We start from the raw sequence: 144,179 nt of genomic DNA on the forward strand, positions 1-144,179 counted from the left end.
TTGGGGGACGGGATAATGACATGCTGACACTTGGGGGACGGGATAATGACACGCTGATACTTGGGGGACGGGATAATGACACACTGATACTTGGGGTGCAGGATAATGACACGCTGACACTTGGGGGACAGGATAATGACACACTGATACTTGGGGGACGGGATAATGACACGCTGACACTTGGGGGACGGGATAATGACACGCTGATACTTGGGGGACGGGATAATGACAAACTGACACTTGGGGGACGGGATAATGACACGTTGACACTTGGGGGACAGGATAATGACACGCTGACACTTGGGGGACGGGATAATGACACACTGATACTTGGGGTGCAGGATAATGACACGCTGACACTTGGGGGACAGGATAATGACATGCTGATAGTTGGGGGACAGGATAATGACACGCTGACACTTGGGGGACGGGATAATGACACGCTGACACTTGGGGGACAGGATAATGACACACTGATACTTGGGGGTCAGGATAATGACACCCTGACTCTTGGGGGACAGGATAATGACACACTGACACTTGGGGGACAGCATAATGACATGCTGATAGTTGGGGGACAGGATAATGACACGCTGACACTTGGGGGACGGGATAATGACACGCTGACACTTGGGGGACAGGATAATGACACACTGATACTTGGGGGTCAGGATAATGACACCCTGACTCTTGGGGGACAGGATAATGACACACTGACACCTGGGGGACAGGATAATGACACGCTGATACTTGGGGGACTGGATAATGACACAATGACACCTGGGGGAAGGGATAATGACACGCTGACACTTGGGGGACGGGATAATGACACGCTGACACTTGGGGGACGGGATAATGACATGCTGACACTTGGGGGATGGGATAATGACACACTCACACTTAGGGGACAGAATAATGACACGCTGACACTTGGGGGACGGGCTAATGACACACTGACACTTGGGGGACAGCATAATGACATGCTGATACTTGGGGGACGGGATAATGACACGCTGACACTTGGGGGACGGGATAATGACACGCTGACACTTGGGGGACGGGATAATGACACGCTGATACTTGGGGGACGGGATAATGACACACTGATACTTGGGGTGCAGGATAATGACACGCTGACACTTGGGGGACAGGATAATGACACGCTGATACTTGGGGGACAGGATAATGACACACTGACACTTGGGGGACAGGATAATGACACGCTGATACTTAGGGGACGGGATAATGACACACTGACACTTGGGGGACAGGATAATGACACACTGACACCTGGGGGACAGGATAATGACACAGTGACACTTGGGGGACAGGATAATGACACGCTGACATTTGGGGGATGGGATAATGACACACTGACACTTGGGGGATGGGATAATGACACGCTGATACTTGGGGTGCAGGATAATGACACGCTGACACTTGGGGGACAGAATAATGACTCGCTGACACTTGGGGGTCGGGATAATGACACGCTGACACTTGGGGGACAGAATAATGACCCGCTGATACTTGGGGGTCAGGATAATGACACACTGATACTTGGGGGACGGGATAATGACACGCTGACACTTGGGGGACAGGATAATGACACGCTGACACTTGGGGGACGGGATAATGACACGCTGACACTTGGGGGATGGGATAATGACACGCTGACACTTGGGGGAAGGGATAATGACACGCTGACACTTGGGGGACGGGATAATGACACGCTGACACTAGGGGGACGGGATAATGACACACTGATGCTTGGGGGATGGGATAATGACACGCTGACACTTGGGGGATGGGATAATGACATGCTGACACTTGGGGGACGGGATAATGACACGCTGACACTAGGGGGACGGGATAATGACACACTGATGCTTGGGGGATGGGATAATGACACGCTGACACTGGAGGGATGGGATAATGATACGCTGATATTTGGGGGACGGGATAATGACACGCTGACACTTGGGGGACAGGATAATGACAGGCTGACAGCTGGAGGACGGGATAATGACACATTGACATTTGGGGGACGGGATAATGACACGCTGACACTTGGGGGACGGGATAATGGCACGCTGACACTTGGGGGACGGGATAATGACACACTGATCCTTGGGGGACAGGATAATGGCACGCTGATACTTGGGGTACAGGATAATGACACGCTGACAGTTGGGGGACAGGATAATGACAGGCTGACACCTGGAGGACGGGATAATGACACATTGACACTTGGGGGATGGGATAATGTCACGCTGATACTTGGGGTGCAGAATAATGACACACTGATAATTGGGCGACAGGATATTAACGCGCTGATACTTGGGGGACGGGATAATGACACACTGATAATTGGGGGACGGGATAATGACAAGCTGACACTTGGGGGATGGGATAATGACACGCTGATACTTGGGGGACAGGATAATGACACGCTGACACTTGGGGGACGGGATAATGACACGCTGATACTTGGGGGACAGGATAATGACACGCTGACACTTGGGGGACGGGATAATGACACACTGATACTTGGGGGACGGAATAATGACCCGCTGACACTTGGGGGACGGGATAATGACACACTGACACTTGGGGGACGGGATAATGACACGGTGATACTTGGGGGATGGGATAGTGACACGCTGATACTTGGGGGACAGGATAATAACACGCTGGTACTTGGGGGACAGGATAATGACACGCTGACACTTGGGGGACAGGATAATGACACGCTGATACTTGGGGGACAGGATAATGACACGCTGATACTTGGGGGACAGGATAATGACACGCTGATACTTGGGGGACGGGATAATGACACACTGATAATTGGGCGACAGGATATTAACACGCTGATACTTGGGGGACAGGATAATGACACGCTGACACTTGGGGGACGGGATAATGACACGCTGATACTTGGGGGACAGGATAATGACACGCTGATACTTGGGGGACGGGATAATGACACGCTGACACTTGGGGGACGGGATAATGACACGGTGATACTTGGGGGACGGGATAGTGACACGCTGATACTTGGGGGACAGGATAATAACACGCTGGTACTTGGGGGACAGGATAATGACACGCTGACACTTGGGGGACAGGATAATGACACGCTGACACTTGGGGGACGGGATAATGACACGGTGATACTTGGGGGACGGGATAGTGACACGCTGATACTTGGGGGACAGGATAATAACACGCTGGTACTTGGGGCACGGGATAATGACACGCTGACACTTGGCGGATGGGATAATGACACGCTGACACTTGGGGGACGGGATAATGACACACTGATACTTGGGGGGACGGGATAATGACACGCTGACACTTGGGGACAGGATAATGACACGCTGACACTTGGCGGATGGGATAATGACACGCTGATACTTGGGGGACAGGATAATGACACGCTGATACTTGGGGTACAGGATAATGACACGCTGCTACTTGGGCGACAGGATAATAACACGCTGATATCTGGGGGACAGGATAATGACACCCTGACACTTGGGGGACGGGATAATGACACGCTGATACTTGGGGTACAGGATAATGACACGCTGACACTTGGGGGACGGGATAATGACACGCTGACACTTGGGGGACGGGATAATGACCCGCTGACACTTGGGGGACAGGATAATGACACACTGATACTTGGGGGACGGGATAATGACCCGCTGACACTTGGGGGACGGGATACTGACACGCTGATACTTGGGGTACAGGATAATAACATGCTGGTACTTGGGGGCCAGGATAATGACCCGCTGACACTTGGGGTACAGGATAATGACATGCTGATACTTGGGGTACCGGATAATGACACACTGATGCTTGGGGGACAGGATAATGACACACTGACACTTGGGGGTCAGGATAATGACACACTGACACTTGGGGGACAGGATAATGACACACTGACACTTGGGGGACCGGATAATGACACGCTGACACTAGGGGGACAGGATAATGACACGCTGACACTTGGGGGACAGGATAATGACACGCTGATACTTGGGGGACGGGATAATGACACACTGATGCTTGGGGGACAGGATAATGATACGCTATCACTTAGGGTACAGGATAATTACCCCACCCTAATACCTGGGGTACGGTATAATGGCACACTGATACTTTGGTTACAAGATAATGATACACTATCACTTGGGGCTCAGGATAACAGCACAGTGACACTTGGGGGACATGATAATGACACGCTGACACTTGGGGTACAGGAAGACACACAGGCACTTGGAGTACAGGATAATGATACACTGACACTTGAGGTACAGGATAATTACCCCACACTGATACTTGGGGTACAAAATAGTAGAATACTGACACTTGGGGTACAGGATAATGACACACTGATATTTGGGGTACGGGATATTGTTACATTGGCACTTAGGGTACAGGATAATCACCCCATGCTGACACTTGGGGGATGGGATAATGATACACTGGTACTTGGGGTACAGCATAATCACACACAGACACTTGGGTTACAGGATAATAATACACTTGCAGTTGGGGTACAGGCACACTAATACGTGGGGTGCAGGATAATGGCATACTGACACTTGGAGTACAGGATAATGACCCCACGCTGATACTTGGGGTACAAGATAATAGTATACTGACACTTGGGGTGCAGGATTGTTGCACACATAATGACATACTTACACTTGGGGTACAGGATAATGATACAGTTGCACTTGGGGATAATGACACGTTGATACTTGGGGGGACCTACACTGACACACTACAGTTTGGTGTTTGTCCCCGAGTTCTGTCCTGGATGGAGTGATGGCTCAGTACTGTACAGTCACCATGATGACACCGGATCAGCAGATGACTGCAGAGGACTCACGGAGGTTCCCATCATATTTCTCATCTTTCCCAAATAGCCTCATGCACAGTATATAGAGGCTGGCACAGGTTCAGCCATGCTGATAGTTTTCAGATGACGCCTTTGGCCTCCCTCCCCCTCTACATTTGGGGTGCTTCTCTTCTAGCAGCGCTGAGCCCTCCTGGCAGCCCTCAGACCTCCTGGCAGCCCTCAGACCTCCTGGCAGCCCTCAGACCTCCTGGCAGCGCCCACAATCATTGTCGCTTTCTGAAACTCCATTCTGTGTTATTATAGCAATCATGGGATTGACCTCCACTCCACCCGCTGGAGCTATGTAAGCCTACAGGGAAGCGGTGTGTGGAGACCTCTGGACATTTTTTTGTCGCCCCTTAATTTTTTGGAAGCTGTAATAGTATTCTAAATAATATAGCCATAGAATGTTTGAGTTAAAAGGGTTTTCCAAAACTTTTACTATTGATGACATATCCTTCGATCAGCTTATTGCTGAGCCCACTGTCAGTGTGGACAGTGCTGGAAGCAGATAGCACTGTCCATATTACAGTGGCCCAGATTGGTACTGCAGGCACAGCTCCTGCTGCATTCATTGGGAGCTGTGCCTGCAGTACCAACCTGGGCTGCTGCAATATTGACAGCGCTATCTGTATTGACAGCAGTCCAGCGATCTGCGGGAATCTTAAGTGGTGGACCCCCACGGATCAATTATTGATAACTTATACTGAGAATAAGTCCGGGCTAACCCCCTGAATGGGGTTGTCCAGAGTTTGGAAAATGACTGCTTTCCTCCAAAAACAGCACCACCCTTGTCCATAGGGTTGTGTGTGGCATTACAGCTCAGCTCCATTGAAGTGAATTGGAGCGGCGCTGCAATACCAGACATAACTCACGGACAATGGTGGTGCTGTGTTTGGAAGAAAGCAGCTATATTTTTCTAATCCGGGACAACCCTTTTAACTACCATTGAGTTCCCATATAATGCCGCCATACAGTGCTCAAATAATAGCACAGCCCAATCTATGACTTGACTTATCAGAACTAGCGGCTACTAATATAATGTTCATTTTGGCATTGTCAATAATAGGCAGCTTGCACCCATAGGGGATGATTACAACTTGTAGCCATAGTGGAGTCAAAGTCAAAGAGACCAAAAAGCTCTCCTTGTGCTACTAGATTAATTGGGGAAACAATACTGAAAACTATGCCTTACTTCACTGAGGGGGTTTTAGTAGCGCAAGGATAGTTTTTTGGTCTCTTTGACTTTTACTCCACTGTAGTCTACCGAGGACTATATGACCCCGGATTTCTGCGATCCCCGGACCATAGGAGGGAGTCCTGTTAACCTGGACCGGCTTCATACCTGGTGAGTCCCATATATGTGTTCATTAATAGAGATGAGCGAGCGTACTTGGTTCGGGTGTTTTTGGACCCGAGCACCGCTTTTTCCGAGTAACTGACTACTTGGACGAAAAGATTCGGGTGGCGGCGTGGTGGAGCGGGGGTAGCAGTGGGGAACAGGGGGGAGCTCTCTCTCCCCCCCCCCCCCACTCCCCTCTGCAACCCCCCGCGCCCCCCCCCCCCCTCCCCGGCGCCCCCCGAATCTTTTCGTCCAAGTAGTCAGTTACTCAGAAAAAGCGGTGCTCGGGTCCAAAAACACCCGAACCGAGTACGTTCGCTCATCTCTATTAATTAACATAGCCCCACCATTCTATATGATATATTACCTTATTCTGATATATTCTATGTAATTGTCTCCTCTTTTGAGGGTGGATATAATAGTATAACTTGTAGCCATAGGGCATGATTTATAGCTTGCAGTCATAGTAGATGAGTGACAGTTTGTAGCTAGAGATTATTGGCAGCTTGTAGCTAGAGATGTTGTGCAGCAGCTCCAGCTGGCAGCCATAGAGGATGATTGTCAGCTTGCAGCTAGAGATGTTCTGCAGCAGCTCCAGCTGGCAGCCATAGAGGATGATTGACAGCTTGCAGCTAGAGAGGGGGATTGATAGCTTGCGTCTATAGAGGATGATTGACAGCTTGCAGACAGAGGGGATAACTGACAGTTTGCTGCCATAAGTGGTGGCTGGCAGTGTGCAGCTAGATGGGATGATTGGCAGCTTCCATCCACAGGAGATGATTGGCAGTTTGCAGCCATAAATGATGATTAACAGTTTGTAGCTTAGGGAAGATGATTGTCAGCTTGTAGCTAGAGAGGTTCTGCAGCAGCAACTGAGCTTGCAGCCCTAATTGAGGATTCGCATTTGCAGGCATAGTGGATGATTGGCAGCTTGCATCCATAGGGGCTGTTTATACAGGCAGGGAAATAATTCGCTTGTTCGCTTGCAAGTCGTTCAGTCGTTCACTTTCCCTTTATCAGTGCGTGTAATAGACTAAATGATCGCTGCTTACATACAACCATGTGCAAACGAGTGAACGATTTTATGCATGAAACAGACGAATGTTCAATCGTTGGCCGCATTTACAACATATGATTATTGTTTAAAATTGCACAATCCACCGACTTTTTTTTTTTTTTAACGGTAATCATTCCGTGTAAAAGGGTTCTATGATTGACAGTTTGCAGCTATAGGAGATGATTGACAGTTTGCAGGTAGATGGGATGTGATGAAATTATACTGGTAGATCATCACCCATCTTTACATATCAATCTTCCAAATTTCTGGTCTGGGAAATGTTGAGTGGATCTGGGAGAACAGAAGTCCCATAAGATTGGAAAAGGGCAAATGTTGTCCCTATCTTCAAAAAAAGGGAAGAAGGTGGATCCAGGGAACTACAGGCCTGTGAGCCTGACTTTTATACCGGGAAAGTATGTATGCAAGTACTTGGATGAGAATGGAGTAATTAACCAGAGCCAGCATGGGTTTGTAACAAACAAGTCATGCCAGACAAATCTAATTTCCTTCTATGACAGAATCACCAACTGGGTTGATCAGGGAAATGTGGTGGGTATAGTTTTTCTTGACCTTAGTAAAGCATTTGACAAAGTATCTCATACCACACTTATTGAAAAAAGGACCAACTATGGGATTGAAAAGGCAACTGTTAGGTGGATTCACAGCTGGCTGAGTGATCGTACTCAAAGAGTGGTCATAAATGGCTGCACATCCAAGTGGAAGAATGTATCAAGTGGGGAACCACAAGGCTCTGTCCTGGGCCCAGTGTTGGCCAACATTTTTATAAATGATCTGGAGGAAGGAATTGAGGGGAAACTGATCAAATTTGCCGATGACACAAAGCTAGGAGGGATAGCTAACACTAGGGAAGAGAGAGAGGATTCAAAAAGATCTAGAAAATCTTGAACAGTGGGCAGCGACTAACAGAATAGTATTTAACAAGGAGAAATGCAAAGTTCTACATCTGGATAAGAAAAATGTAAAAAGCACATACAGAATGGGAGGAATTGGGCTAAGCAGTAGCAAATGTGAAAAAGACTTGGGTATACTAATAGATCATAGACTGAACATGAGTCAACAATGTGATGCAGCAGCAAAAAAGGCAAACAGAGTTCTGGGATGTGTTAAGAGAAGCAGAGAGTCTAGATCACGTGAGGTAATTATCCCCCTCTACTCTTCGGCCGCCTGCAGACGAGCGGGTCGGATCCAGCAGCGAAAATTCTCGCCGCGGGACCCGACCCGAGAGCCTGCAGGAACGAGCGCGTACTCACCCGCGCCTGGCGGCCCCGGCTCTTTCATGTGCCGGCTGCCGCGCAGCCGGCGCATGCGCAGACCGGAGCCGGCGGCCGGGTGAGTGCGAGCCCCGCACAAAAATAGGACATGCCGCGGCTTGTTTGCCGCGCGAGATTTCGCGCGGCGAAACCGCGGCCGTCTGCATAGGAGTGCGTATTGTAATGCACTCCTATGCAAACTTTCAGTGGCGGAAATCCCGCGGGAAATACCGCCGCGGGATTTCCGCCCATGTGCAGGCGGCCTTCCTCAGTCAGACCTCATCTGGAATACTGTGTCCAGTTCTGGGCACCACACTTTAAAAAAGACATAGAAAGACTGGAGCAAGTTCAGAGAAGAGTTACCAAGATGGTGAGCGGTCTGCAAATCATGTCCTATGAGGAATGGTTAAAGGATCTGGGAATGTTAAGCTTGCAGAAGAAAAGGCTGAGAGGAGACTTAGCGGTCTACAAATATCTGAAGGGCTGTCACAGTGCAGAGGGATCAGCCCTATTCTCATTTGCACAAGGAAAGACTAGAAGCAAGGGGATGAAACTGAAAGGGAGGAGACACAGATTAGATATTAGACAGTGAGGGGGATCAATGAGTGGAACAGGTTACCACGGGAGGTGGGGAGTTCTCCTTCAATAGAAGTGCTCAAATAAAGGTTGGATAAATATCTGCCTGGGATGATTTAGTGAATCCTGCACTGAGCCGGGGGTCGGACCCGATGACCCTGGAGGTCCCCTCCAACTCTACCCTTATAGGATTCTATGTTTAAGTGTATTTCCTGCCTAGCAGAACTCACCAATATTCGTTCAACTGTCTCTCACACCTTTACCGGAGGGACATTTAATCCAGTTTGCTACTTTTGAGACCAGCAAGGTAGCTGAATCTTTAACCATTTGCAGGAAATCCCATTGTCTCCCTGCCCCTCCAATACGCATCCTCCAGACTTGCTGACTGCAATTTCCCACCACTGAGATGGGACAAAGAAAGAACTACTAATGAGCATTCTAGGGCATTCGAGGGTTAACAGCAATTATATTTTCAAAACCGTGAGTGTACCACGGACGCAGTGCATTCACTCCACTCCCAAAACCCACAGAATCACATACCTGCGAAGTTAATCATCTGTTGCATATCATGTTTGGTATCCACTGATAGGTAAATTAATGATATGAAATATGGCGGCCATAGCTCTCCTATTGGAGGGCCTCCTAGGAAAATATGGCCTAACTGTTAAATTGGGTTTCCATCCGGGGGAAGATCTGTGTATCTACTTAGCCAGACCTCGGTGATGTAATCAGGATGGCAGAGGTGGGACCCAGAGGGACTTTAAAACTGAAAGGGTCCCCCCCCCCCATTGTTAAGAGTGGCAACTAAATGCAGGACTGTCCCCTGTTCTGCGTGCTCTGCGCCCGAGGACTATTTGAAGCAACGTCATAGACTGCTATTCTCTATTACTTCCTTCCTTTGTGTTTCCATGCAGTTTTTTGTGTTTTTGTAGCTCCTTACCCAAAATATCTCCTTTTGTATATTTTTACCCAAACACTGCTAACCGTTTTTTAGAATAAAGCTTTATTCCGTCATCCTTGCCGCTTTAAGTGATCCATAACCCCGTAGTGTGTTAGTCGAGTATCAGCAGGTGGAAACCGAGGTGGCTGGCCTACCTGTCAGAAACGGTCAGCGGTGGCGGTGTGTTGGGGCGTGCTAGACCGCGCAGGGTGCGATTTGCACTCCATCTTGCATGAGTGCAGGATCCGGAGAGATGGAAATAAGTCGATCCGGCAGTTTGCCCCTTGGTGCCGTACGTCACAAGTTGGTGGCTGTCGGACATGGAAACCCCGTTACTGCTATAGGGTGATTGGCAGTTTTCACCCATAGGGTATCATTGGCATTGATGACTGACAGTTTGCAATTAGAGGGGATGACTTACAGCTAAAGAGGTTCTGCAGCAACAACTCAGCTTACAACAATAGATGATTGACAATACGCACCCAAAGAAGATGAGAGACAGCTTGTAGCTAGAGAGGTTCTGCAGCAGTTCCAGCTTGCAGTTAAAGGGGATGACTGACAGTTTGCAGCTAGATGGGTGATTGCAAACTTGCAACCATAGGAGATGGTTGACAGTTTGCTGCTTAGAGAAGATGATTGACAGCTTGTAGCTAGAGAGGTTCTGCAGCAGCAACTCAGCTTGCAGTAGTAGAGGATGATTGACAATCTGCAGCCATAGAAGGTTGCTGACAGCTGGCACCCATAGGAGATGAGTGGCAGCTAGAGAGGTTCTGCAGCGGCAGTCATAGGAGGATGACAGACAGCTGGTAGCTAGAGAGGTTCTGCAGCAGGAGCAGTAAGAGCACTACTTCTTGCAGTGGGGGCGGGGATCAGCTGGCAGCCCCTCTCCCTAGTAATAGATTAATGCTGCCCTGGCAGCTTGCACAAAGGGTTAAACAGGGAGGTGAGCGGCTGCCAGTCTAGGAGGAGGCAGGGCTCCGGAGAGCGGATTGCAGAGATTCAGTGCATCCAGCAGCTGCATTCATCATCACCCCATCCAGGGACATGAGCCCCCCACCCGGAGAGACCCCCCGGCCTGCCCCGCATCCAGCATGGAGACCCCCTAGTCACTGAGCATGGTGCAGAAATCCCGCAATGGGGGGGTCTACCCCGGCCCCACCGGGGAGAAGAAGCTGAAGGTGGGCTTCGTGGGGCTGGACCCAGGGGCCCCGGAATGCAGCAGGGACGGGGCCCTCCTCATCGATGGCTCCGAACACAACACAAAGAGGAGCAGCATCCTCAGCACAAAGAGCCGCTCGGCGGTGCCGGGGACCGGGAAGCCCCCCAAGCGCAACGCCTTCTACCGCAAGCTGCAGAATTTCCTGTACAATGTGCTGGAGAGACCCCGGGGCTGGACCTTCATCTACCATGCCTATGTGTGAGTACCCCTCGGTGGGGCATTGCCAGCTGTAGGGCATAGGCAAGAAGGTATCCATCAGTGGGTGGCATCAGAAGGCTACAATGTATCCATGGGGGTGCACTCTGGAATGGATCACTGGGGTACATCGGTGGGGGGATAGGGTACCCGTAAATGGGGCATTGCCAACTACAGGGCATAGTTAATATTGGAGCATAACCAGCAATGTGTGGCATCAGAAAGCTACAATGTATCCATGGGGGTACACTCAAGAATGGATCACTGGGGTACATCGGTGGGGGATAGGGTACCCGTAAATGGGGCATTGCCAACTACAGGGCATAGTTAATATTGGAGCACAACCAGCAATGGGTGGCATCAGAAAGCTACAATGTATCCATGGGGGTACACTCTGGAATGGATCACTAGGGTACATCGGTGGGGGATAGGGTACCCGTAAATGGGGCATTGCCAACTACAGGGCATAGTTAATATTGGAGCATAACCAGCAGTGGGTGGCATCAGAAAGCTACAATGTATCCATGGGGGTGCACTCTCGAATGGATCACTGGGGTACATCGGGTACCCGTAAATGGGGCATTGCCAACTACAGGGCATAGTTAATATTGGAGCACAACCAGCAATGGGTGGCATCAGAAAGCTACAATGTATCCATGGGGGTGCACTCTGGAATGGATCACTGGGGTACATCAGTGGGGGGATAGGGTACCCGTAAATGGGGCACTGCCAACTACAGGGCATAGTTAATATTGGAGCATAACCAGCAGTGGGTGGCATCAGAAAGCTACAATGTATCCATGGGGGTACACTCTGGAATGGATCACTGGGGTACATCGGTGGGGGGATAGGGTACCCGTAAATGGGGCACTGCCAACTACAGGGCATAGTTAATATTGGAACATAACCATCAGTGGGTGGCATCAGTTGACTACAGTACTTCAATGGGGTGTACTTAATTTGGGTACATCAGTGGGGGGAGCATTAAATAACAGATTGTCCTATGAATGGGGTATTGCCAGCTATAGAGCATAGTCAAAACTGGAAGATACTCATCAGTGGGTGGCATCAGTAGGATACAATAATTCAATGTGGGGTGTACTTAATTTGGGTACATCAGTATGGAAGGGGGGTAGCACTGAATAAAAGGGTATCCTATAAACGGGGCATTGCCAGCTATAGGGCATAGTCAAAATTGGAAGATATCCATCAGTCGGTGGCATCAGAAGGCTACAATGCATCATAGGGGGTGCAATCAAGAATGGATCACTGGGGTACAGCAAATCAGTGGGGAGCACTGACTAACTCGGTACCCAATAAATGGGGCATTGCCAGCTGTAGGACATATTCAACACTGGAACATATCCATCAATGGGTGGCATCAGTAGGCTGCAAAACATCAATGGGGGTGCTGTCAAGAATGGATCACTGGGGTACAGCACATCAGTGGCGGGCATTGAATAAAAGGTTACAATATATCATTGGGAGTTTACTTAACAATGCATAAATGGGGTATATTAGTATGGAGCACTGACTAGCTGGACGCCCCATAAATGTGGCACTGCCAGCTATAAGGCATAGTCAATATTGGAACATATCCATCAATAGGTGGCATCTGTAGTTTACAAAGCAACAGGAGATGCACTCAAGAATGGATCACTACCCGGTTATTTAATGCTTCCCATAACAGGGTACCCCATAAATAAGAAACTGCCAGATATAGGGCATAGCCGACTTGGAACATATCCATCAGTGGGTGGAATCAATAGATCACAATACATAAATGGGGGTCACTCAAGAATGGATCACTAGAGTATAGTAAATCCACCTGGCATCTCTATGTGTTAGTACCCAATCATGGGGGCAACAAAAGATCTCTGGGTTGCACTCGGGTACATACGTGGGGGGAATTGAATAACTGGGTACGCCATTGGGATAATAAGGTGTAGGAGACATTGGAACACACCCCTCACCGGGTGGCATAAGTAGACTACAATACATTAATGGGGTGCCCTCAAAATGGATCTATAAGGTATAGCACTTTATTGGGGAGCAGTGAATAGCTGTTTACCCAATAAATGGGTCTCTTCCAGCTATAGGACATAGCCAACTTGGGGTACACAATTCGGATATACTTAGAAAGAACACAATACAGTGGGGTACACCCAATAGAAGGGTGCAATAATAATGACTGATCTGCCTATATGTAACTACTTGGATTCTGATGTAGGCTTCTCACTTGTATAGTGTCAGGATATTAACAGTAGGTGTAGCAGTTGTCTAAACCTGGATCCCCAGGGTAGATGTGGTCTGATAAGACTGTTGTCTGATTGATATTTTTGGGGTGCATTGGGTGCAATAAAGGACAGTGGTTTACACTAGGACTATACCGTCATCTTAGGTTTAAGGTTGACCAAACTATAGTTTGAGTCTCATGGATCACAATTTGGGGGTCACTTTACACATACCATTGCTATTTCATTAAGGGGGACTTACTGTAATAAAGGAAGTGTGCCTATGAAATGTTGGGTACAATGTTGAAGTCATGCGGCCTATCATGCTCCTACAAAGAGCTGAAGATTTGGGGTTCTGTTCTCAGTGGTGCAAAATACGTATTCTTAAAAGCATTGTTGGTGGTAATGGTGAGAAATAGCACATTGACCCCCAAATATGAGGTGGGCACTCTACAGAAAGACTAAGCACCAGTGGATATAGTTTGATTATTATTGTTGGGGTTCAGTAGTGATGGGATCTGGGTGGTTTTGAGGTTCTGAAGAAACCTGCCCGATTCACACCTTACTGCCTACAGATTTAGGAGTCCATGTTCTATATATGCTTTATATATCTGAGGGACCATATTGTCTCCTGGAGGACTCCAAGCAGCCATGTGTGTTTTACCGGGTGCCAAATTGGGGTACAGAACACATAGTGTATATATATATATAAAGAAGGATGCCATCATCTCTAATTTCTTTACTGCAAACATCTTCCATGATCCTATGCACTTGTTTACTAGGCTTGATGGAAACTTGAAGACCAGGCCAAGGACTATTAATGGTCAAGGTTCACTATAGTACATGTAGAAGATGCAGGACATGAATGTGGTCCTGTATAAAGGAGGTTGGGGGTGGAATTGCGTTTTGTTGCTCATGACTTCGAACCTCATGGTGGCTTAACCCATAGCTTGAGGATCGTGAGGTTGTCTAGAAGCTCTGGATCTAGATTTACAGAATGTCTGGTCCTATCCCATGTTAGCTAGGCTCTCGGTTTACGAAAGGTTCCTTTTTATTAAATTGTTTAACCCCTTCTGTGCTGGTTTGGAGTTTGCACCTTTGTCATCAAATGCTCCTGTCATTCAGTATCGAGATGACGTTGAGTTTGTATAGCGTTCTGTATGACTGTAGAATATGGATCCTGTGTGGATCTTCTCATAGTATGGTAGAACATTGCCTATCTATCATCTATATGTCTCTTGACAACCACACCCCAACAATGTCTTCCTCAAGTTGGATACCATAATTCTTCAGCCATCCTTACAGTTCGAGATCCAGCATAAACCTGCCCCCACTATCCCTCTACCTATGTCTGAAGACGGCTTCACGTGATGTTTAGTCTATGATAATAGCTCATACGGTGGGGATGTCTTGATCAGTGGTCGCTTCCTATTCCGACTTGAGCTTAGTCTTGATGTTTTCCTTAGATTCCCAAGCAAATAGAAGATATTATTGTTGAATTCGGTCCATCCCACAATTTGTAGACACAAAAAGGGGGGGAATCTTCCATTCAAAGCATCTACAACGTCACAGCTGGATCTCTTCTGTGTGTCGAGAAGAGCACAAAAGCTGAAACACGTCTTCTAGCGTAGAGAATGCATACAGCATCTGCCCTCAGGGAGAGTCTTAACCTCCTCCTTATCTATCAGCCGACAGACGATGGAACATTCCTTGACTTATTCTTGCTGCTTGGAATGACCATAAGATTGATTTTCCTGCAAGATCTTCTCGCTTTTAGTTCAGTGTCATGTGGTGAGATTGTATAGAGCAAAACGGTACATTAGACCCTAATTCACAAACACTAATCAATGGAGTTCATCACAGATTGTCAGTTGGTGTGAAAAGCGCTCAGGAAGGTGCGACATCCTGACTTGGTTATTGTTATGTGAAGACTGAAAAGAAGACTTGATGTGCAGGTTACTCATGGGAAATGCAAAAATAGCTAAAGGGACTGAAATCGAGCACCCATGACCCTAATATATATGTGTATGGTAACAAAAAGATTACCGTTGGCCAGTGGAACTTTTTTTCTTTGTCTTTGGTCTTAGATCCTTCCAGAGGTTTGCATCGTTGAGGGTCAAGGTAAAGGAGACCCCCATCGATCATTAAAACAAAGGTCACTTGACATATCCGGTCTTAGCTATGTGCAACCTTTGCGGTTGCACAGGGTGCCAGACACCAGCTTGTAGGAAGGGCACCAGGCGGGTGAAGGCTGGAGGCAATCACCCCTCCTAGGTCTGCTTGGCCAAATGACCACCTTCCTCCATGTGGCAGCATCTTGGAGTTCTACATGAATTATTCTCTATCTGTCTCTCTTTCCCTCTGATGTTCTGAGGTGTCACTGTTGGCCCATCTACACCCCATACTACAGTTGCTTAGTTCTATTACAGTATTTATATACTGAGCTTAGTTCTAGTGCTGTATTTATGTTATGAGCTTGGTTCTTGTGCTGTATATTTGTTATGGGCTGGGTTCTGGTGTTGTATTAATGGCATGAGCCTGGTTCTTCTGCAGTATTTATGTTATGAGCTTGGCTCTGGTGCTGTATTTATGGTATGATCTTGGTTATGGTGTTGTATTCATAGTATGACCCTGGTTCTGGTGTTGTATTTATGGTATGAGCTTAGTTCCTCTGCAGTATTTATGTTATGAGCTTGGTTCTGGTGTTGTATTTATGGCATGAGCCTAGTTCCTCTGCAGTATTTATGTTATGAGCTTGGTTCTGGTGTTGTATTTATGGTATAAGCTTAGTTCTTCTGCAGTATTTATGTTATGAGCTTGGTTCTGGTGTTGTATTTATGGTATAAGCTTAGTTCTTCTGCAGTATTTATGTTATGAACTTGGTTCTGGTTCTGTATTTATGGTATGATCTTGGTTATGGTGTTGTATTCATAGTATGACCCTGGTTCTGGTGTTGTATTTATGGTATGAGCTTAGTTCCTCTGCAGTATTTATGTTATGAGCTTGGTTCTGGTGTTGTATTTATGATATGAGCCTAGTTCCTCTGCAGTATTTATGTTATGAGCTTGGTTCTGGTGTTGTATTTATGGTATAAGCTTAGTTTCTCTGCAGTATTTATGTTATGAGCTTGGTTCTGGTGTTGTATTTATAGTATGATCTTGGTTATGGTGTTGTATTCATAGTATGACCCTGGTTCTGATGCTGTATTTATGTTATGCTGCTGCTATCTGCACAAGCAGAATATCGGCAGACTGTCTATTAGTGCGATATATTTAGTTTTTTTTTCTTGTGATGAGAGGGGGAGGGGAGTGCCAGAAATAATTCTGCACAGTGTGCCATCTAACCTAAGGCCGACACTAGATCCCGACTCCCCTTTGCATATCTTGACCCATCAGCTTTTAGCTTGGAGATATGGGGTAAATTAAAGTATTTATTTTCAGGCCTTACCTATGTGCTGCTCAGGGATTAACATTGGGACCAAGACCATATATACTAAAGGGTAGTCCCTGTGGATACTACAGAGCCGGTGAAGTTGGGTGGCACAGCTCAGGATTGGCTCCATGCATCTAGTCAAGGCAGATGGGATCCTTTGAGAGTCATAATGGCCAGAGGATGATAAAGAGATGGGGTGAAGTGTATAGCTATAGGGGGTGCAGAGGAAGCAGCCGCACCTGGGACCTGAAAGCTGAGGGGGTCCAAAAGTTCACCTAAGAAGACACCAGTATTATAATGGTACATGGTAGGTAGGGCACAGCTAGAGGTATTGCATTAGGACCCAGGAGGTTTATGTAACACCTCTGAGGGCAAATAATTTAGGAACGTGGGGCTTATAGTGGTGGAGACCACCCAAAGGAAAAGTCCGCATTTTGATGTTTTTGGTCTGTGGCCCCTACAAATGTTCCTGGTTCTGAAGAAAACTGTCACAAGGCCTGCTTGGTCAGGAGTTTAACCGGGCATTGATACCTTGATAAGGAGAACGTCTGTGTCCCATCTTAATAACTAAGGTACAAAGTCTCGAAAGTGATGATAGGAAAATGTGTTTATCTACACGGACGAGGTGACAACATGGTATTTAGCTGAGCGGGTCTGAAGCATCGCTCCACGCCTCGTGTCCCTGCCACTACAGTCCCAAGGCCTCATGGTTTATGAACCTTGACCAAGCGTATGATGTCTAGACTGTATGGTGAGCAGGTACCTTGTCATGGTCTCCATGTTCCATTTTAGACCACCCTTGTACATATCATACATGTCAATCATGGGGGTCTTGCTTATAAGAGCCCGCTCATTCAGCAGCCAGTGCTGGCAGAGTAAATCTTGACAGGGTGCCCATTATGTCCATACTTTTCAATGGCCGTTTCTGGACCACCAATGCCAATGGCAAGGAAATCGTGTAAGTCCTTCCCTGTGTGTTCATGACGGGTCCACATTAATAAGACGGAAATGATTTATCTCTTGAAGGTCAGACCTCGCTGTAGGGGAGAACTCGCTAGCAATGTGCTAATTACACACATCGTTACGATATGATCATGTGATGTTTATGGAAACCTCAAGTTGTGGCAGAGGTAGAAGGAAGTTCTTCATAATCTCTAGAATTTAATTGACTCCTCCTAAGAAATGCATGTACAGTGACTCCACCAGCAGAATAGTGAGTGCAGCTCTGGAGTATAATACAGGATGTAACTCAGGATCAGTACAGGATAAGTAATGTATGTACACAGTGACTGCACCAGCAGAATAGTGAGTGCAGCTCTGGAGTATAATACAGGATGTAACTCAGGATCAGTACAGGATAAGTAATGTATGTACACAGTGACTCCACCAGCAGAATAGTGAGTGCAGCTCTGGGGTATAATACAGGATGTAACTCAGGATCAGTACAGGATAAGTAATGTATGTACACAGTGACTCCACCAGCAGAATAGTGAGTGCAGCTCTAGAGTATAATACAGGATGTAACCCAGGATCAGTACAGGATAAGTAATGTATGTACACAGTGACTCCACCAGCAGAACAGTGAGTGCAGCTCTGGAGTATAATACAGGATGTAACTCAGGAGCAGTACAGGATAAGTAATGTATGTACACAGTGATTCCACCAGCAGAATAGTGAGTGCAGCTCTGGGGTATAATACAGGATGTAACTCAGGATCAGTACTGGATAAGTAATGTATGTACACAGTGACTCCACCAGCAGAATAATGAGTGCAGCTCTGGAGTAGAATACTAGAGTGCAGTTTGAAATCCATATACCGGAAAAAAAAAAATTGACACCTTAGTTCTTGATGTGGATTCTGTTCCGTTTCCACGCGGAATGCTTCACATCAGGAATTCCACACTCTCATTTGCCCATTGAAATGCGCTAAATATGAGTACAGACATGCAATCAATTATTTGGATAGCTGCAGCTCATCTGTGGATTTCTGCTGCAGTCTTTAGGGGCGCAGATCTGGGGAAAAATTCATTGCGCCGTCTGAACATGTCCTTATGGGATTTTACACGCACTAGAATTAGGGCTTAACTGCATGAGCGTGCTTTCCCCCCTTATACAGCCATGATCATCATGGCCGGATAACGAAGCAAAGCAAAACCACTGATCTCTATGGCCGTGATATACATGGCCGAGAAAATATCGGACCTGCCCTATCTTCGCCACATGTAGTGAACACATCCTGTGGGGACGATCAGCAGCCGCTATCTTCCCCCTGCCTTTTTCAAATTCTTGTGCTCTGGTGCGGAGTTTGAACTGTTTCCCTCGTTCAGACACAGCTACTCTCCATACTGCCGAGCTCATTTGCGCCTACAGCAGTGTGTTTTCTGCTGGACGGCTTCACACTGGCGAGATTGATATTGGGTCCTGATTCATGTCCGATGTCGCCCTTGTAATCCATGTGGAAGCCCTGGATGCGAGGCGTTTTGAAATTTCATCACTGCGGGTAATCCCTTTATTGTCTGAAGGGGTTCCCCATGGTGCTGAAGGATTCCCCCGGCCCAGCTGTCACAGCCACAGCAGCGGATCGCGATGTTCTCCCATTGTTTTCAATGTGGCTGGTGTTGCCAAAAACATCACAAATGAGAATAAAACAATTGAAAATCATTTGTTTCATAATCCCGTGTTTTCAGTGACTCTTGCATTGTGAGAAAATCGCACGATTTTCTCACCTGTGTGAAGGCCACCTTAATGAATGGCAGCCTCGAGGACGTCGCGGCTGATATGAGCGAGCATTCTGCTTTAAAGGGGTAAACCAAAAGCCCCTCTGTCACATAAGAAGACCTCACATAGAACTAATACAAAAGCTTCCTGTGGGGTTTATACAAATACAGAAGAAATTGTATTTTTTTAATGTTGGGAGCATTCATGAATTGAGCAGGGGTGGGACATGAGCTGAGCAGGGTGAGGGTGTACATGGACTGAGCAGGGGTGGGACATTAGCTGAGCAGGATGAGGGATATATATGGACTGAGCAGGGGTGGGACATGAGCTGAGCAGGGTGAGGGTGTACATTGGCTGAGCAGGGGTGGGACAAGAGTTAAGCTGGTTAGGGGCATTCATGGACTAAGCAGGGGTCGAACATGAGCTGAGCAAGGTGAGGGTGTACATGAACTGAGCAGGGGTGGGACATGAGCTGAGCAGGGTGAGGGTGTTCATGGACTGAGCAGGGGTGGGACATGAGCTGAGCAGGGTGAGGGTGTACATTGGCTGAGCAGGGGTGGGACAAGAGTTGAGCAGGTTAGGGGCATTCATGGACTAAGCAGGGGTGGGACATGAGCTGAGCAAGGTTAGAGTGTACATGGACTGAGCAGGGGTGGGACATGAGCTGAGCAGGGTGAGGGTGTACATGGACTGAGCATACGCGAGATAAGTTGATCAGGGCTTCTGTTATGATCATTGCTTCAGATATTGGAAGGATATATAGTAGGCTTGTATTTATTGAAGAATTCTTGATTTTATGGCAAAGTTCCCTTTAACTGACCTTTGCTGCATTTCCAGTGAGTATTGTGGTGCCTCTGTGGCCCCCGAATACAGCTCTATGGAGTTATATACTGCACCAATTACAGAAACAAAGTCCAGAACTCCCCCATAATATGTCAGTATTAAACTCCAGATGTCCCCAAGTTTCCTGTATTGATTTCTCATTTGCCTTATAACTAGATTACAGCAAGCAGAGGAGGCTGTTACTCATCGGCTGCAAATGAACTCTACTGTCATGAAGAATGCCGTGCCAGGCTCCTGCGCCATTCTTATTCAATAAGCGCTGGCAATAAACCTGTGATAATTTGTCATTGTTTCTCAGGAGGTGTAAATATGATTGCAAATACGTCCGCAGAATAAGAAATGGAGCCGAGTGTCAGATGTCGGGGGAGGGGCAGGGTTATGGCACTAGATTGTAAATTCCCGGATGTGGACAGGGATGCAATGATGAAAGGGCTCAGAGGTTACTGTATTTCATGCTAAAAGCTGAGCCCATGAGCTCCAGGCCCCAGCTATGGATTTTCAGGTCCCAGTGGTGATGCATTAGATGAGGGGATGGACTCATGTTTTACAGGATTCACTGTCACAACAAAATAAATGCAGACCGGAGACCCCAGACCAGGCACACTGAACTAATACAGACCAGACCCCTACTATTAGAGACCCCAAATCATACCCCCTTATAAAACCCTAGCCAGACCCCTACTAATACAAACCCCAGACTGAACCCCATAAATAAATTTGGATCCCAGAACCTCTACAAATAGAGACCCCAGACAAGACCCCCTGAAAATATATATCCCAAAACCACTAAACTAATTAAAACTTTGTCAATATATGCAGACCCCAAACCAGACTTCCAAAATAAGTACAGACCTAAGACTACCCCCTAATCTAATACAGACCCCAGACCAAACATCCTTCTAATATAAAACCCTTACCAGACCCTCTACTAATACAGTCCCCTAAATAAGACCAGACCCCCGACCAGACCCCTTACTAATACAGACCCCAGACAAGTCCCCTAAATAAATACAGACTCCAGACCAAACCCCTAAATAGATACAGATGCCAAACTAGACTCCTTACGAATACTGACCGCAGACTAGATTCCCTAACTAATACAGACCACCTAACTAAATACAGATCCAAAATCAGACCTCTAAATAGAGAATGCAGACCAGGCGCCTAAATGAACACCCCCCCCCCCCCCAGACAAGACCCCCTAAATAAAACCCCTGACCAGAGAGCTCTAAATAAATTCCGACACCAAACCCCCTAAATAAATACTGACCTCAGATCAGATGCCTAAATAAATACAGACCCCAGACCATACTCCCTAAACTAATACAGACCACAGATAAGAACTCTAAACTAATAAAAAAAACAGACCACCCTAAAAAAACAAACAAACAAACAAAAAACACAAAAAAGCAAAAACAAAAAAAAACAGACCACCCTAAAAAAACAAACAGACACCCTAAGCAAATACAGACCCCAGATCAGGTCCCTCTAAAGTAATGCAGACCAGACCCATTAAACTAATACAAACTTCAGTCCAGACCCCTAAACTAATACAGACTGAAGTCCAGACCCCCTAAACTAATACAGACTCCAATCCAGACCCCGTAAACTAATACAGACTTCAGTCCAGACCTCTTGAATCAAAACAGACCCCAGACCAGATTTCCTAAACTAATGCAGACCAGACATTGAAATAAATCCTAAATGGTTTAGATCCATCATCTTCTTCCATGTTGAGTGTGCTAGTGCTCTAGGTTGTTCATCCTGTTCCATGTTGGGTGTGCTAGTGTTTTAGGTTGTTCATCCTGTTCCATGTTGGGTGTGCTAGTGCTTTAGGTTGTTCATCCTGTTCCATGTTGAGTGTGCTAGTGCTTTAGGTTGTTCATCCTGTTCCATGTTGGGTGTGCTAGTGCTCTAGGTTGTTCATCCTGTTCCATGTTTGCTTTCTTCAGAAAACACATTGAAGATTGATGGTAGAAAAAGCTCCCTGGCATCCACTATTCTTACATTAATTCAATATTTTCAGACATTGCTTCTGATTTTCCACCAACTAATTACTTCAATGATCTAGAACCTTCATCCCGTTCCATGCTATTCTGTATGATCTAGGGTCTTAGTTCTCTTCGTTATTCTAGGATCTTTATCCTGCTCCACGTTTGGTTTCTTCTGTGCTCTAGAGCCTTCATCCTGTTTTGTTTCCTCAATGCTCTAAGACACACGTGTCAAAAACAAGGCCCATGGGTCAACTCATTTTATGTGGCCTGCCGGCCGTACAGCATTCCACTCGCCCAGCCTGCAGGTCTGGTGCGGCGGCCGCAGGGCAGTCTGACTACTGACCTCTTTCCCCCTCTGTTGTCTGCATCTGTTCCCCATTATCCAATTGGTGGCTGTTCCCTGTTCTAGATCCATATGATTAGCTGTTTGAAGTAGACAACTGCTGTGCTTGGGTGAATGCTATGGCCCCTTCGGTGCATACCAGGCACAGCACCGTACATTGTATAGCGGCTGTGCCTGTTACGGCAGCTCAGTCCTAGTGACTTGAATAGAACTGATCTGCTCTCGGGACATGTGATGAATGAAGTGACATCGCTTGCCTGAGAAGAGTCTGCAGTGATCAAGTGAGCTCCCCGGCCTATTTAATCAAGCTTCATCTTGACGAATGTTCTGTTTCTTCAGTACTCTAAAACTTTCTTCTTGTTTCGTGATGCTTCTTTAATGCTCTAGAATCTTTATCCTGTTCACTGTTCGGTTTATTCGGTGCTCTAGGATTTTCTTGTTTCATGGTGGGCTTCTTCATTGCTCTAGGATCCCCATCTTGTTCCATATTTGGTTTATTTAAATGCACTAGGATCTACATGTTCCATGGTGGGTTTCTTCAGTGCTCTGGAATCTTTATCCCATTCCATGTTGGGCTTGTTTTATTGTTCTAGGTTCTTTATTATGTTCCAAATCTTGTTTGTTGAAATCTCTAACATCTTATTGTTCACTGGTGGGTTTCTTCAGTGCTCTTGACTCTTAATCTGGTTCCATGGTGGGCTTCTGTAATGTTCTAGGATCTTTATCTAGGAAGTTTTTTTTTTTAATGTTCTAGGATGTTCTTGTTCAGTGGTGGTTTCTTTAGTGCTCTAGAATCTTAATCCATGCTTGTTTTTCTGTGCTCTAGAGGCTTCATATTGAGGAAGGTTTGGTTTCTTCGGTACTTTAAGACTTTCTTCTTGTTTCATGATGTTTCTTTAATGTTCTAGAATCTTCATCCTGTTGGATGTTTGGTTTATTCGGTGCTCTAGGATTTTCTTGCTCCATGGTGGGCTTCTTTAATGCGATAGGATCCCCATCTTGTGCCATATTTTATTTCTTTTAACGCACTAGGATCTGCATGTTCAATTGCATTGGCTTTCCTCGTGCTCTAGAATCTTTATCTTGTTCCATGCTGGGCTTCTTTATTGTTCGAGGATCTTTGTCCCATTCCAAGTTGTGTTTTTTCAATGCTCTAGGATCTTCTTGTTCCATGGTGGGCATCTTTAATGTTCTAGGTCTCTCATCCTGTTTAATTTCTTTTAATGCACTAGAATCCTTCTCTCCAATGGTGGGTTTCTTCAGTACTCTAGAACATTTATCCTGTTCCATGGTGGGCTTCTTTAATGTTCTAGGATCTTCATCCTGTCCAAGCTTTGTTTTTGTAAAACTAGGCATCAGAAGTAGCCCCCTACTATTGACAACTTAAACACCATTGATGTGCATTGGGCTACTTAGGCCTCATGTCCACGGGGAAATTATATTTTTCAAATACCCGCATCCCATAGGAAAGTATTGACCATTCATTGTGAATTGAATAGCCACCGATGGTATTTTAAGTGATTTGCGGATTTCACGTGCGGGGAAAAAAAAGGGGCATACTCTATTTTAACGCGGATCATGCACAGGTGGGATCAATTGTCCTCTATCTCAATGGATGCAAAAAAGGACAATTTAAAGTGCATCCGCTGCGGTAATCTGCAGCAGAAATCCGCACGGACCATATTTTTCCCGTGGACACGAGGCCTTGGACGTGTTTTTCATGCCTGGGGAAAAAAAAATCACTAAAAATCTGTCTTATGGACTGAAAATTCCCATTAAAGTCAATGGGATTGTGTAAATATGCACGATGCATGCATGAAGGCAGGAGGAATCTGTGCAACCTTATCGCATTTTTTTTTTTGCACACGTGAATAATTCAGTGAATCTGCATGAAAAAAATGCAAGAAGCTCCAAATACGCAGTGAATGTGCACATTTTTGTTACGTGAAAACGCTGCGTATTTCATGGACTGAAACTGCATCCGCCCGTGTAAATGGAACTACTCCTTAACATGGCTGTGGAGCTCTTTGCACTATGATGGGGTCTCTCCTCTGTCACCTTTTTAGGCCTAGTGCCCATGGCCGTGACGGGCTCCACAAGCGGAATTCCGCAGCGGAGTCCGTCACGGCGCCCCCCCCAGAGACCCCATACTTACCTCCGAATCCGCTGCCCGACGTCTCGCATCCCGTGTCGGCGCGCATGCGCAGTACAGCGCATGATGTGCCGGCAGTGTCATGTGACGCGCCGGCAGCGACATATGACAAGCCCACAGCGTCACATGACGCGCTGGCTGCGTCATATGATATGGGCGTCGGTGGGCGGAGAAGCGTTTTCACGCTATCTACCGCTGTGCTACAGTGGTAGAGTGACGGACGGCTTCCATTGACTGCAATGGAAGCCGTCCGCGCGTACGCCAGCGGCAAATAGAACATGCCGCGGGTGATTATGGGTGATTTCACGGGTTGTTAGCTGTAGGCCAACGCCGTAGATTTCCGCCGCGTGATACGTGGCGGAAAACCGCCCGTGGGAATTAGGCCTTAGTGTGTAGCTCCCTACCTTAGCGGGCGGCTAGGGTGCCCAGGTAGGGCTGCCAGCGCTGGGCCACTATGTGGCTGAACTGAGTGGTGCGGAGTTGGGTGCTGGAGCTCAGAATCCCAGATGGCACCTGCTCCCTCTTTTGGCACCACCTTTTTTGCCAAGTGCTGGCTGCGTCCCCTGGGGAAAGTGCACAGCTGGTCCTTCTGCGTCCGGACCTCGTGACATGGCGAGCTTTGAGTTTGACATGTGTTTCCATTCACTGACAGCTTTGATGGTTGTGCTGCAGATGTGAGCATTGTCCAGACTGGATATAATAGTATCAGGTCTGTACTGCTCTGCTTTATCTTGCCATTCACTGACAGCAAGCAGATATCTTGGAAATGTTAAGGAATTCACTGGCATGACCCTTACTGGTGTCCAATAACACATTTGGCTCCTCTAAGAAAATATATGTCTCATTTTTACTGTACTGTAAATTCTTGTCTCAGCTGTGGCCATTAATGGGTTAACCCCAAGGCCTCATTCAGTGTTCCTGCCAAGGATGGAGGACGCGTCGCGTCAGCAGAAATGGACCTGGATCCGGCCCCCCCTGACGCTACCGGGTCCAGTTTCATCGGTTAAAAGCTTTACGTAAATGAAATGCGGTCTGATTGCAGCGGATTCGTGTTACCCGCTTGTTTGTTGTCCACGATTGTGTGCAATCTGCCAACATAATCGCCCGTACTGTGCCCATGTGGGCAGTGTCCCAGGGCCAGCTGGCCACCCACCTATGGCGTTCAATCATAATATCTAATGAGCAAGTCAAAGGAGTGCAGCCCTGTGAGAGCAGAGAGGACAGTGTAGCAGAGCTGGGTTTGTCAGATGAGTTCCTGCCAGATGCAGCAGTGCCGTGTTTGTGCAGCACCTGGCAGCGCTCTGCGCTGGATGTGGAAAGGCCAAGTTTCGGTCAGATGTAGCAGAGCTGAGCTTCTGTCGGACTCAGCAAAGGAGAGTTTCTAGAAGATGCAGCAGTGCTGAGTTTTCCTCAGGCACAGCGGGGCCAAGTTTCTGTCTCCTCCAGCTGATAGGTGTCTCACTTGGGCCCGGGAAGGGCATGTTTCTGCTGATGCATCAAGGCTGAGTTTATACTATTAATGTCCGATGCGGCAGAGCTGTGTTTGTCATTTCACAATGGTTTTGCATAGGACTGCAGATATCCCAACATTTAAAAGAATGAAAAGAGGCAGATTTTCTTTACGCTAGACTATGCCCCTTTTGCGCTAAGCCATGTAGTTTGTGCCCCCTCACAGTAAAGGTAACCCTTAGTGACCCCCTCACAATAATTAAGACCCTCAGTGACCCCTCACAGAGGCCTCTTTCACACGGGCGACAGCGATATTGCGATTTTGTGGCGCTACAAAGTTGCGCAACTTTGTGACGATCTTTTGCTGGGATTTTCAAGAGGGCTTGAAATATAAGCCCTACCCCAAAATAAGCCCTATCTGTATTAAAAAAATGCACTTCTGTGCCGCAGCTCCAGCAGACTTGCTTGTAGTTTTCAGCCAGCGCTTCCTGGTTTGGAGGTTCAAAAACCCCGCCTCCAGAAGGCATTCGACCTGATTGGTTTTCGAGTGCCAGGCAATCACTGCAGCACGCGAGGAACTAATCACAGCCATTCAATGCAATGAACCAAGTGTGATTGGTTCATCAAGTGCTGCAGTGATTGGCTGAGCTGCGGCACTCGAGAACCAATCAGAGCCAGTGCTTCCTGGAGGCGGGGTTTTTGAATCCCCTGACCAGGAAGCACTGGCTGAAGACTACAAACAAGTGTACCAGAGCGGTAGAAGAGAAGTGCGGCGGAGCGGACAGCGCCCGTTAGGTGATGTATTGTTGATTTGGGTTTTTTTTATGCAGCTAGGGTTTATCTGAAGAGTAGGACTTCCTCCTGTGAATGATTTCGTGCGATGCAACATAATGGAAGACTCTATGGGGAGACATGGGCTACAAAAACAAATCGCGGCATGCTCTGCAAGCCCCGCACAGAAACGTCACTCATCGGCCACCGGCTCCGCTCTGCACATGCGCCGGCACATGAAACAGCCGGGGCCGCGGGAGCAGGTGAGTGTCACGCCGCTCTCTGCAGACGCTCGGGTCGGGTCCCGCTGCGAGCTGGATCCGACCCGGCCGTCTGCAGGCGGCCTAAAAGTGCTCCTCAATAACCCCCTCACAGTAATAGTGCCTCTTAGTGACCCCCTTAGGCTGGGGTCACATGGTACCGAAATCCTGTCGAAATCTTACAGAATGACTGCACAGAAATACCGCGAGATTTCCGCGGCAGAAAAGCAGCTTCAAAAATCGTGGCCTTTCGCTGTGGATTTTGAAACGGCTTCGCCGCCTGCATTCCGCTGCCCAATCTCTCCCCATAGAGAGGGGAGCGTCCGCCATGAAAACGGGGAAAGAATCGACATGCTGCAGCTTTGAATTCCGCGCGGCATATCACATTTTTAGTGCGGCTTGGCTGGAGCGTGTTGACAAGATTTTTGCAAATGTTGTCCACTTTGCTGCCTTATCCCGGGATAAAAAGCCGTGGGCGGAATTTCCGTGCAGAAAGTCTGCACGGAAATTCCGCGGCAATTACGGCCAATGAGAACCCAGCCTTATAGTAATAATAATCTTTATTTGTATAGCGTCAACTTATTCCGCAGCGCTTTAAACGCTTTAAAGCATGGGAGAAATGCAAACAATACCACAATTACAATGTGAGATACAATCAGTATGAAACTAATGGGGTGGGGGTGGTACAAGGGGGAGGGGGGAGCGAGGCATGTGTCCCTCAGTGACCCACCCCCCACAGTAATAGTTCCTATTAGGGGCCCCTTAACAATAATAGTGCCCCTCAGTGACTACTTTCACAGTCATAGTATCTGACGGTGACCCGTTCACAGTAATAGTGCCCTTTAGGGGCCCCCACAAGATTAATAATGCCCCTTAGTGACCCCCTCCAGTAATAGTGCCCCTCAGCGACCCCCCCCTTATAGTAATAGTGCCCGTCAATGGCTCCGACACAGTAAAATTGGTCCTCAATGAGCCCTCACAGAACAGAACAGCTGGGACAATGAAAGGGATAAGTATGGGCCACTCCTGCAGAACGTCTTTTGATTCCCGGGACATCAGGACAACCCCCAAAATCCAGAACGGTCCCTCCGAATCCTAGGGCTATTGGGAGACATGATAATGCATTATACGTGCTCAGAGAGCTATTAAAAAGCAATATCTCGTTATGTGTCCCTGAAGAGTTTAATGACAAACTCATCTCTGCTACAACTGTTGGTAAAGTCGAGCCCTGTTATTGCCATCGCCTCCAGAAGGTGCAAGACCGCTCAGGAATTCTAAGACATGGCCTTAGCGCAGGGATTGATTTTCTGACTGGCAACCTGGTCATCTCCGTCCATTGTGCACTAATTGTCCAACCCAACTCTTCCCCTAGGAGTATATATATATATATATATATATATATATATATATATATATATATATATACTCATTATCAGTAACCTCCCTCCCCTAGAAGTTGCCAGAAAGAAGGAAACTTTCTCTCTGATTGTAACGCTGTTATAAGTGATTACAATATCAGAGCAAAAGCATCATTTATTATGGAGAACCGACCCCTTGTAGGGAGGCTCTAGTACCCTGTTGTACCGCCTCTAGCTTGGATACAAGATGTGATTCGGGTGGGCATGGAGGCTCTAGTACCCTGTTGTACCGCCTCTAGCTTGGATACAAGATGTGATACGGGTGGGCATGGAGGCTCTAGTACCCTGTTGTACCGCCTCTAGCTTGGATACAAGATGTGATTCGGGTGGGCATGGAGGCTCTAGTACCCTGTTGTACCGCCTCTAGCTTGGATACAAGATGTGATACGGGCGGGCATGGAGGCTCTAGTAACCTGTTGTACCGCCTCTAGCTTGGATACAAAATGTAATACGAATGGGCATAGAGGCTCTAGTACCCTGTTGTACCGCCTCTAGCTTGGGTACAAAATGTAATACGAATGGGCATGGAGGCTCTGGTACCCTGTTGTACCGCCTCTAGTTTGGATACAAGATGTGATATGGATGGGCATGGAGGCTCTAGTACCCTGTTGTACCGCCTCTAGCTTGGATACAAAATGTAATACGAATGGGCATAGAGGCTCTAGTACCCTGTTGTACCGCCTCTAGCTTGGATACAAGATGTAATACGAATGGGCATAGAGGCTCTAGTACCCTGTTGTACCGCCTCTAGCTTGGATACAAGATGTGATTCGGGTGGGCATGGAGGCTCTAGTACCCTGTTGTACCGCCTCTAGCTTAGGTACAAGATGTGATACAGGCGGGCATGGAGGCTCTAGTACTCCGTTGTACCGCCTCTAGCTTAGGTACAAGATGTGATACAGGCGGGCATGGAGGCTCTAGTACCCTGTTGTACTGGCTCTAGCTTGGATACAAAATGTAATACGAATGGGCATGGAGGCTCTAGTACCCTGTTGTACCACCTCTAGCTTGGATACAAGATGTGATTTGGGTGGGCATGAAGGCTCTAGTACCCTGTTGTACCGCCTCTAGCTTAGGTACAAGATGTGATACGGGCGGGCATGGAGGCTCTAGTAACCTGTTGTACCGCCTCTAGCTTGGATACAAAATGTAATACGAATGGGCATAGAGGCTCTAGTACCCTGTTGTACCGCCTCTAGCTTGGGTACAAAATGTAATACGAATGGGCATGGAGGCTCTGGTACCCTGTTGTACCGCCTCTAGTTTGGATACAAGATGTGATATGGATGGGCATGGAGGCTCTAGTACCCTGTTGTACCGCCTCTAGCTTGGATACAAAATGTAATATGAATGGGCATAGAGGCTCTAGTACCCTGTTGTACCGCCTCTAGCTTGGATACAAGATGTAATACGAATGGGCATAGAGGCTCTAGTACCCTGTTGTACCGCCTCTAGCTTGGATACAAGATGTGATTCGGGTGGGCATGGAGGCTCTAGTACCCTGTTGTACCGCCTCTAGCTTAGGTACAAGATGTGATACAGGCGGGCATGGAGGCTCTAGTACTCCGTTGTACCGCCTCTAGCTTAGGTACAAGATGTGATACAGGCGGGCATGGAGGCTCTAGTACCCTGTTGTACTGGCTCTAGCTTGGATACAAAATGTAATACGAATGGGCATGGAGGCTCTAGTACCCTGTTGTACCACCTCTAGCTTGGATACAAGATGTGATTTGGGTGGGCATGAAGGCTCTAGTACCCTGTTGTACCGCCTCTAGCTTAGGTACAAGATGTGATACAGGCGGGCATGGAGGCTTTAGTACCCTGTTGTACTGCCTCTAGATTGGATACAAAATGCAATACGAATGCGCATGGAGGCTCTAGTACCCTGCTGTACCGCCTCTAGCTTGGATACAAGGTATGATTCAGGTGGGCATGGAGGCTCTAGTACCCTGTTGTACCGCCTCTAGCTTAGGTACAAGATGTGATATGGGCGGGCATGGAGGCTCTAGTACCCTGTTGTACCGCCTATAGCTTGGATACAAAATGTGATATGGGCAGGCATGGAGGCACATAGGTTCTGTAAGCAATTGCCCCCCAGACCATCACACCGGCAGGGGGCAGTGTGCCGCTCCAAAGCAAAGGCAGGATTGAGGCGCTCACCCCGAGGTCTCCAGCCATGAACACAGCCGTCATCAGTGCCCAAACTAACCTGGATTTGTTGCTGAAGACAACCCGATTCCACTCCGTAGCGTCCAGTTTCTTTGTTCATTACGTCACTGCAAACGGAGGCGACGGTGGGTGTTAAAAGCCTCCTGAAAATGGTTCAGACACGGGTGTAACGATGGCGCCTCCGGTCTCTGAAAGGCAGACCACAAAACAGTTGGAGCTGCTGGTACTTGTTGGACGATCAGACGCTCCTCTCTACTGGTGGTCTGTCGGGGGGTCCTGAGCCTGGTCACCTTATGTGCCCTCACACATCCACTGGTCCCAACATCTCCTAACAGTCTGGTCAGATGCTCCCCTCTACTGGTGGTCTGTAGGGGCATCCTGAGCCCGGTCACCATGTGTGCCCTCACACATCCACTGGTCCCAACACCTCCTAACAGTCTGGTCAGATGCTCCCCTCTACTGGTGGTCTGTAGGGGCATCCTGAGCCCGGTCACCTTGTGTGCCCCCATCCACTGGTCCCAACATTCCCTAACAGTCTGGTCAGACGCTCCTCTCTACTGGTGGTCTGTAGGGGGTCCTGAGCCCGGTCACCTTGTCTGCTCCCATCCACTGGTCCCAACACCCCCTAACAGTCTGGTCAGAAGCTCCTCTCTACTGGCGGTCTGTAGGGGGCATCCTGAGCCCGGTCACCTTGTGTGCCCTCACACATACACTAGTCCCAACACCTCCTAACCGTCTGGTCGGACACTCCTCTCTACTGGTGGTCTGTAGGGGGGTCTTGAGCCCGGTCACCTTGTGCGCCCCAATCCACTAGTCCCAACACCTCCTAACAGTCTGGTCAGAACGGCTGGTGGGGACAATTCATCAATACGACCATCCAGCTTCTCCCATCCCAATAATGCGCCCCCCTCTGGTAATGGGGTGAAATCTCTTCTCTGCGTCGTAGAGGTGTCTAGTGGTCAACAAGCTCTACAAGCGGAAGAAGGGGTCACTACACACAAGGAGCCTCCGAGAGCCTCTTATAGGAAAAGGGGGAACCACTTTTAGGGCCTCCGGTGACAAGACCGTCCATCTAATCACCACAACTCTCATCATTTACAGATCTGCCTGAGATGGAACTGCAGGACGAGTTTTACAGGAAAAATGACAACTTCTTCTGGGGGTCGGATGGCTTTTGACAATGCGTGTAGTTGGGTTGATAATACAGTATTTTCTGCGCCCGGGCACCAGCGATTCAGCAGTCATCAGAATATAACCTGGGGTGGGGGAGGGGTGTTGGACATGCCGGGGTTATGGGGCATCATATTTGCTGACACAGACATGTCTCCATAGAAGCGGAGGACAGTTATATGCTAAGGCCTGTTTTGAGTGAAATGCGGGCAGACACGTGCCCGTGGGCATCAGCGTTCAAGGTCCTGTCCGGAAACCCTGGTGTACATAGTACAGACGCGTGCACACTCCCTGCTGCGACAAGTGTTAGGCATCTACCAGTTTTTAGCCTCTGGATGTAAAGAAGAATGTTCACATTTACTGACAGCAAGCAGTGATCTTGAAAATGGTGAAAAAAGGGGAAAATTGCAGAATTGGCAATGACACCATCAAATGCAGCAGATGGGGTGGTTCATATTTTGGGGGTTAGTGACCGGTCCCCTCGGGATGCGATGCGGTGTCATGATGTGAGGCATGGCGGCCAATGCCAAAAGCAGCACTGAGTATTTCAGGAAGGATCAGTGCTGTTCTCATTGGGCAGAGCGGCTTGTTATATGGACTGGGCTCTATATACCCGTGCACTGTGTGTATATATATATATATATATATATATATATATATATAAATTGAGCTGAGCCCCGCGCTGTTATGAAAGCTGTCTAATAGAAAATCTGTGTTGCCCCTAGCAACCAATCACAGCGCAGCTTTCATGTTACCTCAGCTGTATAAGAAATAACATCCAATCGCAGCGCAGCTTTCATGTTACCTCAGCTGTATAAGAAATAACAACCAATCACAGCGCAGCTTTCATGTTACCTCAGCAGTATAATATATAACAACCAATCACAGCGCAGCTTTCATGTTACCTCAGCAGTATAATATATAACATCCAATCACAGCGCAGCTTTCATGTTACCTCAGTATAATATATAACAACCAATCACAGCGCAGCTTTCATGTTCCCTCAGCGGTATAATATATAACAACCAATCACAGCGCAGCTTATATGTTACCTCAGCAGTATAATATATAACAACCAATCACAGCGCAGCTTTCATGTTACCTCAGCGGTATAATATATAACAACCAATCACAGCGCAGCTTTCATGTTATCTCAGCAGTATAATATATAACAACCAATCACAGCGCAGCTTTCATGTTATCTCAGCAGTATAATATATAACAACCAATCACAGCGCAGCTTTCATGTTATCTCAGCGGTATAATATATAACAACCAATCACAGCGCAGCTTTCATGTTATCTCAGCAGTATAATATATAACAACCAATCACAGCATAGCTTTCATGTTACCTCAGCAGTATAATATATAACAACCAATCACAGCGCAGCTTTAATTTTACCTCAATGGTATAAGAAGTGAAAGCTGCGCTGTGATTGGTTGCTATTAAGGGGGAAGTCGGTGACTTTTTGATTTTTAATCCCACCAGTATTCGTCGCCGGCTGGAAAACATGAAAGCGCACAAAAATAGAGCAGACAGCACCCGAAAATCTAAACACAGACTGGAGGAGAGAACAAAGGAGAACGACGCAATAACTGGACGGCCGGAACAAGACGAGACCAAAGAAATCCCGCCCCCATATCGCGCCCCCACCATGTGACTTCCCTGCGGATGTGAGGCATCTTCATGGCAAAACAGCCTCACATCACTTCGGGGAAGGCACAATCTTCTGTGCGCCACGGCGGACGATCGCGGAGCTCATCCCATCGTTTCCAACGGGAAATCCCACGATGCTGCCGCCGTCCCTATTGAAAACAACGGCGCTGCGCTGCGAGAGCACGCAGTAAGATAGAACATGCCGCGGGTTGTTTGCCGCATCGCGGTGCCATGCAGGAAAACTTCACTCATGTGCATGACGCCATTCGTTCACATTTATGCCAGAATTGTCGCGATTTTCCCGCCCGTGTGAGGCCGGCCGTAGAACGCGGTGACTTGTGCCTTCTTGAGGACAGGACTGCAAATATTCTTCTGCCATGCTCAGCCGACAGTGGCCCCCGCCGGCCCCAGAGCTGCCCACCCTGAACTAGAATGCGCCGTTGCTATGACAATCTTGCGGCTTTGTTGATGGAAGACGGAATTATAAAATGTTCTTTTTTCTTTCTGAAACCGCAGATTAATTTTCCTTCTCATTATCCAATTATATGAGCGCTGCAAAACGAGCCGCCTCCTAATCCCAGGAGATGCGTGATGTGCGGATAATGAACAGGCGCGTACACCGGGGTGCAAGACCCCAGGGAGCAGGCGGGGGCTGACTGCACTGAAAGCACAAGTGCTGAAGTCAGGGGATTGGCGGGATATTGCTCTCCTCACCGAATCTGAGAAGGACCACCACAACAATCATCCTGCTTCCTGTACCTTGATACCTTCTCCTGCAGCACCCCCCCCCCCCCTCCACCCTGCAATTAACTGAGAACTGGAAATCCTGTAGGTGTCGGATTCTCATATGTCTCGTAGGAGGCAGAACAGGAACATAATATACTGTATAACCCTTCTGTAGTGTACAAGTCACGGGGGAGCGCTTACAGCACTGCTGAAGTACCAGATTTATAACTGTGCTGCAGGAGATATAAAAGGTGTCCTACCTATGCATATATAAAATACTGCCCCCTATATACAAGATTATGGTAGCCCTATGCTTCTACATATTAGACAGTATTATAGTAGTTATATTCTTGTACATAGGGGGCAGTATTATAGTAGTTATATTCTTGTACATAGGGGGCAGTATTATAGTAGTTATATTCTTGTACATAGGGGCAGTATTATAGTAGTTATATTCCTGTACATAGGAGGCAGTATTATAGTAGTTATATTCCTGTACATAGGGGCAGTATTATAGTAGTTATATTCTTGTACATAGGGAGCATTATTATAGTAGTTATATTCTTGTAGATAGGGGGCAGTAATATAGTAGTTATATTCTTGTACATAGGGGGCAGTATTATAGTAGTTATATTCTTGTACATAGGAGGCAGTATTATAGTAGTTATATTCTTGTACATAGAGCGCAGTATTATAGCAGTTATATTCTTGTACATAGGAGGCAGTATTATATTAGTTATATTCTTGTACATAGGGGGCAGTATTATAGTAGTTATATTCTTGTACATAGGAGGCAGTATTATATTAGTTATATTCTTGTACATAGGGAACAGTATTATAGTAGTTATATTCTTGTACATAGGGGGCAGTATTATAGTAGCTATATTCTTGTACATAGGAGGCAGTATTATAGTATTTATATTCTTGTACATAGGAGGCAGTATTATAGTAGTTATATTCTTGTACATAGGGGGCAGTATTATAGTAGTTATATTCTTGTACATAGGGGGCAGTATTATAGTAGTTATATTCTTGTACATAGGAGGCAGTATTATATTAGTTATATTCTTGTACATAGGGAACAGTATTATAGTAGTTATATTCTTGTACATAGGGGGCAGTATTATAGTAGCTATATTCTTGTACATAGGAGGCAGTATTATAGTATTTATATTCTTGTACATAGGAGGCAGTATTATAGTAGTTATATTCTTGTACATAGGGGGCAGTATTATAGTAGTTATATTCTTGTAGATAGGGGGCAGTAATATAGTAGTTATATTCTTGTACATAGGGGGCAGTATTATAGTAGTTATATTCTTGTACATAGGAGGCAGTATTATAGTAGTTATATTCTTGTACATAGGGGGCAGTATTATAATAGTTATATTCTTTTACATAGGGGGCAGTATTATAGTAGTTATATTCTTGTACATAGGGGGCAGTATTATAGTAGTTATATTCTTGTACATAGGAGGCAGTATTATAGTAGTTATATTCTTGTACATAGGGGGCAGTATTATAGGAGTTATATTCTTGTACATAGGGGAGCAGTGTTATAGTAGTTATATGCTTGTACAGAGAAGCAGTATTATAGTAGTTATATTCTTGTACATAGGAGCAGTATTATAGTAGTTATATTCTTGTACATAGCAGGCAGTGTTATAGTAGTTATATAGTTGTACATGGGGGCAGTATTATAGTAGTTATATTCTTGTATATAGGGGGCAGTATTATAGTAGTTATATTCTTGTACATAGGAGGCTGTATTATAGTAGTTATATTCTTGTACATAGGGAGCAGTATTATAGTAGTTATATTCTTGTACATAGGGAGCAGTATTATAGTAGTTATATTCTTGTACATAGGAGCAGTATTATAGTAGTTATATTCTTGTATATAGGAGCAGTATTATAGTAGTTATATTCTTGTACATAGGAGGCAGTGTTATAGTAGCTATATACTTGTGCATAGGGGGCAGTATTACAGTAGTTATATTCTTGTACATAGGAGGAAGTATTATAGTGTTACATTCTTGTACATAGAGGGCAGTATTATAGTAGTTATATTCTTGTACATAGGGGGCAGTATTATAGTAGTTATATTCTTGTACATAGGGGGCAGTATTATAGTAGTTATATTCTTGTACATAGGGGCAGTATTATAGTAGTTATATTCTTGTACATAGGGAGCAGTATTATAGTAGTTATATTCTTGTACATAGGGGCAGTATTATAGTAGTTATATTCTTGTACATAGGGGGCAGTATTATAGTAGTTATATTCTTGTACATAGGGGGCAGTATTATAGTAGTTATATTCTTGTACATAGGGGCAGTATTATAGTAGTTATATACTTGTACATAGGAGGTAGTATTACAGTAGTTATATTCTTGTACATAGGAGCAGTATTATAGTAGTTATATTCTTGTACATAGGAGCAGTATTATAGTAGTTATATTCTTGTACATAGGAGGCAGTATTATAGTAGTTATATTCTTGTACATAGGAGCAGTATTATAGTAGTTATATTCTGGTACATAGGAGGCAGTATTATAGTAGGTATATTCTTGTACATAGGAAGCAGTATTATAGTAGTTATATTATTGTACATAGGAGGAAGTATTATAGTGTTATATTCTTGTACATAGAGGCAGTGTTATAGTAGTTATATACTTGTACATAGGGGGCAGTATTATAGTAGTTATATTCTTGTACATAGGGGCAGTATTATAGTAGTTATATTTTTGTATATAGGGGGCAGTATTATAGTAGTTATATTCTTGTACATACGAGGCAGTATTATAGTAGTTATATACTTGTACATATGGGTAGTATTATAGTAATTATATTCTTGTACATAGGGGGCAGTATTACAGTAGTTATATTCTTGTACATAGGGGCAGTATTATAGTAGTTATATTCTTGTACATTGGGGGCACTATTATAGTAGTTATATCCTTGTACATAGGGGGCAGTATTATAGTAGTTATATTCTTGTACATAGGGGAGCAGTGTTATAGTAGTTATATTCTTGTACAGAGAAGCAGTATTATAGTAGTTATATTCTTGTACATAGGAGCAGTATTATAGTAGTTATATTCTTGTACATAGTAGGCAGTGTTATAGTAGTTATATAGTTGTACATGGGGGCAGTATTATAGTAGTTATATTGTACATATGGGCAGTATTATAGTAGTTATATTCTTGTACATAGGGGGCAGTGTTATAGTAGTTATATTCTTGTACATAGGAGCAGTATTATAGTAGTTATATTCTTGTACATAGAGGGCAGTATTATAGTAGTTATATTCTTGTACATACGAGGCAGTATTATAGTAGTTATATACTTGTACATATGGGCAGTATTATAGTAGTTATATTTTTATACATAGAAGGCATTATAATAGTAGTTATATTCTTGTACATAGGGGGCAGTATTATAGTAGTTATATTCTTGTACATAGGGAGCAGTATTATAGTAGGTATATTCTTGTACATAGGGAGCAGTATTATAGTAGTTATATTCTTGTACATAGGGGGCAGTATTATAGTAGTTATATTCTTGAACATAGGGGGCAGTATTATAGTAGTTATATTCTTGTACATAGGGGGCAGTATTATAGTAGTTATATTCTTGTACATAGGGGGCAGTATTATAGTAGTTATATTCTTGTACATAGGGGGCAGTATTATAGTAGTTATATTCTTGTACATAGGGGGCAGTATTATAGTAGTTATATTCTTGTACATAGGGGGCAGTATTATAGTAGTTATATTCTTGTACATAGGGGGCAGTATTATAGTAGTTATATTCTTGTACATAGGGGGCAGTATTATAGTAGTTATATTCTTGTACATAGGGGGCAGTATTATAGTAGTTATATTCTTGTACATAAGGGGCAGTATTATAGTAGTTATATTCTTGTATATAGGGGGCAGTATTATAGTAGTTATATTCTTGTACATAGGGGAGCAGTATTATAGTAGTTATATTCTTGTACAGAGAAGCAGTATTATAGTAGTTATATTCTTGTACATAGGAGGCAGTGGTATAGTAGTTATATAGTTGTACATGGGGGCAGTATTATAGTATTTATATTCTTGTACATAGGAGGCTGTATTATAGTAGTTATATTCTTGTACATAGGGAGCAGTATTATAGTAGTTATATTCTTGTACATAGAGCAGTATTATAGTAGTTATATTCTTGTACATAGGGAGCAGTATTATAGTAGTTATATTCTTGTACATAGGGGCAGTTTTATAGTAGTTATATTCTTGTACATAGGAGCAGTATTATAGTAGTTATATTCTTGTACATAGGAGGCAGTGTTATAGTAGTTATATACTTGTACATAGGGGGCAGTATTATAGTAGTTATGTTCTGGCACATAGGAGGCAGTATTATAGTAGTTATATTCTTGTACATAGGGGGCAGTATTATAATAGTTATATTCTTGTACATAGCGGGTAGTATTATAGTAGGTATATTCTTGTACATAGGAAGCAGTATTATAGTAGTTATATTCTTGTACATAGGGGGCAGTATTATAGTAGTTATATTCGTGTACATAGGAACAGTATTATAGTAGTTATATTCTTGTACATAGGGGGCAGTATTATAGTACTGATATTCTTGTACATAGGGGGCAGTATTATAGTAGTTATATTCTTGTACATAGGGAGCAGTATTATAGTAGTTATATTCCTGTACATAGGAGGCAGTATTATAGTAGTTATATTCTTGTACATAAGGGGGCAGTATCATAGTAGTTATGTTGCTGTACATAGGAGGCAGTATTATAGTAGTTATATTCTTGTACATAGAAGGCAGTATTATAGTAGTTTTAAGTCAATGTTCTTTTCATCCTCAGGTTCCTGCTTGTCTTCTCCTGTCTCGTCCTTTCAGTCTTTTCCACTATTAGAGAGTATGAGGAGAAGTCGGAGGGCGCCCTCTATATTTTGGTATGTTTGACTAATAGTTCTTAGCCCTTTATAACAAAGCTGTATGTATTAATGTCGTTCTGGGTATACTGTACATTGGTGAGGCATAGTTTTTGCTATATATATTGCATGTACTGTATATTCTGATTCTATAAGATACTTGTTCTTACAACCAGCTCCCATAAAACTGAGGCTTCTGAGCTCCAAGGGACCAAGTTGATGTGTTTTATTTTCAGGTCACAATACGTGTATCCGCTGACCTCGTTAACGAGCTTTTAACTTGGACATACTGTACATCTTTTTAGGGCAGGGGTTTAACTTATTACTTACAGCCAAGCTCCTGCTCTAACAGCTGATCCTGGCAGTTTAACCCCTTACACGTCACAATCAATATGAACAAATGACAGAGGGAGGAAGCGCTCCACTATATGATCGCATGGCAAACCTAGCCTGATGAAGGCCTCCATATTTGCTATGTAACACAGCCTATTAGACCCTGCTTTTGGCAGAGTCTAATAGTCTGCTGTCATTGGCTCATTAGAATGTACTACACGTGATGCAGTGTACTATCCGAGTGATCGAACAGCGGCATCTTCAAGTCCTCTTGAGGGCCTAAAAAATAATATTAAAAAATGCGCAATAAAGTTTAATTTATATAACAAATAATCCAGTTTTAATAAATACAACATTTTTACACACAAAAATCCTTTGTAAATGGACAAAATACAAAATTATAAAAGCCGAACATAATGGGTATTACCGCATTCGTAACGACCCAGACTATGAAACTTTTTTATTATTTTTCTCTCTTGATGAACCCTATGAAAATAATTTAAAAACTAACACCAGAATTGCTTTTTTTGTTTGCCCCCCCAAAAATATAATAAAAAGCAATCCAAAGTCCCCTGTACCTCAAAGTCGTACCAAAAAAAATTAAAAAATATTACCGCAAAACACAAGAATATGGCGAAACAGATTCAATTGTTTTTCTCTCAGGCCTCATTCACAAGAGCGTGTTTTTTTGCTCGCCTATGCGCTCTAAAAAACACGCTGCTCGCACGAGTGAAAAACGCGTGAACGGGCAAAGTTTGCACATGAAACTTTGCCCACTCATTGGGGCAGCTGCTCCACGAAGGTCCCCTCTTCACTGAATACTGTGACAGCACTGCCAGTGATAATGGGACTCCCCGCAGGGACGAAAGAATCCCCAAACACAGCTGTGGCTTGGAGCTCAATGCCATCTCATTGCTTTCAGTGGGGCAGGCGCTGCTTCCGCCCCATTGAAAGCAATGGGATGAAGGCACCCCTGTAGCGATGATTTTCAGGGAAGTCTTTCCCTGAAAATCATCCCTAGCTGTAGAAAAAAAACATTAACTCACCTAGAAACGCTGTTCGGCTCTTCTCCCCGTCCCTGGCTGTCTTCTTCTGTAATCTGGTGGCCGGAGATTGAAAAATCCCCGCCTCCAGAATGCGCTGCCTCTGATTGGCTGAGCGCTGTCTCTGATAGGTGAGATAATGTTTTCTTTTTTGTTTTTTTTTCTACAGCTTGGGAGGATTTTCAGGGAAGGGCCAGAAGCACCTTTTAAATGCCCCGCTGTTTCCATTAACTCCTGCTCCCATAGAAGTCAATGGAAACTCCTGAAAAACGTGCAGCTATGTCCTATCTTTTTTAGGTGTGCGCTGTTTACGCTTCAAATGCCACGCATATGAACGCTTCTATAGGAACCCATTGGTGCATTGTGTGCGCGCAAAAAAACACTCGTCTGAATGAGCGGCTGAAGTGTGTTTTTTATGCTAATTGTTAAAAAAGTAATAAAAACTAAAAACATCTCTATAAACGTGTTATCGCGATAATCGTGCCGATCGGATGATCGTCTTCGTTATTGCCTTTTTTTACCGAATGGTGAACGCTCTAAAAACAAAACCTATAAAACAATGGCGGAATTTCTGGAGGGGGGGGAGGGTTCCATATTCCCCCCTTAAAAAAAGTAATAAAAGTTCTACAACACATTATATGGACCCCAGGGAGCGGCCATTTAAAATATAAAACCCGTCCCACAAAAAACAAGCATTCATATGGGTATGTCAACGAGTTACGGCTCTTGCAATGCAGCTATGACAATCACTTGGTCCTAAAGGCACAGAACAGGCCTTCACTAAGGGGATGTTGAAAGTTTAACCTTTTGCAATACAATTTTGGATTCAGGGTTTCCTAGGGGGTTTTCTCTTTCTGCCATTATACAATGTCGCTATCTGCTGGCTAGAGCCAGTACTGCAGTATGGGACATGCTAGAGAGGCCCCCGACAACAGAGCAGCCAGTAATCTCCAGTAAGAATACCCTGCTGGACGTCTTCCGATATCGGAGCTGTACAGACTTCAATCAGAATGTCTTTAGACGTCAGACAGTGGATTGGAAAGGGTTAATATCCCTTTCCATTTCTTCTTTTTCTTGCCTTATACCGTTTAAAATCACTGTGTTTTCCTTCCCGACAGGAAATTGTCACCATTGTGGTCTTCGGTGTGGAATACTTTGTCCGGATCTGGGCTGCCGGTTGCTGCTGCCGGTACAGAGGATGGAGGGGGCGGCTGAAGTTTGCTCGCAAGCCATTCTGTGTCATCGGTGAGGCCTGTTCTGCTGTTTCTATTTGAGATTAATTAGTAAGTGACCTTAAAGAGGTTTCCCAGTGATTTCAATCAGAGCTTCTCCTGCAATTACAAGCGCCGGCCACTATACAGCGATTGGAGCAGCGGCTTTCGCTTCGATCCCGGTGGATACAGGCACGGATAGCAGGCGCTGCCTGGAAAACCCTTTAAAGTCATATGGGCACAGCGGATTTTGTTGCAGAATCTTCGCCCCAGACGTTTGATGGGACATCTGCGCCATAGTTTATACGCCGTTGGTCTTTCCATGCACGGATGTGATCTGTGTCGTCACAAGTGACGAAATGTTCAGATACACTGCAGGAAGAGTGCCGCGGCCGTTCGAGGGCTTGTGTGGTCTTACAGACCCTTGTGGTCCTGATGTTGGCTGCAGCTGCTGTACCCACATTTCTTGCACTTTATGGGAATCTTTTTGGGGTACAACTTTTTGAATGCCAGTGATTAGTTCACCCCTTTACTTTCTTCTCCGCTCAGACATCCTGGTGTTGATAGCGTCCATCGCGGTCCTGTCTGCAGGGTCGCAGGGGAATGTCTTCGCCACCTCGGCTCTCAGGAGTTTGAGGTTCCTGCAGATTCTGCGTATGATCCGTATGGACCGGAGAGGAGGAACGTGGAAACTACTGGGCTCTGTGGTGTACGCGCACAGCAAGGTATTACACATCGCAAGACATAACCTTTTTTTCTATGAGTGCATGTTACTGATCACCTCCTCCATGATGTACTAAAAAACTTTTAAAGATTTCTAAGTGGGGTGAAATGAAAAAAAAACGCAATACCACCATGTGGTCTACCACAGTCAATGAAGGTGTGCCAGAGGCATTTATTCATGGCAGCCCTGGGAGCCTTTAGAAGACCCTTGGCTGCCACGGCAACCGAACGGCACCCCATAATCGCATTGTGAAGGTGCCATTCAGGTCTTCGGCATAATGCTTGGGGCATTTTAGAGGGTTTACAGCTGCAATCATAGACAGCCGGCTCCCACCTTGCATTGACATCACTGTTTACACCCTTTTATATGACACTTGACATTTAGCTCTTGGGCCTCCTATTTCTCTTGATCATCTTTGAGATGTTTCTACACCTTGAGTGGAGTCACCTGTGGGAAGTTCAACTGATTGGACATAATAGACCCCATCCTGCCTATATAAGTTCTCACCGCTCACAATGCATATCAGAGCCAAAACCAAGCCATGAGGAGGACAGAACTGCCTGTAGAGCTCAGAGACAGGATTGTGTGGAGGCGCAGATCTGGAGAAGCTACAAAAAATTTCTGCTGCCCTGAAAGTTCCCAAGATCCCAGCAGCCTCCATAATACTTACATGGAATAACTACCAGGACTCTTCCTAGAGCCGCCGACCCACCAAACTAAAGGGAAGAAGGACCTCGGTAAGAGAGGTGACCAAGAACCCAATGGTCACTCTGGCTGAGCTCCACAGATCCCGTGTGTAGATGGGAGAAACTTCCAGAAGGTCAACCATCCCTGCAGCCTCCACCAATCTTGGCTTTATGGCCAGAGAGAAGCCTCCTAGGTAAGAGACATGAAAGCCGCCTGAAATTACCAAAAAGCCCCTAGAGGCCCTCAGACTGCGAGAAACAAGATTCTCTGCTCTGATGACACCTAGAAGGAACTTTTTGGCCTCTATTCTAAGCGTTCTGTACGGAAGAAACCAGGCGCTGGTCATCACCAGTCCAATACCATTGCTACAGGGAAGCCTGGTGGTGGAGCATCATGCTGGGGGAGGGGAAACCGGTCAGGGAGGATGGAAACCAGGCGCCGCTCATTACCTGCCCCATACCATCCCTACAGGGAAGCCTGGTGGTGGAGCATCATGCTGGGGGAGGGGAAACCGGACAGGGTGGATGGAAACCAGGCGCTGCTCATCACCGGCCCAATACCATCCCTACAGTGAAGTCTCGTGGTGGAGCACCATGCTAGGGGAGGGGAGACTGGTCAGGGTTGGGGAAAACCAGGCGCAGCTCATCACCTGCCCAATACCATCCCTACAGGGAAGACTGTTGGTGGAGCATCATGCTGGGGGAGGGGAGACTGGTCAGGGTGGATGGAAACCAGGCGCCGCTCATCACCGGCCCAATACCATCCCTACAGTGAAGTCTCGTAGTGGAGCACCATGCTGGGGGAGAGGAGACTGGTCAGGGTTGGGGGAAACCAGGCGCAACTCATCACCTACCCAATACCATGCCTACAGGGAAGGGTGTTGGTGGAGCATCATGCTGGGGGAGGGGAGGCTGGTCAGGGTGGATGGAAACCAGGCGCCGCTCATCACCTGCCCAATATCATCCCTACAGTGAAGCCTGGTGGTGGAGCATCATGCTGGGGGAGGGGAGACTGGTCAGGGAGGATGGAAACCAGGCGCCGCTCATCACTTGCCCAATACCATCCCTACAGGGAAGACTGTTGGTGGAGCATCATGCTGGGGGAGGGGAGACCGGTCAGGGTGGATGGAAAACTGAATAGAGCAATGTACAGAGCTAATGAACACCTGATCAGGAGCACCAGGGACCTCAGACTTGGCAGAAGGGTCACCTGCCAACAAGACAATGACCCTAAGACCCCAGCCAAGATACCACAGAAGGGGCTGAGGGACAATCTGTGAATATCCTTGAGTGGCCCAGCCAGAGCCCTGATGTGAACCCAATGGAAAATCTCTGGAGAGACCTGAAAGTGGCTGTCCACAACCGGACCCTATCCAACCCGACAGAGGGCAGGAAATCCCCAAATCCAGTGGTGCAAACCTTGTGGCATCATATCCAACAAGACTGTAATCTGGAATCACTGCCAGAGGTGCTTCACCTGAGTACTGAATACGGGGTGTGAATACTTATGTCAATGCAATGGGCTACTGAGTGCAGAATGATGGGGGAAACAATGCCAGAGCATGACAAAATGTATAAAGGTGAGAGGGTCTGGAGGCTCTCTGAATGCAGTGTATGTGTGGCAAAGTGGAAACCAAACTCGGCTCTGCTACATCAATATATAACTGCAAACACTACTTAGCATACCATAGTCTACTTTTAAGATTTGCAGCCTGAACCATGTATCCATCTATAAATAACCACTCCATTGCTTATAATAGTACCGTAGTGTTATAAGAGGGGCGGCTGATAACAGTCACACCTATAGTGGCAGGTTCTGAGGACCACAGATATGTGACATAACGTAGTAATCATGGGGTCAGACACATTTCTGGATTTCCAGACGGTTAGCATGCCATAAGTGCCTGATAACAGGGAGCAATAAACTGCATTACACTCTCAGTAATTGACAGTGGCAAGGACTTTAGGCGCAGGGTCCCTTTAAGGGGAATATTTTCGAGTCTGACTCTGCTTTCCCTTCTAGGAGCTGATAACAGCCTGGTACATCGGCTTCCTGTGCCTCATCTTGGCTTCATTCCTGGTGTATCTGGCAGAGAAAGAAGAGAACAGCGACATGTTTGATACTTATGCCGACGCCTTGTGGTGGGGACTGGTGAGTGTCTGAGCTCTACCGCTGACAACACCTACAAGACACGCAGGGGAATCAAGGGAAATGTGTGCGCAATCTTCCTTTTTATGTGTGCTTAGATACACTCTCCTGGGGTGTATCTAAGGTTGTGTTCACATTATCCTGGACTCTGGTACCTTTTTCTGACAGACATTCTATTGGAAATGTGAGAAGTTATTCCACCCTTCCCGGCTGATAACAGAGAGCAGAATTAACTACATAACAAGATTCCAAACAACAGACTTGAGGTTTACTGTCCCTTTAAATATAGAAAGGCCAATCGCAGTAATCCCATCTGTTCTCTTGTTCTGTACAGTGCAGCCATTATCTGAATGCAGCTTCACAGCACAGGAACCCGACCTCATAAATATTTCACTATATAGTCCAAAAATAAAGAATAACGCCGTCACTGACTATAAAGAGATACTGAACTCTAATATCAAGGATCTGCAAACTGTTCAGCTGCATCTTCTAGTCCATAGGAGACGTAGCATTATAGTAGTTATATTCTTGTACATAGGGGGCAGTATTATAGTAGGTATATTCTTGTACATAGGGGCAGTATTATAGTAGTTATATTCTTGTACATAGGAGCAGTATTATAGTAGTTATATTCTTGTACATAGGGGCAGTATTATAGTAGTTATATTCTTGTACATAGGGGGCAGTATTATAGTAGTTATATTCTTGTACATAGGGGCAGTATTATAGTAGTTATATTCTTGTACATAGGAGGCAGTATTATAGTAGTTATATTCTTGTACATAGGGGGCAGTATTATAGTAGTTATATTCTTGTATATAGGGGGCAGTATTATAGTAGTTATATTCTTGTATATAGCAGGTAGTATTATAGTAGTTATATTCTTGTATATAGGAGGCAGTATTATAGTAGTTATATTCTTGTACATAGGGGGCAGTATTATAGTAGTCATATTCTTGTACATAGGAGCAGTGTTATAGTAGTTATATTCTTGTACATAGGGGGCAGTATTATAGTAGTTATATTCTTGTACATAGGGGGCGGTATTAAAGTAGTTATATTCTTGTACATAGGGGGCAGTATTATAGTATTTATATTCTTGTACATAGGGGGCAGTACTATAGTAGTTATATTCTTGTACATAGGGGGCAGTATTATAGTAGTTATACTCTTGTACATAGAGGTAGTATTATAGTAGTTATATTCTTGTACATAGGGGGCAGTATTATAGTAGTTATATTCTTGTACATAGGGGGCAGTATTATAGTAGTTATATTCTTGTACATAGGGGGCAGTACTATAGTAGTTATATTCTTGTACATAGGGGGCAGTATTATAGTAGTTATATTCTTGTACATAGGGGGCAGTATTATAGTAGTTATATTCTTGTACATAGGGGGCAGTATTATAGTAGTTATATTCTTGTAAATAGGGGGCAGTATTATAGTAGTTATATTCTTGTACATAGGGGACAGTATTATAGTAGTTATATTCTTGTACATAGGGGGCAGTATTATAGTAGTTATATTCTTGTACATAGGGGGCAGTATTATAGTAGTTATATTCTTGTACATAGGGGGCAGTATTATAGTAGTCATATTCTTGTACATAGGAGCAGTATTATAGTAGTTATATTCTTGTACATAGGGGGCAGTATTATAGTAGTTATATTCTTGTACATAGGGGACAGTACTATAGTAGTTATATTCTTGTACATAGGGGGCAGTATTATAGTAGTTATATTCTTGTACACAGGGGGCAGTATTATAGTAGTTATATTCTTGTACATAGGGGGCAGTATTATAGTAGTTATATTCTTGTACATAGGGGGCAGTATTATAGTAGTTGTATTCTTGTACATAGGAGGCAGTATTATAGTAGATATATTCTTGTACATAGGGGGCAGTATTATAGTAGTTATATTCTTGTACATAGGGGGCAGTATTATAGTAGTTATATTCTTGTACATAGGGGGCAGTATTATAGTAGTTATATTCTTGTACATAGGGGGCAGTATTATAGTAGTTGTATTCTTGTACATAGGAGGCAGTATTATAGCAGTTATATTCTTGTACATAGGAGCAGTATTATAGTAGTTATATTCTTGTACATAGGAGCAGTATTATAGTAGTTATATTCTTGTACATAGGAGGCAGTATTATAGTAGTTATATTCTTGTACATAGGGGCAGTATTATAGTAGTTATATTCTTGTACATAGGAGCAGTATTATAGTAGTTATATTCTTGTACATAGGAGGCAGTATTATAGTAGTTATATTCTTGTACATAGGGGGCCAGTATTATAGTAGTTATATTCTTGTACATAGGGGGCAGTATTATAGTAGTTATATTCTTGTACATAGGGGGCAGTATTATAGTACAGTTACTCCCCGACTTGCGAACAGGTTCCGTTCCGGGAGCCCGTTCGCAAGTCCGTTTTGTTCGCAAGTCGAACAAGTAGTAGTATGGAGCGGGATCGCGGGTGGATCCCGCTCCATACAATGTTGAGTGCCGGCTGTTCTTACAGCGGGCACCCGGCGGCAGCAGTCCCGACGAGCCGCGCCGCTTGTCGGAACTGTTAACACTTTAAATACCGCTCTGACAGCGGCATTTAAAGTGTTAACAGTTCTGACGAGCGGCACGGCTCGTCGGAACTGCTGCCGCCGAGTGCCCGCTGTAAGAAACAGCCTGCACCCGACGTTCAGGGGGCCCGTACAGCGTCCCACGATGAGATCGCGGGACGCTGTGCGGTTGCTAGGCAGCCGGGGACCTCCTGAAAGGCCCCAGGGCTGTCTATGCAGAGTGCCCATCAAGCGCACGGACTGATAGGCGCTCTGCATAGACAGCCCTAGGACCTTTCAGAAGGCCCCCGACTGCCCCGCAACCGCGATGTGACCGGACAGGCTTCTATCAGGCTTGATAGAAGCCTGCCCGGTCCCTGCACAGCATGATGTAATGCCATAGCATTACATCATACTGTGCAGGACAGATTGTTCGCAACTAGCGAAATTCGCAAGTCGAATGTTCGCAAGTCGGGGACTATCTGTAGTTATATTCTTGTACACAGGGGGCAGTATTATAGTAGTTATATTTTTGTACATAGGGAGCAGTATTATAGTAGTTATATTCTAGTACATGGGGGGCAGTATTATAGTAGTTATATTCTTGTACATAGGGGGCAGTATTATAGTAGTTATATTCTTGTACATAGGGGGCAGTATTATAGTAGTTATATTCTTGTACATAGGGGTCAGTATTATAGTAGATATATTCTTGTACATAGGAGGCAGTATTATAGTAGTTGTATTCTTGTACATAGGAGGCAGTATTATAGTAGTTATATTCTTGTACATAGGGGACAGTATTATAGTAGTTATATTCTTGTACATAGGGGGCAGTATTATAGTAGTTATATTCTTGTACATAGGGGGCAGTATTATAGTAGTTATATTCTTGTACATAAGAGGCAGTATTATAGTAGATATATTCTTGTACATAGGGGGCAGTATTATAGTAGTTATATTCTTGTACATAGGGGGCAGTATTATAGTAGTTATATTCTTGTACATAGGAGCAGTATTATAGTAGTTATATTCTTGTACATAGCGGGCAGTATTATAGTAGTTGTATTCTTGTACATAGGAGGCAGTATTATAGTAGATATATTCTTGTACATAGGGGGCAGTATTGTAGTAGTTATATTCTTGTACATAGGGGGCAGTATTATAGTAGTTATATTCTTGTACATAGGGGGCAGTATTATAGTAGTTATATTCTTGTACATAAGAGGCAGTATTATAGTAGATATATTCTTGTACATAGGGGGCAGCATTATAGTAATTGTATTCTTGTACATAGGAGGCAGTATTATAGTAGATATATTCTTGTACATAGGGGGCAGTATTATAGTAGTTATATTCTTGTACATAGGGGGCAGTATTATAGTAGTTATATTCTTGTACATAGGGGGCAGTATTATAGTAGTTATATTCTTGTACATAAGAGGCAGTATTATAGTAGTTATATTCTAGTACATAGGGAGCAGTATTATAGTAGTTATATTCTAGTACATAGGGGGCAGTATTATAGTAGTTATATTAATGTACATAGAGGGCAGTATTATAGTAGTTGTATTCTTGTATATAAGGGGCAGTATTATAGTAGTTATATTCTTGTACATGGAGGGCAGTATTATAGTAGTTATAGTCTTGTATATAAGGGGCAGTATTATAGTAGTTACATTCTTGTACATAGGGGGCAGTATTATAGTTGTTATATTCATGTACATAGGAAGCAGTATTATAGTAGTCATATTCATGTAAATAGGGAGCAGTATTATAGTAGTTATATTCTTGTACATAGAGGGGCAGTATTATAGTAGTTATAGTCTTGTACATAGGAGGCAGTGTTATAGTAGTTATATTCTTGTACACAGCGGGCAGTATTATAAAGTTATATTCTTTTACATAAGGAGCAGTATTATAATACAGATACTCCCCGACTTGCGAACGGGTTCCGTTCCGGGAGCCCGTTCGCAAGTCCGTTTTGTTCGCAAGTCGAACAAGTAGTAGTATGGAGCGGGATCGCGGGTGGATCCCGCTCCATACAACGTCGGGTGCAGGCTGTTCTTACAGCGGACACCCGGCGGCAGCAGTTCCGACGAGCCGCGCCGCTTGTCGGAACTGTTAACACTTTAAATACCGCTCTGACAGCGGTATTTAAAGTGTTAACAGTTCTGACGAGCGGCGCGGCTCGTCGGAACTGCTGCCGCCGGGTGCCCCCGCTGTAAGAAACAGCCTGCACCCGACGTTCAGGGGGCCCGTACAGCGTCCCACGATGAGATCGCGGGACGCTGTGTGGTTGCTAGGCAGCCGGGGACCTCCTGAAAGGCCCCAGGGCTGTCTATGCAGAGTGCCCATCAAGCGCACGGCTTGCTAGGCGCTCTGCATAGACAGCCCTAGGGCCTTTCAGAAGGCCCCCGGCTGCCCAGCAACCGCGATGTGACCGGACAGGCTTTTATCAGGCTTGATAGAAGCCTGCCCGGTCCCTGCACAGTATGATGTAATGCCATAGCATTACATCATACTGTGCAAAACAGATAGTTCGTATCTAGCGAAATTCGCAAGTCGAATGTTCGCAAGTCGGGGACTATCTGTAGTTATATTCTTGTACCTAAGGGGGCAGTATTATAGTAGTTATATTCTTGTACATAGGGGACAGTATTATAGTAGTTATATTCTTGTACATAGGCGGCAGTATTATAGTAGTTATATTCTTGTCCATAGGGGCCGTATTATAGTAAGTATATTCTTGTACATAGGGAACAGTATTATAGTAGTTATATTCTTGTACATAGGAGACAGTATTATAGTAGTTATATTCTGGTACATAGGAGGCAGTATTATAGTATTTGAATTTGTGTACATAGTGGGCAGTATTATAGTAGTTATAGTCTTGTACATAAGAGACAATATTATAGTAGTTATAGTTTTGTACATAGGAAGCAGTATTACAGTAGTTGAATTCTTGCACATAGGAGGCACTATTATAGCAGTTATACACTTGTACATAGGAGGCAGTATTATAGTAGTTATATTCTTGTACATAGGGGGAAGTATTATAGTAGGTATATTCTTGTACATAGGGGGATGTATTATAGTAGTTATATTCTTGTATATAGGGAGCAGTATTATAGTAGTTGTATTCTTGTACATAGGAGGCAGTATTATAGTAGTTGTATTCATGAACATAGGGGGAATTATTATATTAGGTGTATTCTTGTACATAGCGGCTGCATTATAGTAGTTATATTCTTGTACATAGAGGCCAGTATTATATAAGTTATATTCTTGTACATAGGAGGCCGTATTATAGCAATTATATTCTTGTACATTGGCGGAAGTATGATAGTAGGTATATTCTTGTACATAGGAGCAGTATTATAGTAGTTATATTCCTGTACATAAGGAGCAGTGTTATAGTAGTTGTATTCTTGTACATAGAGAACAGTATTATAGTACTTATATTCTTGTACATAAGGGGGCAGTATTATGGTATTTATACTCTTGTACATAGGGGGCAGTATTATAGTAGTTAAATTCTTGTACACAGGGGGCAGTTTTATAGTAGTTTTATTTTTGTACATAATGGGGCAGTATTATAGTAGTTATATTCTTGTACATAGGAGGCAGTATTATAGTAGTCATATTCTTGTACATAGGAGGCAGTATTATAGTAGTTGTATTCTTGTACAGAGGGGGAGGTATTATAGTAGGTATATTCTTGTACATAGGGGGCAGTATTATAGTATTTATATACTTGTACATAGGGAACAGTATTATAGTAGTTATATTCTTGTGCATAGGGAGCAGTATTATAGTAGTTATATTCTTGTACATAGAGGGCAGTATTATAGTAGTTATATTCTTGTTCATAGGAGGCAGTATTATAGTAGTTATATTCTTGTATATAGGGGCAGTATTATAGTAGTTATATTCTTGTACATAGGGGGCAGTATTTTAGTAGTTATATTCTTGTACATAGGGAACAGTATTATAGTAGTTATATTCTTGTACATAGAGGCCAGCATTGTATAAGCTTTATTCTTGTACATAGGAGGCAGTATTATAGTAGTTATATTCTTGTACATAGGAGGCAGAATTATAGTAGTTGTATTCTTGTACATAGGGGGCGTATTATATTAGGCATATTCTTGTACATAGGGGGAAGTATTATCTTAGGTGTATTCTTGTACATAGGGGGCAGTATTATAGTAGTTATATTCTTGTACATAGGGGGCAGTATTATAGTAGTTATATTCTTGTTCATAGCGGCAGTATTATAGTAGTTATATTCTTGTACATAGAGGCAGTATTATAGTAGTTATATTCTTGTACATAGGGGGCGGTATTATAGTAGTTATATTCCTGTACGTAAGGAGCAGTATTATAGTAGTTATATTGTTGTACATAGGAGCAGTATTATAATAGTTGTATTCTTGTACATAGAGGGCAATATTATAGTAGTTCTATTCTTGTAGCTAAGGGGTCAGTATTTTAGTAGTTATACTCTTGTAGATAGGGGGCCGTATTATAGTAGTTACATTCTTGTACATAGGGGGCAGTATTATAGTAGTTTTATTTTTGTACATAATGTGGCAGTATTATCGTAGTTATATTCTTGTACATAGGGGGCAGTATTATAGTAGTTATATTCTTGTAGATAGGGGGCAGTATTATAGTAGATATATTCTTGTACATAGGCATTAGTTTTGTTAAGCCTATTTTCTTATGCATAGGGATCATGTCTTAGAGCTACTTACAGGTACTATTACTAGAGTAATGGACTTTTCTATGCTCCTGATAATACTACTGTAAGTTTCACTTTGTTGCTAATGAATGACTGGGGTTGCAGTTTTGATAGATTTCTTACACTTTTTGCTCATGTAGGTAATTTTTAGACTTTTATCAGCATAGTCTTTATGTACAGAGTACCAGATTTTGTCATATTTACTCTTTTTCTGCATAAATCTGCATATTAATCTGAATACATGAAATTATTGTGTATCAGCTATAGTTATCATCCAGTTAGTTATTCTGTAAGGTATTATATGGGGTCTGCTTGTCTTTCCTCAGATCACTCTGACTACCATCGGTTATGGAGATAAGTATCCTCAGACCTGGAATGGTCGTCTTCTTGCTGCTACCTTCACCCTCATTGGAGTCTCTTTCTTCGCTCTTCCAGCTGTGAGTCCGTGCTTCTGTAATGGGGTTGTCTGGTTTGGAAAACCTATTTTTATATTCCTTATTGGGTCATTTGGAGTCAATAGGGCAGCTTTCAGATTTGGAATCTCTATTAACCCCCCAGCAGTTTAGAAGGATCTCTTTTCATTCTGCCAGAAAAGGACATTAGAGTTTTGGACAAACAGAGCTGCTTCCACTGTGAATGGCTTCAGGTCCGGTTCTATTTCACAAAACATCCGCGATAGCCATTCTCTGATTATCTCCATTCTTTCAAACCGTAAGGAAAAATGATTTTAAAATATGGCATATACTGAAAAATAAAAATGTCCTGGCCCTGGAGTATGGCGGCACACAAAAAATATGTCTTAAAAGGCAAATTATAAGGGTTTATATCATGTAAAAGTGGTAAAACAGAAAAAAACCTCTATAAGGGCGCCCACCCACTGGCGTTTTTTTTCCCTGCGAAATTCGCAGCATTTTTTTCTCTGCAGGGGTCTATGGGACTTGTAATGTTAAAATCGCGATCGCGAAAAATTGCAATTTCGCGGTAAATTGCGATTTTGCGCGATCGCGATTTTAACATTACAAGTCCCATAGACCCCTGCAGAGAAAAAAATGCTGCGAATTTCGCAGGGAAAAAAAACGCCAGTGGGTGGGCGCCCTAAAGTTGGTGTTGTCATAATGGTAATGACTCGTAGAATAAAGTTAGCCTAATACTTATACCACATTGTGATCACCATTAAAGTAAGTCACAGAAAACCATGGTGAAAAAGCTTTTCTCCATCGTCCCCACCAAAAAATAAGTTTATAAAAGTTATTCAATCCAATGACTTACTGGTTCGTTATGTCACTAAGGAGTTAAAAATACACTTAAGGCACCTGAGTTCTGCCTCATATATGTTTACATGTGACATAAATTTAAAATCTACAATAAAAAAGTGAATTTGGGAGATTTTTTCCAGTTTTAGCAAGACTGTTGGGGGTTAATTAAGCGTCAAGAAACTCTAAAGAGCGCCTCCCTCTGGACTACATAACATGGCCATACATCAAACCCATTGCCCATTGAATGCATACCATGTAATACTCCATTTCCCCTATGGTGGCACTGTAGGGAAATTGAGCACTTAAGGAAGCCAACCACATAAAATAATGATCGGCTGATTGTTTGATTACACCAGCAACAGGAAAATGACACCGGCCATTCAGGGCCTGTGCAAACTGACAAATGATTGTCCAAATTTGGCCGATCATGCACTTAGGTTTTTTTGTCTTGTATGGCCGAACCACATGGATCATATATTTGACGGTCAGGCATCACATAACATTTTCAGATGGTGGTTGACCGAAATGGCTAAAATCAGTCATTTTAGACACCCTTTATCTTATGTGTATGGGCATTTTTTAGTGGGGGGAGAGGGGTTATGGAGGGGTTCTTCACTGAATGATCACTGCATTGAGAACAGTTGGTGTGTTGCATCTTGTGATCAGTAATGTGGCACCCCATTATGGGCATGTCACGATCCTCTCTCAGATAATGTGCTGACCTCTCCTTTTGCGCAGCAGAAGGCAACATTTGGTAGCCGTGGGTAAAGGTGGTGACTTGAGTGACTTTGACTGCAGGCAGATTGTTGGTGCCCGCAGGTGTGGTGCCAGTACTTCTGAAACAGTTGCACTTGTTGGCAGTTCCTGAACCGCGGTATCAGCAGTGTACCAAGACTGGTTGAACCATGGACATCCGACAGAAGATCACACAGCGGTCGGCCACGTGTGGTTGATTCTAGAGGCGAGCGTCGGGTGGCACGTCTGGTATGTCAGTAACGATGTGCCATAGTTGACAACTGACTCAGCAGTACAACAGGATGAAGGGTAGACATATTTCCTTGATGACCTTGCGGTGTACCTTGCATCGACTGGGGTTCAATAGCTGAAAACCGACAAGGGTGCCCCTTATGACCTCACATCATCTCTGACAACACCTTGCATGGGCTCAGGCAAGATGTCAAATGACCTTGGTGGAAGGTCATCTATAGTGACAAGTCCCAGTTCCTGCTGACCTATATACGGTAGATGGCTGGCTCCGCTTCTGGCGTTAACAACCTGAAGCTGTATCCCATGGGTAAGCCCTTAGGGTTCAACAAGCCGGTGATGGTGGTGTCATGGTCTGGTGAGCGTGGCCTTAGGTGGTTGGTTATCATAGCACAATCCTTGAATGGTGAACACTACAGGGACCTGTTAGCTGACCATCTGCACCCATATCTTCAGGAAGTCTTCCCCGACCACAGTGCCATCTTTTAACAGGCCATGCTCCTTGTCCTCGAGCTCAGATCACTAGGGAGTGGTTGGAAGAACATGACAATGAATTCTCCACACTGCCTTGGCCCCCAGACTCACCGGACTGTAACCCCACTGAACATGTTTGGGGCATGCTGGAAAGGGCTGTGAGATCTGCTCCCGCTTATCCGCAAAATGTGCACCACCTGACAGTGCTGCTGCAACGGGCAGGGGACGAGTTGAGTAGGGAGGATGTTCACTACCTGATGGAACCTGTTCCCCGACGTCTGAAAGACGAGATTGTCTTAAATGGTGGACCATCCTATTATTGAGTAGGTGTTCGTTCAGTGAAGACTCCAGCTCAGTACAAGGTAGGGCTTAAAGGTACTCTACATAAATACACAATTATGGGTATACAACTCTGCCCATGCCAATGGTTAAAGGGATGTAGTTAATTACATAGGAATCATAATGCTTTGCCTTTAGCACCACCCGCCTGGCACTGATCCGTCCTTTTCTGCTAACATCTGGCTCAGTGCTCTTCCTGAAACCCCATGACAGATCCTGATGCTACTTGCAGATTTCATAGAGCGCCACCGGTTACAGAGCACTATCGCTGTCGCCCACACACTTTTAGAAATAGTGTCAGTCCTGCCCCCATGTTGTATGTTAATTTTCGGTGTAATTCCCCTTTAAGGCTGTATAGCAGCCGCCAGACACGGGTGTGTATTAATGTAATCTCATGTCTCCAGGGGATCCTCGGATCTGGATTTGCCTTGAAAGTCCAAGAACAGCACAGACAGAAGCATTTTGAGAAGCGGCGAAATCCTGCGGCCGGACTGATTCAGGTAACGGATGATTGTCCTCTCTCCCTCAGTCCCACCGCTGGGACTTGTCTTAGATGCTGCGTGGGAGGTGTCATCCCCAAAACATAAATCTGCCCATTGTTGTCAGAGTACAGACGTCACGGGGAGCTGCAGCCGCTCCGGCGCTGGAACAGATGGCTCCAAGGGAGGTTTTAGGGAAAGGTGAGGAACAGCAGAATGAAAGTCTTCATGTAAATCCCTCCTTGGTGATGTAAAGCGCAGCAGCCAAGACGGAGTGATAATTGGACAAGCTGCTCATCTAGAACAACAAATACCAGCAGAGCATGAAGTGCAAGAAAACGGGCGCCGCTTATCTTGGAGGAAATAAAAAAAAATCTCTTATCAGTTTTTTTTTCCCCGTCCTGGTTTTTCGTACACTGATACATTGTAACGAACAACAAGATCACTTAAATCTTTTCACAGCAAGCATTGTTTTTTAATGCAAGACCTCGCGATGCTGCTGCCAGCCCCGTTGAGGACACTGGGCTTCGCCATGCCACAGCACGCAAGGAGGTAGCCAAAATGACACTAAAAATTCACCATGCGTTTAAAGCTGCACCAATCGGGGGCGCACTTTTTGTTGTAAACTAAGTGAACTAAAAGGTGGTCTTAACATTCAACAGATTTATCACTCAGTAAAGCCACTGCAATGAATCCGGCGCATTTTAAGACTCTCGTGTACGTTTGTATTGTCTATTAGTGCTCATTCATATGGGCGATAATACTCTCTGTATTTTTTAGGGTGGCTTCACATGGGCGTACACGCTAAAACGCATGCAATAGCGTGACCTTCGCAGCGCAAAATGTCATGCCATGCGTATGTTTTAGCGCATTTTACTGCACTTTCTGTGCTGCCGAGGACCGTTTACATTGGAGCTGGACACACCTGCGCCGTGATTGAAAAAGCTGCGCAGGCTAATTAGTAGAATAGACTTTAAATCCTCATAAGGACAAAAAAAAAGTGACGTGGAATCCGTATCAGGAAAGTCGCCCACCGATTTCCCTTATTGAAAAAGACCCAATCTGCGTGCGCCAGCATGCCAAATCCACAAGAGATCTTGCTGTGGATTGAATGCAGAATTTGCGCTGATTCTTTGGAAAATCCACATCCAAAAGTGTCTGATACATTTCAATAGAAATCTGCGCTTGCTGTCAGTGAGCGGAAATGTTACAATGTAGGCCAGAGCTACCAATCCGGAATTCGGACCAGAAGAAACATTGAATTGCCTAGACTGATACATTGTAACAGACCTATCAGCTGGAAAGCAGGGGGGAAATATAATTCCCACTTTTACCCTTGCACATGGCAAATCAAGTGGAACTTTATAGCGCCAACGGGCATTAGCGGGTATTAGCCTAATTATGGCATATGGCTGTTCCATTAATGTGTAAGTGGTGGGGATCCAACCACCCAAGAACAAGTGAGAATGCTCTGCTGTTTATGGCTCACTAAAGAGCCGCCACCTAACCCCTTATCAAATGGGGTCCGGCTGTATACCTGCCCCCCAAAGTGACATGTCTGACAGGAGGGACTGACGACCTTTCTTTTTTTAGGCATCCTGGAGATTCTATGCCACGAACTTGTCTCGCATGGACCTGCACTCTACGTGGCATTACTATGAACGTACCGTATCCGTGCCAATGTACAGGTAGAGGATCTAGCTGTGTATCACATGATACCCCCACCAGGCTCATGCTCCTCCCCTTATAGGTTCCGTTATCTCATCGCTTATGAATTTTGAGTTTGTTTTTCCTTTAGATTTCACATTTTTGTATTTTGTTATTGATTATTAATTTTTATTCTTCTCTTTTGTGTAATTTTTTATGTTTCTTTTTTGTTTTGTTTTCTCATTCGACCCCCCTTCACCCCTCCCATGATCAGTAGATTTATGTTGTGTCATATGAACATATGAAGACGACCTATTCATCAGAGGATACTAGGTAACTCTTCGCAATGTTCCGGGGTTATGGGTGTGGAATGACTTTGGGATGAAACTTCAAAGAAGGGATTAATGTGTCAAGGAATTCGGAAATTCCTTGGGGTAGGTGTGTAGGGCTACTAGCATGGAGGTCCATGAGCGCTATAGGGTTACCAGATCAGATTTCTATTATAGTTACCATAGACCTATTGGCCGGAATATTGGGGGTTTCTTTGGTTACCTTAGAGGGGTTTTCTGGGACTAAGGAATGAACCTTAGGAATAGCGAATGGCTCAAAATATAGAAGTAAGCCATAGTCACCTATAGAAATGGCCCCCGCCCAACTTATCACCACTTTGAACCCTAAAGACGTTATGTCAGTCGTGTGCCATTCATTGTGCACTTAGCCAATCACAGGCTTCGGTGGTCATGTGCTGTTTATGGCAGTATCACCTTTAAAGCCTGTGATTGGCTAAGAGGTCATGTGCAGAATCAATGGCATCCAAAATTATAGCGGTGGGGACCAGGGCTCATGTGCTGGATAGGGGACTATTTAAAGGGAGTCTGCCATCTACATTTAGCCCTATATGATAAGCTTATCGGCTGAAAGTAGGTGATCTGCTGAGTCCAGGGATGTGAGTGGTATACTTACCTTTCCTGTCGTTCCCCCAGTGTCAATGTTAGAAGTTGCCGCCTGCAGTGCATTGAGCAGGACGCTAAGTAGACCACCCATTCTAATTGTATAATGGGTGGACTATTTAGCAGCACTGGGGGAAGTAAGTTACAACGGGGGAGGTAAGTTACATCCCTGGACTCAGCAGGTCATGTACTTTCAGCCCATAAGTTTAGCTCGTAGGGTTAAAAGTAAGTGATGGAGTCTCTTTAAGCCATACTCACCTCCTTAAGTAGGTCTCCTCCGTCCAGTGCAGAAAACAAGGTCCCCACCACTCCGATCCTGGAAGAATCTGTGGCGATCTTGTTTCAGAGGTGACTTTGCCATGGATGGCAGATGATTGCCCAAGTCTATGATTGGCTGAGTGGTCATGTACACAATGAACGGTACGTTGCCGCCACAAATTCTTCCAGCCTCAGAGCAGTGGGGACCAAGGCTGAACGGGGACCCATTTAGGGAGGTAAGTATGGCTTATTTCTTTATTTTACACCATTCTCATTTTTTTAGTCCCGGAAAATCCCTTTAACTATAGTATATGTTATTATATAATGCGGATACACGTAAAATATAAATGCAGCGCCACCTACCTGCTGATAGTCACTACTATAATAAAGTGTCATGTCATTGAGCTAACTCCACATATACCCCCCTCGGATCCATATTCATCCACAAAATTCATTTCTTGATCTTTTTTGCTTTTCTTCCCCCCTTTGCTGTTTGACGAGCAGCTCCCAAACATATGGCGCGTCCAGGTATGGCAAAGATATATGTGGAACGTACTGTCTTCCACCGTCTCCCTGGCATTGTGCTGTTGGTTTGCCATCATAGCTGTGGTTTGTGTATCCTCAGTGACTGTGAGATCTCTGTGACCATTTTGTGGTGTGTGTATATTACAAAGATGCATTATTTTTGGTGATTCACACGCAGCATGTCTGGGATTAAGGGACTATCTTCGGCTACATTTTTGAAAATTACTAAGATCCTTTGTATCTACCATAAAGGTGGCCAGATTGGGCTACATGAGGGCATGTCATAATTATCCTGACCTGATGTGTTGGTTCAGGCTACAACATGGCTGAATCGGTAATACCGTTAAAGGCGGCCATCTTGTGGACTGAACTGATATTTATGGCGTCACCTAGGCCATGATATTGAAGCTGCATGCTACATCTCAATTAGGGAAAGCTCACCTCTATAGCTTGAACCTGGTGTTCCTCTCTCTTCCCATAAATCTTTTGTTGTGTTGTGTCCACATCGGTCATGAGATATCTTGTGATTGTGCAGTAATTTCCCTCATTTGTTACTCCGTGTTTGTGGCATGACGGTTGTCTCTCTTGAACGATACCCCTTTAAGTGACAGAAATGTCACACCATAGCATTTCAGTTGAATGCCATCTTCTTGGGGAGGTCAATGGGTGTTTATGTCGGATAGCCGAAGGATCTTTGGAGAACCTTCACTGACAACTCAATATGATAGGTCAAAAATGTTGACACTGCATGTCAACTAAAATGTATCCATAGCAAAGTCAACACCCAACGATACGGCTACATAAAGGATTAGTAGTTAGATGATGGTAGTAGACGGACGATGTACACGCCCATAGATTGGCGTTGAGTTGAATACATCCAGGATGGAACAACTGCCAATGTTTGCCCTTGTTGTCTTGTGTGACCTGATATTGCCCTCAGCCCAACTTTAGGAGTCAACTGTGATAGACCCACAGGAGAAAGTTTGCTTACAATCTTCTAGAGGTTGGTAAACTTTTTTGACATCTTCAATATTCAACACTGGTAAAAAAAAACAACACACATCTTGGTGGACCACATTTTGTAATGTTCTTCCATCTCATAATCTCTAGTTACATATAGTACTTTACTCTGGGGCTTCTCCAGTTGGTGACCCCTTTTGGGAACTGTTGTGTGATATCTCAGCCCATAGAGTACCAGTCGGTTCCAAACATTGAAGATGGACCAGCTACCAAAAACGGATCTTAGAAGCCGATAATCATAACTTAGAAGCCTTGTTCCCTAGACTCATAGAGGTTGTTCCACATTCAGTGGTGGGGGTCCAGCGGTGGGACCTCCAGCGATCAGAAGTGATCACCAGTTAGTGACCTGTTATGGGATTTGTTGCATGATATTTTAGCCAATAGAGTACCAGTCAGTTGCATACATCAAAGATGGAGCAGCAGTCAAAGGCTGGTACTAGAAGCAAATGGTCATAACTTAGAAGCCCCGTTCTTTAGACTTAGAGATGTTCTAACAATTGATGTTGGGGGTCCCCGCGATCAGACATGTGTGTAGGTGATAAATGTTGACTGTGGGAAAGCTCCTTTAAGAAATTTGATATGGGATCCTTCAAGTGAATCTTTTCGACGTGTTCAATATTCAATACAGATGAAGCCTCACATCTTGGTTTATGATGTTCACCCATCATGTGCATTACATGAAATCCCAGCTGGTGACCCATAGACATATTCTGGCTCTAGCCTCATTACCTCTATTGACATTCCTTTGTCCAGTTACATACAGTATAATATTTTCAAAACTTTTACCCCATCATAATGGAAGTTCTGATCTTCCTCATCACACACTAGTTGTCATGGCTTGGGCACCTTTGTTTAGCATTTTTTTTAGTACATGGATTTATTTTGGGATATAAGATGTTTTCTTTAAAAATTTTCAGCTGTTTTTACAGTATGTTCGAATATCTTGTATGCTGGAGGACCAAGATTCTACTAAAACCCATCAGTCTGGCACACTGACGGACTGCTCTCCAGCACTGAATGTAATGAGGGCTGGAAGAGATGTGAAACTAGCACTTTATTGCTGGGGGAGGAGCAGACGATCACACTTTATGTTACAGCTGAGGAAGGAGGTGGTGAATGAACACTTTATTGTTGGGGGAGAAGTTGCTCTCACTGCAGTGTCTCAATCATACACAGCATAGCAGAGTAACAGGGAAAGCCCTCCATACTGTAAATCAGCTCTGCTCTGTCTATTTTATGATTGACACATCGCACTGTCAGCCTTCCCTCCTAGCCATAGACAGCTGACAATGTAATATCTACAGGCTAAACTTCTCCCCCAATAATAAAGTAATCATTCATTTCCTCCTTCCTTGGCCGTAATATGAAGTCTTATCCTCTCCTCCTTCCCCTAGCAATAAAATACATCTTCTTTAGCCCCCTCCTGTCATTGCATTGCTGAACAATCCATATGTCGGCCTGACTGATGGACTTTGGAAGAAGCTTTGTCCTCTTTGCAGGATGTCAGAACATACTGTAAGCAGAGCAAGGAAACGGTTGACTATTTTTAATGAAAACCAATTAGAGTAATGTTTTATCTTAAAAAATATATTGACTAATAAAAAAAAACTCCAAACAGAGGTGTCCGTATACTTAAAAATTAATGACTTTGATTCATTTGAATCTTTGAAAACCCATCCTATGCCAGCAACATGTTCCATAAAGGGGCTACTAAAAGCAAAAACAACGAAAAAATTAATGGCGGTTAATGGAGAAAAAAACGTCATTAATATCGCATTTTGGGTATGATGATATCTTGTCTTCTGTATCCTTTTCTTAGACTGATCCCACCACTGAATCAACTGGACCTTCTACGGAACCTGAAGAGCAAATCAGGACTCGCATTCAGGTCAGATGTGCCGGTGGGGGGAGTTTTTGTAGGGTTGGCCAATTAAAGTAATTGTTCTTCATGCAGTATAATACACCTGATATACTGAGGAGGGTCTAAGCTGTGCTGCACCTTAATCACAACCAGTGACCTCCATCTTTTTCCCAGTTGTGCCCATTCTTGGCTATTTGTGCCGCCATGTTTGTGTATCTATGTTAGCTAAAAATACTAGAGCTACGGGATGGGCCATAATCTCGCCGCATAGTAATATTGTATAGTGTAGGTTGCAGACATTAAAGCCTTCCATTACCATCTTCTTGTGCTATGTGTTACCACAGTCCAGCTCCGCCACTCTATGACATTGCAGGTGGGGCAACTCAAGTCAATGGATATGGTGATGGGCTACACATCATGCTAAAATTGTCTCCATAGGATAGGTGATAAATGCCTGAGTGCTGGGATCCGGACCCACCATCTGAGTCCCCCATTCCTTCTTACTGTATAATCTGCTTGCCGATCCATTTTGTCTACACTATCCTACCAAAAGTAATTGGACACCTGAGCAAGAATGAAAAGTAGTTATTATTTCTATTTGTTTAGACTTATTGGGGCTCCTTTGGCCCTAATGACGTTAAATAATCTCCGTGGCATACTTTCTACCATCGGATACACTTCAGCTGATATTTCCCTCCATTCATCCTACAAACTACTGGTGGTTTCTCTAGCAAAAGTTGGACACTGCTCATATTTCCTGGCCTCAAAGATGTTCAGTAGGTTGCAGGTTAGGACTCTCTACCGCCAGTCCTATCGTGGAACATCCATATCCTAAGACCAATGTAAAACAGCATATGATTTGTGACGAGGAGCGTTGTCATGTCGGAAGTATGGCCGACCATTCCCAGAGTATTGCCCCATTATTGGCAGCACATTATTGTCTAGAAAGTCAGGGTACTAATCTTTAAACAGGTTGCAAACTATTGATGGCTTATCCACAGGATAAGTCATCACTAGTAGATTGGCTGGGGTCTGTTGCTCAGGACCCCTGTTAACTGGGTCGGTGTGCTCATACACTGAACTGAATTCTGCTGGAAGCGGACAACTCCGTTCTCACTACAGTAGTCAGACTTGGAATTGCTGGCCCAGTTCTCATTCACTTCAATGGGAATTAGGCCTGTAATACTAAGCCTGGCCACTTCAGTGGGAACGGAGCTGTCTGCTTCCTGCAGAATTCAGCTAGGTGAATGAGCACACCGAACGAGCAAACAGCCGATCAGAAAGAGTCTCTGGCGAAAAAAAAGGCACGCCAATCTGCTACCTGAGGATACGCGGTCAATAGTTTACAACTGAACAACCCTCTTAAAGGGGGTTTCCAGTTAAAAGCATTGAACCCCTATCCACAGTATAGGGGATGTCTCATCACTGGGGGTCCAATTTTCTCCAATCCCAAGACCGACGCATCTGAATTCCCTCTGTGAATGCACATGCTCGACCACCACTCCATTCACTCCTATGGGAGAGGTCAATGCTCTCTGCAATCTCCCTGTAACCTAAAGAAGTGAAAGGGGGCGGCTGAGCGTATGTGCCACCACTCCATGCTGGTCCTGGGATCCTTGGGGGTCCCATAATCACACATCAGCGATCAAACCAATGTGTTTAGTGGTAAAACCCCGTTAATCATGTCACAACGGTCCAGTTGCCCTTGAAAACATAAAAAGTTATCCAGAAGAACCTAAAAATCGAAAAAAAACACAAAAAATCCTTGTTTTCCAGCAAGGTAACAGACTGAAGAATAGACCTCAGGTGCTTCCCAGATACTTCCTGGAATGTAGAGGACCAGCCCACATCTAGGCGTTTTATGTAATACATGAAAAAAGGAATATAAGGGTTCACATACTTTTTTTTTTAACTTGTATCGAAGTTCCCAATTCAGTGCAAGGAGCTGTCGGACCGCAACATAGTCGCCAGTACGAATCCGGTCTTACGCATTGAAAGCCGCGCCGCGAATCACAATGTAACGAAAAATGCAAAAATAAAAAAAAGAAGTCTGAATATTGAACCATCCTGAAATCTTCATCCCAGATTCACACTTGATGTTGCGTCCGGCTTCTTGATGTTGCGTCCTGGCTTCTTGATGTTGCGTCCTGGCTCCTTGATGTTGCGTCCGGCTTCTTGATGTTGCGCCCGGGCTCCTTGATGTTGCGTCCGGCTTCTTGATGTTGTGCCCGTGCTTCTTGATGTTGCGTCCGGCTTCTTAATGTTGCGCCCGGGCTCCTTGATGTTGCGTCCGGCTTCTTGATGTTGCGCCCGGGCTTCTTGATGTTGCGCCCGGCTTCTTGATGTTGCGTCCTGGCTTCTTGATGTTGCGTCCGGCTTCTTGATGTTGCGTCCGGCTTCTTGATGTTGCGTCCGGGCTTCTTGATGTTGCGTCCGGCTTCTTGATGTTGCGCCCGGCTTCTTGATGTTGCGTCCGGCTTCTTGATGTTGCGCCCGGGCTTATTGATGTTGCACCCGGCTTCTTGATGTTGCGCCCGGGCTCCTTGATGTTGCGTCCGGCTTCTTGATGTTGTGCCCGTGCTTCTTGATGTTGCGTCCGGCTTCTTGATGTTGCGCCCGAGCTTCTTGATGTTGCGCCCGAGCTTCTTGATGTTGCGCCCGGCTTCTTGATGTTGCGCCCGGGCTTCTTGATGTTGCGTCCGGGCTTCTTGATGTTGCGTCCGGCTTCTTGATGTTGCGCCCGGCTTCTTGATGTTGCGTCCGGGCTTCTTGAATTTATGCCTGTTCTTCTTGATGTTGCGTCCGGGCTTCTTGATGTTGCGTCCGGGCTTCTTGATGTTGCGCCCAGCTTCTTGATGTTGCGCCTGTGCTCCTTGATGTTACGCCCGGGCTCCTTGATGTTGCGCCGGGGCTCCTTGATGTTGCGCCGGGGCTCCTTGATGTTGCGCCCGGGCTACTTGATGTTGCGCCCGGGCTCCTTGATGTTGCGCCCGGGCTCCTTGATGTTGCGTCCGGCTTCTTGATGTTGCGCCTGGGCTCCTTGATGTTGCGTCCGGCTTCTTGATGTTGCGCCCGGCTTCTTGATGTTGCGCCCGGGCTCCTTGATGTTGCGTCCGGCTTCTTGATGTTGCGCCCGAGCTTCTTGATGTTGCGCCAGTGCTTCTTGATGTTGCGTCCGGGCTTCTTGATGTTGCGTCCGGGCTTCTTGATGTTGCGTCCGGCTTCTTGATGTTGCGCCCAAGCTTCTTGATGTTGCGCCCGGCTTCTTGATGTTGCGTCCGGGCTTCTTGATGTTGCGTCCGGGCTTCTTGATGTTGCGTCCGGGCTTCTTGATGTTGCGTCCGGGCTTCTTGATGTTGCGTCCGGGCTTCTTGATGTTGCGTCCGGCTTCTTGATGTTGCGCCCAAGCTTCTTGATGTTGCGCCCGGCTTCTTGATGTTGCGTCCGGGCTTCTTGATGTTGCGTCCGGGCTTCCTGATGTTGCGTCCGGCTTCTTGATGTTGCGCCCAAGCTTCTTGATGTTGCGCCCGGCTTCTTGATGTTGCGTCCGGGCTTCTTGATGTTGCGCCCGGGCTTCTTGATGTTGCGTCCGGCTTCTTGATGTTGCGCCCAAGCTTCTTGATGTTGCGCCCGGCTTCTTGATGTTGCGCCCGGGCTTCTTGAATTTATGCCTGTGCTTCTTGATGTTGCGTCCGGGCTTCTTGATGTTGCGTCCGGGCTTCTTGATGTTGCGCCCAGCTTCTTGATGTTGCGCCTGTGCTCCTTGATGTTGCGCCCGGGCTCCTTGATGTTGCGCCCGGGCTCCTTGATGTTGCGCCCGGGCTCCTTGATGTTGCGCCCGGGCTTCTTGATGTTGCGTCCGGGCTTCTTGATGTTGCGCCCGGCTTCTTGATGTTGCGTCCGGGCTTCTTGATGTTGCGCCCGGGCTTCTTGATGTTGCGTCCGGCTTCTTGATGTTGCGCCCAAGCTTCTTGATGTTGCGCCCGGCTTCTTGATGTTGCGCCCGGGCTTCTTGAATTTATGCCTGTGCTTCTTGATGTTGCGTCCGGGCTTCTTGATGTTGCGTCCGGGCTTCTTGATGTTGCGCCCAGCTTCTTGATGTTGCGCCTGTGCTCCTTGATGTTGCGCCCGGGCTCCTTGATGTTGCGCCCGGGCTTCTTGATGTTGCGTCCGGGCTTCTTGATGTTGCGTCCGGGCTTCTTGATGTTGCGTCCGGCTTCTTGATGTTGCGCCCAAGCTTCTTGATGTTGCGCCCGGGCTCCTTGATGTTGCGCCCGGGCTCCTTGATGTTGCGCCCGGGCTCCTTGATGTTGCGCCCGGGCTCCTTGATGTTGCGTCCGGCTTCTTGATGTTGCGCCTGGGCTCCTTGATGTTGCGTCCGGCTTCTTGATGTTGCGCCCGTGCTTCTTGATGTTGCGTCCGGCTTCTTGATGTTGCGCCCGGCTTCTTGATGTTGCGCCCGGGCTCCTTGATGTTGCGTCCGGCTTCTTGATGTTGTGCCCGAGCTTCTTGATGTTGCGCCAGTGCTTCTTGATGTTGCGCCCGGGCTCCTTGATGTTGCGTCCGGCTTCTTGATGTTGCGCCCGAGCTTCTTGATGTTGCGCCAGTGCTTCTTGATGTTGCGTCCGGGCTTCTTGATGTTGCGCCCGGGCTCCTTGATGTTGCGCCGGGGCTCCTTGATGTTGCGCCCGGGCTCCTTGATGTTGCGCCCGGGCTCCTTGATGTTGCGCCCGGGCTTCTTGATGTTGCGTCCGGGCTTCTTGATGTTGCTTCCGGGCTTCTTGATGTTGCGTCCGGCTTCTTGATGTTGCGCCCAAGCTTCTTGATGTTGCGCCCGGCTTCTTGATGTTGCGTCCGGGCTTTTTGATGTTGCGTCCGGGCTTCTTGATGTTGCGTCCGGCTTCTTGATGTTGCGCCCAAGCTTCTTGATGTTGCGCCCGGCTTCTTGATGTTGCGTCCTGGCTTCTTGATGTTGCGCCCGGGCTTCTTGATGTTGCGCCCAAGCTTCTTGATGTTGCGCCCGGCTTCTTGATGTTGCGTCCGGGCTTCTTGATGTTGCGTCCGGCTTCTTGATGTTGCGCCCAAGCTTCTTGATGTTGCGCCCGGCTTCTTGATGTTGCGCCCGGGCTTCTTGAATTTATGCCTGTGCTTCTTGATGTTGCGTCCGGGCTTCTTGATGTTGCGTCCGGGCTTCTTGATGTTGCGTCCGGGCTTCTTGATGTTGCGCCTGTGTTCCTTGATGTTGCGCCCGGGCTCCTTGATGTTGCGCCGGGGCTCCTTGATGTTGCGCCCGGGCTCCTTGATGTTGCGCCCGGGCTCCTTGATGTTGCGCCCGGGCTTCTTGATGTTGCGTCCGGGCTTCTTGATGTTGCGTCCGGGCTTCTTGATGTTGCGTCCGGCTTCTTGATGTTGCGCCCAAGCTTCTTGATGTTGCGCCCGGGCTCCTTGATGTTGCGCCCGGGCTCCTTGATGTTGCGCCCGGGCTCCTTGATGTTGCGCCCGGGCTCCTTGATGTTGCGTCCGGCTTCTTGATGTTGCGCCTGGGCTCCTTGATGTTGCGTCCGGTTTCTTGATGTTGCGCCCGTGCTTCTTGATGTTGCGTCCGGCTTCTTGATGTTGCGCCCGGCTTCTTGATGTTGCGCCTGGGCTCCTTGATGTTGCGTCCGGCTTCTTGATGTTGCGCCCGGGCTCCTTGATGTTGCGCCGGGGCTCCTTGATGTTGCGCCGGGGCTCCTTGATGTTGCGCCCGGGCTCCTTGATGTTACGCCCGGGCTCCTTGATGTTGCGCCCGGGCTCCTTGATGTTGCGTCCGGGCTTCTTGATGTTGCGTCCGGGCTTCTTGATGTTGCGTCCGGCTTCTTGATGTTGCGCCCAAGCTTCTTGATGTTGCGCCCGGCTTCTTGATGTTGCGTCCGGGCTTTTTGATGTTGCGTCCGGGCTTCTTGATGTTGCGTCCGGCTTCTTGATGTTGCGCCCAAGCTTCTTGATGTTGCGCCCGGCTTCTTGATGTTGCGTCCGGGCTTCTTGATGTTGCGCCCGGGCTTCTTGATGTTGCGTCCGGCTTCTTGATGTTGCGCCCAAGCTTCTTGATATTGCGCCCGGCTTCTTGATGTTGCGTCCGGGCTTCTTGAATTTATGCCTGTGCTTCTTGATGTTGCGTCCGGGCTTCTTGATGTTGTGTCCGGGCTTCTTGATGTTGCGCCCAGCTTCTTGATGTTGCGCCTGTGCTCCTTGATGTTGCGCCCGGGCTCCTTGATGTTGCGCCGGGGCTCCTTGATGTTGCGCCGGGGCTCCTTGATGTTGCGCCCGGGCTCCTTGATGTTGCGCCCGGGCTCCTTGATGTTGCGCCCGGGCTACTTGATGTTGCGCCCGGGCTTCTTGATGTTGCGCCTGGGCTTCTTGATGTTGCGCCCGGCTTCTTGATCTTGCGCCCATGCTCCTTGATGTTGCGCCCGTGCTCCTTGATGTTGTGCCCGTGCTTCTTGATCTTGCGCCCGGGCTCCTTGATGTTGCGCCCGGCTCCGGAATTTTCGTGGATTATTTACTCGCTGAACTCTGTGGGTCAGCTGCAGCTTTTTTTTTTTTCGACGCACGGCCAAGTTAGTGTTCAGCTTCCGAGGCGATCAGTATGCGGTTTCCATGGCTACGGGCTAGTACAGTTACCATACCAACGCCTCTCTCTCCTCCTGTGACTCATCTCTTTCTCGCGTCCGATGCATGTGAAGCGAGGGGCGCAGCGACTCCCCGATAGCCAAGAAGAATGCAGTTATATGACCCCTCTCGCCCGCTGGATACAGATGGCGGGTCGGAACATTTCATATATCTGATCTCTTGATGTTTTGTTATTTCAGTCCTCCGCCCCCTCATCATGTATAGATATCGCTGGCTGTAAAATCCGTTTTTTTCATGCTTCCAACTACTGAACCATCCGATGGGCGCTTCCACTGGTCAACCAGTGTGGGACTCACCCCACTCCCCAAATGCTACCACCCCCTGCTGGGAGCTTGAGATGCTGCATGCAGCTGATGGACTGCGCCAGTACTGCACCTCCGGCTTCGGCGCAAACACAGTGCGGTCCATTCGTCTCTCCGTGTCCGATAACGTCCCGTCGATGCATTATAGCCAGGAGCGGGGCGCAGTCCTTCAGTTATGCACTCAGTGGCACCATATAATGAAGAGGAAAACCATTAAAAATGTCTTAATGGGTGAAATGAGAAAAACACACAATTGTACCGTTTTTTAAAAATTCTTTAGAGGAGGAGTTATTTTTACGCTGTTCTCGGTGCAGTAAATAGGACACCATCTCCAGGCGCTTGGCTGAAAACATTTGGTCTCACAACGCCAATTACGTGTTCTGCGTTTGACCCCCACCGTCGCCCCCGTTTGCAGTGATGTTGTGAATAATGAAACTGGACGCTACGGAGGGGAACCAGATTATCTACAGCTATGAGTCCGGGTTTAGTTTGGGCGCTGATGACGGCCGTGTTCATATCTGGAGACCTCGGGGTGAGCGCCTCAATCCAGCCTTTGCTGTGGAGCGGCACACTGCCCCCTGCTGGTGTGATGGTCTGGGGGGTCGTCATATATTACAGTCGGTCCCCCTAGTAGTGGTAGGAGGGACAATGACAGCTCAGCGATATGTAGAGCACATCCTGCAGCCACATGTGTTCCTCTCATGGCGGCTTCCAGCAGGATAATGCTCGGCCGCACACACAAGGGGGTCACAGTAGGGTACTAGGGTCTCCATGCCCGCCTGTATCACATCTTGTATCCAAGCTAGAGGCGGTACAACAGGGTACTAGAGCCTCCATGCCCGCCCGTATCACATCTTGTATCCAAGCTAGAGGCGGTACAACAGGGTACTAGAGACTCCATGCCCGTCCGTATCACATCTTGTATCCAAGCTAGATGCAGTACAACAGGATACTAGAGCCTCCATGCCCGCCTGTATCACATCTTGTATCCAAGCTAGAGGCGGTACAACAGGGTACTAGAGCCTCCATGCCCGCCCGTATCACATCTTGTATCCAAGCTAGAGGCGGTACAACAGGGTACTAGAGACTCCATGCCTGTCCGTATCACATCTTGTATCCAAGCTAGATGCAGTACAACAGGATACTAGAGCCTCCATGCCCGCCTGTATCACATCTTGTATCCAAGCTAGAGGCGGTACAACAGGGTACTAGAGCCTCCATGCCCGCCCGTATCACATCTTGTATCCAAGCTAGAGGCAGTACAGCAGGGTACTAGAGCCTCCATGCCTACCCGTATCACATCTTGTATCCAAGCTAGAGGCGGTACAACAGGGTACTAGAGCCTCCATGCCCCAGCATCACATCTTGTATCCAAGCTAGAGGTGATACAACAGGGTACTAGAGCCTCCATGCCTCCGTATCACATCTTGTATCCAAGCTAGAGGCGGTACAACAGGGTACTAGAGCCTCTATGCCCCAGCATCACATCATGTATCCAAGCTAGAGGTAGTACAACAGGGTACTAGAGCCTCCATGCCTGCCTGTATCACATCTTGTATCCAAGCTAGAGGCGGTACAACAGGGTACTAGAGCCTCCATGCCTGCCTGTATCACATCTTGTATCCAAGCTAGAGGTGATACAACAGGGTACTAGAGCCTCCATGCCTCCGTATCACATCTTGTATCCAAGCTAGAGGCGGTACAACAGGGTACTAGAGCCTCCATGCCCCAGCATCACATCTTGTATCCAAGCTAGAGGCGGTACAACAGGGTACTAGAGCCTCCATGCCCCAGCATCACATCATGTATCCAAGTTAGAGGTAGTACAACAGGGTACTAGAGCCTCCATGCCTGCCTGTATCACATCCTGTATCCAAGCTAGAGGTGGTACAACAGGGTACTAGAGCCTCCATGCCTCTGTATCACATCTTGTATCCAAGCTAGAGGAGGTACAACAGGGTACTAGAGCCTCCATGCCCACCCGTATCACATCTTGTATCCAAGCTAGAGGAGGTACAACAGGGTACTAGAGCCTCCATGCCCACCCGTATCACATCTTGTATCCAAGCTAGAGGTGGTACAACAGGGTACTAGAGCCTCCATGCCTCTGTATCACATTTTGTATCCAAGCTAGAGGCGGTACAACAGGGTACTAGAGCCTCCATGCCCCAGCATCACATCTTGTATCCAAGCTAGAGGCGGTACAACAGGGTACTAGAGCCTCCATGCCCCAGCATCACATCATGTATCCAAGTTAGAGGTAGTACAACAGGGTACTAGAGCCTCCATGCCTGCCTGTATCACATCCTGTATCCAAGCTAGAGGTGGTACAACAGGGTACTAGAGCCTCCATGCCTCTGTATCACATCTTGTATCCAAGCTAGAGGAGGTACAACAGGGTACTAGAGCCTCCATGCCCACCCGTATCACATCTTGTATCCAAGCTAGAGGAGGTACAACAGGGTACTAGAGCCTCCATGCCCACCCGTATCACATCTTGTATCCAAGCTAGAGGTGGTACAACAGGGTACTAGAGCCTCCATGCCTCTGTATCACATTTTGTATCCAAGCTAGAGGTGGTACAACAGGGTACTAGAGCCTCCCTACAAGGGGTCGGTTCTCTACAATAAATTCTCCTTTTGCTCTGATATGTAATCACTTATAACAGCGTTACAATCACACAGAGGAAGTGTCATCCATCTGACAACTTCTAGAGGAGGGATGTTACTGACAATTAGTATAATATATATACACACACACTGCTTTGAAGGGAGGGAGGTTACTGACAATGAGTGTATATATATATATACTCCTTCTAGGGGAGGGATTGTTGCTGACCGTGAGTGTGTATGTATATGTCTGTGGCCTCTTTGGTGGCCGTGTCTGGACGTCACAGATATAGCCCACTTCGCTGACGGGGTGTGGTGGTATAATAGACACAATGAGGGAGACTTATGAACGTGAGCAAAACAAGAACTGCCTTTCTAGCCCATAACAACCAATCACAGTGCGGCTCTCATTCTTCATAGTGCTGTGATAAATGGAAGTGGCAATATGATTGGTTGCTATGGGAAACAAGGACAATTTTTGATTTACTCCGTTTGCTGCTCCACTATACATCATAAATTACGTTATTAGGGATTGCTTGCATTTCCTGGCAGGAGAATCGCCCTGAGATCGCTGTTTGCTGAAAATTGTCTCCATCAGGATTTTGCTGACATTTTTTATATATACTGTATATTATGAAGCGATTCTGTTTGGGAATATTCTGATATGTAGAAGTGGAGAGTTAATGTTTACTGATCGCCAACATGGAGGAGGGAAGTATATAATGTTACACAAGAGAAGCTTCCAAACACTGACGGTGCTCTACAGACTAGGCCTGCCATGAACAGCGCCCTCTAGTCAGTCTGTAGTGTTAATACTTGCAACTAATTCCTTCTATACTATGTGGACTAAAGTGTTGGCCCCCACAGTAATCCTGTGCGGTCCGGTGATGTGTACCATTAGATATAAAGGAGAGGATCACAGAGGAGACCCCAGTACAGAAACCAACAGATGCCACCAGGTATAGAGCTGACAGCGGGGTCTGGCGGGGGATGTCACCAGGTGTAGAGCTGACAACGGGGTCTGGTGGGGGGGATGTCACCAGGTGTAGAGCTGACAACGGGGTCTGGTGGTGGGATATCACCAGGTGTGGAGCCGACAACAGGGTCTGGTGGGGGGGATGTCACCAGGTGTAGAGCTGACAACGGGGTCTCGTGGGGGGATGTCACCAGGTGTAGAGCTGACAACGGGATCTGGTGGTAGGATGTCACCAGGTGTGAAGCCGACAATAGGGTCTGGTGGGGGATGTCACCAGGTGTAGAGCTGACAATGGGGTCTGGTGGGGGATGTCACCAGGTGTAGAGCTGACAATGGGGTCTGGTGGGGGATGTCACCAGGTGTAGAGCTGACAACGGGGTCTGGTGGTGCAATGCCACCAGATGTACAGCTGACAACGGGGTCTGGTGGGGGATGTCACCAGGTGTATACATCAACCCCTTGAAAAATATGTGGGCCCCCTCCAAAATGTATGCTGCCTTCCCTCTGAAATGTATATTAGCTCTTTGAAAAAGTATGTGCACCCCAAAAAACTATGTACACGACCCTAAAATTATATATGCCCTATTGCCACCAAAAGGTATGCGAGTCCTCACTCCTGAAAATGACTGAGCCCCTCAAAATAGGCACGCCATGCCTGAAACAAGTGAGCCCTTATGAAAATTATGTATGCCCCCCCCCACAAAAAAGTACAAGTGAGAAGTATGTGCGCCCTATCTCTGAAAATCCTGTGCCCCTCCAAAAGTATATGTCTTACTTGCCAAAAAGTATGTGTGTCCTCCTCCCAAAAGTATGTGCACCCCCATGAAATTTCATCCTCTCCCCAAAAATCAAGTGTGCAGCCCGCTGTAAAATATAAAAGGATGCGCACCCCTAAAGAGTATAACGGTAAAAAACCTATAAAATTGTAGGGCCCCAGGCAGGAGGCGGTCCCTGTCTCCTGTCCCGGGGGGATTATCATCCCATAGAAGCTTCTGCATTTTCTGTTTTAAGGTATTGTGAAAGATAACAGAAAGCAGCGCAGAGTTCTGTAGGGGGGAGGGGGGGGGGGGGGGGTTCACACAATGGGCTTTATTGCTACTTTAGTTAATAAATAGTAATTAAGAATCTCCATGACAGCCGTGTTATTATGTTATTATTGTTATTAGTCGCACTGTAACAAGTTCTATGAGTTGTTACAACCACTATTGTTACTATGACTTCTGCATCGTTGGATTCTATTGGAAGGGTTCGTTTTAGTTAAATATCGGTTTTCTGTTAATTCTATGCAGTAGATTCTATCCATGGAGGAGGGTGCCGGCTTTATCTTTTATTTCGCCCTAACACTAGTCTTATTTGTATGTATCACATAGTCACTTCTCGGGTAGATTAGTCTAGTATGGAAGTTTTTGCATTTTTGTTACACCGCGTCTCCTCATCCCCCTCCCCCCCGCAGCCACGTTCCTCGCTTGCTCTAAATCTCGCTTATGTCCCGGGCAGATGGTAGCTGAGTATTAACAGAGAATGCACCATTTGATCATTGCATTACGGCTAACATAATATTGCTTTTATTGTTTTAAGGAAAGAGCAGCAGGCTGAGCCGCCACCCAGGTTGGTACCCAGACGTGTCACCATATCGTGTGTCCCCACTCATTCATGGTAACCCTTACTGATACCCACCCGCCAGCTTCCGTGGCTACGTCCCCTTCATGCCTGTTTCATTCCAGTCTGTGTGCTGCCCCTAATGTCACTAACAGCTCATTGTGCCTGTCACTTACACATCACACGGGGCTTTTATACAAACGGCCAGGCAAATCAGACTCAAGCGGCTCAAGAGAAAACTCTTGGACACCTTTTGGACATTTTGGTCAATATTAGCGGGCTAAAGTCATTGCTGCCACCTGATTCTGTCGCTGTATGACAAGTGGAGGCATCATAGGTTTTGGGCAGTGGTCAAGTGGAAGGTTTTGATACCATACCCTCGGTCACTGGGATAGAAGTTCATAGCCTCCCAAAGTGCCAGTTCGGCTGGATAATTGATTGTTTCCCGGTACCCTTTCTACCATTGAGATGAGCCGAAAGGTCTCCATATTTGGGAAGGACAAAATGACAATATTTAGCCAATCTCCTTTTGTATTCCCTATGGTGGCCAGTTAATACTTATCCCTACTGCCTGCATAGATATGACATAGATACTCGGATTATAGAGTATTGAGGCTTCTGCATATCTCATAAAGCTTCCAGAAGAAGTTTGGGCTCAACACCTTCCTTGATTTAGTGGAAACGATTGCATCCACTAGTGTTTACATTGTACGGATGTCCTTATATAGTCATAAACTGCCTTCAGACACTATATACAGGGAGTGGACAAAAATATGGAAACACTGGACAAAATGCATGCCTTAAATTACATGAGATTATAAATCATATTTCAATAAGACATGTAAAGACTAGTTTTAAGTGGAGCTAATATGACATAGGTGCAGCCGGGCAGAAGTGAACATCTGCCTGAGTAACGAGGTTCCATTTGTCAGAGGTTTGAGGCATTCAGTTGCTGTTACCAGGTGACTCCCAAAACCACGCTGAGCAGGGCAAGAGGTGAAGTAAATACAAATTTGGCAGGAAAGCTCTCAGCCAAGCAGGGGTCAAAAGGGCTGTTCAGTATTTATGATTAAAATCCCATGCATTTTTATATGGTGTTTCCATATTTTTGTCTGCCCCTGTTTATGGTGCTATGTTTGTATACAAGTTTCTATGAAAACAGCCATTTTGTAGGCTTAAACAATTCACTAGGAGCTGATGACATAATAAGAGGATGTCTTCACTGATGACATAAGACATCTTCTTCACTGATCACAGCATAAGATGACTTCTCCGATCATCACTGATGACAAAAGGCAGCTTCTCCACTGATTACATCATAAGATGATGTCTTCATTGGCAACATTGTAAGGCAAATTCTTCATTGATCGCATAAGGCTGCTTCACTGATGGCCTCAAGATGACTTCATTTACTGATGACTTGATAAGGCTGTTTCTACACTGATGGAGTTATAGGACTATTTCTTCACTGATGACATCACAAGACGACTTCTTCATTGATGTTATCACTTCCTAGTGAATGGACACCTGGTCTGATGAAAGACACTATATACCTCATGAAGTGATATACCATCGACAAAACCTTTCTGAGCTCATAAATGGCCTATTTGGTGGCAATAACAGTGAATGAACATTCTATAAAATGGCTGCGTGTTTGTTCTTTGAGTGGCAGGTGCATGATGAATGGACCCCTGTGATCACTACGTAATAGAGATATCACATTATAACGCTACAGTCATGTACATAATAACACCGGCCGGTCACTCATGCATGGACACTGTCTTCCTGACATGTTATATTATCACATATACGCGTCATCTTATATAATCGCAGGATCGGTTAGTCTGCAGCTGTGGTGGTTGTGTAGAAATGGAAATGAAATAGAGCGTTTTGATTGTTGGTAATACTCACTGCAGCCTCTGGGAGGCCCTGTGAGTCAGGAAGAAAGTAGTAGTTGTCCTTCTGTGGTTGATATCTGCTATGGCCAACCAGCGAGAACACAATATTCTCAGACCTTCATTTCCTTTTCTCCTCCTTCTTTACCTTTTCCTTTCCTTCTTTCCATTCCTCCTCCTTTCCTTTTCCATTTCCCTTTTCCCCTTCTCCTCTTACCTGCTTCCTTTCCTCTTTCCTTTTACTCCTGCTTTCCCCTTTCCTCCTCCTTTTCTTTTCTCCCTCTTTTTTCACCTTCTTTCTTCCTCCACTCCTACTTTTTCTACCCTCCTGTCCTCTAACTTTCCTCCTCCTTTAATTTCTTCTCCTTTCATCTTCCTTTCCCCTTTCCTAACCCCCTAACCTTTCCCCTTACTATCTTCTCATTGTTTTCTTTTTCCTTCTCCTCTTCCTTTCTGCTTACATTTTCCTTTCACTTTCCTTTTATTCTCCCTTTCCTCCTTCTTCCTTTTGCCCTCATTTCCTCTTCCTTTTCTCTTTCCTTTTCCTTTCCCCACCTTCTCATAATTTCCCTTTTGCTCTTTTTTCCCGCTTTTTTTCCTCCCTGTTTCCTTTATCTTTTCCCTTACCTTACACTTTCCCTTTTCTACTCCTTTCCTCATCCTCCCTTCTGTTTTTCCTCCATTCTTCCTCCTTTCCATTACTCATCCTTTCCTCTTCTTTATCTCTTTCCCCCTTTAATCCTCCTTTTTCCCTTCTTTTCTTCTCTCCAACCCACTTTCTCCGCCTTTCTTCCTCTTCTTTTCTCTTCCTTTCCTTTTCTTCTCCTTCGCACCTGCTTTCCCCTTTCCTTTTTTCCCCTTTCACCTTTCCTTTTACTCAACCTTTCCCCTATCATCCTTCTTTTCTTTCCTCCTCTCCTATTTTCTTCCCATCTTTTCCTCCTCATTCTCTCCTCCTTTCCACTTCATATTCTTTTTTCATCTATGTTTCTTCATCCTTTCGTTTTTTCCTCTTTCTTTCCTTTTTTCCTTTTCCTTAACCTTTTCCCTTCACATTTCCTTTCTCCTCCACCTTTCCCTTTATTTCCTTCCCCCTATCACCCTCCTTTTCTTTACTCCTCTTCTCCTTTTTTCTCCCTTTTCCTCCTACTCTCCTACTTTCCTTTTTTTCTCCTTTCCCCTTTTTTCCCTTTATCCTTCTTCTCTTCCTTTCTCCTTTCATTTTTCTTTCCCTTTTCTCTTTCCTCCTTCTTTTGACTTTTCTCCCCTACTTTCCTCTTTCATTTCCTCTTTCTTTTTTCTTTTCCTTTCCTCTTTCTTTTCCCTCTTCCTGTTCCCTTCCATCTTCCTGTCCACCTTTTTGCTCTTTCTTTCCGCTGTTATCTTCCTCTCCCCTTTTCTTTTACTCTTCCTTTCCCCTTATCTTATCACCCTTTCCCTATTCCTTCCCTTTTTCTTTTTCCTTCCCATTTTCCTTTTCTTAATTCCTCTTTTCCCTTTTTTCCTCCTTTCCGCTCATCCTCTTCTTTTCTATTTCTTTCTCCCCCTTTCTATTCCTTCTTTCTTCCTTTACAACACCTTTCTTTTCCTTCTTTTCTCCTCCCTTTTTCCTCCTGCCCTTCTCTTTTCTTTCCTCTTCCTTTTCTCCATTCCTCTTCCTTTACTCATTTCCCTTCCTGCTGCTTTTCTACTTTCCTTTCCTCCTCCTCCTGTTCTATATTCCTTACCTTCTCATTTTCTTCTCTTCCTCATATTCTGCCCCCCTTTTTCTCCTTTCCTCTTCCTTTTTCTTCTCCTCCTTTCTTTTGGTCATTCTTTTGTCTTCTTCCGTTCCTTGTCCTTTCTCTGACTTTCCTTTGCTCCTCTGTTTCTCTTCTTCATTTCCTCCTCCTTTGCTCCTTTCTTCCTGTTCTTCTCATTTTCTTTTCCGTTCTTTATTGCACACTTTCTTCCTTCTCTTCTTTCTTCTTCTCCTTTTTTCATTCTCTCAATGTGCAGAGTGCAAGCACCATCTATAGACATGACATGTCCCCCGAGGTACTTGTACTACGGGTTACGGATTTGGTTCTATAGATAGGAGCTTTTCTTTGGTTATTAGTCTATAGGTGTATCTGTATTTATGGACGTTTTGATGTCTTACCTCCATGTCTGCCATACATTCCTTTCCCACGTAAGATCTGCTTTTTTTGTCAGTGCTTCATTTCTCCCCAAATCCCAATTTTGAGTATTACTTGACTATTAAGAGGTGTCATCTGGCTCTGAGTAATCTGCACTGGCCGACATCCCAGGATTGTTCCCATGTCTATCAGCTACAGTACGTAGTAGCCAGTATCTGTAGTGTACAAACGAATGTGAATATGTTACATTGGCAATTATTGTATTCTCTAGCAGATAGACTATTATGTTAGAGCATATCCTTAAAAATGGGTGCCCCAGGTACCCCAAAAGGTGTCTGGGGGGGTTATAACAATTGTATGTAATTTTTCAGATCAGCCACACGATGGCAGTATTGCCCATGTTTTGATTCCAAATTTGCAAGTTTATCCCCCCCCCCCCCCACCCACCTTTTACTGTATTGGATGATTGTCATAATGGATACCTAAACCCTAATACTGCAGCGATGCCTCCAACCAGCAATGGCTCAGTCCTTTACTCCTAAAGCAGATCACAATTCTGTGTACTTTCTGTACTTTCTGCTTTACCCCAGTGTCAGTGTTTCAGTTCTGCTCCATTAGGGCCCAGTTATGATGGGTAGCTGCAGTTAAATGCATTAAGCTGAGGTAGTCTGAAATCCAACTTCTGCTCTGTCACACTGCCATGCTTTACACTGCAGCTCTGCTTGTTCAGGTTAGTTGATTTGTATAGACTTATAATCAGCAGAAGATACAGTTATTATAGATACAGTTGTTGATCTGGAGTTATGGGCAACAACAGGGCAAAATCCTATAGATGTGATGCAAGCTTTGCTATTTCTAACAGGGTCTTAGTTTGTTCTATCCTTTATACCCCTGGCACCAGATGGCAGCGGGCACCTCCTGATCTGCTGTTTGGTTCCTCCATGACCCGTATAACTTCAGTATAATGTTATTATAGCAACAGTTTAATTGACGAAGGGCGGCTCTGAGCCTCTGTATATCATCTCATTATGGCAGGCTGCCACAGTGCAGCGGATTGTCTAACTGGCACTCCTGATTTATCTGCCACGGAGCCGATATTGGCGGTGTAATGGCAGAGACGCACACAGCGCAGTCCTCACAGCCTGAGACAAATGTTGACATATTCCAGCAATCTGCAGAATCAATGTTTTGCCCTGAAAACACTTTAGTATCCAGATAGTCTTATCTTAAGGGGCATTATAATGGATATGATGCTGGCATAAGGGGAGGAATGTGCTGAACCTGTGGTGGGCAGTGACCTATTCACTAATGCGATGATGATTGCAACTCATCGGCAGCATCATTATCAGACCTTCTACCTGTCTTCATATCATGAGAGTTACATATTGGAAGGGTCTGCAGTGCAGAGTATTTCAGAAGAGGAGGATGTTGATCTTGTAGGGGGCAGTGACCTATCCACTTAGATGGTGATAGTGAGGACAGGACTATGGAGATCACTCCATCACAAGCAACCCCTTCTTCACTAGCGTCATCACAGACTTGGACAGGTCACTGAGTCCAACAAGGCCAGCACACTCCTCTTCTGAAAAACTCTGTGCTGCTGGATGACCTCCTTCCACGATGTTTGACCTTCCACTTGTCCTGGTATCATAAAATGCCTCTATCAAAAACAACCCTTCAATAATATCATCAAGGAAGCGGATAGGTCATTGCCTCCAGCAAGGCCAGCACATCCATCTCCTGCTGAGGGCCTCTGTTCCCTTCACTATGTAACTCTCACACTTGTTTCCATTGTCCTCCCCACATCATGACATGGCCTCTAGCCTCAAAACCTCATTACATACATGTACTAGTCACTGCCTCCAGCAAGAGCAACACACTCAACTCCTGAAGTACTCTGCGCTGAGGAGGGAACTTCTTATTCCAGGAGAAGAGTGTGCTGTCCTCGAGGAAGACACTGATCTTGGCAGTGATGTGATACTTGCAAGAAAATGATAGGACATCTTTAGGATATGGAAGAGGTCTATGATTGGTAGTGCAAGCTGCAGGAACAGGTGGCTTCCCAGCAGGAGAGGATGAGCATGTTGACCTTGTGGGAGAAAGTGACTTACCTACTTATATGATTCTGCTAGTAAGCAGAGGACTGTATATGGCAGAGACAGAGTTATGGAGCAGGCACGATTAGAAGGCTCAACAGACAATCTTAATGCAGCAGGAGAGGATGAGCTTGTGGAGGAAAGTGACTTGTCTACTTATGTGATTATGCTACTAAGTACAGGGCTGCATGTAGCAGAGACCATGTTAGACTGGGAGCACACGACCATATTTTGGCTCTGTGATCACGCATCGGTCATACAGAAGTGTGTCCCGGCCTGACGACGGGTCTCCTGAACTGAACGTCAAGCATCATGGCATGACTATGATGCTCAGCTTTTGGATCAGGAGACCTGTGGTCAGGCTGGGACACCCTGGGAGAAAGTGGCTTGTTCACTCATGTGATTATGCTACTTAGGGCAGGACTGTATATGTCAGGGACCGTGTTATACAGAGGACAGAAATGTAACTCCCAATAGTGAATCTCAATGTAGCAGGAGAGGATGAGAAGTTTCATCTTGTGGAAGAAAGTGACCTGTTTACTTTTAACCCTTTCCAATCCAATTTGTATCCTGGTGTTCCTAGGGGGCTTACTCTTTTTCTGTTGTTACACAACGGTGCTATCTGCTGGCTAAAGCCAGTACTGCATGAGGATAGGCTCCAACAGCAGAAAAGCTGGCAATATACAGTAAGAGAACCGCGACGGATGCCTTCCAACATCAGAGCTGTACAGCCTTAAATCATAATGTCTTCAGACGTCAGACAGTGGATTGGAAAGGGTTAATAATTTCCTTTTATTCATTAATGAATGTATTAGTGTAATTGATTTATTTATAACTATATTAATTGTTCTCCTTCACAACTGGGAATATGTTTCAAGCAAATTACTGTACAGCGTTCGGACCCTGATGGACACCATCGATCACAAATGGGACACCTCAAAGTTTAGTCTTCTGAACTGGTCTGCCACATTACTTTCTAATGGAGTGGAGAATGCAGAGTAGCTGTGCAGCAGAACGCTTATAGCATTGTTAGGCTCTATTCACATCTGTGTTTATGGTTTCCGTTTTTTACTCCTGCTGGGAATGGATCCGTTCTATGATGGAATCGAATGGTGCTGGATGGACCCCATTGACTAACATGACAACTGGCATTTTCCCAGAAAAAATCGTGCACCATGCTGTGCCATTTCATCAGGAATGGGAGGCTCCAGACAGAGTCTTTGGCGTAGATGTGAACAGAGCCTTAACCCTTCCCAATCCAGTATTGGACCTCGAACAACATTCAAATTTCCCTGCATAGCTCTGATGTTGCACAAGATCTGACACGTTTCTAACACTATGCAGAACAGCGCTCCGATGTCGGAGGCTGTTCTGTATATACATATTACACTATGCAGAACAGCGCTCCGATGTCGGAGGCTGTTCTGTATATACATATTACACTATGCAGAACAAAGCTCCGATGTCAGAGGCTGTTCTGTATATACATATTACACTATGCAGAACAGCGCTCTGATGTCGGAGGCTGTTCTGTATATTCATATTACACTATGCAGAACAGCGCTCTGATGTCGGAGGCTGTTCTGTATATACATATTACACTATGCAGAACAGCGCTCCGATGTCAGAGGCTGTTCTGTATATGCATATTACACTATGCAGAACAGTGCTCTGATGTCGGAGGCTGTTCTGTATATACATATTACACTATGCAGAACAGCGCTCCGATGTCAGAGGCTGTTCTGTATATACATATTACACTATGCAGAACAGCGCTCCGATGTCAGAGGCTGTTCTGTATATACATATTACACTATGCAGAACAGAGCTCCGATGTCAGAGGCTGTTCTGTATATACATATTACACTATGCAGAACAGAGCTCCGATGTCAGAGGCTGTTCTGTATATACATATTACACTATGCAGAACAGCGCTCCGATGTCAGAGGCTGTTTTGTATATACATATTACACTATGCAGAACAGCGCTCTGATGTCGGAGGCCTTTTTTGTATATACATATTACACTATGCAGAACAGAGCTCCGATGTCAGAGGCTGTTCTGTATATACATATTACACTATGCAGAACAGCGCTCCGATGTCAGAGGCTGTTTTGTATATGCATATTACACTATGCAGAACAGCGCTCTGATGTCGGAGGCCTTTTTTGTATATACATATTACACTATGCAGAACAGCGCTCTGATGTCGGAGGCTGTTTTGTATATACATATTACACTATGCAGAACAGCGCTCTGATGTCGGAGGCCTTTTTTGTATATACATATTACACTATGCAGAACAGAGCTCTGATGTCGGAGGCTGTTTTGTATATACATATTACACTATGCAGAACAGAGCTCTGATGTCGGAGGCCTTTTTTGTATATGCATATTACACTATGCAGAACAGAGCTCCGATTTCATCAACCAGCAAAAGGCACCACTGTATACATAGCAGACTAGATTTGCAAACTTATAGAATCATAGTTCATCAAGCTCAGTCTTACTGAAGAATCTCTTTGCTACCTTCTTTTCTGCTCCTGTAGGAATGTTTAAAGCAATGCTCAACTTTTAAATATCATCATTTCACTGGTTAATCTTCAGTTTGTAGTGGGTCCGTCTCGCTTCACTTATCTTGATACTGTCTTATACTTCTAAAACTGCATTCACAAATCTGCTGTTTAGCGCTAGAGGGGTTGCCCGAACGTTGGACCATGGTAATGTGCCAGTGGTCAGCTGATGAACGTTCAAACGCTGATTGGTCGGCTGAATGGCTCGCTGGTTGGCTGTACATCTCATGTCTGCGGGAATTGTGCAGCTGACCCATATTAGATCTATGGGAATGAATGATTACTAATTATCGCTCTTGCCCGTACTGCAGACCTTGTGCAAGCCATAATGATGAATGATTGCTGACTGACATACTCATTGTTGGTTACTGATTATTGCATGGGCAGGTGATGAGGATCCTTACAAAGTGTAATAATCACAGCACCCCCTGCTGTTTCAGCATGTGATCCTGTTCTGCTGAGGTGCATTGTGGGAATTGTAGTTTTCCAATAAGGTGCTCCACTGTAAAGTGTGACACTAGTGTAAAGCTGGGCTTCCACATATCTGAGGTGTCTGGCCAGTGATTAAACCCGCTAAGGACCAAGTGTTGTAAATATGCGTTGCTCAGTCCCTAGCAGGTTTAATCGTGGTTGATGGTAAATATATGTCACGGGATTAAGGCGCCTGCAATCTAGCAAGCTCCCTCTGTGAACCCTTTACATGCCATGATCAACATTGATCGCAGCATGTAAGGGGTTAACAACGGGAGGCTGTCAGCCACAGCTACCTGCAGATGGCATACCACCCAGGTACAGTCTGTGTGCTGGACTTTTTTTTTTTTTAACGAAACACAAGAAAAGAATTGGGTTTGTGTCACTTTTATTTTTGCTGACATGAAAAACTCCGAATGGACCGAATACAGACAGAATAGGGAGGTCACATGACGCTGCACGTGCACGACAGAACATCCGACGTCAAATAGACTTTTTTTTTCATGCAAGCGTGCACCTCGCCCCGTGCTGCTGTGATGTCCCCCTACCCCATCAGCAGCACTCAGTTAACTATATGCTGAAAGCGATAACAAACACTGTGCCTTCTGCACCCCTGGTGTTTGTCACCACAGGTGGCAGTCAGAATTTTGAATGCAGCTCTGGAGATGTCGAATGTAAGACTCCTTGGACTCCAAGACAAGTGAAAATCTGGAATGTGAAATTGTTTAAAAGTGGAGCCTTCCTTTATGGATGTATGAAGTGACCCATTAACACACTTTCTTATTCATAGAGTCCAGAACTGGAGACATCTTTGGGTAACCTCAGAGTATTGTCTTCTGTTCCGTAGCACTGCATGTCCTGGAGACTAATTTTTCATTTTCCCCTGATTTTCAGTAAAGGCAAAAATCTCTGCAGCTGCTGCTCGGGGGAAAATAGGTACCGTGAGAAACCATCACAAGGACCCCTCCTAGCTGCACGTCCCGCCCCGTCATCGGTTTTCTAACCCTTCAAGTCTTAGTAGAGTTTCCGCAAGTCTCAAGTCTCCAGATCATCTCTTATCTGCCCAAACACAATTACAATGTACTCTTCCCGTTAGTCCAAAACCTTCATCTTGGCCACCAGGTGACTCTGTGACTTTTGGCAACACTGCTCTGCTTGTACCCGTCAAACTAACTGGGCAGCCCTCTAACCCTGAGATGTGCCTCCTCCCCCGCTACTGTAGACTAGACTAACAAAAAGGCTACTTTCATGCTTACTCATTTAAATGGGCCTTACATTTTCAAACAGTTGGTGTTAATAGGATAGCCAATGTGATAAGTAGCAAAAAATGCAAATCGCTTTGTCTAAAATGATGTTTTATGCTGAAAAAAATCCTTCTAATTTGCTGTCCACTGCCTGTCATCATGCCAAGTCCATCTCTAGTCACAGAGATAACAAGATTCTAAGGAAACGTGAGGGGGGGGGGAGGAGGTAGACAGATTCCGAGAGATTCACATACAGATGTGACCGTAAATGTAATTTATTAACTTACAAAACTGGAATTACATCTACACTGCTCAGTACTGCTGTATAATGTCCTCCATGATGCCGTGAGCACATGAGGCAAAGAGAAAAGATTCTGCTCCCCTGTGTATGCAGTGCATGGAGACATCATAGCAGCAGTCTACATCCACCAGCTCAGAGATAGAGAAGAGATCCTGCTCTCCTGTGTGTGCAGATAAGGAGACATCATAGTAGTAATCTACACCCACCAGCTCAGAGATAGTGATTGACAGATCCTGCTCTCCTGTGTGTGCAGTGTACATCCAACTAATTATACTAGTTATATTCTTGTACAAAGAGGGCAGTAATATAAAAGTTCCATTCTTGTACATTGGGGGCAGTATTATAGTAGTTATATTCTTGTACATAGGGGGCAGTATTATAGTAGTTATATTCTTGTACAGGGGGCAGTATTATAGTAGTTATATTCTTGTACAGGAGGCAGTATTATAGTAGTTATATTCTTGTACATAGGGGCAGTATTATAGTAGTTATATTCTTGTACATAGGGAGCAGTATTATAGTAGTTATATTCTTGTACATAGGAGGCAGTATTATAGTAGTTATATTCTTGTACATAGGAGGCAGTATTATAGTAGTTATATTCTTGTACATAGTAGGCAGTATTATAGTAGTTAGATTCTTGTACATAGGAGGCAGTATTATAGTAGTTATATTCTTGTACATAGAGGCAGTGTTATAGTAGTTATATTCTTGTACATAGGAGGCAGTATTATAGTAGTTATATTCTTGTACATAGTAGGCAGTATTATAGTAGTTATATTCTTGTACATAGGAGGCAGTATTATAGTAGTTATATTCTTGTACATAGAGGCAGTGTTATAGTAGTTATATTCTTGTACATAGGAGGCAGTATTATAGTAGTTATATTCTTGTACATAGAGGCAGTGTTATAGTAGTTATATTCTTGTACATAGGAGGCAGTATTATAGTAGTTATATTCTTGTACATAGGAGGCAGTATTATAGTAGTTATATTCTTGTACATAGTAGGCAGTATTATAGTAGTTAGATTCTTGTACATAGGAGGCAGTGTTATAGTAGTTATATTCTTGTACATAGAGGCAGTGTTATAGTAGTTATATTCTTGTACATAGGAGCAGTATTATAGTAGTTATATTCTTGTACATGGGGGTAGTATTATAGTAGTTATATTCTTGTACATAGGAGGCAGTGTCATAGTAGTTATATTCTTGTACATAGGAGCAGTATTATAGTAGTTATATTCTTGTACATAGGGGGCAGTATTATAGTAGTTATATTCTTGTACATAGGGGGCAGTATCATAGTAGTTATATTCTTGCACATAGTGGGCAGTATTATAGTAGTTATATTCTTGTACATAGGGGGCAGTATTATAGTAGTTATATTCTTGTACATAGGGGGCAGTATTATAGTAGTTATATTCTTGTACATAGAGGCAGTATTATAGCAGTTATATTCTTGTACATAGTGGGCAGTATTATAGTAGTTATATTCTTGTACATAGAGGCAGTATTATAGTAGTTATATTCTTGTACATAGGGGGCAGTATTATAGTAGGTATATTAATGTACATAGGGGGCAGTATTATAGTAGTTATATTCTTGTACATAGGGGGCAGTATTATAGTAGGTATATTCTTGTACATAGGGGGCAGTATTATAGTAGTTATATTCTTGTACATAGGGGGGCAGTATTATAGTAGTTAGATTCTTGTACATAGGGGGCAGTATTATAGTAGTTATATTCTTGTACATAGGGGACAGTATTATAGTAGTTATATTCTTGTACATAGGGAGCAGTATTATAGTAGTTATATTCTTGTACATAGGAGCAGTATTATAGTAGTTATATTCTTGTACATGGGGGTAGTATCATAGTAGTTATATTCTTGTACATAGGAGCAGTATTATAGTAGTTATATTCTTGTACATAGGGGGCAGTATTATAGTAGTTATATTCTTGTACATAGGGGGCAGTATCATAGTAGTTATATTCTTGCACATAGTGGGCAGTATTATAGTAGTTATATTCTTGTACATAGGGGGCAGTATTATAGTAGTTATATTCTTGTACATAGGGGGCAGTATTATAGTAGTTATATTCTTGTACATAGAGGCAGTATTATAGCAGTTATATTCTTGTACATAGTGGGCAGTATTATAGTAGTTATATTCTTGTACATAGAGGCAGTATTATAGTAGTTATATTCTTGTACATAGGGGGCAGTATTATAGTAGGTATATTAATGTACATAGGGGGCAGTATTATAGTAGTTATATTCTTGTACATAGGGGGCAGTATTATAGTAGGTATATTCTTGTACATAGGGGGCAGTATTATAGTAGTTATATTCTTGTACATAGGGGGGCAGTATTATAGTAGTTAGATTCTTGTACATAGGGGGCAGTATTATAGTAGTTATATTCTTGTACATAGGGGACAGTATTATAGTAGTTATATTCTTGTACATAGGGAGCAGTATTATAGTAGTTATATTCTTGTACATAGGGAGCAGTATTATAGTAGTTATATTCTTGTACATAGGAGGCAGTATTATAGTAGTTATATTCTTGTACATAGTAGGCAGTATTATAGTAGTTAGATTCTTGTACATAGGAGGCAGTATTATAGTAGTTATATTCTTGTACATAGGAGCAGTATTATAGTAGTTATATTCTTGTACATGGGGGTAGTATTATAGTAGTTATATTCTTGTACATAGGAGGCAGTATCATAGTAGTTATATTCTTGTACATAGGAGCAGTATTATAGTAGTTATATTCTTGTACATAGGGGGCAGTATTATAGTAGTTATATTCTTGTACATAGGGGGCAGTATCATAGTAGTTATATTCTTGTACATAGGAGGCAGTATTATAGTAGTTATATTCTTGTACATAGTAGGCAGTATTATAGTAGTTAGATTCTTGTACATAGGAGGCAGTATTATAGTAGTTATATTCTTGTACATAGGAGCAGTATTATAGTAGTTATATTCTTGTACATGGGGGTAGTATTATAGTAGTTATATTCTTGTACATAGGAGGCAGTATCATAGTAGTTATATTCTTGTACATAGGGGGCAGTATTATAGTAGTTATATTCTTGTACATAGGGGGCAGTATCATAGTAGTTATATTCTTGCACATAGTGGGCAGTATTATAGTAGTTATATTCTTGTACATAGAGGCAGTATTATAGCAGTTATATTATTGTACATAGTGGGCAGTATTATAGTAGTTATATTCTTGTACATAGAGGCAGTATTATAGTAGTTATATTCTTGTACATAGGGGGCAGTATTATAGTAGGTATATTAATGTACATAGGGGGCAGTATTAGAGTAGTTATATTCTTGTACATAGGGGGCAGTATTATAGTAGGTATATTCTTGTACATAGGGGGCAGTATTATAGTAGTTATATTCTTGTACATAGGGGGGCAGTATTATAGTAGTTATATTCTTGTACATAGGGGGCAGTATTATAGTAGTTATATTCTTGTACATAGGGGGCAGTATTATAGTAGTTATATTCTTGTACATAGGGAGCAGTATTATAGTAGTTATATTCTTGTACATAGGGGGCAGTATTATAGTAGGTATATTCTTGTACATAGGGGGCAGTATTATAGTAGTTATATTCTTGTACATAGGGGGGCAGTATTATAGTAGTTATATTCTTGTACATAGGGGGCAGTATTATAGTAGTTATATTCTTGTACATAGGGGGCAGTATTATAGTAGTTATATTCTTGTACATAGGGGACAGTATTATAGTAGTTATATTCTTGTACATAGGGAGCAGTATTATAGTAGTTATATTCTTGTACATAGGGGGCAGTATTATAGTAGTTATATTCTTGTACATAGGAGCAGTATTATAATTATATTCTTGTACATAGGGAGCAGTATTATAGTAGTTATATTCTTGTACATAGGAGCAGTATTATAATTATATTCTTGTACATAGGGGGCAGTATTATAGTAGTTATATTCTTGTACATAGGAGGCAGTATTATAGTAGTTATATTCTTGTACATAGGTGGCAGTATTATAGTAGTTATATTCTTGTACATAGGAGGCAGTATCATAGTAGTTATATTCTTGTGCATAGGAGGGCAGTATTATAGTAGTTATATTCTTGTACATAGGAGGCAGTATTATAGTTATATTCTTGTACATAGGGGGCAGTATTATAGTAGTTATATTCTTGTACATAGGAGGCAGTATTTTAGTAGTTATATTCTTGTACATAGGGGGCAGTATTATAGTAGTTATATTCTTGTACATAGGAGCAGTATTATAGTAGTTATATTCTTGTACATAGGAGGCAGTATCATAGTAGTTATATTCTTGTGCATAAGAGGGCAGTATTATAGTAGTTATATTCTTGTACATAGGAGGCAGTATCATAGTAGTTATATTCTTGTGCATAGGGGGCAGTATTATAGTAGTTATATATTGCGTTCCAATGTCTTTAGCAGATGTGTATGTATAATAGTGGAATATTCTGGTATAGGCACACTGCAGCAAGAAAACTTCTACACATTGCCTGCTATTGACTTTTTTCCTTTCACGTATCAGCTCATTATTTAATATCTGCTACAAAATGCTCTGCCAAATCCGCCTATTTCACCATTTTGTCTTGGTTTCCATGGTTCATGAGTCTTGAGTCGTCTGCTTGCTTCACCACCTTCCTTCCCCAACTGTACATTTCACCTTTGTGCATAGAACACTGATTTGCTATCTGCATGAAAATGAAATCCTTTATCTTCTTCTCAGTGATATTGTGGCTTAAAATGTGAATTCATTATGGTGATTTTCCCATGATGCATTGTTTCAGTCATTGCAACAATGAATGCATGATCCTTGTTTATTGTCCATTGTTCCAATAATGGCCAAGTATTGGAATGCTGATTGTACAATCCTTATGACCAGCCTTACACTTTAGGAGGAACCAATACACACTTTCTTTCTAGCCTTCATTTTCAGAATGAGAGCGGACATTTTCGTTTGCATACATGACCCCTTTGTGTTCGCGAATGATTATTTCACTTTACTTGAGTGGTCTTCCAAAACGTTTCCACCTTGAAGACCAATTTTTTCGAAAGTTAATCCTTTCTTGGTTCATCTCAGGCAGTCCATCTGAAATAGATCAGGCCACCTTAAGCGACTGTCCATCGGTAATAGTCCCAGCAATTGTAGTAATTCTACATCCTTTTATTCATGACCATGTCTATGGACAATGAGGTCATATTATTCTGATGTAAACGCCTCCTAATGTGACTTACCTTTGAGCTCCCATATCACTGCATATAAGCCATAACTTGGTTAACATGGTGGTTCATACCATGAACAGACATCAATAAACATCCATGCGCATTCCTGTTGGTAGATGTGGTATCACTGGCGTAACTATAGAGGATGCAGGGGATGCGGTTGCACCCGGGCCCAGGAGCCTTAGGGGGCCCATAAGGCCTCTCTTCTCCATATAGGGAGCCCAGTACTATGGATAAAGCATTATAGTTGGGGGCCCTGATACAGATTTTGCCATGGGGCCCAGGAGCTTCAGGTTACGCCTCTGTGTAGTATAGATGTAGTTCTCAGTTGGGGAGCGATTTATGTATTCTCTGGTGGCATTGGTCAAAGAAGTTGTACTAGACTTTGGAGTATCCACTGTTGCATTGCATTGGTTCTGGTAGCTAGTTGGCTTTTTGCAGCTCTTGCAGTGCTTGCTTGTATATGTTTTTTTTTGCATCCTATTGACCTTTCTTTTGGGGATTATCAGTCAGTGTCTGTTTCCTTTTTTTTTTTCATCTAGCAGCCAGAAAGTGAGCCTGAAGGAAAGGGTGTTTTCCAGCCCCAGGAATGTTGCCACTAAAGGAAAAGGTTCTCCTCAGTCCCAAGGGGTGCGTCGTTCCCCAAGTGCTGACCAGAGCATGGAGGAGAGCCCGAGTAAGGTGCCCAAGAGCTGGAGCTTTGGAGATCGAGGACGGACTAGACAGGCTTTTCGCATCAAGGGATCAGCGTCACGGCAGAACTCTGAAGGTGGGTATTTTGGTGAACTTGGCTTTAAGCAAGACCATGACAGGGAGTTTACATGGTGAGCAGTATCAGATAAGTTAATATTTGTCTGCTGTCATGTTTTTGGCCCATGTATTTCACTCTTTGTTAAATATATGAAAGATTATATTATGTCAATAATATACTGAACATTGAAAAGACACGCCCAAGTTTAGACAACAGAAAACACCTTTTCTGGTCATATAAGTTAGTCAGGTGATTTATTTTGGGTTAGGTTAATGAAGAGGGTAATTCCAGTTTCCCTAATAGCTTAGAGTAGGGAAGGAGTTAATTCCAGTATCCCTGGTGGTCTGTGGTAGTGGAGGGGTTAATACCTATATCCATGATGGTCTATGGTAATGTTGGGTCAGTGCCTGCATCTCTGGTGGTCTAAAATAGTGAAGGAGGTTATTGTCTCTATCTCTGGTAGTATAGGATTGTGTATGGATTATTTCCACTATCCCTGGTGGTATTGGGTAGTGGAGGGTTTAATAGAGGCTCTAGTATCCTGTTGTACCGCCTCTAGCTTGGATACAAGACATGATAAGGGGAGGCATGGAGGCTCTAGTACCCTGTTGTACAACCTCTAGCTTGGATACAAGATGTGATACAGGTGGGCATGGAGGCTCTAGTACCCTGTTGTATCACCTCTAGCTTGGATACAAGATGTGATACGGGCAGGCATGGAGGCTCCAGTACCCTCTTGTATCACCTCTAGCTTGGATACAAGATATGATATGGGCAGGCATGGAGGCTCTAGTATCCTGACACATTTAGTTCCACATTTGCTGTTATGGAGCCTCTAGATCATCCAAACTCAGTGTCTATCGAAGTTGGCGTCCTAGATGGTCTTATATATTTATCTGGTGACCGGGCATGGAAGTGTGACATTGTTGTGGAGCTCCTGTGACCCTCTTGTGTGTGCGGCTGAGAATTATCCTGCTGGAAAATATACAGATGTCTAACTTATACCAGCTATACATGTCTAATTATATGCAGGAGATATGAGGTCTCTGCAGCACTATCGTTTGGCATGCCCTGGCATGGCATCTCCCATTGATCTCAGTGGGGCCAGTGGCAGCATTGTACCACGTGCCAGGTGCATGCAGTGCAATGTGAAGTTTCCCCATTGAAACTACTTCCTCGAAGTGATGCGAGACGTTTTTTATACAAAAATGCCTCTGATCTAATGCGAATTCACATATTGGCGAGCACGATATTGGGCTGTTATTCGTGGCCCGATATCACACTCACCCGTGTGAAATTAGTCTAAAGTCATCTTCATACTTGCGATAAAATTGGGCAATGAAAGAGTGAGTGAAAATACATGACTTTGAAGCCAATGATTTTCAATGGTTTCATTCTCATTTGCAATGTTTTCACTCAAGCCAAATTGCAATTTAAAAACTCTGCGATATCGCCCATTGTCTTCAATTGAATGGGCACTGGTACAGGTGTGTGGGGGGGGGGGGGGGGAATGAGGTGGGGGCCCGAGCTAAACTTTTGCACCCGGGCCCCTGAGCCTTTAGTTACACCCCTGGTTTAATATATGCTTCTCTGGTGGTCTATAGTAGTGGAGGGGTTAATGTCTGCATCGCTTGTGATTGTGATCTAGGATAGTGATGGTGAAGGGGGTTATTTTTACTTCTCCATGTGGTATAGGGTAGTAGAGTTTAATGTGATTGCCAGATTGCCTATGGTAGTGGAGGAACTAATGTCTGATTTTTAGGTGGTTTAGGATAGTGTAAAAGTTAATTACACTATCCTTGGTGACATCGGGGAGTGCAGAGATTGATGAATGCTTCCCTGTTGGACTCGGATAGTGGAAGGATTAATGTCTGCATTTATTTTTGTCTAAAAAACTGTAGGGGTTAATGAAACTATCCCTGGTGGTCTAGGATAGTGGAAGCACTAATACCTGCTTCTCTGGTGGTCTGGGATAATGTAGGAGTTAATGACTCTTTCTATTCCTGTTATTTTAGAGAGGCGGAGGGATGAATGCCTGTTTCCATAATGGTCTGTGGAGGAATTAATGTGTGCTTTTTGAGTGGTCTATGATAGTGTGGGGGTTATGGACGCTATCCTTGGTCTAGAGCAGTGGAAGAATTGAATGTCTGATTCTTGCCTGCTTCCCAAGTGGTCTGTGGTAATGAAGTCTTTTCCAATGTGTGCAGTCTCCTGTAAAAGTTAATGACCCTATTCTTGGTGGTCTAGGATAGTGAAATGATGAATGCCTACTAGAGATGAGCGAGTATACTCACTAAGGCACATTACTCGAGCGAGTAGTGCCTTAGCCGACTATCTTCCCGCTCGTCTCCAAAGATTCAGGGGCCGGCGGTGGCCGGGGAACAGCGGGGGAGAGCGGGGAGGAACGGAGGGGAGATCTCTCTCTTCCTTTATCCCCCACGCTCCCCACCGCAACTCACCTGTCACCCGCGCCGGCCCCCGAATCTTTAGAAACGAGCGGGGAGATACTCGGCTAAGGCACTACTCGCTCGAGTAATGTGCCTTAGCGAGTATACTCGCTCATCTCTAATGCCTACCTCTCAGGTTGTCAACAATAGTGTATAGGCATAATGTAGGGGCACTCTCCTAGGCAGTCTACAGTAGTTGAGAGAGCTCAATGCCTGCTTCTCTGATGGTTTACGATAGTGTAGATATTTGAAAAAAACTATCCCTGGTGGTCTAGGGTAGTGGAAGGATCAATGTCTGTTTTTCCAGTGGTTTAGACTAGTATAGTGATTAATGGCACTATCCTTGTGGTCTAGGGTAGTGAAGGGGTAATACCTGCTTCTCCAGTGGTCTAGTATTTATTCTTGGTGGTCTAGGATAGTGAAAGTCTTAATGCTTGCTTCCCCAGTGTCTATTATACCATTGATGTATTACAATAATATTTCCATTATTATTTCCTCACACAATCCTGCTTCCTTTCCTCTGTCATTTTCCCGACCCTCTTATTTGTAATACTCTAAAAAAATTACTAAAACAATCTGGAAGAGTTCATTCTCTTTCTTAAAACTGTGTTGTAATTCATGGGAGGTGTTTCCCCCTAGCAGCCAGCCTACCAGGAGAGGAGATTCCTGAGGATAACCGAAGCTGTAATTGTGAATTTCTTGCTGAAGACTTGACTCCAGGTCTCAAGGCTTCGATTCGAGCTGTGTGGTAAGTCTTCCAATTTTCAGTAATACACCCACAATGAGAAACTAGATTTCTTGCTAACTGACCCATTTTCTGTTATTTTCTAAGCATCATGAAATTTATGGTATCAAAACGAAAATTTAAGGAGAGCCTCCGACCATACGATGTCATGGATGTGATAGAACAGTACTCAGCCGGTCATCTTGACATGCTTGCACGCATCAAAAATCTGCAGTCCAGGCAAGGAATCCTCTCAACTTCTTTTCCCGTCATATACATTTAGTAATATACACATATCTGACAGTACATATTGTATCTGGCCAAGATCCTGCTCAACTAGAGAATCTGAAGTCACTAGTTTCTAAAATATGGGTAGCCATGTAGACCATACATGCTACACCAATAAGTTGATCCCTCAGTTAGGGATGGATTTCATGCAGTGACCCAGAAGATTCCAGATCTTGTATGTATACCAGTAGTTGTTGATATCATTGTCAGATCAAGGTTATCACATTGTCTGATGTGTATCCGTGCAATCTAGAGTGTACCCGTGTGGTGAAACATGGCTGGCACAGAGCTTTTCTTAATGAGAAAAACTCATTTAATCATTCATTTTAGTGGAGTACATACATAATTGCCTCTGATAAAAGGACTGAGCGTCAATAGTTTGGTGAACTGAAATGAATACATGGACTCTTAGGAGGAGAGGTGGTCAAGGTAATACCAATACCAATCAAGTTGGCTTCTAGAAAATAAGAGAATGGAGCAATGCCACTTTTATTCATGTACGAGGTATGGTAGAGGTAGCTCACCCAAACCCATTGGAATACAGTTTAGGATAGTTTAATCAAAGATGAAGGTGTCTACATGAATTGTAAATGGCTTCCAAAAAAGTCGAATGTGAGAGATGGAGTATTCCAGGTTTCGAGACTCATCTTCACTTATCCTGGAAGTGGTAATGTCTTCCAATCAAGAATGAACATAGGGGGAAAATATCAATAGTTATTGGGAACTGGGACACTTACTCAGAACATTTGACCTTCCAAACCAGAAGTCTTAGTTAGCATGTAGAGGTCAAGTGTTAAGTTAACTTAGAATTTCTTGGCTTTCTCCAAAAGTCCAAGAACCATTGTGGAGTAGATATTAGATCAGCACCATTAGATCTCAATGTTGGGCTACCAGACTGCTTTCCTGCAGAAGTGAGTCAATTATAAAGACTTCTGAGCCTTGACCTGTCCTATCAGCTGGTATGGGTTATGAGCACCATGTTATTGGAAGAAGGCGCAAAACAAAAAGTTATATTTCTCTGAGCCATGTATACCTGTCCCTGTTTCCTTAGTAGATCACCTAACTCAGGATCCACCCAAAGACGATCTCATACTGGTGACGTTTGTTGTATGTTGTGAAGACCGTTTTCTTGACTTCTGTCCCAGGAAGATAAACTTTCAGACGATGTCTTAGCCAATTCTAGAAGATGACATCAACTCCAGATTAGTTGGTTCATGGGTGGGATTAGCCTTAATAAAGGCCGGTTTCACCACCGATTACACTCTGACCTGCATACGTATGATGACTACTCCCGTTGACCAGCTGTGTGTCTTGTGTCATATTGTGTATTTTTTCCACTCCTCCCATCATGACGCACAAACCCTCTCTATACTTTCACACTGTGTCCGTCACCTTGAACCATAGGAATATATGTTGATCTATATCCAGTATTCCAACCAGGATATTGCTACATATATACATGCAAATATATTCCACTTTTCCCAACCATCCTAGACGTTGACTGATGGTTTTGCAGCATCCTACACCATGACACAGCTGAATTCAGCCAAATGGAATATATTTCTAGTCTATTTGAAAAAAAAAAAAAAACAAATTCCCAACGTTGCTTCATTATGCATTTTTGCTGGTGTTTTGTTTTTCTATTTACTTTGCCAGGATAGATATGATTGTGGGTCCCCCACCCCCTTCAACACCCCGGCATAAGAAGTACCCTACCAAAGGATCAGTGCATTCTACCAAAGAATCTCCCTTGTACTCTCCTAGGTTAGGATTCACCAAAATGCCTCTTTGTATGGACTGCTTATGCTTTTTTTTCCTTTCTCGAAGGCGAACCTCTTCCAGTCCATGGTTTGTGATGGCATGTAGATGCTGGGAAAACCTCGAGCAATGGCACAAGATATCCCTGTTAATATGTTTAGGAGCCATCTCTCTCTCCTTCTTATGAGAGCATTGGCTTGCATAGAGAGATGTGAGGCCTTACAAATGCGCTACTAATGCGCAAGAGTATAGGGTATGGTGGAAGACCATGACATTAGTTACCAAGTCATCACTAAGAATACAGATCCTTGTATTGATTTACATGGTCAGTTATGGAGGAATCTTTAGAATTGGCAATGACCTCTAAAACGTGGTCTAAGGTCAACAGGGTGAGTCCTAATAGAAGGCCACTAAACCTGACTTCTATGTAAATGGTATCAAACAGAATCTACTTTGGGTTCAGTGCTAGGTTTTATAGCTCGCCCATCATACGGAAAGGAGATTTTGCAATCCCAGTTCTGGATAAGTTCCCAGAAAAAAATAGTGCCCACTGGTTAGGGAGAAACCAAGGTGACCCATGCAGAAGGTAAGTGTCCATCACATAAATGGGTGAAAGGGGTTTGCTGATTATTTCTCTCTTTTTTGAGCTGCAACAAGGTTGAGAAGACAAGCATCCTCCTTTGTTTTATCTGTTGCTAGTCTTTCTTTTCTGCTCTGGGTTCTACCTTGTTTTTGCATGCACGCATGTGGTCTAATGGAGCATGACAAAGATGGCATCGTGGCTGAAAATAAGCAGCATTTTTTTATGTTTCTTTTAATGTATTTTTTTCTATTAAAAAAAAAAAAAAAGGTCTCAAGATCTTGCCAAAGATTATTTTATGGAGGAACCAATCAGTAGAACCATGAACACGCTACACATATATGCATTGCAGATCCATAGGCTGTTATCTAGTAGAGCTGGTTTCCTTGCTCTGGACATCTTCTTTATAGCTTGAGCTCAAAGTCATGTCCAGAACAGCGCTCAAAACTAGAGGACTTTATAGTTGCCCATCCTATTGGATGTACCCTTAAAGGCTGTGGAAACCTTTGTGCATGAAACATCAACACACACATAGCTTACAAAGTCCCTGAAGATAAAAATGACGCACTTATCTGTTTTGTTTTTTTTTTTGGGGGGGGGGGGGGGGCGGGGTTGCATTGAATTTTCCTTCTCATGCATTTAGAAAGCCTCATACTTGGTTTGCAGGCTCTCCTATATTCAAGTTTCTGGCTCAGGGGTGATCCAAGCACTGATCAGCTAGTCTCTCACATGAAGGTGCACAAGCTCAGCTTCCTTTCCTCTTTCAGAGGCTTTGAGTCATAGCCACACCCACTCAATACTACACAGCTATCTTTCCTCCTTTCTCATCCTCTCTCTGAGTAGCTGCTGGTCATTTTTCCCTCATTGTGGATAAGAGCAAAAAATACAACCAAAGTGAATTACAGCCCTTGGTAACAGTAGCTTTCTCTGTTCTGCTCTCTGTCCTCCTGATCTCCTCCACCATCTCTCAGCACTGTCATACAGCGCTCTGTAATAGCTCAGTGCAAAGGCAGTAAATGCACATTCACAACAGAGGAGCAAGGCTAGGGAAAGAGTCAGTTAGTTTACACTGACTGACGGAATTTGCTAAAATTTTAGTCCTCCAGTCTGCAGTGCCATGGGAAATAATACAAGCATAGAAATCAAACATTCAACATTTTTTCTGTTCCCTGAGCCATTGTGTTCATGCACTGAGCTAATTTCCACAGGAAGTAGACAGCTCCATTCTCACTGCAGTGGCTAGGTTTGATATTGCACCCACTCACACATTCACATTATTTTGCCTGTAATATCAAGGACGTCTACCACAGTGAGAACAGAACTGTCTGCTTTCTGCAGAAATCAGCTCAACACCCAAGCACATTGAGCTGGTGAACAGCTTACTAGTGAGGGTGGTAGAACCCCCTTGATCTACTGTTGATGGCTTAACCCTTTCCAATCCAATTTGTATCCTGGTTTTCCTAGGGGGCTTACTCTTTTTCTGCCGTTATGCAACGGCACTATCTGCTGGCTAAAGCCAGTACTGCATTAGGTGACACGTTGGATAGGCTCCAACAGCAGAGAGGCTGGCAATATACCGTAAGAGAACCCCGACGGACGTCTTCCAACATCAGAGCTGTACAGCCTTAAATCATAATGTCTTCAGATGTCAGACAGTGGATTGGAAAGGGTTAACCTAACAATAGGCCATCAGTAGTTTACAACTGGACAACCCCTTTAAGATGTTGTTAGGTCCAGCAGCAACCTGGCGTGGAAAGCACGTCTACTGATTTGCTTCCCTTTATTATCTAGATGGTGGATATAATCTAACTTTAGGTCCAAACTTTGTATGTTTCAATAGGATGAGAAATCATTCCCCCTTGTCCATAATCCACTAATTGCGTCTTCGAAAATTGACAAAGTTATCACTGAAATTATCATATCTCTGTCCTTTGACCCTCGTCAAAAAAATCCACTACTCATCAAGAATGGACATACAATGACCAATTCTTCTTGGATTGGTTCCTTTGTTGGAAAGAGGAGACATAGCGACATTAGATGAGAACGTACTAGATGAGCCACATTGTTAAGGTTACGAATGCTGGTAGAATTGAAGTAGAGAGCATCAAGAGCTTTCTTATTCTGCTAACGTAAGTGGTGGGGGTTTGCAAAGGTTCCTGGCAAGCTTTATCTTGAGTACTAGCACCTTCTCCTTACACTAGGACATTCTCATCCTTCTCCGCCTCAGTGTTACTCTATGCAATATACTGGCAAACCATAGTCATGCATAATTTAGCTTTTCCATATTTTGGCCAAATTTATGGAACTCGTCTCACTTGACCAAGCCAGTAAAGCACAAAAAATAGTTGCCTGTAGTCCAGGCCATTGTTGTAGGCTGTTGCTTTCTGCCTTGCAGTATCCTGGCCCCTTCATCTTCTCTGCTGTCACAGTGTTTGTCTGTGTCCTCTTCATCTTTGCCCCAACCACCATCATTTAGTGCACGTGTCCCCATCACATATCATGCTGGCTGGTGGGAGCCACCCAGCATTCAAGTGTGACACAGTCATAATTAACAGTACAAAGAGAACGGGGGGAAAGTCTCTGTAGATATTGCACCCCAGGTCAGATGTTGGAAGGGTTATACAAGAGTGGCTATTCACTCATACTCCATACTGCCCCTCTTGATGTGGCTGATATTTCCTTCTCAAAGCCCTTAAATGTGCAAGATTTTAATAAAGATTGACTTATATGGGCTCAAAAAATTACATTAGAATTTTTCTTTTGCTGCAAGGACATAACGTCCTTCCACCATCAAAAACCAAAATAATCTCTTGAGTAATAACAACCTGAACATTGTATTCTTGTAGGACTTTTGATATCTGCCTGGGAAAAATATTCTTGGTTTTCTTGGGTTTCCAATGGGTACTCCAAACTTTTTGAAGTTATTAGATAACGTAATAGCTTCTAATCTAGACTGGGCTATGGTGCTCGACCTAGTTTGATTCTCGACCGCTTGTTAGACTAGAGAAGCTCTTCTTCATTCACTGGAAAAGTAGCCTGTGGAGGATGTTGTGACACTTGACTAATCTCTGGGCATTCTGGGGTATATTTTTGTTCTTGGTAGAGTGGACCAGATTGTTGGAAGAGGAGGATCCATCACTGAGAAAGACAGGACAAAGGGAGGATCTGAGCCCGAGATGCCTGAGGACCCAAGTATGATGGGTCGTTTGGGCAAAGTGGAGAAACAGGTAAGTCCTCTGTTGGCAACCAGGATTTGAGAAATGTTTAATTTAATTTAGATTTCTTGGATCCAAAATATTTTTGGAACCTCGTGTCAAACAGTTATGTTCACACATTAGGTCAAAATATTTGTTGTGTCTGAGCAGGACGCATAAACAGCTTATCTGGATTGGACGTAATTTAATGTCCTAAAGGATGGATATACACACAGTATACTAATGCAGAGAACAAAAAAATATTTATAACTATATCAAAAGTGGGGAAACGGGGGAATCTGATTACCTACTTTGCAATGAGACCCTACCTAAAAGCTGAGCATTTGCCCTGATAAGAGAGACGCCATGTCAAGAACCTTGGACAATCCTGACTCTCCCTAGTTGGAAAAAGGGAAATTACTTGCTACATTAAATAATCCAACATGCTGTGTAGATACAAAGCAACACACAATGAACCAGAGGATATACCAATACCAATATAGTAAGACAAGAGAAAGACTTTACAACACCCCAAATGTCCTGAACGCCAAACAGACTTATCTGACAGGTAAACCAGGCCAGGGACTGCTGCCGAAACCAGAAACGCCTTCAGACCAGAAAAATAACTGGCGTCCTCCATAAGAAGGAGCTGGAGTAAATGTGTAGAGGCACACACTGATTGGCCAGCTGGGACGCAAAACTCCTAGCCGACCAATCCATACACATACCAGTAGAGAATTGTTAATATCAGCATCCAATGCCAAAATGACACTGAGCACACGCCACCATGACGTCACCCCAGTCTTGATCCAACACAGCCAACCAGCTGTGACAGCATGGTTCAGATGCCACCACATCTGTAATTCAGTAATTATGCAATAGACATTTAAACTTTTATGCAATTGACAGTGTTAACCATCATGCTCTTTACAGGTGCTGTCAATGGAGAAGAAACTTGACTTTTTGGTTAACATCTACATGCAGAGAATGGGCATCCCACCCTCAGAAACAGAGGCTTACTTCGGGTCCAAGGACCGTGAGCCAGCTCCTCCATATCACAGTCCAGAAGATAGTCGGGAACCCGTAGAAAAAAACACCTGCATCACTAAAATTGTTCGATCCACAAGCTCCACGGGCCAAAAAAACCTTAGTGCCCCTCCTGCACAGGGAACGACTATGACTTATTGCCCTCCATCTACATCATGGCAGCAACAGCAGCCAAGCCACCGACATAGCCATGGTTCCTCACCTGTGGGAGATCCTAATTCCATGGTAAGAATTCCTCCACCACCATCACATGAGCGTTCACTTTCTGCATTTGGAGGAAGCAGGATGGGGACTGGTGAAGAAGGCTCCGCCAAACAACGAGACACAGCAGCCTTGAGAGATAGTGACACCTCCATATCCATCCCTTCAGTGGATCATGAAGAGTTGGAGCGTTCCTTCAGTGGCTTCAGCATTTCGCAGTCCAAGGAGAACCTGGACGTTTTGAACAATGGGGCGGTGGCGGGTCCTGGTCCCAGCAACAAAGTTCGTCCTTACATTGCAGAGGGAGAGTCAGACACGGACTCAGATCTCTGTACTCCCTGTGGACCACCTCCCAGGTCAGCCACCGGTGAGGGACCCTATGGTGATATGGGATGGCCAACTAGCAAGTAAAGCGGTTGCCTAGGGATCTCTTGGACTAGTGTAGATATTGGCAACCAGCCATTAATGTAATGCACCCAGAATAAGCGTCTCCATGTCTACATCCTCCTCCGAAGGTGCAACCACATCAGCGTATTTAGCAGCAAATGTGGCAAAGAATTGTCGGTGGCTCTATTTTGCGTCAGACCACTTATAACTGCTTGAATAGCCCAGTACTCTGGGGCAGGTACCCTATTACCTTATCTTTCTATTAGGTAGAGTCAGATGTTGGGTTAATTGGCCATTTTAAATCAATGGTGGTTGAGTTGCAAGATAAGTTAGTATCGGTTAATCTTGGTTCATCGTCCCTTCACAGCTGTTGACTTGTTGAAAGTTAAGACATTTTCGTAAGCCCGCTGGGCTGTTTATAGACTGTTTTCTTAATCTTGCGAGTCTTTTCTTCATTGTACAGTATTTGTATAGAACATTACAAATCTATGCCATCTATTTTCACATTCATCCATTACAAGTCTCCTCCTTGTAGAGTTTTGTAGACCTCACGTTTTCGAGGCTAGTGTACATAGCTGTACAGAATATTTAAGACCTCCGCCTCCTTGGACTTTTCTTCAAATGTACAGTAGTAGAACAACAATCCATTATACAATGGGTACCTCTTTATTTCACATGTATAGAACAATGTAATGATTGAGGATAGAGACATATAATCTTCAGTCTCTTGTGCATGTCAGTATCATAGGCCACTATTACCCCTTAGTATCTTTAATGCCCCCAATTTACCAAAATTTCTCCATTTCCCGTTGTACTCTTACCCTTTGCCAGTAAAGCTGCCAACCCACAAGCCCTACAATACAACTTTCTAAGAAGTCCCATCTAGTTTACAGACATTCATGTCCCCTATGGTGCTGTTGATAGTTTTATTAGGTTGGATAGTAGTATCCACACCAGCTACTGCATGAAAAGGGCTAGAATTAACCACTACAGCCCACAGTATACCTGAAATGTATATATCTAAACAGTTGCGATGCCTTACACTTTTCAGTGGTCTAGAGGGCGCTAGTGAGTTTTTACGTTGGACTTATGATATTTTAGTCACTTAACGCATCGGACCAGAAGATCTCCAACACAAGCTTTGATTTTTTTTTGTCTACCGAGGGCTCATTATAGCGATATGCAAGCAACGTGTATATATTTTGTCTTTTGCAACTTATTGTCAAGCCATCAGGATCATGAATGGCTGGTGAAGACATAATTTGCCAACCGTTGAAAATGCTCCTTCCTCTATTTGTTCTTAGAGGGATTTTCTGTGAATACACACAGATAGCTCATCTTTAACCTATCGTATGTGATTGGTAGACATCTGACCACCATCTCCCACCGAACCTCAGAATGAAGGGGCAGCGGCACTTGACCATCACTACCTTAAGACCATAAAAGTCACCATCACAATAAACCTCTTTAATACAGTGAATACATGAGCAACCCTGCTACAGTAATGTTCTGCCCTGAGAAGGATGAGGCAAAGTTATGAGGTGCCTTTCTATGTATCTACTGACATTGAGGAGACAACCAACCATACTTTGGTTCATACTGTACTGCAATCAGAAGCAATGTGACGACAGTGGAGTTGCCCATGTGGTCGACTTATTAGACCAAGGGTAGACTAATTTAATGAAAATTTCCACCATCTTTAGCATTAATTTCTTAGCTCATAGTTTACCATGGCCCCTACATGGGACATAATAAAACTTGGCAAGTCATTAAAATCTTGTAAGCCGTGGACGGAAGTGAATTGGAGTCATTCCTAAAGTGGAGGACTCCTTAAAGGTTCGGCAGGTAGAAGCCTCATCCAAGGACCGTTTTATATTCCCATATGTACAGAACCAACCTACCAAAATCAGCTTAATTTCTTTAGGCATCCGTTGAATTGATCAAGAGGCCAAAGCATGTTGGGGAAGGGAGCAAGAATTGCGATGTTTTTGTAAATATGGCTGTTTTCTATAGAAATAATTGACGCCATTTTCTTTCCACGCTTGTTGCTGCGATTGTAGTTCTATGTAAAGAACATTGCAGAACGGTTTTATGATGTGGTTGCACCTTTCGACGACCGAGGAATGCTCTATCGGGAGGAAGGACATTGGATGACCTTATGGAGCCTTCCACATTTTAAGCTCAGGAAGGGTTATGCTGGGCGAGAGAATGCATTGTATTTACTTGTTTCTCTAGCATTTGGACTGTAGGGGGCAGCTGGGAGAAGAATATTGTACTTTTTATATTGGGACTCCCAGGTTACTTTCATCAGCCACCGTTTTTGCGGCTGCCCCAACCAACTGTTGGCACATTGGCTTTACCTGGATTGATTTGCAGTTCTGCCTTGGCTTTTTGTTGCACTTGTTCTCTCCAAAGAAACTTTTTACATAATTGCCTTTTTTTTTTTCTTCATTTATGAACCTCAGTTCCGTACTGGGTTGGTCACAAGACCTGTGTATGTGGTCCACTGTGGTTTGGGAGGAAGGGGCCACGTTAGCTTCACCACACTGCCTGCATCTTGGGTTTTCTGCATCTTGTGCATGGCTGTCCTGTTGCAATGTTCTGCAGCCTGTAAGAGATGGCTCAATGCTACGCTCCCCTTTATGTTATGCATTGTGAATTGCCAGCCTTAACCCTGCAACTGCCAGTAATGCATGCAACATCTATACAGCTCCTTGCAAGCTTCAATGGCAGGGAAGTGGTTACAGGCGGGAGAAAACTAAATAAATAAATGAACCCCTTTTGCAGACGGAGGGTGCAGCTGCTCATTGCTGTGCAATTTGCTGCAAGCTTCCTTTTGTGCAAAAGGGTTATATGCTCTTGAAGAATAAATCTAATTCAGTACTTTTTGGATCTCCATGGCGGACTCTGGTTGAATTATGTGATTTATTGGAGATTTCGGACTGGTGGTCAACGATTAGAGGACTGTACATACTTGTCCAATGCATCTAAAGAGACGCTTTAGATACTTTTCTTGAAGTATTAGGATAGTCTTGAAGAGTTGGTCCCCATAGCTGTTGGAGTGGTATGAAAACACTGCTCTGGTTGGCTGAGACGTTCCCATTACAGGGGTTGTATGAGAAAAACAAACAGAATTTTAAGGGTCGGGCAGGTGATAAAATAAAAAAATAGCGCATATTCATCTGCCTTCGGTCCCCCGGGACCCAGCTGTCCGGCTTCCACTGCCCTGTCTGGAATTCTGCTGCAGGCAGCCGTCTGAAGTCAGGTGACCGCTGCAGTATCACCCTCCGAACTCCTGGCATCAGCGCTCACATTCTGAGCACCATGATGCCAGGAGTTTGCTGTGGCCTGTAATTGGCCACAGCAGTCACCTGACTTACAGCGGCAGAAGACTGGGCATGGCTGCAGAAGCTGGTTAGTTGGGTCCGAAGACAAGTGAGTATAAACTGGTTACAAGGGGTTAACATGTGGATTCCGACAGTTCTATTGAACCAAACTTTGTGGATCATAAAACTATATGGTGACCAAGGTTGGTAAAGTAGATCCTTAGGATGTCCAAGTGTCGTTTCCATACTACGAACACTAAAACATGCCCATTTTTGCCCATCTGAAATTGGCATAAGGTCATTCTTTGGTACAGATGGGTTCAACATGGGAAATTTGGATGTCATCAACTGGTCAAGTATTTCTAGATCACTTGTACCACTATTAAAACATTAAACTAGACCTCGGGCTCGGCGAACACATTGTATTGGCTAAACTATGTTCATATGTAGTAAAGTTTTAACTTGACTGTGATAACATTCTGCAAGAAGTTCTTATTGTCGGCCGTTGAGAAGCTGTTGTTATCTCAACATAACAAAGGTCATTGAAAAGCTCTTAGAAGGGCAAATAAACTGTTGCAAATAATGTCTTTAAAAGGGTTGTCCAGTTGTAAACTATTGATGACTTATCAGTAGGATTGCTGAGTAGATCGGGAGGGTCTGTTGTGAGTGACCCTCGCTGATTAGCTGTTCTCTGGGGTAGTGTGCTCATGGTCTGAGCTGATTTGTCCAGGAAGTCGATAGCTTCATTCCAGCTGCAGTGGCCAGGCTTGTTATTAAAGGCATAGTTCCCATTGAAGTGAAGGACTGTAGTACCAAGCCTGGCCACTGCAGTGAGAATGGAGCTGTCTGCTTCCTGTAAAAATCAGCTCAGTGCATGATGGCACTGGCCTGGTGAACAGCTGATCAGCGAGTGCCCTGGCAGCAGACCACCACTATTGACGACCCATCTTGAGGATGGGCCTTAAATAGTTTACAACTGGATAACCTTTTTAAAAGTCAAGTTAAAGAGTAACTGAACTTTTCACAAACTTTTGACAAGTTAGAGCGACATGTCAAAAATTTTAATTGGGGGGTTCCCACTGCTAAGACCCCTGCTGATCGATGAAATGAGGGGGTTGCAACATTTACCCAAGCGCTAAGCCCCTTTAGTTGTATTCGCTGCCTGTTGGCTTCTCTTAACAGCTGAAGATGGACCTCTATGTATCTGTCTTCAGCTGCCAAGAGTTGCTGGCAAGAAAGAAGGACAGCCAGAGAGAAGCCCAGTGCTCAGATGAGTGCTGCAGCCCCCTTATTCCATTGATCAGCAGGGGTCTCAGCAGTGGGACCCCCATTGATCAAAACTTTTGACATGTCACTCTGACACAAAAAAGTGCAATTACTCTTTAAACTTTGCTATGACTGCAACATGTGAGATTGTGCACAGTCCCATCTGCCATATGTTATAATATTAATGCAGTAAGTGGTAGGCTGATGCCAAAGGGTGGCGTCCCAACCCCTTTCCTGCCACCAACCAGGCCACTCTCATTCTCCGGTAGAAACTCACCGGACCTCCCACTATTGCCACCCATGAGGATCTTGGTCTTTGGGGTTCCCCAAAACAGTGAGAAGGTTTTTGAGTCTTGTTGAGTGCCTTTCCATGCAAAGAGAGGCTGCTATGGAGATTCATTGACAGGAAGTCATTAAAAACTATTTGTAGAATTGATGTGTGTCTTGTCTTTAATTATACATAATCAGCTAGTCAATGAAAAGACGAATTGGGTGGTCATCATCCAAGACTTCAAGTCATAAAACATATAGTAAACATATCTAATCATGGGGATCATGGCTCCAGGTTGGGGTCCTTCTGCTTAGGCTCCTCTGGGTATCCACAGAGGTATCCCACATATCTCTTCAGTGGGGAAGCATTTACGACTCCCAAGATCAATACTTGGGATTTGATTGCAGGACATATCGACAACTGTGATCTCACCATGTTGTTTCATCCCTATTTACTCTGAATAGCCACCCACCCGCTGCCCATCTAGTTGTGTTTGCCGAACCTCTTTTGGCCTTCAGAACTGATGCAAGTCATTGTGGCATAAATCCCACAAGGTGATGGAATCGTCCTGCAGGAATATCGGCCCCTGTGGACAGGAAGCTTTTTGTAGTTGCCGCAGATTAGATGGAGGGGCTGACATGTTCTGACCAGCACAGCCACATACCACTAATTAGAAAGCGTTGAAACCATGCGCTCCGCTAAGGGATTTAGACTCTGAAATCCACAAAGGTCCATCAAATAAAGGCCGCTGAGCAGCATATAGGGTGCAAAAAGTTCCTGACATCAAAATTGATGTATCTTTATTTCCTCCACATAAAACAGCGACGTTTCAACCACATATAGTGGTCTTCATCAAGCTACTAAAAACACATGACATATGTACATTATATGCAATAAAACAAACATACAAACCAATCACAATTACAACAAACCTCCCAAATCCAGGTGTACACTGCAATCATCCGGAATAGGCGTCAGGTGTGGCAACTCACCCCCCACTGCCCTCATATAATCCACTGTAGTGTTGATATATATCAATGCCTTTGCCATAGATCCGGCTGGCATCTCAGTCCTTTAACTGCGCATGCGCGAGACCAAGGATCCAACGAGAGACCTCAGCATCAGTGTGAGCTCAGCACACGACAATGTGCGCATGTGCAGTGTAAAGGCCCATTTAGACCCAACGATTCTCGCTCCAAATTAGCTTAAAGCTGTCTTTTAAGCGAGAATCGTTGGTTCTAAACGCACGGACATCGTGCAGTTTTCGTTAATGATTCGCTCATCGCTGTCCACAGAGGTAGCAAGCTGAAAGACAACGATAAGTCTTATCAGTGCCGTGCGCTGAGTTCTCAACAGGATACCGCTGATACTATTGTTTCAGATGGTATCCCACTCAAAGAACACAGCATAAGTATGTTGAAGACAGCGGTCCAGCTATGCACTGTATACCCCGCTTGGAGCGCTCAGCTGTATACCAGCTGAGCGCTCCCTGAACACACAAGGAGTATGCAGAAGACAGCACTGCAGCTGTGTTCTGCATACCCCACTCGGAGCACTCAGCTCTATACCAGCTGAGTGCTCCAAGAAAACAACAGCTGTATGCAAAAGATAGCGGTCTCACTTGTCTTCTGCATACAGCGTGCCTTCATTTACACACTTATGCAAAGTGAACGCTCTAAACTGTCACACAAACTGCAGTTTGAGCGAATTTTGAGCGATCATCTGGCCATGTAAAGGCACACAACAATTATCGCTCAAAAGATGGCTGTTGAGCGAATTTTGAGCGATAATCATTATGTCTAAATGGGCCTTAACCGAGATCTCACGAAATCCCCATTACACTTCACTGAGCAAAGCACAAATACATGGCATGGGACTGTCGGCTTTAGCGCATGTGTATTCGTGCTTTGCTCAGCTAAAACCCACCCGCTCACGTTGATTGCAGCCGTTACCCTTTAAATGCCTTCTGACAGTGGCATTTAAAAGCTGTGATAGGAGCTCGGGGGTCCTGAAGGCCCACCACGATAAGATTGAGATGTTCCCTTCGATTTTCATGGCCCAGAGCTGCCATGAATTACTGCCTATTAGGATAGACATGTGGCCTGTGCTTTTACAATGATGGCAGAAATACCATTATTGTTAATACTGAAGTATTGCAGCATATGGTATAAGTGATCAAACGATCACAAGTTCAAGTCCCCTAAGGGGACTAAAACATAAAAATAAACATAAACTTGCACTAAACATCCATAATGCACAAAAGTCAAAAATTAAGTTTTCCATTATTATAAAAAAAAAAAAAAAGAATATTAAAAAGTAAAAAAAAGAAAAAAAAAGTTTTCCTAGATTAATAATTAAAAAACAAATAAAAAAAAAAACCAAAAACCTCTGACATATTTGGCATCACCATATTCGAAAAAGTTTGATCTATCAAAACAACGCACAATACGGGGTGGGTTATGTATCCCAAATGGTGAATGTTGTCAGAAAAAAATACATAACAGCAGACTTGAAATTTTTTTGGTCACCTCGTCTCTAAAAAAAGTTTTTTAATAAAAAGTGATCAAAATGTTAGTAATCTAAAATAGTACCAATAGAAACTACGGGTTATCCTGCAAAAACTGAGCCCTCGCACCTCATCGACGGACAGAAAGTTATGGCGGTCAATAAAAGGCGGCAGAAAATATATCTTTTTTTTTTTTTTAAAGATATTTTATTTTTTTAAAGTAGTAGAACAAAACAAAAACTACATAAATTTGGTATTGCCAGAATCATACTGACCCACAGAATATAGTGACTATGTCATTTTAGCCACAGTGTATATACCGTAAAAACAAAACCCTCACGAAGATGGTGAAACTGCGTTTTTTTTCACCCATTTCACTGCACTTGGAAATATTTAACCCTTTCCAATCCACTGTCTGATGTCCAAAGACATTCTGTTTGAAGCCTGTACAGCTCCGATGACGGAAGACGTCCGTCAGGGTATTCTTACTGTAGATTACTGGCCGCTCTGTTGTCGGGGGCCCCTCCAGCATGTCACATTCCGCAGTACTGGCTCTAGTCAGCAGATGATGTCATTGTATAATGGCAGAAAGAGAAAACCCCCTAGAAAACCCTGAATCCAAAATTGGATTGCAAAGGGTTAAAAGTTTTTCAGTACATTATATGGTGCATAAAATAGTACTATTGAAAAATACAACTCGTCCCGCAAAAAACTCAGGAGGCTGGAACCGGCACATGTCATGGGGCGGAGCTACGCGATGACGCGTACAAGGGGGCGGAGCCAAAACGCTGATGCTTCCAAGACCAGCCGAAGGGAGAAGATCCATCTGCGCAAGCGCGTCTAAAAAAGCAAGAAGACACCGAAGTTAGACGGCACCATGGCAACGGGGACGCCAGCAACGGAGCAGGTAAGTGAATAACTTCTGTATGGCTCATATTTAATGCACGATGTATATTACAAAGTGCATTAATATGGCCATACAGAAGTGTATAACCCCACTTGCTTTCGCGAGACAACCCCTTTAAGGAGTTAAAAAATAACAAAGAACTGAAAACTTTACATAAGTCTTCACCCCCTTTGCTACAATATCCTAAATAAGGTCTTCTCCAGCAAATTAACTTCAGAAGTCACATAATTAGTTGAACACGGGACACATTTTTTGTGGTCAAAGCGTCACATGATCTGTCACATGATGTCAGTATAAATGCACGACTTCTGATCGCCCCCTGAATCTGCGACACCCCTAAGCCAGCAACATAAAGTCCCAAGATGCTCTCGAAACAGGGCAAAGATGAAGTTGTGCAGAAGATCAGATCAGAGTTGGGTTATAAGAAATATCGCACAGTTTGAACATCCCGTTGAGCGTGATTACATCCATTATAGCGCAATGGAAAAATGATGGCACAAGTGCAGCGTCCGAGGAGCGGGCCACAGCTTAGGAGACAGCGGGGTAGAGCTTGGGCCCCGTCATGGTGGCTCTACCGTCTCCCACCTAGAGGGTAACGGTGACACGTCCAAGGGCAGGTTAATAAACGGAGAACCCAATGCTGGATTACCTTAGTGCTGTTGTGTGTCACGCGTGATGCCACTGTTTCTTCTGCCGTGGGGGATTCCTTGGATGGCGGAGTAAACTCACTCTCACATGGCCTCCGTGGGGGAATTCCTAGTCGTCAGAGTAAATCCACACACACACGGGGCTCTTTTAAGACACAGCCTCCAGAAACGGACAGGCGGGACCGGTCGCTTTACTTGAAGTAACTTGAGTACAACTTTGAAAAGCACGCCAGCAGGAAAACAGTCCAAAACATCAAAGTGGTGTGACAGGGATGACACACGGGTGGACAGGAGAAACCACAGTCCTTGTTATCTGTGGGTCTTGGTCCCGGTGGATTCACAGGTGGACAGAAACCACAGTCCTTGTTATCTGTGGGTCCTGGTCCCGGCAACACACTCTCTTCTCTCCAACACTCTACCGGTCAACACTCATATTTGATAAACTAGGGTGCACTACATGGCGGTTCCTCATTCTCCTAGCATTGAAGGAGTACTCTTACATCTCCTGGGTACAGCAGTCCCAGGGCAGGCTGTAGACTCCTTTAGCCTCTTCCATTCTGGGCCGCAGAGGCTAAAGGTGCCTGTGTGGTCCTCTTGCAAGCTCAGAACAGACTGAATATCCTTGCACACACCTTGCAAAACACATATATCACACAAGGTCACGTGACAAACAAACAGATACATTTTCCAGTCAGCTCACATACCAGACACTTAAGGCCCCCTGTCCACGGCCAAGGCAGAATATCGCTAGCGATAATCCACCATGGGGGACGAGGAGGAAATGCCGACAGGTCTCAGCAATGAGCATATCTAACAGATAGGCTCACCGCGGAGAATCGCGACAATCGCAGCATGCCGCAATTTAAATCACGCAAACAGAGAATCGCTATGATTCTCCACTCGTGGACGCCGGCGGTGCGCTTTCCATAGCAACGCCTGTGGACAGGCAGCCTAACCCTTTCAGTGCTACAGCTATGTAATACACATCACTCAAGCAACACAGAAGGCACTGACAATGCAATATTGAGCATCCACACTTTTTCGGAGGGGCCCCGTTGTACTGGGCCACTACAAACCTATATGAGAGAAGCCGGATGAGAGGAGACTGGCCACCAAAACTCACAGACTAGACAAGGATTGAACAAAGACACGAATGATAACTCTGAAGGAGCGCTGAAGATCCACAGCAGAGATGGCAGGATCTGTCCATAGGACATTATACGCTGTATACTCCACAGAAGGAGCCTTATGGAAGAGCAGCCAGAAGAATGCCGGTGTCTGAAGGAACGCAGAGGAAAACACATTTAGAGTTCACCAAAAAGCATGGGGCTGACTGTCCAACGCATAGCGGACGGTGCTCTGCTCAGGTGACATTAAAAGCTCATTTACATGGGCGTATGCAATTTCAGTCCACCAGCAGAATAGTGAGTGCATCTCAGGAGTAAGTTGTGTGTTGGAGAGCTCTGCTGATTCCAGGGTGTGGTCACAAGAGGCAGCTGTAGCTCTTGCTGGATCCCAGGAGCAGTGCACTGTTTCTGGATTCATCTGCTATGGAGTCCCGTGCTTCCCCCCCCGGCTCCGGTCGGGAGGGGGGAGGAATGAACCCCAGGAGGGGAGAGGATCTAGCCGGGGTACAGGCAGCGTCACCCAGACTCCTCAGAAGGACGTGGAGCACAGGAAGACCAGAAGCCAAACCAAGAGCAAGGTCAGTGCTGCAAAGGCACCTACAAGTGCCAGCTGGGGAGAGCATAAGAGGGGTGAATCCGTTACTGCCATGGCGTCTCGGATAGCTGCGAGTTTGAAAGACTTTAAGGAGGTTGGAAAGCAGCTCCAAAAATATCGCAGGGAGCTACAGACTGCCCTCAGCGATTTGGATAAGGCCCTACATGGAAAGAAAAAAATTACTGCAGCGGAGAGAGTTAAATCCTGCAAGGAGGCAGTAGATTACTACAAGGAGGAGAGGTACAGGATACTGCAAGCCAGCGGCCCATTTAAAGAAAAACTCTTAAATGATGAGCGATTTTCTGGAATGGCGCACGTGAGCAGCGACAGCAGCTCTGATGAGTCAGAGGATGCACAAGAGGGGATGCCAGTATGCTCAGAGGAGCAGCCGTCCCTACAGCAGAAGGGAACTGCAGGGAGCAGCATTCCTGCTGAGCAGGTTAGCCTGCCCCCCACATCGGAGGAGTCCAGTGCTGAGGACGGGGATGATGACAGCGACAGCAGCAGCGGTGAGGGAGCCCTCATAATGCAGCAAATTATGCTGCAGGAGTCCCCAGAAAGGATGCAGAACATGTATTTTGGTGACGACATGCCTGAAACAACATCTGCGGGCAAAAAGAAACAAAAAAAAAAAGATAAAGACCACCGTGCAGGAGAGGTTTGTGTATGTCACCAAGCACTCCGGTCCGGCTGCGAAGTCAGATCAGGGTGCTAGCCCTGGTATACCCCTAGTCCCGGGCTCTGCAGTGGGTCCGGTGCAGGGGACTGGGGAAGAGAGGGTTAATGCGGCCCAAAACTCCATTTCTGCTTGTGCCAGTAGTGGGAATGGAGGCGATAAGGAGGCAGAGAAGGTTTGTGGGAAAGATGGAATGAGGGGTCGCGGCCAATCCAGAGGTGCTGGCGCTGATGGCGGCCCCCCAGTGGGAGGGGGGGCAGTCCGGCGTCAGGTTCCACCAGTGGCGGCTTGGCTGTCCCTCCTGTGTCCCTAAAACGCCTGTCAGGTGTAGAGGGGGCGCAGTGGGTGGTGGCCAAGTCTGCCGGTCCTCCCACCCATCATGACGGTACCGTAATAAAAAATAAGCAGGTAAAAAGAACTGCAAGTCCCAGAATGGCCGGGAAAATGGACGGAGCTAGAGCTGCAGAGACAGCTCCTACAGAGAATAATGTTGGACTTAAGGCTAATTCTTTCAGTGCTGGTCTCCAGCCTCATCCAGCTGGAAAGTGTAGCATTAAGAAAAAAGGTGAAACAGGTCCTGGTCCAGCAAAAGCGGAGAAATGTCTGAATGATGTGAATGGGACAACCGTTAGTGCTGCCCCTGCTCCTGCTCCCGCTCCCGCAGAGGCTCCAGGAGCTCCGGATGCCCCCAATACCCCGGGAGGTATGCCATCAGCTGTACAGGAGGGTGGGGCTTTGGGTAGTAGTCATGGGATGGGCCAGGATCCAGTCACCCCTCCAGCGACGACAATAGCTGGTAGAAGTTATGCCAGTGTCGCCGCTGGAGGGAGGGGGGATGCATCCTCCTTGTCTTTGGGCTCTGGGGACGGCGTTTTGCAACGGCGCCTCCTGGAGGCCTTGAGGAGAGGGCAGAGCTCGATGAATGTAGGGGGCAGAGTTGTGGATTTGTCCCTCTGGGTGGAGAGACATGGTCTTGGTGCCTTCCGAGAACAAAGGGGGGAGACTGTTTGGTCCCTGCCGACAACCGGGTAGGACATTGGCCATAGGAATGTGGCTCGTCTTCAGTGGAGAGGCAATGACGCGTGCCCATCCAGGAGTAAGGTGGTGGAGCTTCTGCTGAAGATGGGTTTCAGGGCAAATGACATCTATGCCCTGGCCCCTGATCCATCCTTACGGCACGTCTGAGTTCGACATCAGCTTTGTTCGCCCAGAGGGCCTCGAGCTCTTTTGGGGGAACTACGAGTTGATGAAGGACAAGCCTGGCTGGCGCGGTTTTGCTGCACAAGTGGTAACCCGCCAGACTGGAGTCAAGAGAGTGACCGTTTTGACTTGTAACGAGTCCCTCTCTTGGTAAGATATCATGACTTGGATAAGTCGGTACGGAGAGGTGGTGGATATGCCCAATAAGAACCGGGACGAACACGGTATCTGGTCCGGAGCCTGGACGTTTATGGTGAAACTTAAGCGTTCAGGGAATTCGGTGGCCCACATACCATCCGCGGCCTTCCTTGGCAGGGATCGTATCTTGGCCTTCTACCAGGGGCAGCCGAAGCTCTGTCACAAGTGCGGCGACCCCACACATTTGAGTGCAGCCTGTAATGTCATCAAGTGCGCTCTGTGTGGCGAGGTAGGTCATCTTGCGGCATCTTGTACAGAGATTAGGTGTCACCTGTGTGATGACCTCGGTCACCCATTCAGTCGCTGTCCGCGCTCTTTCGTCAATGCGGTCAGGGCCCCAACAGAGGAGAGCCATGAGGTTGCTTCTGCAGGGGAGGGGACCAGCAGAGGCGATGGAGCCTAGGAGCCAAGGAGGAACAAACATGCTGGGGCAGCCAAGCTAAGGCGCCAAGAGAAGCGCGGAAGGGGCAGGGAGCTGGTGGAAACCCAGGTGGCAGGTGGGTCACTGCTGGCCCCTGCTCCCGATGCAAATCATGCGGCTGAGGCTCCAGGGGACAGGGAGCTGGATGAGGAGGTCAGGAGGATCCAAAGGGAAGAGGATGCCACTTATTCAGATTCTTCCCACTATGAAAGTGTGGGTGAGGGCAAGGATGAGTGGCAAAAGAAAAAGCGCAAGCAGGGCTCCAAGAAAATAAAAAGGGATGGGAAATCTTCCCCTGCAACGGGCCAGGTGCAGGAAGGCAATCCAACTCTCCTCTTGTTGGGCTCTCCAACAGGTACCAAGCTCTCTCGTCCTCGGAGGAGGCAGAGGGAGAGGTGCCTAGGACAAGCGTGGGGCCTACAGGGGGTGCTGAGCCTTCCTCTTGTGGGGGTTTGGTGACCTCCAGGGGGAGGGCTGGCCCAGAGCCCAGTGGCAAGGAAGACGAGGTTGAGGAGCCCCTTGCCATGGACCTTTCAGTGTCCAAGAAACGTGGCAAGGGGTCATCCTCAGACCCTGATGAGAAGGGGGGTAGGAAGAAGAAAGCCATCTAACTCAATCACCAATGATGGCGTCACCCGCTCCATTGACGCTGGCATCCATTAATGTTGCCAGCATTAAATCTGATATGGCTAGATTCGAGGACTTTGATTTGAAGCCGACATTTTGTTTTTGCAAGAGACCAGGCTGCCAAATTTGGCAGCTGTGCATAAGGCAAGGAGGGAATGGAGGTCTGGTCCATCTTACTGGTCTCTTGCGGCCGAGCCATATAGCGGAGTGGCGGTACTTTTTACCGCAGCGGTTGAATGCCGACGAGTTATCGAGTTAGAAATGGGGAGGTGCCTGATCCTGGATATTCTCATGAAGGGACAAGAGCTTCGGCTAATCAACATCTATGGTCCCCAAACCAAGCGGGACCACAAGGATCTCTTTTATGAGGATCAAGCCGTACCTTTTTACCAGTCGGCAGGTGATCTTTGGGGGTGACTTTAACGCAGTCACGAGGACCCGTGACAGGGGAGGCTCCCTAGGCAAGCTGACTTATGATAGCGTCGCGCTTAATAGCATAGCTAGCGAAGCTCGCCTGGTGGATGTCCACATCCGGCACACCCCAGGCCACGCGGGTTTCACCTATTATAGAGGCGAGTGCAGGTCTAGAATAGACAGGTTTTATTTGACCCCTTTCCTCTTCGGGAATGAGAGTGGAAAGGTTCTCCTTATACCGTGGGTCGAGCAGTGTGTACACCCAGTAATCCGTAGTGGCCAGAATGCGTGTAACGCGAGGGTCACGAGAAAGGCATCCTAACATGAAGTCAGCCATGTGTGCCAGGGAACCTGTACGCAACACATGGCTGTCTTCACTAGGAAGATCACTTTCAGGATCCTCCTCCTCCTCCTCAGGCCATACACGCTGAAAGGATGACAGGCAAGCAGCATGGGTACCGTCAGCAGTGGGCCAAGCTGTCTCTTCCCCCTCCTCCTCATCCTCCTCATGCTCCTCCTTCTCCTCCTGAACGCGCTGAGATATAGACAGGAGGGTGCTCTGACTATCCAGCGACATACTGTCTTCCCCCGGCTCTGTTTCCGAGCGCAAAGCGTCTGCCTTTATGCTTTGCAGGGAACTTCTCAAGATGCATAGCAGAGGAATGGTGACGCTAATGATTGCAGCATCGCCGCTCACCACCTGGGTAGACTGCTCAAAGTTTCGAAGGACCTGGCAGATGTCTGCCAACCAGGCCCACTCTTCTGAAAATAATTGAGGAGGCTGACTCCCACTGCGCCGCCTATGTTGGAGTTGGTATTCCACTATAGCTCTACGCTGCTCATAGAGCCTGGCCAACATGTGGAGCGTAGAGTTCCACCGTGTGGGCACGTCGCACAGCAGTCGGTGCACTGGCAGAGTAAACCGATGTTGCAGGGTCCGCAGGGTGGCAGCGTCCGTGTGGGACTTGCGGAAATGTGCGCAGAGCCGGCGCACCTTTACGAGCAGGTCTGACAAGCGCGGGTAGCTTTTCAGAAAGCGCTGAACCACCAAATTAAAGACGTGGGCCAGGCATGGCACGTGCGTGAGGCTGCCGAGCTGCAGAGCCGCCACCAGGTTACGGCCGTTGTCACACACGACCATGCCCGGTTGGAGGCTCAGCGGCGCAAGCCAGCGGTCGGTCTGCTCTGTCAGACCCTGCAGCAGTTCGTGGGCTGTGTGCCTCTTATCTCCTAAGCTGAGTAGTTTCAGCACGGCCTGCTGACGCTTGCCCACCACTGTGCTGCCACGACGCGCGACACCAACTGCTGGCGACGCGCTGCTGCTGCTGACACATCTTGATTGAGAGACAGAGGTTGCGTTAGAGGAGGAGGAGGAGGAGGGTGCTTTAGTGGAGGAAGCATACACCGCCGCAGATACCACCACCGAGCTGGGGCCCGCAATTCTGGGGGTGGGTAGGACGTGACCGGTCCCAGGCTCTGACTCTGTCCCAGCCTCCACTAAATTCACCCAATGTGCCGTCAGGGAGATGTAGTGGCCCTGCCCGCCTGTGCTTGTCCACGTGTCCGTTGTTAAGTGGACCTTGGCAGTAACCGCGTTGGTGAGGGCGCGTACAATGTTGCGGGAGACGTGGTCATGCAGGGCTGGGACGGCACATCGGGAAAAGTAGTGGCGACTGGGAACTGAGTAGCGCGGGGCCGCCGCCGCCATCATACTTTTGAAGGACTCCGTTTCCACAACCCTATACGGCAGCATCTCAAGGCTGATAAATTTGGCTATGTGGACGGTTAACGCTTGAGCGTGCGGGTGCGTGGCGGCGTACTTGCGCTTGCGCTCAAACACTTGCGCTAGCGACGGCTGGACGGTGCGGTGCGAGACATTGCTGGATTGGGCCGAGGACAGCGGAGGTGAGGGTGTGGGTGCAGGCCAGGAGACGGTAGTGCCTGTGTCCTCAGAGCGGGGTTGGATCTCAGTGGCAGGTTGGGGCACAGGGGGAGAGGCAGCGGTGCAAACCGGAGGCGGTGAACGGCCTTCGTCCCACCTTGTGGGGTGCTTGGCCATCATATGTCTGCACATGCTGGTGGTGGTGAGGCTGTTGGTGGTGGCTCCCCGGCTGATCTTGGCGTGACAAAGGTTGCACACCACTGTTCGTCGGTCGTCAGGCGTCTCTGTGAAAAACTGCCAGACCTTAGAGCACCTTGGCCTCTGCAGGGTGGCATGGCGCGAGGGTGCGCTTTGGGAAACAGTTGGTGGATTATTCGGTCTGGCCCTGCCTCTACCCCTGGCCATCGCACTGCCTCTTGCAACCTGCCCTGCTGTTGCCCTTGCCTCCCCCTCTGAAGACCTGTCCTGAGTAGGCGTTGCAAACCAGGTGTGCGCTCCTCCCTCGGACTTACTGCCCTTACTACTACCTCACCGATAGACAACTGTGTCTCATCGTCATCGTCCTCCTCACCCACTGAAAGGTCTTGAGACAGTTGCCGGAAGTCCCCAGCCTCATCCCCCGGACCCCGGGAACTTTCCAATGGTTGGGCATCAGTGACGATAAACTCCTCTGGTGGGAGAGGAACCACTGCTGCCCAATCTGAGCAGGGGCCCGAGAACAGTTCCTGGGAGTGTTCCCGCTCCTGAGCAGGTGTCATTGTAGTGGAGTGAGGAGGCTGGGAGGAAGGAGGAGCAGCAGACAGAGGATTTGGATTTGCAGCAGTGGACGGCGCAGAACTGTGGGTGGACGATAGGTTGCTCGAAGCACTTTCTGTATGCGGGGGCTGAGACTTTCCCGCTAGTGAACGGTTGGGTCGGCCACCCATTTGAGGTTGGGTCTGGCGTCCGTCAGGGTTGTCCTCTGAGTCCCTTGCTGTACGTGTTTGCCATTGATCCTTTCCTTAGGATGATTGATGGTGGGCCTATGGCGGGGGTCGGGATGGATCGAGCGGTGCCGGAAGCCGCCCTCAGGGTGGCAGCATACGTGTCAGGACTCGGGGTCCGGGAAACTGGGGGTCCCTGAAAATACCCGCAACCCCTGTCCCTTCCTACTTGCCCCCCTGGGCTAAGCCCCAGGGCGACAACTGGGCGACGGTCCCTACACTCACTAAGGAAGGGGGACGCGGGGACTAACGAACAGACAGACACTGGAACAAACAACAGCAAGGAGAGTCAGACAATCCGGGTCAGCAACAAGAGGGTACGCGGTACAAGAGGGTCAGGCAAAGGCAACGTCAGGTCCAAAGGCAGAGGGTCAGTAACAGGAGTCAGGAGTCAGGAGTCAGAACTATGCAGTACGCTGGTGTAGCAGGAAATCCAAAACTAACACTGGCACTGGACTGCAGACACCAGCAGGTTTAAATGCTGTCCGAGCTCCCGCCCTAGCAGCTGATTGGGGCGGGGAGCCTGACAGCAGCTGAGTGCACCCAGCAGCACTGGGGAACCCGCCCCCAGCCCTGCAGGAGGCAGGACAGGAGACACACGTTTAGTTGCCAGGATACCTAGGACACGACGCGGGGCAACACCCACCGCGTCCCTAGCAACCCGGCGCGAGGCGGGGCCCGGCGGCCAGGGGAGGTGACGAGAACCGGGGCTCCCCTGCACCGCACAGCGACCGCACGTGTGACCGGACCGGCGGTGCGGGCACGACGGACCCGCGAACCGCCAAGCCTTACAGTACCCCCCCTTCTACGGGGGGACACTGGACCCCCACGGCCCGGAGCAGGCTTGAGGGGAAAGGCTCTGTGGAACCGTCGGACCAATAGGGGTGCATGTACGCCCCGGGCAGGAATCCATGTACGGTCCTCGGAGCCAAAACCCTTCCACTGTACAAGATATTGCAAAATACCTCTCACACGCCGAGCATCAATCAAACGTTCTACCTCATACTCCAGTTCCCCCTGTACAAGAGTAGGAGAGGGCGGGCTCTGGGCGGGCAGAACTGGGGTTACATATTTTTTCAGCAGCCCCTTGTGGAAGACTTCATGAATCTTCCACGACTGCGGAAGAGATAATCTGTACGCGACCGGATTGACCACCTGGGAGATGGTGAACGGACCAACAAAGCGGGGAGCCAGCTTTAGGGATGGAACCTTGAGTCTCAAGTTTTTTGAGGCCAGCAATACCTGCTCCCCAACCACAAATGGTGCAGAGATCGTGCGTCTTTTATTAGCTTGACCAAGCAGTTTATCCTGTGAACAGTGAAGGTTCTTACGAACCTGGGCCCAAACTGTGCACAGTTCATTAATGGCAGAGTCCGCAGACAGCGTGTCAGAAACTGAGGGCGCAAAAAAAGAAAATTGCGGATTGAAACCATAATTACAAAAGAACGGCAACACATGAGAAGACGAATTTACATGGTTGTTAATGGCAAACTCGGCGAGAGGTAGGAAGTTAACCCACAGATGTTGATTGTCAGAAACGAACAGTCGCAGGTATTGGATTAATTCTTGATTCATCCTCTCAGTTTGCCCATTCGACTCGGGATGAAAAGCAGACGAAAAGGACAGACCAATATTCAATTTCCTGCAGAAAGCTCGCCAGAAGCGAGCAACAAACTGTACACCTCTATCTGAGACCACGTCCTCAGGAACCCCATGCAACTGCACCACCTCCTTAATAAACATGTCAGATAACAGTTTGGCGCTTGGTAGCTTGCTCAGAGGAACCAAATGTGCCATTTTGGAGAACCGATCTACAATGACCCAAATGGCCGTATTCCCCTGTGACGGCGGCAAATCTGTGATGAAGTCCATTGACAGATGTGTCCAGGGCCTGGACGGAATGGGCAAGGGAAGAAGAGGCCCCTCAGGACGTCTCCTGACACTCTTCCCCCTGGCGCACACCGGACAAGCAGTGACAAAAGCCCGAACATCCCTACTCATATGAGGCCACCAATAAGTTCTGGAAAGTAATTCCTGAGTTCCTCGGATACCGGGGTGCCCAGCAAGGACCGAGGCATGCGTCTCTTCTAACACCTTCAACTTTAATGGTACAGGAACAAAGAGTTTGCCTTCTGGAAGTGCTTCAGGGGCTGATTGCTGTGCATCCTGAATTAGCGGTGAGAGGTCAGAGGAGACAGCTGCGAGAACCACCCCAGGGGAAAGGATAGTCTCAGGTTCCGACTCAGGAGGTTCCGGAATACCAAAACTCCTAGATAGGGCATCTGCCTTCACATTCTTGGAACCGGGTCGGTAAGTAACCAGGAAATTAAAATGGGAAAAGAAAAGAGCCCAATGAGCTTGTCGAGCATTCAACCTTTTAGCAGAATCTAAATATACAAGGTTCTTATGGTCTGTGAGTACCATGATCTGATGGCATGCTCCCTCCAAAAAATGCCTCCAATCCTCGAACGCCCATTTTATAGCAAGTAACTCACGATTGCCTATATCATAATTCTGTTCGGTTGGGGAAAATTTTCTAGAAAAGTAAGCGCACGGTCTAAGATTTGTGAGTGTAGACGGCCCCTGAGAAAGTACCGCCCCTACTCCAAACTCAGAGGCATCCACCTCCACCACAAACGGGCACGACAGGTCTGGTTGGACAAGAACGGGTGCGGAGGAAAAGGCAGCTTTCAGGGCAGCGAAGGCCGCCAGCGCATCTGGAGACCAGGTACTCACATCTGCCCCTTTCCTGGTGAGATCCGTTAAGGGTTTAGCCACTACAGAAAAGTTCTTGATGAACTTCCGATAATAATTAGCGAAGCCCAAGAAGCGCTGGATGGCCTTTAGAGTGATTGGTTGGGCCCACTCTGTGATGGCTTTCACCTTCCCCGGATCCATCTGGATATCCCATGGAGTAATGATATACCCTAAAAAGGATATCTTCTGCACCCCAAAAAACACATTTTTCAAGCTTAGCAAACAGCTGGTTAGCCCTGAGTCGAGTCAGGACCGTTTGAACATGTACCTGGTGTGTCTCCCAGTCGGGGGAAAAAAATCAGAATATCATCTAGATACACTACGACGAACACCCCCATGATGTCCTGGAAAACAGAGTTCATGAAACCTTGAAATACAGCAGGGGCGTTACACAACCCAAAAGGCATGACCAGGTACTCAAAGTGACCGAGGGGCGTATTGAATGCTGTCTTCCACTCATCCCCCTCCTGAATACGAATGAGGTTGTAAGCTCCCCTTAGGTCGAGTTTAGAGAACCACTGGGCACCGGTGACCTGGTTGAGGAGGTCTGGGATGAGCAGAAGGGCGTACTGGTTCCTGACAGTGATCTTGTTTAGCTCCCTGTAATCAATACAGGGTCTGAGACCCCCATCCTTTTTCTCCACAAAGAAGAAACCAGCCCCTACTGGAGACTCGGAGGGCCGGATGTGCCCCCGTAACAAACTATCCTGGATATAGTCCTTCATAGATTCCCTCTCCGGAACCGTAACATTATAGATGCGACCTTTAGGAAGTTTGGCCCCCGGAATCAACTCGATCTTACAATCCCATTCTCTATGGGGAGGCAAGGCTTCTGATAGCTGTTTGGAAAAGACGTCCGAAAACTCGGAGAGGTAGTCAGGTAGTTCAACTCCTTCACAGGTGGAGACATCCACCCCCATTGGGCGCACGTGGCTGTCACAGCGAGAACCCCACTTGACCAGTTCCAACGTATCCCAGTTAATTACTGGGTTGTGTTCCCTTAGCCAGGGTAGCCCCAGCACAACATCCACAGACAGATTCTTCATAACCAAAAATGTACAGGACTCCGTATGTAAGGCCCCAATAGTGAACTGTACTCCGGGGTAACCAGATTTACAAGACCAGCCTGCAAGGGAGTAGAGTCGACACCAGAGACCAGAATAGGGGGGTCTACACGGAAAAAATACTCAGACAGTTTAGCAACAAATTCAAAATTAACAAAATTACCAGCAGCTCCAGAATCCAGAAACGCTTGCCCAGCACGGTAGAAAGACCGGAATTCTAAGGTGCAGAGCAACAACATTTTAGACTTTACAGGGAGTACCTTAGCTCCTAGACAGTCCTCCCGACAACTGCCTAGGAGCGGAAGTTTTCCTGCCGCGGCTTTTTCTCACAGGTCACAATGCGATGACCCGGTTCCCCACAGTAGAGACAGAGGTTCATCCTGAGACGATATTCCCGACGTTGCTTCGGGGTCATGGTTCCCAGCTCCATGGGTTCTGTGGAGGGAGGGGATAAGGTCGGAACCACCGAAGGTGTAGACGTACGGACAGGGCTGGTCCGAGTCGGGCGTCTGGCCCTCAAGCGTCGGTCAGCCCGGATGGCCAGAGACATGGCTTGCTCCAAAGTTCTAGGCTCCGGGTGTGCCACCAAGAGGTCCTTGAGGCCCTCCGACAGACCGGTCAAAAACAGATCCTTTAAGGCCGCGTCATTCCACCCAGACTCCGTGCAGTGTTGGCGAAATTGTGAACAATAGTCCTCAGCCACCTTCCGCCCCTGTCACAAGGCCAGAAGTTTAGAGACTGCGAAGGCCGCACGGTCAGGTTCGTCATACAGCTGGCCCAAAGCAGCAAAAAAGGCGTCTAGTGACTGTCGGGTGGGGGAGTCAGCTGGTAAGGAGAAGGCCCAATTTTGGGGTTCTCCCCTCAGGCGAGTTATCACGAAACCCACTTTCTGGTATTCTGTGCCAGAGGTGTGGGGTCGGAGGTCAAAATAAAGCTTGCAGCCTTCTCTGAACACAAAAAACTGACTTCTCTCCCCGGAAAAGAAGTCAGGAGGTGTTGCTCGGGGTTCAGAAACCGTACCAGGAGTGGCAGGGAGCTGCATCATATTAGAAGCCCCTCGCTGCTCCTGATGCTGCAGGCGAGCAGTCTGGTCCTGGACCAGGTCCGTCAGAATCTGTACCTGGTTGGCTAAGGCCGCCACAGCCTCCATAGTGGGTTTCAAGGTTGCTGGTCGGATGTAGGGATCCCACTTCCGTTCGGCCAGTGTTACTGTCAGGACTCGGGGTCCGGGAAACTGGAGGTCCCTGAAAATACCCGCAACCCCTGTCCCTTCCTACTTGCCCCCCTGGGCTAAGCCCCAGGGCGACAACTGGGCGACGGTCCCTACACTCACTAAGGAAGGGGGACGCGGGGACTAACGAACAGACAGACACTGGAACAAACAACAGCAAGGAGAGTCAGACAATCCGGGTCAGCAACAAGAGGGTACGCGGTACAAGAGGGTCAGGCAAAGGCAACGTCAGGTCCAAAGGCAGAGGGTCAGTAACAGGAGTCAGGAGTCAGAACTATGCAGTACGCTGGTGTAGCAGGAAATCCAAAACTAACACTGGCACTGGACTGCAGACACCAGCAGGTTTAAATGCTGTCCGAGCTCCCGCCCTAGCAGCTGATTGGAGCGGGGAGCCTGACAGCAGCTGAGTGCACCCAGCAGCACTGGAGAACCCGCCCCCAGCCCTGCAGGAGGCAGGACAGGAGACACACGTTTAGTTGCCAGGATACCTAGGACGCGGGGCAACACCCACCGCGTCCCTAGCAACCTGTCGGCGAGGCGGGGCCCGGCGGCCAGGGGAGGTGACGAGAACCGGGGCTCCCCTGCACCGCACAGCGGCCGCACGTGTGACCATATCGGTGGTGCGGGCACGACGGACCCGCGAACCGCCAATCCTTACAATACGCTGATGACGTCACCGTCTTTGTGTCCTCGAGGGGGGAGGCAGAGTATGTGATGGCAGAGGTGGATCGCTACTCGGGAGCATCCGGGTGCGGCATCAACTGGGATAAGTGCGAAAGTCTCTGGTTAGGAAGGGGAGATCCTACATTTAGTCTCCCGGACACCCTTCCAGTGCCCCAGGACTCGGCTAAAGTTCTCGGCATCAAATTTGGCCGGGGAGATTACCCCATGCAAAATTGGGTGGTCAGGCTCGATGGTGCCACTCAGAAGGTGGCCCAGTGGAAGGGTTGGTCTTTGACCCTTCGGGAAAGGGTTAACCTGATCAAAACATACCTGCTCCCTTTATTCATCTACCTGGGCAGCGTATGCATTTTGCCAGAGCCTCTCTGGACTCGGGTCTACAACCTGTTCTTTCTAATGTTGTGGCGGAACAGGTTGAACCTAATTAGGAGAGATGTCACATATCGCACGAGGAGACTAGGGGGGTTATCTATGGTCAACCCCGTGGTGTTTCTCGTAAACACCTTTGTTAAGATCAATATAGGTAACCTCTGGCAAGAGAGGGCTCCTCCGTGGGTATTCTCCTGTTGGGGATGGCTTCGGCCTTTCTTCCAGGAATGGGAGACTGGAGGGCGAGTGAAGGATCTTCGCACGCCGCACGGGCATCTTCCGGCTTACGCTACCGTGGTTCTGAAGATGATACGTCGGTGGGGTCTGGGGATGTGGGAGATCAGAACTCTGTCGAGGAAACTCCTCGATAAGAGGGTTCTGTTGACCCATTTCCAGAAGCCCCTGGCGCTCAAGGACTGCCCAAGTCGGGACCTGGAGGGAGGGTTACGTTTATTGAATTCTGACAGAATTCCCTTGAAGTTTTGGGACTTGAGTTGGCGTTGTTTTCACGGGAGACTGTATGTAAGGGGCAACTTGAAGAGCAGGCCTCTGGTGGATAGGGGTTGCCAGGAGTGCAGCAACGTACTGGAAAGCATGGAGCATTTCCTGCTTCAGTGCCCCTTTAATACAGAGGTGTACAATCGGGTGGGAGCCTCCATTGGTTGGCCCAGGTTGGCACGCCTCTCGTATGCGGAATGGGTCTATGGGGCATTCAGGGACCTGGGTGGCAGGGACAGTTGCACTTTATTTTTAGTCAGCCTAGTGGTCAGGTTTCACATTTGGAATGCACGGTGTTTAGTTTCGACGGAAGAGAAAATCCTCCCCGTGGATGAGGTGAATAGAAACATCCTGGGTGACCTGGTGAAGGTGCGCTCTCTGGATTATGAGAGGTTGGGCACGACTAAGGCCTCTCTCCTATGGAGAGGGTTTGTCTTTCGTTAGGGACAGTCTTCTTATTGTTAGGGTCTTTTTAGGGACAGAATAGGGAGAGGTAGGGACAGTTTCTCTGAGGGTAAGTTTTAGGGAAGGAGTAGAGACATTGTAGGGACAGATTAACTATAGGGATAGTTTTTCTCTATCTGGTCGGTGCCCGGCTTATCATATCCAGTCCTGGTGGAGGGCTGAGTGTGACACTAGTAGAGTTTTTGTTTTCGGTCAAAGATCAGGTATGTACGGCTGCAGGTAACTGAACCTTAGGCTTTCGGGTATTAATATGTAGTGTTGGTTTGTAGTTGTGTAGTATAAGAGATGTTATATGTTTTGTTTTGTATATAGGGCTAGGGGTTATAGATAGGTTGGGTGGGGGTTTATTGGGGGGAGGGGGGGGGATTTATGCCTCAGCCGTAGCTTGACACGTCCCGGACAATGAACACTGGGCACGGACTGTTGGTGCGGGCGTGGCCCTCAGGCTGCGGCGGGCAGGGTGTGTGTATGCGGTGCAGCTCGGCTTGTCCTGGACATAGACATTGAGCACGGACTTGGGATGCAGGCGTGGCTCCCAGGCTGCACCGTAGGGGGTTGTTTGGGGTGTGTGGTGGTTTGGTCTGGGCATAGGGTTAGTTTAGGATTATGTAAGGTTTTATTCTTTAGGAGGTGGGCTTTAAATAAATAAAAAAATAAAAGGAAAAAAAAAATTAATAAATAAAAAATAGCAAAAAAAAAATAATAAATAAATAAAAAAAAAAGGTATTGGGTTGTTCTTATTCTTATTACTTTTGTTATTGTTGTTTGCATTATTGTTATTATATAATTGCTTCGGTTATTAGTCAAGTTTTCTTTCTTCTTTTTTTTGGGATTTCAGGCTGGATCCTGTGAGTTATGGATGTGTTTTCTTACATGTGGGTATATTGCTATATGTAGTATGTAGCGTATATGTATTGGTGAGGATGAGTGAGTGTAGTTTTGGAGTGCAGGTTGGTGTAGTGTGCTGTGTATTATTTGGACCAGATGCACCTTTTGCTTTTGTCCCCTTTGTCCTGCAGTAAGGCCAAGTACAGTTAATATAAGTGATTATTTGCTTTTGTTTTATGTTTATGTCTTATGCCAAGTGAGCGATATTTATGTTCTGTTTATTGTTATGTTTTTCACTTTTATAATAAAAAAAAGATCTACAAGATGAAACTCAGGATCAGTACAGGATAAGTAATGTATGTACACAGTGACTCCACCAGCAGAATAGTGAGTGCAGCTCTGGAGTATAATACAGGATGTAACTGAGAAGCAGTGCAGGATAAGTAATGTATGTACACAGTGACTCCACCAGCAGAATAGTGAGTGCAGCTCTGGGGTATAATACAGAATGTAACTCAGGATCAGTACAGGATAAGTAATGTATGTACACAGTGACTCCACCAGCAGAATAGTGAGTGCAGCTCTGGAGTATAATACAGGATGTAACTCAGGATCAGTACAGGATAAGTAATGTATGTACACAGTGACTCCACCAGCAGAATAGTGTGTTTAGCTCTGGAGTATAATACAGGATGTAACAGGATCAGTACAGGATAAGTAATGTATGTACACAGTGACTCCACCAGCAGAATAGTGAGTGCAGCTCTGCAGTATAATACAAGATGTAACTGAGGATCTGTATAGGATAAGTAATGTATGTATACAGTGACTCCACCAGCAGAATAGTGAGTGCAGCTCTGCAGTATAATACAGGATAAGTAATGTATGTACACAGTGACTCCACCAGCAGAATAGTGAGTGCAGCTCTGGGGTATAATACAGGATGTAACTCAGGATCAGTACAGGATAAGTAATGTATGTACACAGTGACTCCACCAGCAGAATAGTGAGTGCAGCTCTGGAGTATAATACAGGATGTAACTCAGGATCAGTACAGGATAAGTAATGTATGTACACAGTGACTCCACCAGCAGAATAGTGTGTTTAGCTCTGGAGTATAATACAGGATGTAACAGGATCAGTACAGGATAAGTAATGTATGTACACAGTGACTCCACCAGCAGAATAGTGAGTGCAGCTCTGCAGTATAATACAGCATGTAACTCAGGATCAGTACAGGATAACTAATGTATGTACACAGTGACTCCAACAGCAGAATAGTGAGTGCAACTCTGGAGTAAGGTGTGGTTTGTTGGAGCTCCTCAGAGAACCAGGGTGTAGTTGCAGTCCCAGCTGGAAGCTTGTTTTGGATCCCAGGATCAGAGCACGTAGCTGGGCTTCCTTTTCTATGGAGTCCTGCAACTCCCCCCCCCCCCCCGGGCTTCGGTCGGAGGGGGGAAGTTCTGAGAAGACAGCGACAACACCATCAGCGGCGCTGGCGGCATACGTGGTTTCAGCGGCAACAACCAGGAAAGCCGGAGCAGCTAGTAAAGCTGCGAAGAGAGAGGGTCCGGGTCGCAGGCGCAGTGACATGGCCCAGCAGGTTGGTGCAGCCGCATCTGACAGCGCCGGAAGTGAGATGATGACCCGCAGTCAAACTCGCAGCCAAATGCTCGGCAAAGGAGGTAAGCCGCAGTGGAGTGATCGCCGGAAAGGGGAATCTGTGGTAGAGCTGGCCTCCCGTCTGGCCACCAGCATGGCAGACTATGAGCATGCGGGGAGAGAAATCCTCCTGCAGAAGGAGAAGCTGCGGTCAGCCAGGTCACTGAAGGACCAGACTGCCGCTAAAGGGAAAAGAGATGCAATCAGCAAGTCCATACAGGACTGTAAAAACTGCATACAAAGGTGCAAGGAGGAGAGGGACAGGATTCTGGAGCAAAGTGGTCCCTTTAGGGAAAAATTACTTAACAGTGATAGATTTTCCAAAATGGCGTCAGGACACAGTGGTCACAAGGAGGCTGATCACTCCAGCAATGGAGACAGTGGTGGTGACAGTACTGACGAGGACACCTACCAGGACAGTCTGAGGGAGCAGCCTGTCTGCTCAGGAGAGCAGACCCAGAGTGGCACTACAACCACCAGCAGCCTCCGGCCGGAGCAGGTTGCGCTGCCTGCGACCTCCGGGGATTCGGATGCGGAGGAAGATAAAAGCGATGGGGGTGCTTTAATAATGCAGCAGATACGGCTGTTGGAATCCCCCCCCTAATATGAGTGGCCTCCAGTTTGGTGATGATCTACCGGAGGAGGATGTCAAGATCAAGGCGAAAAAAGGGGAAAAAAAGAACTTGGTGCAGGAAAAGTATGTGTATGTGACGGGGGGCGCTGGTTTGGCTGCAAAGTCGGATCTGGGCACCCCCACCCTGAGAACCCCGGTTTTTGACTCTGCAGTGGGTTTTGAACATGGGAACAGGGATAAAGGAGTTAAACTGGCCGGGTGTTCTGTCCCTGTTTCAGTTAGTGCAGTGACAGAAACAGCCAGCAGGGCGGCCAGCACAGGACAAGGCAAGGTGGCAAAAGAGTTTGGCAGTGGCGGATCTGCCAGCGCCAGTAAGGCCAGTGATGCGGAGGGTGCTGCGGGGTCGGTCTGCAGGGGTCCCTCAGTCTAGGTCCCAGGCACCCAGGGATGTGGAGGCTGCTGGCAAAAGTAAAGAAAAAAATAAAAATACTAAAAGTGCCGGAATGCAGAGTGCTGACCATGGGGGGTCATTTCGGTAGTTGCAGCTGCGCAAGATGGGGCAGCAGTGCCACCCCCAAGGTCTACCAAGGCCCAAAATAAAAAAGCTGCTTCCAACCCCAAGTCTGGTCTAGAAGGTCTTGGTATGAAAGGTCTTGGTATGAAAGGTGTGGATATGTCTGGTGCGGCCCGTGTGTCTGATGCTCCGACCCACTCGGAGGCACGGGTTGAAGCTACTGTTCCCAGCACAGGGGCACCTACTGTAAATATAGGCACAGGTTCTGGGGATAGTCAGGGAGTATCACAGGTTCCAGTCACCCCTCCGGCGGCGTCCACAGCTGGTAGGAGTTATGCCAGTGTCGCCGCTGGAGGGGAGGGGTCCTCCTTGTCTCCAGGCTCTAGAGAGGGCGTATTGCAACAGCGCCTCCTGGGGGCTCTACGGAAGGGGGAGAGTTCAATCACAGTTGGAGGAAGAGAGGTGAACCTATCTCTTTGGACAGAGAGACACGGCTTGGGAGCCTTCCGAGAGCAAAGGGGGGAGACCGAATGGTCCCTACCAACACCCGGGCAGGACGCAGGTCGTAGGAATGTGGTCCGTCTTCGTTGGAGAGGCAATGATACATGCCCCCCGAGGGTGAGGGTAGTGGAGCTTCTACTGAAGATGGGCTTCAGGGTGGTTGACATCTTTGCCCTGATCCATCCCTTCGGCACGTCTGAGTTTGACATCTGTTTCGTTCGCCCAGAGGGTCTAGAACTCTTCTGGGGGAATTACGAGCTGATGAAAAGCGAGCCCGGCTGGCGAGACTTTGCCGTCCAGGTGGTGTCTCGCCAGAACGAAGTCAAGAAGGTGACCGTTTTGACTCGTAACGAGTCGCTTTCTTGCTTTGATATCATGACGTGGCTCAGCAGGTACGGAGAGGTGATGGAGATGCCCAAAAAGAACAGGGATGAGCACGGCATATGGTCCGGGGCCTGGACGTTCATAGTCAAGCTGAAGCGTTCAGGTAACTCAGTGGCACACATACCTTCTGCAGCCTTCCTCGGTAGGGATCGTATCTTGGCCTTTTACCAGGGGCAGCCGAAGTTCTGCCACAGGTGCGGCGACCCCTCACACTTGAGCGCCGCTTGTAAGACCTTGAAGTGCGCTCTGTGTGGGGGTCTGGGTCATCTAGCCGCCTCCTGTGCGGAGATTAGGTGTAACCTGTGTGGTGACCTCGGTCACCCATTTAGTCGCTGTCCGCGCTCCTTTGCCAATGCGGTCTCAGCACCTACGGATGGGGGTCATGATGCGGCCTCCGGGGGTGAGGGGACCAGCAGAGGTGGAGGAGCTCAGGAGCCAGGGAAGAACCGGCAAAAGACGCCTGCGGAGCAGAGGCGTCAGGAGAAACACAGACGGAGCAGGGAGCTGACAGGAGCGCCCACAGCAGGTGGGTCGATGGTGGCCCCTGTTCCAGAAGCAAATCTCGCGGCTGAGGCTTTGAGGGACAGCGATTTAGATGAGGAGGACAGGAGGATCCAGAGGGAGGAGACCAACTCTGCAGATTCCTCCCACTGTGAAAGTGTGGATGAGGAAGGCAAGAGGTGGCTAGAGAAACGGCGTAAGCTAGGTGCCACTAGGAGGAAACAAAGGGGGGATTCAAGATCTTCAACCACCCCGGACCAAGTACTGGAAGGAAAAGCCTGCTCACCTCCAGTTGGACTCTCCAATAGGTTCCGAGCCCTCCGAGATATCTCTTCCTCCTCTTCTGAGGGGGAGGCGGAGGGCAAGGTTCCTAGGGCAAAGGAAGGGTCAACAGGGGGCGCTGAGTCTCCTCCTCGTGGAGGCATAGTTCCTTCCAGGGTGGAGGCTACTCTGGAACCTGGAAACAAGGACGACGGGGTCGGGGGATCCCCTGCTATGGACACATCTGTGTCCAAAAAAAGAGGCAAGGGGTTTTCCTCTGACCCCGAGGAAGCCGGTGTGAGGAAGAAAGCGTCTAATTTAATCACTCATGATGGCGGCACCCACTCCGCTGACTCTGGCATCAATTAACGTTGCCAGCATTAAGTCCGATACGGCTAGATTTGCGGCCTTTGATTTTCTCGGCCGCGTTGAAGCCAACATTTAATTTTTGCAGAAGACCAGGCTGTCTGATTTGGCAGCCATACATAAGGCAAAAAGGGAGTGGAGGTCAGGCCCTTCCTACTGGTCTCTTGCGGCCGAGCCGTATAGCGGAGTGGCGGTCCTTTTTACCGCAGCGGTTGAATGCCGACGAGTTATTGAATTAGAAATGGGAAGGTGCCTGATCTTAGATGTCCTCATGAAGGGACAAGAATTAAGACTTGTCAACATCTATGGTCCCCAGTCAAAAAAGGACAGGAAGAGTCTCTTTATGAGGATCAAGCCCTACCTTTTTACCAGCCGCCAAGTTGTCTTTGGAGGTGACTTTAATGCAGTCCCAAGAGCCCGCGATAGGGGAGGCTCTGGAGACAGGCAGTTGACTTTTGACAGCGTGGCTCGCCTGGTAGATGTCCATATCTGGCACACCCCAGGCCACGAGGTTTCGCCTATTATAGAGGTCAGAGCAGGTCTAGAATAGACAGGTTTTATTTGAAGGAGGAAGCCATCTCTTCACCAGTGTCCGTTGTTGAGGTGGAATTCTCCGACCACTGTCTAATATTGTTTTCTCTGAATGTTGCAGAGACCCCCCGGATGGGCAGAGGTTTTTGGAGACTGAATTTATCACTCCTGGAGGAAGCAGAGATAAGACAGTCCTTTGAGGATTTTCTGCAGAGCCAGGTACCATTACTGGATCTCTGTAGCAGTAAGTCAGAGTGGTGGGAGATGTTCAAGAGGAGGGCGGCTAGGTTCTTCTGAGAGCTCTCCAACCTCAGATGCCTGGACAGGTACCGCCTATACAACGGCCTGAGGAGAAAACTCGAACATCTCGTTTCGACTGGAGGTAGCCGTGAGGAGATCTCCAGAGTGAAATCTTTGCTCAAGAAGTGCCAGTACGATAGACACGCATCCTTGGTTTTTGAGAGGGATTTCGGGAAGTACCGCTCGCCCGACCCTTACAGAAACTGTAGAATGTCAGTGAATAGTAAAGTGGTCACTGGACTGATCGATAGTACAGGATCCCTGAATCGATCCAGATCAGGGATTCTGGAGGTCGTCAGATCCTACTACGTGCAACTCTTGGGAAAGAGGGATCTAGATTCGGAAGTGATGTCGGCTTTCCTGGCTGAAACTGTCCCTGAGCCGGGGGTAGACACCTCTCTTGATGTTTTGACAGGAGAGATCAGAATAGAGGAAGTTAAACTGGCAAATGATGGGCTCCGGCTCAAAAAATCGCCAGGACCGGATGGACTAACATCCGAGTATTATAAGACCTTCAAGGACCTCTTGAGTCCCCTCTTGACGGAGGTATTAAATGAGTGTCTTTCCTCGGGCACTCTGCCAAAGTCAATGAGGAGGTCAGCTTTGATCCTTCTGTCAAAAGGTAAAGACTCGAGCCGTATTGAGAACTGGCGTCCCATAGCGCTTCTCAATACGGACAGGAAGGTTCTGGCAAAAGTGCTGTTTAATCGGTTGGTCAAGTTTGCACCCCGGCTCCTCTCGGGGGCCCAGCATTGCTGTGTTCCAGGCCGTAGCACCTTTAGCGCTGTTCTTGGTGTCCGGGAGGCAGTGGAGCAGGGTAGGGCTGGTCACTGGGAGGGGTACTTGCTGTCCTTGGATCAGGCCAAAGCATTTGATTGGGTTAATCACGAGTACCTCTGGTCAGTCCTTCTGAGATACGGCCTGCAGGTGGGGTTTGTTGATTGGCTGCGAACATTGTATGCAGGGGCTGAGACTTTCCCGCTGGTGAACAGTTGGCTTGGCCGCCCTTTTGAGGTGGGGTCCGGTGTCCGTCAGGGCTGTCCTCTAAGTCCCCTGTTGTATGTGTTTGCGATAGATCCCTTCCTTAGGAGGGTTGATCGTGGACCTATAGCAGGGGTCGGGATGGACCGGGCGATGCCGGAGGCTACCCTGAGGGCAGTGGCATACGCCGATGATGTCACGCTCTTCGTATCCTCAAGGGAGGAGGCGGAGTTTGTGGTGTCGGAGGTGGATGGCTACTCAGAGGCATCTGGGTCCAGGGTCAACTGGGATAAGTGCGAAGTTTCTGGTTAGGAAGGGGGGATTCTGTGTTTGATCTCCCGGACACTCTTCCGGTGCCCCAGACTTCAGCAAAAGTTCTTGGCATCAAATTTGGCCAGGGGGATTACCCCATGCAAAATTGGGTAGACAGGCTGGATGGTGCCACTCAGAAGGTAAACCAGTGGAAGGGTTGGTCTTTGACCCTTCGGGAAAGAGTTAGCCTGATCAAAACATACCTGCTCCCTTTATTCATCTACCTGGGCAGCGTATGCATTTTGCTAGAGCCTCTCTGGACCCGGGTCTACAACCTGTTCTTCCTAATGTTGTGGGGGAACAGGTTGAACCTAATCAGGAGAGATGTTACATACCGCACGAGGAGACTAGGTGGGTTGTCTATGATCAACCCCGTGGTGTTTCTTGTAGACACCTTTTTTAAGATCAACATAGGCAACCTCTGGCAAGAGAGGGCTTCTCCGTGGGTCTACTCCTGCCGGGGATGGTTTCGGCCCTCCTTCCAGGAATGGGAGACAGGAGGGCGAGTGAAGGACCTTCGCACGCAGCACGGATATCTCCCAGCTTACGCTACCTTGGTTCTGAAGGTGATACGTCGGTGGGGTCTGGGGATGTGGGAGATCAGGACTCTGACGAGGAGGCTCCTCGACGAAAGAGTCCTGTTGACCCATTTCCAGAAGCCCCTGGCGCTCAAGGACTGCCCAAGTCGGGACCTGGAGGGAGGGTTACGTTTGCTGAATTCAACCCGGGTCCCCTTGAAGTTTTGGGACTTGACTTGGCGCTGCTTTCACGGGAGACTGTATGTAAGGGGCAACTTGAAGAGCAAGCCTCTGATTGACAGGGGTTGCCCCCGTCAGGAGTGCAGCAACGTGCTGGAAAGCATGGAGCATTTCCTGCTTCAGTGCCCCTTTAATACAGAGGTATACCAACGGGTAGGGGTCTCCATAGGCTGGCGTGAGCTGGCACACCTCTCCTATGCGGAGTGGGCTTATGGAGCCTTCAGAGGTCTTGGTGGCAGGGACCGCTGCACTTTATTCCTAGTTAGCCTAGTGGTCAGGTTCCACATCTGGAGTGCACGGTGTTTAATCTCGATGGAGCTGAAAGTCCTCCCCGTGGATACGGTATGTAGGAACATCCTGGGTGACCTGGTGAAGGTACGTTCTGTGGAGTATGAAAGGCTGGGCACATCTAAAGCTTCTCTCCTATGGAGAGGGCTTGTATTTCGTTAGGGACAGTGTTTTCTTAATCTTCTAGGGGCAGAGTAGGGAGAGAGGAGGGACAGGATAGGGAGAGAGGAGGGATAGGGCAGGGACAGTTTTCCATGAAGGGTCAGACTGAGGGGCAGACTAAGGACAGTCTAGGGCAAATTAGGGAGAGAATAGGGAGACCTTTTTTTAAAATTCAAGGGATAGTACATTGCGATGTCTGTGCCCGGCTTATCACCTCCAATCCTGGTGGGGGGCTGTGAGTGCACTATGAAGCTTTTTGTTTTGATTTGGGCAAAATGGAATGAAGTAGGGCTGCAGGAGAGCTGACCTTAGGCTTTCGGGTTATGTATATAGTATATATTATGTATGTTGGTTATTGGAGTGTATTATGGTTTTGTATATATTGTATATATTCACGTTTTGGGTGGTAGGTAGGTTGGGTGGGGAGTTGGGTGGAGTGGGATTCACGCCTTGAGCCGTAGCCTGGCACGTCCCGAACATTGAACTCTGGGCACGGACTGGTGGAGCGGGCATGGTCCCCAGGCTGCGGCGGGCACAGTGTGGTATTTATTAAAAAAAAACAAAAAAAAAACCTGGTGTGGCTTGGCACGTCCTGAACTAAGAACTCTGGGCACAGACTGGTGGAGCAGGTTTGGCCCCCAAGCTGCACTGGGGACCCAAAAAACCCCCCAAAAAACCAACATATTTTTAGTTAGTTTTTTATGCCAGTTGGCTCGGTCTTTCTGTTTGTATTTGGTTATTTATGTTGCTATTTCAGTTATTTATGCTGTTTATGTTATTGCTTACATTTGTTTTGTGTGGGTACAGTGCGGTACGGCTGGACCTGGAGTTAAAGTTTGCAAGGTTTTATGTAGTTATAGTTTCCTTAGTTTTATATTTTAGGTATATACTTGTATATTGTGTTATGTAGAGTGTGTATGTGTGTGGGTGTGCACGTCGGGCAGAAACCCGGATATGGACATTTACTTTGTTTATGGATCACGGACTGTGGGGGAAGGGCCTTATATTGCTTTATATGGTTATTTTTATTGTTACAGTTTGTCTTTGTTGTGTTTTTTACTTTTATAATAAAAGATCTACAGGATGTAACTCAGGAGCAGTACAGGATAAGGAATGTATGTACACAGTGACTCCACCAGCAGAATAGTGAGTGCAGCTCTGGAGGATAACACAGGATGTAACTCAGGAGCAGTACAGGATAAGGAATGTATGTACACAGTGACTCCACCAGCAGAATAGTGAGTGCAGCTCTGGAGGATAACACAGGATGTAACTCAGGATCAGTACAGGATAAGTAATGTATGTACACAGTGACTCCACCAGCAGAATAGTGAGTGCAGCTCTGGAGGATAACACAGGATGTAACTCAGGATCAGTACAGGATAAGTAATGTATGTACACAGTGACTCCTCCAGCAGAATAGTGAGTGCAGCTCTGGGGTATAATACATGATGTAACTCAGGATCAGTACATGATAAGTAATGTATGTACACAGTGACTCCACCAGCAGAATAGTGAGTGCAGCTCTGGAGTATAATACAGCATGTAACTCAGGAGCAGTACAGGATAAGTAATGTATGTACACAGTGACTCCACCAGCAGACTAGTGAGTGCAGCTCCGGGGTATAATACAGGATGTAACTCAGGATCAGTACAGGATAAGTAATGTATGTACACAGTGACTCCCCCAGCAGAATAGTGAGTGCAGCTCTGCAGTATAATATAGGATGTAACTCAGGATCAGTACAGGATAAGTAATGTATGTACACAGTGACTCCACCAGCAGAATAGTGAGTGCAGCTCTGGAGGATAATACAGGATGTAACTCAGGAGCAGTACAGGATAAGTAATGTATGTACACAGTGACTCCACCAGTAGAATAGTGAGTGCAGCTCTGGAGTATAATACAGGATGTAACTCAGGATCAGTACAGGATAAGTAATGTATGTACACAGTGACTCCACCAGCAGAATACTGAGTGCAGCTCTAGAGTATAATACAGCATGTAACTGAGGATCAGTAGTAATATATTAACTGTATTTGCCACATTAGCTCATGTTCACGCGTTTTTCACATCCCATTGATTTAACATGAACTATGGCATGGATTTACAGAAATTAAATAGGCGCCGTGTTGTGTGGAGGCATGTGGTTTACAGTCAATGGGGCTAATCCGTGTGCAGATCCATGATAAAGCAAGCTGCAGATACATGTTGGACTTTTCTGATGTGTATGTTGCTTGTGTGAATACAGCTGTACTTCGCTGTGTATACAGATCACACGGCGTGGACAGATCCGTACATCGCATGCTCTATCCATAGATGGGAAATTTATTGGCATATCACTGGGTAGGATGGGTCGTTTATGGGCTTATGGCAGGCATTTCCTAGCAATGTACAGTCCAGCTTAGATGCAGCAGCTCAGTGGGCTTTCCTATTAGTGGAAAACTGTGACTGTAATTCTTGGTACCTCCATTAGGGGGCAGGAATGTCTCATAGAAACGACTCTTAGAACCAAGAATTCCAGGGGATTTTTGTAATTTGTCTTTTTTGGTTATTTATCTTGCTTTAATTATAGAATGTGCAGTTTGGCGTCTCTGCTAAGTCTCTTGGGGGGGCAAAGTCTCCTTAAAGGGGTTTAAAACATATTAAAGTTTAAAACATATTGTCTATCCGAAGGCTAGAGTAGATATGTATCTGATTGGTGGGGGTCCGACTGCTGGGACCTCCATTGGTCATTGGAACAAGAATCCTGTGTACCCTCAAAATAATGTAGTAGCATTCAAGCATGTGTGCTGCAGTTCCATTCTTCTCTGGGACTGACGGGGGCTGAGGACTTGGCGCAGCATCTCCAGCTGTCCCATGGAGGTGACCGGAGCGACAGCGGAAGTGCTCCACCGCCACCTTATGGAAGTGTTATCTACTGGAGAAGTGCAATAGGACAGGGCTTCTATGTGGGCCTCCTCAGCTGAGCCATAGTGACAACGGGGCCAGCAGCAGAATACTGAGGCCATATCGGGCCCCCTGTGGTGGTGACAGGGCTTGGCCAGCTGAACCGTGGTGGCGATGGGGCCTCCAAAAGTCCAGCCATGATGGTGACTGGGCCTCGCTAGACAAACCATGTTATAAACAGGGCCCTCACTAGCTCTGTGTGGTGGTGACGGAGCCTTGCCAGCCCAGCCGTGGTGGTGGGTCCTCAACAACCAAAAGGGTGATGGCAACAGTGCCCAGCCATGGTGGATACGGGGCCTTGTCATCCCGGCCATGATTGCGACTGAGCCGCACCCTGGCAGCGATTGGTCCTCGCCATTTGAACCCTGGTGGTAACTGGGCCTTGCCAGACAACAAACACTAGTTTTCAGTGCCAAATACCTCTATATAGCATCCATTATCCCCAGCAGAGCCAAATAATGTAACACATACTATAATACCCTCTAAAAGCACTAAATATCAGAGTGCAGCACAAATGATCACCCCAGAAGTGCCTAATACCACAGTGCATCACCAATAGCAGCAGCATTGTCCCTCTTTCCACCCCTCCTCCGCTGATAGCAGCATTCTCCCTCATCCCAGACAGGTAGCAGCACAGCTGATGCTGGAGGGACCCTGGAGGGTGAGCTCTGTGGGCTCCTCTCTTCCTGCATACGGCCGCTGAACTACAGCGTGAGCGACCAGTGCTGGTCATGCGATGTCACTACACCCCGGAAATTGCACCGATAATGCAGAACTGGTATAATACAGGGGCGGGTGTAATACTAAGGGGGTCGGTGTTATCAGTGCAGTTTGTGTTTTGAAATAAAAGCCGTCCCTCTGACTGATCTGCCCACCAGAAATGTGTCCGTCTGGCTCGGAAGACATGAATAACGGCACGGTGGTAATATCTGGTCCTGGTATAGAGGCATTATAATGTGTGAGCATGCTGAGCGATAGGTCTTGCCCCCTCATTTAGTAAAATAACCTCTTCTGTGCCCCACTTAGTAATAGTGACCCCTTTGTGGCCCAAATTAGTAAACGTGACCCCCTTTCTGGCCCCACTTAATAATAGTGATCCCCTCCGTCACCCAAAATAGTACTTGGGCCCCTCTGTGACAGGTGGTAAAGAGGTGTGAGAGCAGGGCCCGCTGCTAAAACTGAAGATAAAGGTAGTGCGGATCTCTGGTGGGTCCAGGGGTGTCACTTGGGTATTAACAGATCATGGGCACAAGCCCCAATGCCAGCAGCGGATTTATAGGGACGATTAGGGTGGCCAATCTTGGCCCGAAGCTCTACATCACCCTCATTGTAATCTTCGCTCCTAAAACTTCAGCTTCAGGGAGAGGAAGGGGTTATACTGTCTTCCAACACAATGCGTGACCTGGCACATACATGCAACATGGGGCTACTGTGGGGTGTCACTATTACTACTGGGGCAACTACAGGGAGACACTATTACTACTGGGGCAACTACGGGGAGATGCTATCACTACTGGGGCAACTACCGGGGGACACTATCACTACTGGGGTAACTACGGGGAACACTATCACTACTGGGGCAACTATGGGGGACACTATCACTACTGGGGCAACTACGGGGGACACTATCACTACTGGGGCCACTAAAAGGGAATATTATGACTACTGGGGCTACTGTGAGGGTCACTATTACTACTGGGGCCACTACGGGGAACACTAACTACTAAGATCACTAAAGGGGAAATTATGACTACTGGGGCTACTGTGGGGGTCACTATTACCACTTGAGCCACTACAGGGGTCACTATCACTACTGAGGCCACTAAAGGGAATATAATGACTACTGGGGCTACTGTGGGGGGTCACTATTACTACTGGGGCCACTACGGGGGACACTATCACTACTGGGACCCCTATGGGGGACATTATTACTACTGGGGCCACTACGGGGGACACTATTACTACTGGGGCCACTACGAGGAACACTATAACTCCTGGCACCACTAAAGGGAAAATTATGACTACTGGGGCCACTGTGGGGGTCACTATTACTACTTGGGCCACTACGGGGGACACTATCACTATTGGGACCGCTATGGGGGACATTATCACTACTGGGGCCACTAAAGGGAACACTATCACTAATAGGGTTATAACAGGGGACACTATCACTACTGAGGCTATAACAGGGGATACTATCACTACTGGGACCACTATTACTGTCTCACTTCTGAAAAGTCTCAATGGCTTAAATATACGTTGGGTATCTTGGCGTCTTCAATGCTGGTAAAATTTCAGGGTTTTTTGTGGGGGCGCCATTTCACAGTTCGCATCATGCAGCATAAAGGCTTCGGGCACCTCTAGGAATGGCCTCTGTAATATCCCATGATTTGCAGCTTTTATTTCAACGCCCTGCATCAAAGCCAAAGCTTTGTGACACCCGGAGGCGCCGCCTGAGGACAGATGACAGTAAATTGGAAAGACTAAGAAGTCGATTGTTTAGTGCAATGGTCAGCAGAACCAAAGAGCTTATCTCAAAATGGCAGCTAGATACCAATTGGAAATTCGCCTTTGCTCAGCTGAACTACAGCGTGTTCCAGTATAACTTATTTACAGCTGAAAGCCTCAGTCAGCGACCGCGCCGCCGCCGCCTTAGAACTTATAACGGCGGATATGGAAATGGCTTCTCCCAATATAGGACAGAAGCAAAAAAAACAATCAGCAGCAAATAAACATATAGCAGAGCCGAGGCGGCGGCCCATCCATCACCGTCAGGAGAGCCAACTTAATGAAGGCTTCCAGCAATGTAGAGGGCCGGACTCCAAGGTTTAACCCTTCACAGGCTGCATGGGCTGTGGAAACCCATGGGTTAAATGCCCGCAGAGCTGAGAGCGCGGCACAAGACGCTTTCTCTGCCTCCTACATATTTAAAGATCTTGTAAAGAACATCTGCATTAAGAACCCAGAGCTCTTGTAGAGAACAGGAGGCTCAAGCAGCCATCGCTGCCTCCTCGAGCAAAGCAGAAGCGAGGCAAAGGGCCAAAAAGTGTCCCCATGAAGGGCAGCGAAGGGTGCAGAGAGCGATGGAGCCTCCAGGTCTATTCATAATGGTAATTCCACTGTCAGACTGGGAAGAACATAGCAGTGATTGTAATGAAAAGCGGGAAATAGCGTCATGTGACCACTGTATACCCATATATCTAAGCGGGACGTGCAATACAACCGCCGAACACAACCGATGTCTTCCAGAGAGAAGCAGGAGAGAAAAAGAAGGAGCAAAGCTTACCCCGATAATCACTGATTATAGTAGTTATAACCTTGTACATAGGATTCAGTATTATAGTAGTTATATTCTTGTACATAGGAGGCAGTATTATAGTAGTTATATTCTTGTACATAGGGGGCAGTATTACAGCAGTTATATTCTTGTACATAGGAGGCAGTATTATAGTAGTTATATTCTTATACATAGGGGGCAGTATTATAGTAGTTATATTCTTGTACATAGGGGACAGTATTATAGCAGTTATATTCTTGTACATAGGAGGCAGTATTATAGTAGTTATATTCTTGTACATAGGGGGCAGTATTACAGCAGTTATATTCTTGTACATAGGGGGCAGTATTATAGTAGTTATATTCTTGTACATGGGGGCAGTATTACAGCAGTTATATTCTTGTACATAGGGGGCAGTATTATAGTAGTTATATTCTTGTACATAGGGGGCAGTATTATAGTAGTTATATTCTTGTACATACGGGGCAGTATTATAGTAGTTATATTCTTGTACATAGAGGGCAGTATTATAGTAGTTATATTCTTGTACATAGGAGGCAGTATTATAGTAGTTATATTCTTGTACATAGGGGGCAGTATTATAGTAGTTATATTCTTGTACATAGGAGGCAGTATTATAGTAGTTATATTCTTGTACATAGGAGGCAGTATTATAGTAGTTATATTCTTGTACATAGGAGCAGTATTATAGTAGTTATATTCTTGTACATAGAAGCAGTATTATAGTAGTTACATTCTTGTACATAGGAGGTAGTATTATACTAGTTATAGTCTTGTACATAGGAGGCAGTATTATAGTAGTTATATTCTTGTACATAGGGGGCAGTATTATAGCGGTTATATTCTTGTACATAGGAGGCAGTATTATAGTAGTTATATTGTTGTACATAGGGGACAGTATTATAGTAGTTATATTCTTGTACATAGGAGGCAGTATTATAGTAGTTATATTCTTGTACATAGGGAGCAGTATTATAGTAGTTATATTCTTGTACATAGGGGGCAGTATTATAGTAGTTATATTCTTGTACATAGGGGGCAGTATTATAGTAGTTATATTCTTGTACTTAGGGGGCAGTATTATAGTAGTTATATTCTTGTACATAGGGGGCAGTATTATAGTAGTTATATTCTTGTACTTAGGGGGCAGTATTATAGTAGTTATATTCTTGTACATAGGGGGCAGTATTATAGTAGTTATATTCTTGTACTTAGGGGGCAGTATTATAGTAGTTATATTCTTGTACATAGGGGGCAGTATTATAGTAGTTATATTCTTGTACATAGGGGGCAGTATTATAGTAGTTATATTCTTGTACATAGGAGGCAGTATTATAGTAGTTATATTCTTGTACATAGGAGCAGTATTATAGTAGTTATATTCTTGTACATAGAAGCAGTATTATAGTAGTTACATTCTTGTACATAGGAGGTAGTATTATACTAGTTATAGTCTTGTACATAGGAGGCAGTATTATAGTAGTTATATTCTTGTACATAGGGGGCAGTATTATAGTAGTTATATTCTTGTACATAGGGGGAAGTATTATAGTAGTTATATTCTTGTACATAGGAGGCAGTATTATATTACTTATATTCTTGTACATAGGAGGCAGTATTATAGTAGTTATATTCTTGTACATAGGGGACAGTATTATAGTAGTTATATTCTTGTACATAGGAGGCAGTATTATAGTAGTTATATTCTTGTACATAGGGAGCAGTATTATAGTAGTTATATTCTTGTACATAGGGGGCAGTATTATAGTAGTTATATTCTTGTACTTAGGGGGCAGTATTATAGTAGTTATATTCTTGTACATAGGGGGCAGTATTATAGTAGTTATATTCTTGTACATAGGAGGCAGTATTATAGTAGTTATATTCTTGTACATAGGAGGCAGTATTATAGTAGTTATATTCTTGTACATAGGAGCAGTATTATAGTAGTTATATTCTTGTACATAGAAGCAGTATTATAGTAGTTACATTCTTGTACATAGGAGGTAGTATTATACTAGTTATAGTCTTGTACATAGGAGGCAGTATTATAGTAGTTATATTCTTGTACATAGGGGGCAGTATTATAGTAGTTATATTCTTGTACATAGGGGGCAGTATGATAGTAGTTATATTCTTGTACATAGGAGGCAGTATTATAGTAGTTATATTGTTGTACATAGGGGACAGTATTATAGTAGTTATATTCTTGTACATAGGGGACAGTATTATAGTAGTTATATTCTTGTACATAGGAGGCAGTATTATAGTAGTTATATTCTTGTACATAGGGAGCAGTATTATAGTAGTTATATTCTTGTACATAGGGGGCAGT

At 45.9% G+C, this 144,179-nt stretch overlaps 1 protein-coding gene across 3 annotated transcripts; it reads left to right on the forward strand.

Annotated features, from left to right (window-relative positions):
- Positions 1 to 11,208: 11,208 nt before the first annotated feature.
- On the forward strand, positions 11,209 to 107,558 carry KCNQ2 (potassium voltage-gated channel subfamily Q member 2). Of its 3 annotated transcripts, none has more exons than XM_066588168.1 (17): positions 11,209 to 11,521; positions 39,731 to 39,821; positions 42,295 to 42,421; positions 42,937 to 43,112; positions 45,821 to 45,949; positions 53,582 to 53,692; positions 56,713 to 56,808; positions 58,381 to 58,475; positions 60,147 to 60,170; positions 63,007 to 63,075; positions 75,186 to 75,215; positions 91,728 to 91,954; positions 95,026 to 95,131; positions 95,216 to 95,347; positions 97,052 to 97,159; positions 100,837 to 100,960; positions 101,861 to 107,558. In XM_066588168.1, the coding sequence occupies exons 1-17, from the start codon at positions 11,220 to 11,222 to the stop codon at positions 102,584 to 102,586; spliced, it is 2,673 nt and encodes an 890-aa protein (XP_066444265.1). In that variant the 5' UTR covers positions 11,209 to 11,219; the 3' UTR covers positions 102,587 to 107,558. The 3 variants fall into 3 exon arrangements, with proteins under 3 accessions (XP_066444265.1, XP_066444266.1, XP_066444267.1); XM_066588169.1 differs by having other exon boundaries at positions 91,731 to 91,954; XM_066588170.1 differs by lacking the exon at positions 97,052 to 97,159 and having other exon boundaries at positions 91,731 to 91,954.
- Positions 107,559 to 144,179: the final 36,621 nt, after the last annotated feature.

Source organism: Eleutherodactylus coqui, chromosome 13, assembly GCF_035609145.1.
Source record: "Eleutherodactylus coqui strain aEleCoq1 chromosome 13, aEleCoq1.hap1, whole genome shotgun sequence".
NCBI classification, from domain to species: Eukaryota; Metazoa; Chordata; class Amphibia; order Anura; family Eleutherodactylidae; genus Eleutherodactylus; species Eleutherodactylus coqui.

Coding starts and splice junctions, on each gene's coding strand:
- KCNQ2 (XM_066588168.1), top strand. CDS start 11,220: ATGGTGCAGAAATCCCGCAATGGGGGGGTCTACCCCGGCCCCACCGGG. Junction 75,216..91,727: donor CAGGCTGAGCCGCCACCCAG/GTTGGTACCCAG, acceptor TTTTTCATCTAG/CAGCCAGAAAGTGAGCCTGA. Junction 97,160..100,836: donor TCTCCCTTGTACTCTCCTAG/GTTAGGATTCAC, acceptor TGTTCTTGGTAG/AGTGGACCAGATTGTTGGAA.